A 144179-nucleotide genomic window follows, 5' to 3' on the forward strand; every position below is an offset into this window, starting at 1 on the left:
AGAGCTCCAGGGGCAATCTGGGAAAATATAGAACAGTGAGCCAGACTTCAGTGCTGGGAAAAATAGTGGAAACTATTCTAAAGATCAAAATCGTAGAGCATATAGAAAGACATGGTTTAATGGAAGACAGTCAACATGGATTTACCCAAGGGAAGTCTTGCCTAAGAAATCTGCTTCATTTTTTTGAAGTTGTTAATAAACATGTGGATAAAGGTGAACCGGTAGATGTAGTGTATTTGGATTTTCAGAAGGCGTTTGACAAAGTCCCTCATGAGAGGCTTCTAAGAAAACTAAAAAGTCATGGGATAGGAGGCGATGTCCTTTCGTGGATTACAAACTGGTTAAAAGACAGGAAACAGAAAGTAGGATTAAATGATCAATTTTCTCAATGGAAAAGGGTAAACAGTGGAGTGCCTCAGGATCTTTATTTGGACCTGTGCTTTTCAATATATTTATAAATGATCTGGAAAGGAATATGAACAGTGAGGTTATCAAATTTGCAGATGATACAAAATTATTCAGAGTACTTAAATCGCATTACAGGAGGACCTTGTGAGACTAGAAGATTGGGAATCCAAATGGCAGATGAAATTTAATGTGGATAAGTGCAAGGTGTTGCATATAGGTAAAAATAACCCTTGCTGTAGTTACACAATGTTGGGTTCCATATTAGGAGTTACCAACCAGGAAAAAGATCTAGGCATCATATTGGATAATACTTTGAAATCATCAGCTCAGTGTGCTGCAGCAGTCAAAAAAGCAAATAGAATGTTAGGAATTATTAGGAAGGGAATGGTTAATAAAATGGAAAATGTCATAGTGCCTCTGTATCACTCCAAGATGAGACCACACCTGGAATACTGTGTACAATTCTGGTCGCCGCATCTCAAAAAAGATATAGTTGTGATGGAGAAGATACAGAGAAGGGCAACCAAAATGATAAAGGGGATGGAACAGCTCCCCTATGAGGAAATTCTGAAGAGGTTAGGGCTATTCAGCTTGGAGAAGGGATGGCTGAGGGGGGATATGATAGAGGTCTTTAAAATCATGAAAGATCTTGAATGGTAGATGTAAATCGTTATTTACACTTTCTGATAATAGAAGGTCTAGGGGGCACTCTATGAAGTTAGCAAGTAGCACATTTAAGACTAATTGGAAAATGTATTTTTCACTCAACTCACAATAAAGCTCTGGAATATATTGCCAGAGGATGTGGTTAGTGCAGTTAGTGTAGCTGGATTCAAAAAAGGTTTGGATAAGTTCTTGGAGGAGAAGTCCATTAACGGCTATTAATGAAGTTGACTTAGTGAAAAGCCCTATCCTCTTCAGATAATCCCAAAACCTGGCTCTTCAGTCAGGCCTCTTCGGACAGATAATCCCTTCACCCTTGATCTCTCTCCCCCTTGAATCCTGCCAATGCTAAACGTCCCATTGCTCATTGTGGTTTTCCCCCATAACTCTCTCCCTTTCCCCCCCATCGGCTCGTTTCCCCGAGGCTTAGGCCTCTTTGCCCATTCTTATTATTATTAATCTTACTCTTTTTAATATTATGTTATATCTACCACATTATATGGTAGTGTATTCTCTTATATTGCTAAAGTTTTCACATATCTGTCTTATTTCCCCGCACGTTCCTTGTTCCAATGTTACATTTCCCCACACTGTTTTATTTCCCCGAACGTTCTTTGTTTCTATGTTTCATTGTATACGCCTCCCGGCGACTGTTTTCAGTTCCATGTAAACCGGTGCGATATGTATCCTGTACAGGAGCATTGGTATAGAAAAGTTAAAAATAAATAAATAAATAGCCACTGCTATTAATTGCATCAGTAGCATGGGATCTTCTTGGTGTTTGGGTACTTGCCAGGTTCTTGTGGCCTGGTTTGACCTCCATTGGAAACAGGATGCTGGGCTTGATGGACCCTTGGTCTGACCCAGCATGGCAATTTCATATGTTCTTCTTATGTGCTTAGGGGCTGCCAAACCACCTACTGACAGAAGAGCACACAGAAAGTTACAATAGGGAAAATAAACTCCACGATATATCCAAAACTAGTGGTAAAAAAGCCTTCGGTGTCATTTGTATTTAGATCGACCTTTGGCACTGAAAAAGAAATAGAACAATTGTTGTGTACTTAGAGGTAATTTTTTTTTTTAGTTTAATTTGTTTATTGGTATATAATGGAACAGAAATACACAAACAAAAATAAGAGACAAAACATAGTTCCAGTAAGCACTACAAGCATGTATGATAAGAACTATGATGTATCTTATATTATACCTGAAGATAAGATAATCAAAATAAAAGCAAAAGAAGTCTGGCCTTGTATTACTTATATTAGAAAAGAGGAAAGAAAAGAGAAAGTCAAGGATAAAAGAGGATATGTAGAAAGGAAGAAAGACAGAAAGAGTAAGGAAACTGGATCTAAGAGTCAACCCAAATTTTGAGACGTTGAATTTGCATAGTCATCCAATGGCTTCCACACCCACACCCATTTTTCTAGCTGATTATACTTAATTGCCATAGCCTTCTCATATTTATAGTACATACATACCGAGTTCCATCAAAGATGATGCGATAAGAGATCACTCCGTTTCCAATTAGACATAATATTATGTAAGGCAATATTTATTAGAAAGTCTAGTAATTTTGCCTGGGGATATGATAAATTGAGAGATGGACTAGTTCCCCTTAAAACTACCAGAGCATAGCTAGGTGAATGAGAAATAGGCAGTATTTTAGAAATAGTTACCCATAGTTGCCGCCAAAACTTAAAAACATTTTCAAAAAGATATATCATGTGCTCCAAAGTTGCCTTGGGGGTATGACAAGACCAGCAGTTGTGAGTGGAGAGAAGGCCAGCCCTATGTAATTTCCAAGGGGTCCAAACAACCCGGTGTAGGAAAAAGTAGGAGGTTTGTGTGATACTAGAAGAGTCAGTAGGCAGAGATCCAATATCATCTTTCCAGGCTAGATTCAAACGCTTGTGAGGAACCTTAGAATGGTGAATTCTTAAGAGTTTATATAAACGAGATGCTAAATGTCCTTTATGACCATAATCCTGATATATTCTTGGTAAAAAGGTCTTTGGGCCATCTGAAATTGAGAAAAGGCCTTTGATTAGGTGATGTTATGCAATTGAAGCCATTCATAAAAATGAGTAGAAGATACATCCCATTTCTCCTGAAGGGTGGTAAAGGAAACTAATATTGAGTTGACCATTATATCAGTTAGGTGCCAAATATTCTTGGACTTCCAGGCAGGCCAATTTAGGGAATGGTGACCAATTTTCAGTGAGGGATTATGCCACAGCGGGGCCATTGAAGAAACGTGCCAGGAACATATATCAGAAGGTCTAATAGAGTCAAACTCCTTAAATGCCCTGTGAAGAGACCTCTAAATGGGACTGGAGGCGTGTTGAGGTAATAGTGTCATACCTGGGAAACACATTGATGGATAGGGAGATATTAAATGTAACTCAACCGTTAGCCATCTGGGGACATCTCCCAATTGGTGACAAGAAGAAAAATGATGGTAAGCTTGCTGGAGGATAAAAGCCTGATGATAAGCGTAAAAATCAGGAAAATTAACTCTGCCATCATCTTTCCTCATCTTCAGTTTAGATAGTGCTATTCTGGGGGCCTTATTGCGCCATAGGAATCACACAAGAAGATTATCAACATGTCTATAAAAATCTGTAGTGAAAAATACAGGTAACATAGAAAGGATTTAGGTAATCTTGGGAGCTAGTACCATCTTAATAGTTTCCAGCCTGCCCCAGCACTTGTGATGAAGAGGAGACCATTGAAGGATAAGATTTCGGAGAGTTTGCAAAATCTCTGACTCAGCGTTGCTAATAGTTTGTTGTGGGTCTGGGTAGAATGTGATTCCCAAGTATTTAAGCCCCTGTAGGACTTTCTGGATGGGAGAGGTCCACCAGGGAGCCCAGATAATTTGATGGGAGAAGTTCGGTTTTGTGCCAATGAATTTTGTAGCCTGAAAGAGAAGAATAAGTGCCAAATAAATAGTCCAGTAAGTCCAGTAAGTGAGGGAGAGAGATATCAGGATTATGGAGAAAAAGAAGCACATCATCTGCATATGCCGAGAGTTTAAACACTTCAGATCCAAACTTAGAGGTAAATTTTAAAAGTCCAGCATGCTTCAAAATTGGGAGATACGCGCACAGGTTGCCCACAGAATTATCATGCATATCTCCTGACTGCATGCATATCTTGAAGGTTTGCAAAAAGGGACATGGGCATGGTCTGGATGGGACATGAGCACTTTGAGGCATGACCAAGAGATGTGCATATAAATACTTACACGCCTGGGTGCGCACCCAGATCCCCTACCACATACTTCTGCTAGGGATGAGGTATAAGTTTAAAATAAATTAAAAACTAGCCATACTTGAGGGGTTTTAAGGGTCTGGGGTAACTGGGGGGAATATAAGCTATTCAATCAGGTGGGATTAGAGGACCTAGCTGTTAACTGGGTAAACTGGTGGACTAACTGGTGAAACTGGCAATGGCATGGGTGCGCAACCATTTTAAAATCCTCTGATTCACGTGGTATAAGTGGGATTTGCATGCACATATGCATGCGCTTAGGCTATTTTATAATATGTGAGCATATGTATAGATGCAAGTTATAAAACTGTCAGGTCCCTGTAAGCACACTGGCACATATACGCAATGTGCATCCATGTTCCGGTATGAAAGTTACCATCCCTGTGCCTTACAGTCCTAGGACAATTCCAGAGTCACAGCTTAGATAGAGTAAATGATGCAGGAAACACTAGGAGCTTTTATCTATTGTCAGAAATGGAGAGGAAACGGAATGAGTCAAATCTCCAAAATGATTTTCTTTTCTTTTTTGTATAGTAATTCTTCTATTGTCATATCTTTTTTTACCCTAGAGTTCTATAAGATGAAGAGCTATTGTAGCTGGCTGATTTGCTTTCTAGAATCAATCTGGGGTCTATATGTTAGAGTGCTTTCTCCCATTCTGTGTTTTATTTGTCCATTTTGACCTGAGCAAAAGGGCATAGTTCTCAAAAGCTAGTCTCAAGTGTATTGAGTTAGGCCAGTAAAAAGTATTGCCTACAACATATTTTGACCCTTATTTCTACATATGCCTTTGTCTTTGAGAAAAAAGATTAGGAAATTAACAACTCAAATGTTTCACAAACATTGAGAGGACAAAACATTTCTTTATTCCTAGTGATTCCTGCATGATTATGACATTCATGTTACTGTTGAGCTAATTCCAATACAAGATTTAAGTTCTTCCTTCCCATAAATACTGTTAGGGTGCTTTGAAAAGGTTTTCCTATAAAACATATAATACTGCATTGTGAAATTACACTGATTAGACTTGTAGAATTATTGAAGGTTGCTGTCAGGTCAAAATTTACTGAAATGCTACAATGTTGGTCAAAAGTCAAAAAGTAAGTCATTTAGTCTTAAGTTTTATTCCTGCCTTCTGGGTTCAATTTACAAGAAATCACATGACTTACAAGAATAGCTTTCTTAATATGTATGAGATAGAATTATAATATCATCCTATTAAGAGAATGTTGTGTTAATGTTGACCAATTAGGAAAATGTTATGAAACAAACAAACTAGCTCATTGGTATGTAAATTGGACTTAACCTATTGTGCTCTCTGAGACTGCTTCTGAATTCCTCTCCGGGAATATTCCAGTATTCCAATACTTGATCTAATAAAGATCTTTCTTAAGCTGCTGGTATGAAGTGTTTATTTTAGTTAAACCGCAACAATACAACTTCCATTTAATGAATTTATCCTTTTGTGCTCATGATTTTAATATCTTCATCAGACTCTGCTTTTAATTCCCAGGTCAGCATGGATCAATATTCTATCAATAGCCCATCAGGTCCAATATTCTAGCTGCACAGAAAACACTTTATCTGTGATTGTGTTTTCAGCTGCCAGTGAACTGAGAAATATATAATGATCATTGAAATAAAAGAGCCATTTTGCCCACATGTTTTGTATTACCATGTTGATTCTGATAAAAGTTACTTTTTAAAGTACTGTAGTGCACATAAAGGAGACTTTCTGTATGATAAAATTGGTGACTTTCTGCTAAATGAAGATTAATCAGAAGCCTTCATTCATGCCTGACTCTGATGAAGGCAGTATCGCAAACTGTAGCAATGTGCCTGAACAGAGATTCATTCAGTAGAACAGGATTAGAAAACACAGCATCTGAGCGTGGATACAGACTGTAAGGCCCATCCAGTCTACCCGGTTTCATTTCTGGTGCAATGCCAGAGGCCCTCATGTTTCATTAAATGAGGACATTCAATGATTTAGGTCCCCTGAAGCTGGTTTTAATCTTATATTATTTATGTTCCATTTGTCCCTGGTATAGCAAGAAAAAGGTTGTGTCAGCAGTGCAGTAAGGCAAACATTGACTATAAAGAAGAAAATGTTTTGAATGATACACATAAAGCAGTCAAAATTTGTGCTGTGATTTTTGCATGTGATATAAGATGTTTAATTGTAATAAGAACTCCAATATAGAATAATGAGAAGGCCATGGTTGGCCCATTAGTGAGCACAAGAGAAAAATTGTGGCTGCATGTAGCCCTTGTATGGTGGCATCTTTCTACGCAGATCTGCAAGAAACATTCTGAGAGGTTGCAGTGTTAACTCTCTTGACTCAGTCAGGTGAATTTTCAAAGGAGCAGTGCATGTAAATATAACAATTTTCAGAACTCTTGTATCTCCATTAAGTGCACTTAACGTGGGTAAAACCTATTGATAATTCAATGGCAGATTCTGAAGCAATTTTCAAAAGGCCACTTACAAGGGTAAAGTGCACTTACATATGAAAAACCCTGTTTAAGCATCTAAATACTTTTGAAAATCAAGCCTACAGAGAGATAGCATGCACTGCTAGCCAATCATGGGGTTGATATGGGTAGCTTTTCCAATTTTGTGACCTGTCTAATTATATTCTGTTGTTCCAATGCTTATGGAGAGAGCTAGGTAACTAACAAGAAGTGTGTGTGTGGGGGGTGGGTGGGGGGGCAGGGGTATTTAGTTCATTCATTTGATTGAAAGCATCCTACCCCAATTTTCATTACTCTTCTGTTCCATTGAGCCCAAAGAGGAGGAAGAGAACAGGTGACTTTATAACCACTTGGCTTCTTAATGGTGCTTAGAGCTAAGCAGTCTTGACATAATTTTACCTAAGTGGTATCGCTGAGGGGGACATATTAACACACACACACAAACACACACACACACACACAGCCATTATGAATGCTGCATATGTAAAACAGCTATGCCAATGAGAATTTTTTGACAGAACCAAGCCAGGTAATTTTGTTTTATGACAGTTTAAGCAAAATGCATTGCCAGGTTTTCAGGCTGAGTGCATCACATATGAAAACAGCTCAATAGATTGGAAGAGTTATTCTCGGACGGACACAGTACACAGGTGTCTGTACAGCCCTTGTTGTCTTCAGATGAGCTTCAAATATATTCCATTTCTGTGTCAAATGCAATTGAGTAAATGTATTTGAAGTTCACTTGAGGGAAATTCAACTATGGCCTGTGTTTCATAGGAAGCCAATCAGTACTGATTTCTTGTCTATTTCCGGGATCTCGTTATATTATCCTATTGTCAGATATCTTTATAAAACATAGTTATACTGAATTTTCTTCTTTTACAAAATTATATTTGTCTCAAGAAAGCATGTTTTAAATACAATAAATATCCATTTTATATAATTTAACCTGTATAAATTGATATCTCTAATTTAAAAAGTTTCATGTTATTAGTATTACAAGAATATACAGCATTCTCCTAAAGGTAATGTCCACAGCGCATGAGCTTCTGGAATGCCTTCTTGAAATCTTCATTGAAGATTGTATAGATAAGTGGGTTGATCAGGGAATTGAGGTATCCCAGCCAGGTCAGAAAATTGGACATGTGGTCAGAAATGTAACATGCATCGCAGATGTTAACTACGACTTCTTTAACAAAGAATGGGAGCCAGCAGATCACAAATGCGCCCAGAATCAAACCCAGAGTAGTCGCTGCCTTCCGTTCTCTTGTGCCAGAGATTTTCTGCTTCTTCCATATCTTCTCTTGCTTGCTTTCAGACTTTGGGTTCCTTACCGTAATATGAATTCTGTCACAGTCCGTGGAGGGATCGGAGAAAGACTTCTCTGCAATGCACAAGGCAGAGCCCATTTTAGAACTTTTACCAGTTTCCAATAGCGCTAGTCCATTTTGTTCCCCCTTGGCGACCCGGCTTACACTTCTTTTATGGTACAATGTGGTTGCAGCCTTGTATATTTTGTAGTAAAGGATTAGTATCAAGGCTAATGGGATGTAAAAGGCGCCAAAGGTGGAGTAAATGGTGAAAACAATGTGATCGTGTTTGATGATGCACTCATCCTCCCTGTTATTCCCTTGGTGTCGCCAAAACAGTGGGGGCATAGAAATAAAAATGGATAAGACCCAAACGACTGCTATCATGAAGCCTGCATGTTTGGGTGTCCTTTTCCTGGCATACTCCACAGCATCAGTGATCGCTCTGTATCGATCCAATGCAATCGCTGAAAGATGCAAAATTGAGCATGTGCAGCAAGTAATATCAACGCTTAGCCATATGTCACAGACCACTTGACCCATGATCCATGACTCCTTCACAATATAGACAATGCTAAAGGGCATAACGAGGACAGCAACTAGGAAATCAGTTACGGCCAGGGAGCATATTAAGTAGTTGGCAGGATGGTGAAGCTTTCGGGTCACAATTATTGCTGCAATCACTAGAGAGTTGATGGCAGTTGTCATCAGTGCCAGGATGGAAAGAGTGAGTGAGATAAGAATCTTCATTGTTACTCCTTCGCCTAGTTCTCCTGAAGTACAATTATTTTCGGTTGAGTTTATTAAATCCATGCTTCCCTATAAAATTAATATTCACATGGCAAATGGGACACCTGGAAAAAGAAAAAGAAACAGTTCAATAGGTTGGTTAATTATGCGAAGGACTAACCCCATTATCACTGTATTACGGATGGAAGAGGTATCCTGCTGTTGAGAGATGAACAAGTGTGGAGAACGGCTAGATGTTTTTTATTTCTATAAAATGAAAATTATAAGCTTGTATAAACCTCTTACTTTGGTAGCAATCAATCTTATTTAAGCAGCATGATTGCCCCCTGTGCAAGGACGATCCCCTAGCCTGGAAACTGTGTTTCCTGGTGATTATTACCACTATGTTGTTTGACAGCTGAAACTCATTATTTCTCTTTCACAATTAGTCAGCAAATGATGCTTATGATGGGAGTATTCATTGTCCCCAGAGCATTCAAACATGAACTGTAGCATCCCAGGAAATAAAACTATTAATGCCCTAATTCCACACTTGCTCCCAACTTCCCATTAATGGCATTACAAATAAGCTATATTTGATGAATTACTGTATAGGTATATGCTGTGTTGCCAGTATTCCACATGCTGGCTATTTCTTTCCAAACCTAACGTAAAGGGGCGCTTGAATTATTTTAGCATTTATTTAGTCATATTTGTTTCTTGCTTAACATCAAGATGCACAGAGTGAGTTACAAAAATCATAAAACAATTAAAAACAAGAAATCTATAATAAAAACAATACAGACATTACCATAGACATTACCTGTTAGATCATGAAACAGGAAAAAAAATATGCCCAAGCAAACCAACAGATAACAGCAATAAAATTATAAGGTCACCATCTTATAAAACTAGAAACACAGCAGACTAAATATAAAACCAATCAGCTATCAAAAAGCATACTCCTCATACAATTAAAAATAAAATGAAAATCATTTTAATCAATAACTTCCTCAGTATCAACAATACTGAATGGGCAAAATAATCTACAACATATATATTAACCAGTTCATACGTAGGAAATAACTCCTTCCATAAATATCACTGCAAAACATTCATTTCATTATCTGTGATTCAGTTGTAGCACTTCTGCAATGCAAAGAAGGAGAAATGTCACAAGTAACATTTTATGATCTGTGATAAATCATGAACATAGAACATAAGAACGTAAGGACATAAGAAATGCCATACTGGGTCAGACCAAGGGTCCTTCAAGCCCAGTATCCTGTTTCCAACAGTGGCCAATCCAATCACAAGTACCTGGCAAGTACCCAAACATTAGATAGATCACAAGCTGCTATTGCTTATTAATAACCGTAATAGCAGTTTATGGATTTAACCTCTAGGAACTTATCCAAACCCTTTTTAAACCCAGTAACACTAACTGCTGAAATCATGAAATAAATACTGTTTCTCTTCATACATATAGGGAGGGCAACACATACGGGTAGATTTTCAAAGGGGTACACGCGTATCCCCCCGAAAACCTACCCCAACCCCCCCGCATGCCTAAATCCCGGGGCTTGCATGGAGGGGCGTGTCAGGGGGGGCGTGTCGGGGGCGTGCCGGCAGTGACGCAGCGTTTTGGGTGCGGCGCCGCGGGCGTGGTTTCGGCCCCGGGGCGTTCCGGGGGCGTGGCCATGGCCTCCGGACCAGCCCCCGGGACCGGAACTCGGAGCGGGGCAGCCGGCCGGCGTGCGCAAAGTTACGCCTGCTGGAAGCAGGCGTAATTTTGCCGACAAAGGTACGGGGGGGTTTAGATAGGGCCTGGGGGGGTGGGTTAGGTAGGGGAAGGGAAGGGAAGGTGCGGGGGGGGGTGGAAGGAAAGTTCCCTCCGAGGCCGCTCCGATTTCGGAGCGGCCTCGGAGGGAACGGAGGCGGGCTGTGTGGCTCGGCGCACGCAGGCTGCCGATTTTGGGCAGCCTTGCGTGCGCCAACCCCGGATTTTAATGGATACGCGCGACTACGCGCGTATCTATTAAAATCCCGCGTACTCTTGTTCACGCCTGGTGCGCGAACAAAAGTACGCGATCGCGCTAATTTATAAAATCCGGCTCATAATGCATGTGTTGTCAAAGTGCATAAGGTACACCAATGTTCAAAACAAATTATCCCTAAGAACCTGAACAAAGTTATATTTGCACTTTGCAGTGCATAACTGGTGCAGGTGAATATACATGCATACTTTTCAAAATGAAAAATATGCACGTAAATTCCAACTCTACTCCCTGGAATGCTGATTTTTTTGCACACAAAAGTATACACAAAATTGGGTTATGTGCATGCTTCTATGTGTAGAAATCCTGTGCAATTTTATAACAATGAAAACCAAAAGAGCTGGGTGGTCCCACAAAAAATTATACACTAAAAAAAGGGAAGACCAAATGATTATTTAGAAAAATTTGCTCACCATGTATTTTTTATTTTTTTGTTTTATTTTTTATCTGTTTTTTATAATTTTTTGAAAATTATTAAGAAGAAAGTGAACCGCATCAGCAAGCCAGTCAGCATATCTCCTACAATCTGGAGATCGCCCGGTCCTCTCAATCATTTGCAGTCACTTATATGTGCGGTCCATATTTCAAAATGTAATATACAAGACAAGGCTCATTGTCCAGATGTATTTTTTAACCTCCAACACAGGCTGATATCAGACCACAGTGCAGTATAGATGGCTTGAGCTGTGAATAGGCTCAACTACGGCCGAAGTTTCGCTTGAAAGCTTCTTCAGGAGCCAAAACGTAGCTAAATTCACATTGTCCACGGACACAAGTGGTGTTGCAAAATGCCTCCGTCTACTGTAAAGTTGTAAAGCCTGTAGATAGTGACTGGAAACCTTCAGGTCCTAATCTAAGAATCGACAGAAATTTAAAGAAATATACAGAGGAAAATAAGCTCAGAGAAGTCACTATCTACAGGCTTTACACCTTTACAGTAGACGGAGGTTTTTTTGCGTTAATCCGTGCTGAGCGTTCATTTGGTATGCAATACTCTGATTTTTACACATCTGTTTTAAAAAGGACCTGATTTGAACATTATTTCAAAGAAACCTGCTGTGTTATCACCGTTGACTTCGTTACGTGTTAACTTTGTGATGTTTTAAGCCAAATCAAGTGGCTTGTAAGCCCCTGAGGCAGCTCTTTGAGCGAAACTCAGCCAGAGTCGGGCAAGCTTCAATAAAACCTTGTTTTACACCGACCCATCCACGTGTTTTCATTGCTGACAGCCTACAAAATATGAAAAAGGAAGACGAGATGAAGGGGCAGGATCTCCTTCTTAATTATTGTGACTTGTTTTCACCATTGCAGTACTAAATGAATCACTCCAGATGTTCATGAGTTTGTTTGGAAGTTATCAGGTGTTTAGCAGGAAATAAAGAGATAAAGTTCACTGTGGCACTAACTCAAAAGCAGTCCATATCTTCATGTAACATGGAAGTAGAGAGCCAGTGGTCTCCTCTTTACTCTTCAGCATCAGGACAATTCTTCTAGTTGTTGCTTTTCTTATATATTTAGATTTTATATTCTGCTTTTTGGCACTTCAAAGTGTACATCAAAGCAGATTACATTCAGGTACTGTAGGTATTTCCCTATCCCCACAGGACTTACAATCAAATTTTCTGCCTGAGGCAAGGGAGAGTAAAGTGACTTGCTCAAAGTCACAAGGAGCAATAGTGGGATTTGAATCCTGGTTTCCCTGATGCTCTAACCACTAGGCTACTCCTCCACTTGGCATTACTACCTATGGGCCGATGCAGTAAAGTGCACTCAGGTAGAGCGCACTGTTAGCCCCCGGTTGGACGCACGTTTTCCACACGCTATTTTTACCCCTTATACAGTAAGGGGTAAAAGCGCGTGGAAAACGCGCGGCCAACCCCCTGAAACTAATAGCGCCTGCAACATTCAAATGCATGTTGATGGGCCTATTAGTTATTCCCGTATGATACAGAAAGTAAAATGTGCAGCCAAGCCGCACATTTTACTTTCAGAAATTAACGCCTGCCAAAGATAGGCGTTAATTTCGGCCGGCACCGGGAAAGTGTACAGAAAAGCAGAAAAAAAACTGCTTTTCTGTACACCCTCCGACTTAATATCATAGCGATATTAAGTCGGAGGCCCCAAAAGTAAAAAAAAAATTAAAATCTGCCCACGGCCCTTGGGTTGGAAGACAGACGCTCAATTTTGCCGGGTTTGAGAACCGACGCCGGTAAAATTGAGCATCGGCTGACAGCCGCTGCTTCTGTCAAAAAGGAGGCACTAGGGATGCACTAGTGTCCCTAGTGCCTCCTTTTACCTCAGGCCCTCATTAGCATATTTTTTCTTACTGAATTGCGCACCCAGAAGAGTGGCCTGGGCGCTCGCTGGCTCTCCCGCGGGTTTTTCTGTATCGGCCTGTTAATTAGCAAGCTAGCAGAAAACAAGTGGGTTATAATGCAAACTGATTGATAGTTTGTCAAAGGTTCAGTCTGTCAAAGGTTCAGTCTGTCAAAGGTTCAGAACCCCAGCACAGGGCCCAGCCCTGTGCTGGGGTTCAGAAGATCAAGGTTTGCTCAACTATCTGGATACATTGAATCAAGCCCTGCCATGGAAATGCTATACTCAGATCTGGGGAGGGAGCAGGCCCGGGACAGCACACCTGGGGGGGGAGCAGCAGGCTGGTGGCAGCAGAAGAGACTACAGGCCACCAGTGGAGCTCAACCCGCCAATGGCTGAAGAAGGAGAGTGCTGGTAGCTGAAGGAGAAAGGCTGCTGGCTGCTGAAGAAGAGGCCAGTTGGAGCAATGCCATTGCGGGATCCTATCCCCGTGCGCTGGCAAAGATGAGGGGCCTTAGAAAAAGAAAGGCCATCACAGATCCCATCCCCGTGACGGCAAAGTGGAGGGCCAGAACTACAAGGCCGTTGCAGGATCCCACCTCTGCGGCAGAAGTAGGACTTTGGCTGTGGATAATGAAAAGGCCCTGCATGTGTGTGGTTGTGAATGGGAGCTTGAATGTGTGTACATGGGTGAGAATGGGAGCCTGTGGGGGGGGGGGGGGGTTAGATTACGAGCTTGAATATGTGTAAGTGGGTGAGAATGGGATCCTGGGTATGCATCTATGTATAAGAATAGGAGCCTGGGTGTGGGTCTGAGTGTGATTGGGAGCCTGGGGGAGGGGGGCGGGGTGAGAGAGTGAGAGCTTGTGTGTCTGTGTGTGTATGATAGAGGACGTAGAGTGAGAGATGTGTGTGTGTGTAGAGAATGTGTTTGTGTGTGGGGAGAGCATATGAGAGTGAGAGCTTGTGTGTGTGAGGGAGTCTGTGAGAGAAAGTGTGTGTGTGTGTGTGTGTGAGGGAGGAAAGGAAGAAGATGGTAGGAGAAGAGAGACACTGAAAAGGAATTAGGGCATGAGCAACAAGTGAAAAACAGGAAAAGAGACCGGGAGCCACTGATTAGAGTCATACAAAATCAGACAACAAAGGGTAATTGCCAGGTTCTTGTGGCCTGGTTTGGCCTCTGTTGGAAACAGGATGTTGGGCTTGATGGACCCTTGGTCTGACCCAGCATGGCATGTTCTAATGTAATATTTTGAGATTTTAGCAATTTGAATATAACATCTGGGAATGTGCATTTCTTATATCTTTGCATTTTGCTCTTTCTTCAGTATTCCACTGTTCAGAGTTTAGTTTCTTAAGTTTCTGTTTTGTTTTTTTCTGCGTGTTTCTGTTTCTTAGTCTCTTATTTCTATATTAGGTAAGGGTTTGTCTCTGTTTTGCCAGTGTGTGTGTGACTGAAGTGCAGCATTTCTGCTCCATGTAGCATCTCTGTAGTAGTCCAGCTTGTTCTGTTATTCCAGTAGGTGATGAATTAATGTTCCAGGGCCTGGAGTAGTATTTGCATTGCTGCTTTTTCATAAGGTTGCTGTTATTTGAATCCTGAGAGTCAGTGCTGTGACTGTATGATATGGCAAGGTTCTAGATGCCTCTTTCTTTGCAAGAGTTTGTCTTACTTCACAAAATAGCAATGGAGGGATATTTTTTGCTGAGGTGATAACAGAATTTGAATATTTTTTTTCATGTTGGTTGTAATGTGAATTGTCCTAGCTCTGCTCTGCACCTGTTCTGATGATTAATGATATTTTATTGTAGTTATGATGATTTTTGGCTTTCTGCAAAGAGGATTCATGAAAGAATACATTAATTTTTGTTTTATTACATAATTGATTAAATCTGTTTCTTTGTTTTCTTTGCTTTTTACATGATATACGTGTGCATTTATAAACTGCAATAAATATAAAATGCAGATTAATAAGCAATTTTTAATTCTGGTAAATTCTTGAAATAATTGAGGTAAAATATTTTAAAGTTTCACACATGATGCATAATGGCTATTGCAAACTATTAGAAAGCCAATGTAGGCTGTAGTATATGGCATTATTTATCAATAAGAATACAACTAGTAGGTCTCAGACCTACATGCCTACAGCACACCCATTTTAAACTTGGGCCCAACCAAAAAATCAGTTCTGGCTGTGGTGCCGAGGAAGGAAAGAGGCTGCCGGCTGCCAGCAGCTGAAGAAGGAGAGAGGCCACAGGCTGCCGGCAGCTGAAGGAGAGGCCCATGTTTTTATCTGTGTATGTGCGTGCATGCCCGCTTACAACTTCCGCTCTCCCTCCCCAAGCAGGAAGGTTGTTGGGCCGTGGTGGAGCATCCCACCACGGCCTGATGACAATAGGAGCCCCTTTATGTATATGTATCTTTCATGTGTGTGTGAGAGCATGTGTGAATGTGTCTGTGTGAGAGCATCTGTGGGTGTCTGTATGAGAGCCTATGTGTGTGTTTGTGTGTCTGTGTCAGAGCCTATGTGTGCATATGTCTGTGTGAAAGCCTATGTGTTTGTGTCTGTGTAAGAGCCTATGTGTGTTTTTGTGTGTGTGTATGTGTGTGTGTGTGTGTGTGTGAGAACCTATGTGTATGTCTGTATGAGAGCCCATGTGCCTGTGAATGTGTCTGTGAGAGCCTGTATGCTTGTGTGTGTGTGTTTGTGAATGTTTATGTGCCTGTGAGAGCCTATGTATCACATATATGCTTTCATAGACACACATACATAATGTATCTCTGAGGGAGAAGGAGCCTGTGTATGTATGAGAGAGTGAGAATGAATGTGTTATTGTGCATGTGTGTGAGAGGGAAGATAACATTTTTACAGCCCTACCTCCCTCAATCCACGATGATCTCAGAGTGACTAGAAATCAAAAGATCCCAGGTATGGAGAGCAGGAGATTTTTACATTCTTATTAGTTTTAATTATTGGGTCTAATTTGATGTTTCTGCTCTTTTGAAATATTTATTTTTTGGGGGGCTAATAGCACATTTTTAATTATTGGATTTTTTATTCATCAGATGTTTTGAAATATTTTATTGGTGAATGGGAAATTATGGATATTCTTATTCAACTGGTTTGAAATATATATTTTTTTTTACGATTATGATTTTACTATTATGATTGATGTTTTATATTTCTTGATTTTATTATTTAATGTTTTATGAAGAATGGTAATGCTTCTGTTTTTCCATTGTGGTGCATTGTCCTTTCGCACCAAGGATGTGTTTCCAAAGCCTACTGCCCAGGAGGGAAGTGTTAGGTCGGCCGTCATAGTTGGAGATTCGATTATTAGGAATGTAGACAGCTGGGTGGCTGGTGGGCGTGAGGATCCTCTGGTAACATGCCTACCTGGTGCGAAGATGGCGGACCTCACACGTCACCTAGATAGGATTTTAGACAGTGCTGGAGAGGAGCCGGCTGTCATGGTACATGTGGGCACCAACAGCATAGGAAAATGTAGAGGAAGGTTCTGGAAGCCAAATTTAGGCTCTTAGGTAGAAAGCTTAAATCCAGAACCTCCAGGGTAGCATTCTCTGAAATGCTCCCTGTTCCACGCGCAGGTCCCCAGAGACAGGCAGTGCTCCGGAGTCTCAATGTGTGGATGAGACAATGGTGCAAGGAAGAGGGATTCAGTTTTGTTAGGAACTGGGGAACCTTTTGGGGAAGGGGGAGCCTCTTCCGAAGGGATGGGCTCCACCTTAATCAGGTGGAACCAGAATGCTGGTGCTAACCTTTAAAAAGGAGATAGAGCAGCTTTTAAACTAGAACAAAGGGGAAAGCCGACAGTCGCTCAGCAGTGCATGGTTCGGAGGGAGGTATCTTCAAAGGATACTAATTATGCATTAGAATTAGGGCATCCCGACAGTGAGGTTCCAATAATAAGAAAAGTAGTCCAAGTGCCTGTAACTAAAAGCTCACCTGAGCTAAAAAATTCTAACATCCCTATCAATTAGAAAGCAGAATGAAAATACAAACAAAAAGCAAACTTTGAAATGTTTGTATGCTAATGCCACAAGTCTAAGAAGTAAGATGGGAGAATTAGAATGTATAGTAGTGAATGATGATATAGACTTAATTGGTATCTCAGAGACATGGTGGAAGGAGGATAACCAATGGGACAGTGCTATACCGGGGTACAAATTATATCGCAATGACAGAGATGAGCACCCAGGAGGCAGTGTGGCACTTTATGTCTGGGATGGCATAGAGTCCAACAGGATAAACATCCTGATTGAGACTAAATGCACAATCGAATCTTTATGGGTATAAATCCCTTGTGTGTCGGGGAAGACTATAGTGATTGGAGTATACTACCGTCCACCTGGTCAAAATGGTGAGATGGACAATGAAATGCTAAGAGAAATTAGGGAAGCTAGCCAAATTGTCAGTGCGGTAATAATGGGAGATTTCAATTACTCCAATATGAACTAGGTAAATGTCATTGGGACATCCTAGAGAGATAAAGTTCCTGGATGTAATAAATGATAGCTTTATGGGGCAATTAGTTCAGGAACCGACAAGAGAGGGAGCAATTTTAGATCTAATTCTTAGTGGAGCACAGGATTTGGTGAGAGAGGTAACGGTGATGGGGCTGCTTGGCAATAGTGATCATAATATGATCAAATTTGAATTAATGACTGGAAGGGGGACAGTAAGCAAATCCACGGCTCTTGTGCTAAACTTTCAAAAGGGAAACTTTGATAAAATGAGAAAAATAGTTAGAAAAAAATGAAAGGAGCAGCTACAAAAGTAAAAAGTGTGCAAGAGGCGTGGTCATTGTTAAAAAATACCATTCTAGAAGCACAGTCCAGATGTATTCCACACATTAAGAAAGGTGGAAAGAAGGTAAAACGATCATCGGCATGGTGAAAAGGGGAGGTGAAAGAAGCTATTTTAGCCAAAAGATCTTCATTCAAAAATTGGAAGAAGGATCCAACAGAAGAAAATAGGAAAATGCATAAACATTGGCAAGTTAAATGTAAGACATTGATAAGACAGGCTAGGAGAGAATTTGAAAAGAAGTTGGCCGTAAAGGCAAAAATTCACAGTAAAAACTTTAAAAAAATATCCGAAGCAGAAAGCCTGTGAGGGAGTCAGTTGGACCGTTAGAAGATTGAGGGATTAAAGGAGCCATCGCGGAAAGATTAAATGATTTCTTTGCTTCGGTGTTTACTGAAGAGGATGTTGGGGAGATACCCGAAGCAGAGAAGGTTTTCATGGGTGATGATTCAGATGGACTGAACCAAATCACGGTGAACCTAGAAGATGTGGTAGGCCCGATTGACAAATTGAAGAGTAGTAAATCACCTGGACCGGATGGTATACACCCCAGGGTTCTGAAGGAACTCAAAAATGAAATTTCAGACTTATTAGTAAAAATTTGTAACCTATCATTAAAATCATCCATTGCACCTGAAGACTGAAGGGTGGCTAATGTAACCCCAATATTTAAAAAGGGCTCCAGGGGTGATCCGGGAAACTACAGACCAGTTAGCCTGACTTCAGTGCCGGGAAAGTATTCTAAATATCAAAATCACAGAACATAAAGAAAGACATGGTTTAATGGAACAAAGTCAGCATGGCTTTTTCCAAGGCAAGTCTTGTCTCACAATCTGCTTCACTTTTTTGAAGGAGTTAATAAACATGTGGATAAAGGTGAACCGGTAGATGTAGTGTACTTGGATTTTCAGAAGGCGTTTGACAAAGTTCCTCATGAGAGGCTTCTAGGAAAAGTAAAAAGTCATGGGATAGGTGGTGATGTCCTTTCATTGATTACAAACTGGCTAAAAGACAGGAAACAGAGAGTAGGATTAAATGGATGATTTTCTCTTGGAAGGGAGTGGGCAGTGGAGTGCCTCAGGGATCTGTATTGAGACCCTTCAATATATTTATAAATGATCTGGAAAGAAATACGAGTGAGGTAATCAAATTTGCAGATGATACAAAATTGTTCAGAGTAGTTAAATCACAAGCAGATTGTGATAAATTGCAGGAAGACCTTGTGAGACTGGAAAATTGGGCATCCAAATGGCAGATGAAATTTAATGTGGTTAAGTGCAAGGTGATGCATATAGGGAAAAATAACCCATGCTATAGTTACACAATGTTAGGTTCCATATTAGGAGCTACCACTCAAGAAAGAGATCTAGGCATCATAGAATGTTGGGAATTATTAGAAAGGGAATGGTGAATAAAACAGAAAATGTCATAATGCCTCTGTATCGCTCCATGGTGAGACCGCACCTTGAATACTGTGTACAATTCTGGTCGCCGCATCTCAAAAAAGATATAGTTGCGATAGAGAAGGTACAGAGCAGGGCGACCAAAATGATAAAGGGAATGGAACAGCTCCCCTATGAGGAAAGACTAAAGAGGTTAGGACTTTTCAGCTTGGAGAAAAGACGGCTGAGGGGGGATATGATAGAGGTGTTTAAAATCATGAGAGGTCTAGAACAGGTAGATGTGAATCAGTTTTTTTACTCTTTCGGATAATAGAAAGACTAGGGGGCACTCCATGAAGTTAGCATGTGGCACATTTAAAACTAATCGGAGAAAGTTCTTTTTCACTCAACGCACAATTAAACTCTGGAATTTGTTGCCAGAGGATGTGGTTAGTGCAGTTAGTATAGCTGTGTTTAAAAAAGGATTGGATAAATTCTTGGAGGAGAAGTCCATTACCTGCTATTAATTAAGTTCACTTAGAAAATAGCCACTGCTATTACTAGCAATGGTAACATGGAATAGACTTAGTTTTTGGGCACTTGCCAGGTTCTTATGGCCTGGATTGGCCACAGTTGGAAACAGGATGCTGGGCTTGATGGACCCTTGGTCTGACGCAGTATGGCATGTTCTTATGTTCTTATGTTGCTCTGCTTGTTGTGGGTTCCAGTTCAGTTCTTCTCTCAGTGCATTTCTGTTTATACTTTCTGATCTCTTCATTCTGTATTTGGCGAGGGTCTGTCTGTGATGGAGGTGAGGGATGGGGGCATGTCAGTTTTTAAAAATACAGATTGCAGGAGGGAGCTGGGCTTTACTTGATGGGCAGGGACAGAGACTGAATGAATCGTGTGTGTGTGTGTGGGTGTGTGTATGTGTGGGGGGGGGGTTGCAGGTGGGTAGCACAGTAATTGTTCATACAGGGTAGCAAAAAATCTAGCACCGGCCCTGGGAGGGAGAGAAGACTATTGCTGCTATTGTGGTTAGTGCTGCTAGTCAGTGAGTGTTGCTGTCATGCTCTGGGGTTTAGAGTTTCCTTGTACCAGTGTTGAAACGGTCTTTGTGCAAGCACAAGATTGGCCTTAACAGGTAGCAGCTGAGACATCACAAGGCAGTCAGAGTCCAAACTGTGGTCTTGGCAGACAGAGAGCAAGTTGTGGATCAAAGTCCATGCTAAGGTCAAGGCAGACAGAGAGCAAGACAACATTAAGGTCCAGGCTGTAGCAACTGCTCTGCTAATTGGGCAGGAGAGCTATTGCAGAGGCACTGGCTGGTAGTACTAAGCTTCTTTATATATTCATGTAGGATGTGATGTCATCAGCCAGCGCCACAAGAAGTCCCGGCTGCAGGACCTAGAAAGGAAGTTCTAGCTAAGGTTCTTGGATGCGGCATGATGCCAGGGGTTATGCTGGAGCCGCTTCAGGTCAGGGGTGAAAGGCGTTACAGGTGCTGATGGTGCATCTTGGAGGAGATGCCTCTGGCCCAAGCTGGCCAGAGTCCTCCAGGCACACTATCTGGGGAGAAGACAATCAAGTTGGAGGGAATAAGGAGGAAAATAATAATAAAAAAGTTTTCCAATTTCCTGATCCCCTAATGTAATTCTGTTTTAGCTCTCTGGGAGTGACATGGAAGATGGGCAGATAAAACAGGAAAAAAGGTTTGGTCTAGCAGCCATGCTCCACTTAAAGCGAAACAACTTCAAGCCGATACAGTTATACCCCCTATGAACCATTACAACAGTTATCAAATATGGACTTCACATGAGAAATATTATTATGCCTATAATCACATCTACAATGACAAAAGAATCCTTTTGTCATTGTAGATGTGATTATAGGCATAATAATATTTCTCATGTGAAGTCCATATTTGATAACTGTTGTAATGGTTCATAGGGGGTATAACTGTATCGGCTTGAAGTTGTTTCGCTTTAAGTGGAGCATGGCTGCTAGACCAAACCTTTTTTCCTGTTTTATCTGCCCATCTTCCATGTCACTCCCAGAGAGCTAAAACAGAATTACATTAGGGGATCAGGAAATTGGAAAACTTTTTTATTATTATTTTCCTCCTTATTCCCTCCAACTTGATTGTCTTCTCCCCAGATAGTGTGCCGCAAAAGAATCCTTCTTTTGCGGCGTGAGAACAGCATATTCCAGGGCTCACAGTATATCAGTTCAGGTGTGTGGGCATTCTCACAAATCTTTGCACCTTGTTGCTTAATTGTTGTACGGTAAAGGTTAATGCCACCCACAGTTCTCAGCACAGTGGCACGACTGCAGACTCATCGGTGCAGACTCTGTCTAATTGATATCATTGAAACTATGGCAATCACACCATCATCTCATTTACTGGAACATAGTCTGCCTGCCTGGATCTGCTGCTGGAATATCAGCAGTAATAATGTCTGTATCTTCATTTACTCAGCTAAAACATGCTGCCTAGCTGACATATTCCAATTGCTGTCCTACTATTTGTCATCTTTGTTATTTTTTTTTTTTCATTGCCTGGTGGTTTTCCTCCTGCTCCTTTGTAATTCCAGCTCATTCAAAACTAGCCTCAGAATCTTAATTTGCAAGTCTCTGGGATCATTCTCTACCCCTCCCCCCCCTCTGTTTTTATATTCCCCCTCCCAACTGAAGCCAGCCAACTCAATGGCGATCCTTGGCCAGAGAGCACAGATTCAGGCCAGATCTGGTCACATTTCCCACACCCAGATTTGTACTCAAAGCAGGCTCCAAATTGTTCAGATCATGCTTGATCTTGGATTTTTCTGTTTCTTGTCACTGTCTTCCCTGTTCACGCCTCTCTTCTGTCTTTTTTCCATCCCAGAGCCTAACCACAGGTGATGGTGGATCTTTTGTTTACTGAATCCTCCATGTGGCAAGCATTATTTTCACTATCCATCTCCCTGTCTTCCAATCCTGATCTAAGACTTGCCATCTTTTTGCCTATGAATACGAATATTTAAAGGGCCAGCCAGTCACTATTTGTTACATCCAATTACACTTTTCCCCCTTGACGACAGTGGCTAATGGATCTTGCTCATTGTACACAGTCATTTCATCCAACATAAAATATAGAACTAATTAGGACAAAAAAGTCAGGGTCTGGTGGTATTTTATGTAGGTCATGTTTATCAGTTGAAAAAGGCTTCGAGCTTTTCTACAACAGTTATTAAAATGTGATGTCACAGTATTATTGAAGTACTGTTATTGAAAACATTTGAGACTAAATGTAAATTATATTCAAACAGGCTAAGAGTGACTTACATGATTCAACATTATTCTTCAGGCATTGACAGACCTTTGCTGGCACTGTTGGTACCAATGCTGCCCCACCTCACCAGACCTCAGAATCCCAACACCTTAATCCTCAATCCCCAATCTCCTACCCTATCCCTTCCTGTCCCAGTGCCCTCCAATGCCCAGCCCCTTCATCAAACCGATGAGCATGAGGGCTTCAGACATGCTGTAAGTGGACAGCAGAGTATGGGGCTCAAATCAGCCTGCAGCCCCATGCCCGGGAGCCTAGAGGGGTGGGGATTGGGGCCTATGTTTGTGCAAGCATGGGCTAACTCAGTCCCCATGCAGGCTGCCATCCACTTACAGCCTGGGCGGAGCCCTCAAGCTCTTCCATTGTGCCCAGTTGCTTCCTTCCTACACCGATCTAGCTAAGGATGTCTCCCAGCTCTCAGCTTTACAAGCTTGAGCACCTAACCAGCTCCAACTGTGGCTGTCACCCTTCCTTGTCCTTACCCCCACCCACTGTGTTAAGGATATCTTCCAGCTGACGGATGACTGAAAAATGAAAATACTGAAAACAGAATATATACTTTGATTTTGTGTCATTTCCCATCTGAAATGACACAAAATAAACAAGAAAATGTCTATTTGTTTCTGTTTTAGTGTGTGCTACAGACAGTTTTCTAATGCACATCATGAGGAATGTAAGTAACGCACTGGTGCGGCTTTGCATAGTTTGTCAGGAGAGTGTTCCTGTCCCCTTTTGTCCTTAGCTGGGAAGTATAGCCAAGTCAGTGCGCAGCCCATGCTACACAAGTAACTTGCCACCTCCCCTCACCCACCCTGATTATATCTGACATCATCCGAAATGATCATTCCTAAGTCCCTTTTTCTATTTAGCAGTTGCCAGTCCTTTTCCTCCTAAAAGATGAGGCTAATGTTTTCTGACGCCCACGAGGCATGATTTTGTATTTCTCTTAAAAGTGTGCATTTTTTGTCAAGCCAGGCATCACTCAATTTCAGACATTTCTGATAGACCAACAGCAGAAGGTAAAGAGAAGCAATGCTCAAAGGCATCGAACTGGCTAACTAAGGAGTTAGCAGACTAAAACCCCCAGGTTGAAAAGTGTGGCCCACAGAGCTCCTGAATCTAGTCACTTATTTATCCACTAAATATTAGGCAATCCACAAGGCGTGCTGGGATCGGGGGAAGGAATTAATATGCACATATTTAAATATATGCACATATATTCCAGTACATATTCAGTTTGCAAATGTAGCAGATACAAAATACATGGGTACAAAAGCAGCCAAGCATCTTGCACCTTGGTGCATTTTAGAGAACATTTCCCATTTACTTTTAGGTCATATGGGGTAGATTTTAAAAGGAGCGTGTGAGTGTCCATGTGTGTGCGCGCGGTTCCCGGCGCACACACATGGACACACACTCGCTGGTGCGCGCATGTTATAAAATCAGATAGCCGCGCACACATGCATGCCGGATTTTAAAATCCGTGCGCATATGTGCTGGCAGAGCACGCAGGGGGATGAATTTTTGCTAACTACACATGGCGACGCAATCGAGCCTTCCCCAGTTCCCTCCCCCTCCCTATCTAAACTCCCTTCCTATTCCCCTTCCCCTCTCTTCCCTGCCCCCTAAACCCTTCCTATCGACTTACATTTTTTTTATTACTTATTGCTCTCCTGGAGCAGAAGTAGTCTGCATGCGCCGGCCGGCTGCCGACATGTGCATCCCTGGGACAGCAGCTAATGGCCGCTGCCCCAGCCGGCCTCCATCCTGCCCCTCCCAGACCACGCTCCCAGCTCGCCCTTTTTGCAGGGCCTGGCACTTGTGCGCGTATCGGGATTTACGCATGTGGCCGGGCCCTTTGAAAATGCGCGTGGTGCTCACAAGGCCTGGCCACGTAAAGCCTGATTTTTGCGCGCGGGCCTTTTAAAATCTGGCCTAAAGTATTTTAGATCTTCCCTATAAGAACTACTCTACACTCGAAAGGACATTTCTACTGCTAGTGTAAGCTAAAGAGTGCTTAATTTTTTGTTTCTTTTAAAGATTTTTATGATTTTTCAAAACTAAACAATTGGGTTGAACGTCCTGTGTGTGGTCAGACTGCTAGAGACAGACAGAAAAGCCCAAAGGAGGGAGCTGACCGGAGCTGGCGAAAGGTTCTGTAGTGACTCAGTACAGAGGTGAAACTGGGCCAAAGAGGCAGGTGAAGAGGACATCATGTACTGATAATTACAACATAACCCAGTCTTCCAAGTAGTTTATAATTAGTTTTCACTATTCCAGTGAATGCCTGTTGCTTCTCTTTTATGTATGGACTGGAAACTCAGCTGCAATGCAAAAATCACCTAGCTGGACCAAGGAAGCTGGGCGTGTTTTTCTTCATGAACCTGTTCAATTACAAGATTCTCCGTCAGGCCGTGATGAGCCATGAACTCACCTTCATCTTTCTCTTAAGTCACAAACATCACTGAATAATGCGAAGGCATCTATGCTGTCAGCTCTGCGGACAGCTTCCTGTTTGCTTCCTGTAGACACCGACATCTCAAGAGCAAGACGCTGCTTGTTAGTTTTCAAGGGTTAATGAATTCCTCCAACCTGAAACAGAAAGAGAATCCTGAATGAAAATGTGTGAGAATGTCTTTGTTCTGGTGAGGGGAGATGACACATTACTGTCCTCAGGTTGTTGATAAAGAGAGTGAATGTGTGTGTAAGATATCTGTATTTATTTATTTATTTATTTATTGATCTGATTTTTATTTCACCTATTAGACACTTCAAAGCAGATAACATAATTTATCTACCTATAATTTTATTGGTATTTTGGGAAATTTATAAACACTTTTATGAGGTTTAAATTATTGAATGTTCTATTCGTCAGCAGCCTTGAAATATTTATTCTTTTTATTAGTATAGTTTTACTATTATAATTGACATCTTATATTTCTTGATTTTATTGTTGGTCGGTCTTCCAGTGTGACCAAGGGGAGGGATTTTGCTAGTGCGTAGTTCCTGAGTAGGGATCTATAGCAGTCTGGCCAGTTCTGTTTTCAATAGGAGGTGTATTGGTGTTCTAGGGCCTGTTGTAATATATGCAGTGCTGCTCGTTCATGGGTAGGATGGTAGCTGTTTTTTTGAGTCCTGGGAATTAATGTTGTTGTGATACAGCATATTTTATTTCTTGGAATAAACTGTAGTCTTGGCAGGCTGTGATAACTTTTATTGGACCGTGTATTATCCAAAAATACTATGTGTGAGTATTGAGACAATGTAGGAGCTGTCTTGTGAATGTCTCTGATCTGACATCTGAAGAAGGCATCTATGTAGTTTTGCAAGCTTTTATACAATATTTTTAGATACAAGTATTTTTATTTTACAGATATTTTTCAGCAGCCTGACATGTTCTATTTTCCTAATAGGAGGTGCACTGGTGTTTAGGGCCTGGTGTAATTTTTGCAGTGTTGCCTTTTCAAAGATAGGGTTGTTGTTGTTGCTTGAGCATTGTTTTGGTATGGGAGGCTCACTATATTGTAATTCCTTATTCATGCCTGAGGGCTAAGCTCACTCCCAATACCTGTTAAAATGGGCCTAACGCCCTATGGGTTCCAAATATTTTCTGTGTCTTGGGGAGAAAGGGTTGAGGGAGTGAGACTGCAGGAGACCTGAGGGAAGACCTGAGGGAGGGGGTATGGGAGGGAACTGAACGATCAGGCCTGCTGGTGACTCGAGGGGGCTGGGGGAGAGACTGAATCCCCTGCTATAAATGTCACCGCACGCCCCTGCATCGTATCATAGCTCATTTACCGTTGCAGAAGAGACCAACTGCAGTCGTTTTAGCTCTCTTTTTTTTAATGTTGCTCTGCAAGATCAGTCTCGTTTACTTCTCAATCCTTGGACTCTTAAAAGTACACTGCGTGAACTCTGCATACGTTTGCCCTTTCATTAATTCAAGCTTGCAGCTGTCTGTATGTCAGGCTGATACTTGCGCACAGAGCTACTTCATTCTCTTCTGCTCACTATTCCCTCCCACGTGTAGGTGAATTAGTGCCATCCCACGCTCCCATGGCTGGCTAGCAAGAGGATTCCCCTGCAAACTTGCCCACACAGCCATTCACTGTCACATCCCTCCATGGGGGTAATTATACTGGAACGAGCTCGTGCCATGGACCAGAAGGACATTTCTGAAAGCAGTCCCACTTATGCCCATCGGCAGCTAATGGTAAAAAGAGAGCTCTCAGCACAATGGAATAAGCAAAAAGTGACAATTAATGACCTGAAATTTCAAGGAGCAAGTAAAATCAGCATGTCTCAGGAAATATGGTGATGGGAGCAGGTCCTAATCGTGTTACTCCTTTTGCCATGACTACAGATAAAGAGAATTGTATTTTTTGCCAAGTTACAAGTCACCTGTCACCTACAACAGGGATATAATGAAAGCATCAATAGCCCAGCAGCCCTGCCTCTCTGAGCATGACTACCCTGCAGAATTAAACACCAACAACAAACAAAAAAACACAGCACATGCAAAACTGGAGGTTATCCAGGTGCATCAGCAATGAAGCAGGAAATTAAGTTTTGCTCTCTCACCAGTAATTAAATTCAACTTTAACTGTTTGCTGTAGAGAGGGGTTTTTTTCATTGCATAAGGGGCCATCAATCAAAACAGCGCTAAATCACTGCTGGGAAGCAAGGGGGACTGCTCTCCCGTGGGCTCTTCCACCTGCTGGGTACCCATATCTGCCAGGGAGAGGGACGCAGGGGGAAGGCAGCTAACCCAGACAGGAGGCAGCAGCAGGCATTGCTTGGGCACCCTGGAAAGATATTGGATTTTGGTTTCTTGCAAAAAGAAAAAAAACAAGTGATTTATTGATTTAAAAATATTTATATCCTGCTCGCTCCATTGACTTGAAAAGAAACAAATAATACCTTACAGCTGATCCATTTACAGGCTGCAATGGTTAGAGGTAGTACTGGTGCAAAATGTAAGAACAGGTAAGGGGAACTGATGGTTTTTCATCCAGGTTTCCTGACAGTGGGATAGGGAAATCTCCAGTAGCAGGTCTGCTAACAAGCAGTCAGTGCAGTAGAAATACTTCGTCTGAGTATTATGAGTGCATTCTAGTAATTTCTGTATTTTATTGTTATTTATGTGTTTATGTGTGTTATTTTGTAAATCGCTTTTGTAGGTTTAGCTAATTATGTGGAACAGTATATAAATGTATTAAATACATTGCTTATCACTGGAACATACAAATTTACAAGCTGTACATTAAAAAAGTAGTTTGATTCTGAATCTTTTATTTTGATTATAAGGAGATACTCATACTTGCTAGAGGGAAAAGTGACAGCTGCATACTCTCCTTCCCTAGTTATTTGCATTATTGATTTTAGTGTTAGAGAATCAGCACATTACCACTAGCTTGCTGTCAGTAGGAACTATTCTTGGTACCTTAAGCCAGAGAGAAAGTGACATTTCCTGTCTGTTAACTCCAAGTCCAGGGCACAGACATTCTTCATGCTTTGGAGGTAGTTTCTCAAAGTGCCCCCACTGCTGCTTCTGAGATATTTCAGCCTGCAGCACATTTATATTCCATTATTTTCCCAGAAATGTGCAGCTGCACTTAGGCTTCCGCACAAGCTCTTGTGTTCTTATCTACAAAGCTCTTTCCACCAAAGCAATTTAGAGACAAATTGGAGAACCTGGAATTCAAGTTTAGCTGCACACAGCTCAGACCCATGGCTTCTCCCAGTTTTCCCTGATGACCTAAATCCCACCAATACTTTGCCAGTCGTAGAAATTAAAGAATGCACGTAGCTGAACAGTGTTCTAGGCCATGCTCACAAAGTTTGCAATCAGCTATGAAAAAGAATCAAATGTATTATTTGTACAAATCCAACCGTTTGTACTTTGCCTGTTCGATTGGTCAATAATGCAAGTTAAAACAAATCAATGTACTGTGCATCAACATTTCATTAGTATTTCCAGCCCCTCGCCCAAAGCAAAAAAAAAAAAAAGACTGCCTTCTCAATTCACCCAGAAACCCTGTGAGAAAGAGGAGAATGTAATACAAATGTGCCTTAATAAGGAGTGCGGAAAATTAAAGGAGCTTTTCCAGCTTGTGTGTTGCTATAGAAATGCAGTTTTCCCCCTCTTGGAGATATCAGCAATATTAGGAAATGGGGAGGGGCAGCTCCATAAGTTGCTCCTCATTCATTGTAATTCTTGAAGGAATGAGAAAGGACGTGCGTTAAACGAATCTTGTACAAAAAGGAGGCTTTCCATAAGAACCGTAGCAAAATAAAACCAGCAGCAGAAAACGCTGGACGTCCTGGCAGGGCTGGCGCATCCTATTATTCGAACTGGGCGGTAACCTCAGGCAGCGCTCCTTAGGGGGCACTGAAGAGCAGCCATGTGGGGCCACGAGCAGAGCCCGTCCGGCTTAGAGCCCAGAGAAGCATATACTTGCCAGGTGCGAATGCGGTAGGAGCCTGGGGGGTGGTGCGACGGGGGTGGGTGGGCGCCTAATACCCTTGCACCGGTCCTGTCCCTGGAAGCATTCCTAGTTTAGCCCTAGTTACATGGGATACAAAAACTGTACAGTCCGAGCTGTTCCTTAAGCTGGAAAGCCTTGTTTTATGGTTCTGATACTCATGATGGGACATAAACTCTATAATCTACCTTTTTGGATCAACTCCAATTTTCAAAACTTTAAGTGCAAAAGTAGCCTCTACTCGCATATTCCATACTTTAAAGTACATTTATACAAATTTAAGTACATCTGCCCATTTTTGTACTTGATAATTATTTAATTTAAAAATGTGTAGACTGCACTATGTTACGCGTCCCGTCCGCACCCGTCCGGCACACAGGCCTGCTCACCTTCATGGTTCCACGGCAGGTCCCGGGTTGGCCTCCCTAGCGGTAGCTGCTAGCGCTTCCAGGCCTTGGTGTCCCGCGGTGGTGGTCGCTGGGCCTTCCACTGTGCACCAGGCCTCAGGCCGGAGCTCGGCATCCTCGGCTGTGTTGGCCACGCCCATATGCACGCGCGCGCAGACTGCCCGGCCTCTTGTAGGGCCAAGAGCAGGTCTTAGCTCCGCAGCACACCCTGATTGATTCCTTGTTATAAGGAAGTCCCTGCTTGCACTTCCTTGCCTTGGCAATTGGGTCGGCGTTCTGCTAGATTGTCACTGCGTTTGAATCTTGTCCTAGTCTTGTTCCAAGTCTCGTTCCAGGATCCTTCTGTTCCTGCCTTGTTCCTGCATCCTAGTTCCTGCATCCTAGTTCCTATTCGTCTGTCCGTCACCTCAGATAGTACCTCCGGATTGTCTCTCTGGTACTGACCTCGGCTTACTCCTTGACCTGCCTGCCTGATACCTGCCTTCTGACCCCAGTCTGTTCCACGACCTGCCTGCCTGCCGCCTGCCTTCTGACTCCAGCCTGCTACTCGACTCACCTGCCTGCTGCCTGTCTTCTGACCTCAGCCTGCCTGTGACCTCATCTGACCTCCGGTACCGGACCTCTGCTTTGTTGACCATTCCTCGGACTGACTCCCGGACTTTGACCTCTGCCTGCTTGACCTCGTCTTCCAGATTCTGGCTCTGTTCCTAGCCTTGTCATCATCTACGCTATTCTGGTCCTCCTTGTTCCACCTGACCTCCAGTCTCGAACCTGACCACGCTCCCCCTCTGTCTGTGGGCACGCCGGACTTCCACTCTCCCAGGAGACCCTGTAAGGCCCACCTAAGTCCAAGCGGCCCGGGTCCCTACGGGCTCCTCCCGGGGGGGACCTCGCATTTCCAGTGATGAAGCTCTTCCTACCCTCTGTCTCCTCCAATGCTCCTCCCCCTGGGGGCAGTTGCCTCCTGGTCCCTACCAGAAGTGGTTCTCCACTGCCTCAGGACAAGGGTCCACCCCCGAGTGCAACAGACTATTGGATGGTCTAGACAGTTAACATAGTAAAAACATACATAAAATATCAACCAAGATAACTTAAAACATAAAAATACACATATTATAAAATACATAAAACAAGATTAACAGGCATACAAATAAAAAGACAGTTAAAATAACATGTAAATCAAACATGAATAAAATGAGTACATCCTGAATAGTCAAAGTACAAGCAGAGCTAATGAAGACTCCGATATTCTTCCATTAACATAAATATACTTTAAAGATTGCCTCTTACTATCTCAGCTGATTTCCTGTTTGTAGTATATATATTTCATTAACAGGTAAATTAATAAATGTCTGCTGAAAAAGGTGAGTCAAGTTGTTGCATGGTTGCTTATGCAATTCATCTGGTAGCTGATTCCAAAGCTCAGCACCTGCAACAGAAAAAAAGCTGCTCTCTACAATCTACTAAATGAATCATTTTAAAACTTGGCCTTCCGATGTTAAGTACCTCACAGGGTGATAGATTTCTAAAAATGAATTAATACATAAAGGAAATCTTCCCTCAGAGCCTGATGGATCTTAACAAGCCCCTTATATTGTGTTCGAAAGGTGACACAGAACCAATGCATGCATTGAAATCGGGGGTTATATGTTTGAATAGCAAGGTCAAAATTCTGTATCATTTGAATTGCCATAATAGTACAGTCAGGAAGACAAAAACAATTACAATAATCTAAACAAGGAAGTATCACTGTCTGAACCATTGTTCTAAAATCTGAGGAATTCAAATAGTTTGACTGATTATAAAGGTGTACGGGGGGAGGGAAGGAGATAAGATTGAATGAAGCATTGTAACATTTTTTAAATCCCTGCCATACTTCTGCTTTCTGTCTCCCATGCAGTAGAAAGTTTCTCTCCAGATGCATTTGTGCACCAGAGAGAAGTCCTCCTCAGGGCTGGAGGCTGGATGTCATTGTAAGATAAGACATGGCTTGCACCAGCCTTTTGCCGCTATAGAAACTTGTGTGATAGATATTGCTGAGCACCACATCCACTTCCACTTCATACTGCAGGCTGAAGTCCTCCGTCATCCTGAAGGGGGCTGTTTGATTTTTCTGATTAGGAGCTGAAAGGCATATTTCTAAGCAACGCTGATCGCTCAGCCTAGCCTCTTCACCCCCTGCCCTGTCAAGCATCATTAGCCTTGATGGTACTTGACAGTTATAGACTTTATCATCTGTCTGGCTCAAATGGTTTTTGGGCTGTGTGTGTGAGTGTGTGAGTGTGTGAGTGTGTGTGTGTGTGTGTGTGTGTGCGAGTGTGTGAGTGTGTGTGTGTGAGTGTGTGTGTGTGCGAGTGTGTGGACAGAAAGGGCAGCTCCACAAAGACCTTTTTGGAATCTGAAGGCCTGAGTTGATGATAAAATTCTCCTGACACTGTACTATGCCAAAGTGGTGCCCATCCTTTTCTTCACGTAGGGCATACATAGTGCAGAGAAGAGCGTGCCAAGGCCTGGGCCCCCCTCCCGTCCTCTGACGGCAGCAGCGTTAGCACCTCGACTGCTGAAACCTCTTCCAACCCTTTCCAGAGGGGGAGAGCAGCCACCAGGAGAAGACGGCACTTGCTTACATCATTCATTGGGTCATTAATCGGACAGGGGACAATTCAAGTGTTCCTGCTCTCATGCTGAGAAAGCCCTGTGCAGACCAATCCGCTCTTTTGATTTGTAGAGATGGGGTAGAGGAGGAAGGAGGAAGGTGAACGCATCCCTCATTCCGAACTGGCCGACCTTCGGGTCTAAGGAGATTTATGGTTCAAGTTAAGGCTTTGAATCCATGCTCATGAATCCCAGCACTTGGTTTCAATCTCTCCACAGATTTATTTCTCAGGTGGTATAATACAATATAAGCAAGTTATTTATACAGAAGAAAAGAAAGGCTTAGTTCTACATGGTAGGTACAAGAAAAACATTTGAACAGGGAAGGCTTTGCCTACCAGCAATATAAGATATTTATTTATCAGTTTTGGCAATCCTTTCCTTAGCTGAATGTGTCTGCTCCTCCTCTAATTATCTGAAATGAGGCAAAGGACATATATTGCGATAAACATGCTTGTATTCCTGCCTAGATTTAGACAAATTTACAGTGGCAAACTGGAGGATATAGGTGTGTGGCAAGTAGGTTTACCTATAGCAGATATAAAGTTACTATCTTTTCTTCTTCTTGCTCCTAGTTGTACAACTCCTTGTTTTATTGTAACTGCATCTATACTATGTTTAATACATATTATCTCGTTCTCTGTTACGGTTATCACCCCATTGTTTATTGTAAACCGGCTTGATGTGACATTTTCACGAATGCCGGTATAGAAAAAAAATCTAAATAAATAAATAAATAAATATATGGAATGCTGAGGGTCTGATTCAAACTGTGGAGCCTATGGAAAAATCTCCCCAGAATGCCCCAGTGCTGCCTGTCCAGTGGTTTGCAAAGAAATCATCCATCAGATCTGGGACCAATGGCAGTTCTTCAGATTATAAAAATCTGTAGTCCCTGCCTTTTTGAATGCTTTGGGTGTTTGGCAGTGTCACAGGTGACTGCTGACATCTTTCTGTTTGCCAATGCCAGGTGGTTTGAAGCAAGTGGTGTCCTATGGTCTGCAGGAGCTGCTTTCCCCATATGGTCTGGAGCTTGCTTTGTCTGGGAGAAAGGGGTCAGCAATCACCCATGTGCCGAAGGGAACATGGGTGGCTGGGCCGAGGTACAGATACAATACAGTATAGTTTGCCTTCGCTTTTAACTCCTCACATTACACTTCAATAGTTGTTTCTCAGTTGCCAAGATACAACTCAGCCCATCTGTGCTGACCTTACCTAGCTTAGTAGGCTGCTCCAGAGAAACAGATCCACGCCTGACGGCTACCTCCAGCCCATGCCGCAGCGGTCCTGTGAACACTGGCTTGGAGTCAAAAATCAAAGAGCTTTTATGTCACCTTATTGCAGGCCTGGTATGGATAGGTAAACAATGATGTCTCCCAGTCTTTTATGCCTTGCTGCTTACAGTATAAACTCTTCTTACAAAGAATCATGATGCCAGGCTGAAGCTCGAGGATGTATCTCTTTGGGAGAACTGCTGGATAATGTAATTGATTTGGTCACTTTCATGAAGCCCTGAAATGTGCCAGGGAAAATCACCACCCGTGTGGCTCTGGAGCACCAAGCCAGGAGATGGAGGAGGAATGGGGGTGGCCAGCGGATCACAGTGGCAGAAGTAAGCTTCTGCATGGCCACATTCTCATTTTTCCATTTTGCCTGGCAGTGGTCCTGGTTCCAGAGAAATATCTATCATTTAATAGGACTAATAGGATACCCCAGTGAAAGGCTACAGATTCTTGCAGGGCTCATTGGTGCAGTTTGCAGGAGGCTGATTAAAGCAATGGAACTTACTTCAAATTTCCTGCAGCTGCTCATAGATGAATGTGTAAGAAGGCCCAGGGTATCTGCAGCTTCACTGAGGTCAGCTCTGCATACTAACTGTGCACTGGAACCCCCTCCCCCCAAAACACTAGCCCTGCATAGAAACAGAAACATATTGTCAGAAAAAGGTCATATGGACGATCTAATCTGCCCATCCACCCAACGAATTTAACTATACAATTCCATCACTGCCTCAGAGATCCCCTGCATTCATCCCATGCATGTCCTTCAAACTCATTCGTCACTGGATGCGATGAAGTCACTTCCTGGGATAATGTTTCTAAGTGCATCCTTTGATACCGTCGATCATCTGATTGGGTGGTGGGTGGGGGTCTGCAGCTTTCTTAACTGATAGATCTTTTTATGTTGATTGGAATTCCTCCATATCTCAGACCCTGTCATGTTCTTTATTTAATCTCAGTATGTCCTCTTTGGCAACTCTAGTTCAGAGTTTTTGAAACTGCTTTGAAATCTTATGCCTGATTGCCTGCTTTTAGTCTTGTTAACTAACTTTCTTTTCTTTTAACCTTTCTCTTACTTTATGAAATACCCCGTCTCTTGTCCTGAATGTTTGTCTTATTAGATTGTAAACTCTAATGAGCAGGGACTGTCTTTTTGTTTGTTTGTACAGCACTGCATATGTCATGTAGCGCTATAGAAATGTCAAGAAGTAGTAGTAGACGCAGATGATGTCCAGATAATTGCAACCGTCAATTATCGTCAAGTCCTGAAACTGTATGGCAGAATTCAACAATTGCCTTAAGGGTAGATTATTAAACCTGAGCGCCCGCGTCCATGTGCGCGCGGTTCCCGGCACGCACACATAGAAACATAGAAACATAGAAATGACGGCAGAAGAAGACCAAGCGGCCCATCCAGTCTGCCCAGCAAGCTTTCGCACTTTGCTTTCTCTCTCACATACTTATCTGTTTCTCTTGGCTCTTAGTAACCTTTTTTTATTCTATTTCCCTTCCACCCCCGCCATTAATGTAGAGAGCAGTGTTGGAACTGCATCCAAGTGAAATAGCTTAATTTAGTTAGGGGTATTAACCACCGCAATAAGCAAGCTACACCCATGCTTATCTGTTTATTCAGACTATGTAATTCAGTCCTTGTTGATTGTTGCCTGAATATAGATCCACCTTTCTTCATTCCCCCCTGCCGTTGAAGCAGAGAGCCATGCTGGCTATGCATTGAAAGTGAAGTATCAGTCTTGCTCCCCTGCCGTTGAAGCAGAGGGCTATGCTGGATATGCGTGAAGTGTCAAACTTTCTCCCCTGCCGTTGAAGCAGAGAGCTATGCTGGCTTTGCATTGAAAGTGAAATATCAGGTCTTTTTGGTTTGGGGTAGTAACCACCGTAACAAGCAAGCTACTCACCTGCTTTTATGTGGTTGCAAATCCTTTTTTCCACATTTCCTCATTGCCGCTGAAGCTTAGAGCAATGTTGGAGTCGCATTAACTGTGTGTATGTTTATTGAATAAGGATATTCATCTCCAGGTAGTAGCCATCATTCCCTCAAGCCACCCCCATGCCTCTTCTCTTCATTCACATCCTCTAGACTTTATGGATCCAGAGTGTTTATCCCACGCCCTTTGAAATCTTTCACAGTTTTGGTCTTCACCACTTCCTTCGGAAGGGCGTTCCAGGTATCCACCACCCTCTCCATGAAGAAATACTTCCTGACATTGGTTCTGAGTCTTCCTCCCTGGAGTTTTATTTATTTTATTTATTTAGGTCAGTTTATTTATTTAGGTCAGTTTTAAATCGTGACCCCTGGTTCTGCTGATTTTTTTTGCAACGGAAAAGGTTTGTCGTTGTCTTTGGATCATTAAAACCTTTCAAGTATCTGAAAGTCTGTATCATATCACCCCTGCTCCTCCTTTCCTCTGGGAGGATGTGCCGACTTTATAGCATGCGCACGTCGCCGCACGCGCGTTATAAAATCTGATGCCCACGTGCACATGCACGCCCGATTTTGTATCAACGCGCACATGTGCGTGAGGGTGCCCCACTCACGCGTGCAGGGGGCATTTTTTAAAATTCACGTGGCGACGCAATCCCACTTTTTCCCAGTTCCCTCCCAGCAGGCTCCAATTAAGGAGCAGACTGGGAGGGAACTTTCCAATCCCCCTATCTATCCTTCCTACCTCTTCCCCTCTCCTCCCTGACCCCTAACCCCTACCTACCTAGCTTTTTTGTTGTTGTTGTTTTTAAACGTACCTGCTCTGATGAGCAGAAGTAAGTAATGTGCGCCAGCCTGCGGCTGGCATGCGCTTCCCCGGGATAAAGCCTAATGCCTGCTGCCCAGATCTGCCTCCGCCCCACCCCCCTCGGACCCTTTCACATAGCCCGGCACTTCGGCGCATATCGGGGGATACGTGCGTGACCGGGCCCTTTGTAAAATTGAGCTCGGTGTCCACGAGGCTCGGCCACGCGCGTATCCCTCAGTTTTTGCACGTGAAGGCTTTTGAAATTTTGACTTTTAGTGAAGTAGCCAAGTGACTTCAATCTTCCAAGCTTAAACTAAATCCTGAAAAATCAGAGGCTATTTGATTTGCCAGTAAAGCAGGTTTTTCAGAGATTCCAGCCCCAGGTACTTCAGGGTTGCAGATTCAACTAAAACAGTGGTCACCACGCTGGGAGTCCAATTTGACTCCAACTCACGTTTGACGCACAAGTATCAAAATTAGCCCAGAATTCCTATTTCTTCTTAAGTTATATTTAGCATCTAAGAAGTTTTTTAGAAGTTTCCAATTTAAAAATCGAACTCACCCCTAGTTATAAATCAATTAGATTATTGCAATGCTTTATACCGTTGTTTTCCATCACATACAGTTTATCAACTTCAATTAATTCAAAATTCAGCGGCAAAATTAATCTTTAGAAAAAGGAAATATGCCCATCTGACACCACTTTTGAAAAATTTAACTGCCAGTTCAATTTAAAATATGTTGCCTTATCTTCAGTTTGGCATCCCATCTTATCTTGCCAAACTACTAGCTCCCTATATCCCTCTCATAACAATACATAAGAACATTAGAAGTTGCCATACTGGGTCAGACCAAGGGTCCATCAAGCACAGCGTCTTGTTTCCAACAGTGGCCAATCCAGGCCATAAGAACCTGGCAAGTACCCAAACATTAAATAGATCCCATGCTACTAATGCCAGTAATAGCAGTATCTATGCCTTAAGTCAACTTGATTAATAGCAGTTTATGTAAACCCAGGTACAGTAACTGCATTAATCACATCCTGTTGTGTTTGGTGGTCCGTGGGCCCGACCCACAGATCACTGCACATACATCTAGCCCTGAGTCCGATGCAGCAGCTTCTGATGTCGGGGAGAACGCCTCTGCAGACATGCAGTCGACTGCCGCTTTCAGCATGATCCCAATGCGATGCCACAGATTTTCCCGGGCCATACTGGGTCAAACCAAGGGTCAATCAAGCCCAGCATCCTGTTTCTAACAGTGGCCAATTCAAGTTACAAATACCTGGCAAGTACCCAAACTTTAAATAGATTATAAGCTATTATTCCTTATTGATTAATAGTAGTTTATGGACTTCTCCTCTAGGAACTTATCCAAACCTTTTTTAAACCTAGTTAACACTAACTGCCATAACCACATCCTCAGGCAATGAATCCCAGAGCTTAATTATGGACTGAATGAAAAATAATTTTCTCTGATTTGTTTTAAATGAGCTACTTGCTAACTTCATGGAGTTCCCCCTGGTCCTTTTATTGTCTGAAAGAGTAAATAACTGATTTACATTTACTTGTTCAAGTCCTTTCATGATTTTGAACAACTCTATCATATTCCCACTCAGCCATCTTTTCTCCAAGCCCTTTCTCTTTAGCCTTTCTTCAAAGGGGAGCCGTTCCATGTCTTTTATCAATTTGGTCACACTTTTCTGTACTTTCTCCAGTGCAATTATATATTTTTTTCAGATGAAGTGACCAGAATTACACACAATATTCAAGGTGCAGTCTCACCATTTAGCGATACAGAGGCATTATGACATCCTCTGTTTTATTCGCCATTCCCTTCCTAATAATTCCTAATATTCTGTTTGCTTTTTTGACCACCACAGCACACTGAGCTGACAATTTGAATGTATTATCCACTACGATGCCTAGATTTCTTTCCTGGGTGGTAACTCCTAAGATATAACATAAAATTGTGTAACTATAGCAAGGGTTATTTTTCCCCTATATGCATCACCTTGCACTTGCACACTTTAAATTTCATCTGCCATTTCGACAGTCTTCCAGCCTCACAAGGTTCTCCTGCAGTTTATCACAATCCACTTCAGATTTAACTACTCTGCATAATTTTGTATCATCCACAAATTTGATCACCTCACTTGTCATACCCCTTTCCAGATCATTTCTAAATATACTAGCCGTTAAGCCCGTAACAATGGGCTACATTAAAAAAAAAATTTCGGTCCATTTCCTTCCCCCTCCCTCTCCCTTCCATCTCCCCCTCCCCCTCATTCTCCCTTCCACCTCCCCCTCCCTCTCCCCCTCATTCTCCCTTTCACCTCCCCCCTCCCTCATTCTCCCTTCCACCTCCCCTCCCCCATTCTCCCTTCCACCTCTATTCTCCCTCCCACTCCCTCTCACCTCACTCACTCCTCCCTCCCCTCAATCACTCCCCCTCTCTCAATCCCCTCCCCTCCCAGCTCATTCACAACCCCTTCGGATGGCGCAGACAGAAGATCTCCGGGGGGGGGGGGAGGTTCCTCCCTCCCTCATGCGTGCTGCCACCGCCGCTACTGGTCCTTGTCATCGCCGCCGCCGCTACTACTCCTCCCAGCATCATTTTTGTTAACAGGCAAACTCTGACCGACGTGCTCGCCCGCGCATGCACGGTAGAGCTGCTCTCTACTGCGCATTTGCGGGCTGTCGGTCAGAGCCCATTTATTAGGTAGATTAAAATACACCAGTCCAAGTACAGATCCCTGAGGCACTCCACTGTTTACCTTTTTCCACTGTTATAAAAAAGACCATTTATTCCTATTGTCTGTTTCCTGTATTTTAAGCAGTTTGCAATCCACAAACTGCTTAAAATACACGCGGCGACGCCTCCTATTCCATGACTTTTTAGTTTTCTTAGAAGGCTCTCATGAGGGAATTTGTCGAATGCCTTCTGAAAAGTCAAATACACTAAGAACATAAGAACATAAGAAAATGCCATACTGCGTCAGACCAAGGGTCCATCAAGCCCAGCATCCTGTTTCCAACAGTGGCCAATCCAGACCATAAGAACCTGGCAAGTACCCAAAAACTAAGTCTATTCCATGTTACTGTTGCTTGCTAGTAATAGCAGTGGCTATTTTCTAAGTCAACTTAATTAATAGCAGGTAATGGACTTCTCCTCCAAGAACTTATCCAATCCTTTTTTAAACACAGCTATACTAACTGCACTAACCACATCCTCTGGCAACAAATTCCAGAGTTTAATTGTGCGTTGAGTAAAAAAGAACTTTCTCCTACTTCGGAGTGCGCGTGCCCTACGTCATCAGGAACATGGCGGATCCGCAGCGTCGAGCCATCAAGCACAGAGGGAGTCGCCACACAAGTAGAGAGGGTGGAGCGAGGGTGAAAAATAGGTACGAACGCAACAATTAATGACTGGAAGGGGGACAGTAAGTAAATCCACTGCTCTAGCACTAAAATTTCAAAAGGGAAACTTTGATAAAATGAGAAAAATAGTTAAAAAAAAACAAACCTGAACGGTGCAGCTTCAAAGGTTAAGAGTGTGCAACAGGCATAGACATTGTTAAAAAATACTATCTTAGAAGCACAGTCTACATGTATTCCACACATTAAGAAAGGTGGAAGAAAAGCCAAAAAATAGCTGGCATGGTTAAAAAGCGAGGTGAAAGAGGCTATTTTAGCCAAAAGATCTACATTCAAAAATTGGAAGAAGGATCCATCAGAAGAAAATAACATAAAGCATATACATTGGCAAGTTAAATGTAAAATATTGATAAAACAGGCTAACAGAGAATTTGAAAAGAAGTTGGCTGTAGAGGCAAAAACTCATAATAAAAACTTTTTAAAATATATCCGAAGTAGAAAGACTTTGAGAGAGTAGGTTGGACAGTTAGATGATAGAGGGATTAAAGGAGCACTTAGGGAAGATAAGGTCATTGTGGAAAGACTAAACAAATTTTTTGCTTTGGTGTTTACTGACGAGGATGTTGGAGAAATACCAGTTCCGGAAATGGTTTTCAAGGGTGACGATTCAGATGAACTGAACCAAATCACTGTGAACCTGGAAGGTGTGGTAGTCCAGACTGACAAACTGAAGAGTAGAAAATCACCTGGACTGAATGGTATACACCCCAGGGTTCTGAAGGAACTAAAAAATGAAATTTCAGACCTATTACAATTAATTTGTAACATATCATTAAAATTATCTGTTGTACATGAAGACTGGAAAGTGGCTAATGTAACCCCGATATTTAAAAAGGGCTCCAGGGGCGATCCGGGATATAGACTGGTGAGCTCAGTGCCAGGAAAAATCATGGAAACTGTTATAAAGAATAAAATCACAGAACATTTAGATAGACATGGTTTAATGGGACACAGCCAGCATGGAATTTCCCAAGGGAAGTCTTGCCTCTCCTTCATTTTTTGAAGGGGTTAATAAACGTGGATAAAGGTGAACCGTCACCTAGATAGGATTTTAGACAGTGCTGGGGAGGAGCCGGCTGTCGTGGTACATGTGGGCACCAACGACATAGGAAAATGTGGGAGGGAGGTTCTGGAAGCCAAATTTAGGCTCTTAGGTAGAAAGCTTAAATCCAGAACCTCCAGGGTAGCATTCTCTGAAATGTTCCCTGTTCCACGTGCAGGTCACCAGAGGCAGGCAGAGCTCCGGAGTCTCAATGCGTGGATGAGACAATGGTGCAAGGAAGAGGGATTCAGTTTTGTTAGGAACTGGGGAACCTTTTGGGGAAGGGGGAGTCTCTTCCGAAGGGATGGGCTCCACCTTAACCAGGGTGGAACCAGACTGCTGGCGCTAACCTTTAAAAAGGAGATAGAGCAGCTTTTAAACTAGAACAAAGGGGAAAGCCGACAGTCGCTCAGCAGCGCATGGTTCGGAGAGAGGTATCTTTAAAGGATACTAATGATGCATTAGAATTAGGGCATCCCAACAGTGAGGTTCCAGTAATTAGAAAAGTAGTCCAAGTGCCTGTAACTAAAAACTCACCTGACCTAAAAAATTCTAACTTATCCCTTTCAATTAAAAAGCAGAATAAAAATACAAACAAAAAACAAACTTTAAAATGTTTGTATGCTAATGCCAGAAGTCTAAGAAGTAAGATGGGAGAATTAGAATGTATAGCAGTAAATGATGACATAGACTTAATTGGCATCTCAGAGACATGGTGGAAAGAGGATAACCAATGGGACAGTGCTATACCGGGGTACAAATTATATCGCAATGACAGAGAGGAGCAGTCGGGAGGAGGTGTGGCGCTTTATGTCCGGGATGGCATAGAGTCCAACAGGATAAACATCCTGCATGAGACTAAATACAAAATTGAATCTTTATGGGTAGAAATCCCTTGTGTGTCAGGGAAGACTACAGTGATAGGGGTATACTACCGTCCACCTGGTCAAGATGGTGAGATGGACAGTGAAATGCTAAGAGAAATTAGGGAAGCTAACCAAATTGGTAGTGCAGTAATAGTGGGAGACTTCAATTACCCCAATATAGACTGGGTAAATGTATCATCGGGTCACGCTAGAGAGATAACGTTCCTGGATGGAATAAATGATAGCTTTATGGAGCAATTGGTTCAGGAACCGACGAGAGAGGGAGCAATTTTAGATCTAATTCTCAGTGGAGCACAGGACTTGGTGAGAGAGGTAACAGTGGTGGGGCCGCTTGGCAATAGTGATCATAATCACTATTGCCAAGCGGTATTTGATTTAATGACTGGAAAAGGAACAGTGTGCAAATCCAAGGCTCTCGTGCTAAACTTTCAAAAGGGAAACTTTGATAAAATGAGAAAAATTGTTAGAAAAAAACTGAAAGGAGCAGCTACAAAAGTAAAAAATGTCCAAGAGGCGTGGTCATTGTTAAAAAATACCATTCTAGAAGCACAGTCCAGATGTATTCCACACATTAAGAAAGGTGGAAAGAAGGCAAAACGATTACCGGCATGGTTAAAAGGGGAGGTGAAAGAAGCTATTTTAGCCAAAAGATCTTCATTCAAAAATTGGAAGAAGGATCCAACAGAAGAAAATAGGATAAAGCATAAACATTGACAAGTTAAATGTAAGACATTGACAAGACAGGCTAAGAGAGAATTTGAAAAGAAGTTGGCTGTAGAGGCAAAAACTCACAGTAAAAACTTTTTAAAATATATCCGAAGCAGAAAGCCTGTGAGGGAGTCAGTTGGACCGTTAGATGATCGAGGGGTTAAAGGGGCACTTAGAGAAGATAAGGCCATCGCAGAAAGATTAAATGATTTCTTTGCTTCGGTGTTTACTGAAGAGGATGTTGGGGAGGTACCCGTAATGGAGAAGGTTTTCATGGGTAATGATTCAGATGGACTGAATCAAATCACGGTGAACCTAGAAGATGTGGTAGGCCTGATTGACAAACTGAAGAGTAGTAAATCACCTGGACCGGATGGTATACACCCCAGAGTTCTGAAGGAACTAAAAAATGAAATTTCAGACCTATTAGTAAAAATTTGTAACTTATCATTAAAATCATCCATTGTACCTGAAGACTGGAGGATAGCAAATGTAACCCCAATATTTAAAAAGGGCTCCAGGGGCGATCCAGGAAACTACAGACCGGTTAGCCTAACTTCAGTGCCAGGAAAAATAGTGGAAAGTGTTCTAAACATCAAAATCACAGAACATATAGAAAGACATGGTTTAATGGAACAAAGTCAGCATGGCTTTACCCAGGGCAAGCCTTGCCTCACAAATCTCCTTCACGTTTTTGAAGGAGTTCATAAACATGTGGATAAAGGTGAACCGGAAGATGTAGTATACTTGGATTTTCAGAAGGCGTTTGACAAAGTTCCTCATGAGAGGCTTCTAGGAAAAGTAAAAAGTCATGGGATAGGTGGCGATGTCCTTTCGTGGATTGCAAACAGGCTAAAAGACAGGAAACAGAGAGTAGGATTAAATGGGCAATTTTCTCAGTGGAAGGGAGTGGACAGTGGAGTGCCTCAGGGATCTGTATTGGGACCCTTACTTTTCAATATATTTATAAATGATCTGGAAAGGAATACGACGAGTGAGATTATCAGATTTGCAGATGACACAAAATTGTTCAGAGTAGTTAAATCACAAGCAGATTGTGATAAATTGCAGGAAGACCTTGTGAGACTGGAAAATTGGGCATCGAAATGGCAGATGAAATTTAATGTGGATAAGTGCAAGGTTCCATATTAGGTGCTACCATATTAGATGCTACAACCCAAGAAAGAGATCTAGGTGTCATAGTGGATAACACATTGAAATCATCGGTTCAGTGTGCTGTGGCAGTCAAAAAAGCAAACAGAATGTTGGGAATTATTAGAAAGGGAATGGTGAATAAAACGGAAAATGTCATAATGCCTCTGTATCGCTCCATGGTGAGACCGCACCTTGAATACTGTGTACAATTCTGGTCGCCACATCTCAAAAAAGATATAATTGTGATGGAGAAGATACAGAGAAGGGCAACCAAAATGATAAGGGGAATGGAACAGCTCCCCTATGAGGAAAGACTAAAGAGGTTAGGACTTTTCAGCTTGGAGAAGAGACGGCTGAGTGGGGATATGATAGAGGTATTTAAAATCATGAGAGGTCTAGAACAGGTAGATGTGAATCTGTTATTTACTCTTTCGGATAATAGAAAGACTAGGAGGCACTCCATGAAGTTAGCATGTGGCACATTTAAAACTAATCGGAGAAAGTTCTTTTTCACTCAACGCACAATTAAACTCTGGAATTTGTTGCCAGAGGATGTGGTTAGTGCAGTTAGTGTAGCTGTGTTTAAAAAAGGATTGGATAAGTTCTTCGAGGAGAAGTCTATTACCTGCTATTAATTAAGTTGACTTAGATAATAACCACCGCTATTACTGGCAACAGTAACATGGAACAGACTTAATTTTTGGGGACTTGCCAGGTTCTTATGGTCTGGATTGGCCACTGTTGGACACAGGATGCTGGGCTTGATGGACCCTTGGTCTGACCCAGTATGGCATGTTCTTATGTTCTTATGTTTGCTGCAATGCTTTCTGGAACATAACCTAGTATTAGTAATAAAACACTGCTTATCCTGGAATCTACAGTTGTAGTGACTCAGGGTGTGAGTGTGGTGTGAAGTGCTTTGTGTAGTAGATCTTGTCAGGATGTTGGGGAGGTACCCGTAATGGAGAAGGTTTTCATGGGTAATGATTCAGATGGACTGAATCAAATCATGGTGAACCTAGAAGATGTGGTAGGCCTGATTGACAAACTGAAGAGTAGTAAATCACCTGGATCGGATGGTATACACCCCAGAGTTCTGAAGGAACTAAAAAATGATATTTCAGACCTATTAGTAAAAATTTGTAACCTATCATTAAAATCATCCTTTGTACCTGAAGACTGGAGGATAGCAAATGTAACCCCAATATTTAAAAAGGGCTCCAGGGGCAATCCGGGAAACTACAGACCGGTTAGCCTGACTTCAGTGCCAGGAAAAATAGTGGAAAGTGTTCTAAACATCAAAATCACAGAACATATAGAAAGACATGGTTTAATGGAACAAAGTCAGCATGGCTTTACCCAGGGCAAGTCTTGCCACACAAATCTGCTTCACTTTTTTGAAGGAGTTAATAAACATGTGGATAAAGGTGAACCGGTAGATATAGTATACTTGGATTTTCAGAAGGCGTTTGACAAAGTTCCTCATGAGAGGCTTCTAGGAAAAGTAAAAAGTCATGGGATAGGTGGCGATGTCCTTTCGTGGATTGCAAACTGGCTAAAAGACAGGAAACAGAGAGTAGGATTAAATGGGCAATTTTCTCAGTGGAAGGGAGTGGACAGTGGAGTGCCTCAGGGATCTGTATTGGGACCCTTACTTTTCAATATATTTATAAATGATCTGGAAAGAAATACGACGAGTGAGATAATCAAATTTGCAGATGACACAAAATTGTTCAGAGTAGTTAAATCACAAGCAGATTGTGATAAATTGCAGGAAGACCTTGTGAGACTGGAAAATTTGGCATCCAATGGCAGATTAAATTTAATGTGGATAAGTGCAAGGTGATGCATATAGGGAAAAAATAACCCATGCTATAATTACACAATGTTGGGTTCCATATTAGGTGCTACAACCCAAGAAAGAGATCTAGGTGTCATAGTGGATAACGCATTGAAATCGTCGGTACAGTGTGCTGCGGCAGTCAAAAAAGCAAACAGAATGTTGGGAATTATTAGAAAGGGAATGGTGAATAAAACGGAAAATGTCATAATGCCTCTGTATCGCTCCATGGTGAGACCGCACCTTGAATACTGTGTACAATTCTGGTCGCCGCATCTCAAAAAAGATATAATTGCGATGGAGAAGGTACAGAGAAGGGCTACCACAATGATAAGGGGAATGGAACAACTCTCCTATGAGGAAAGACTAAAGAGGTTAGGACTTTTCAGCTTGGAGAAGAGACGACTGAGGGGGGATATGATAGAGGTGTTTAAAATCATGAGAGGTCTAGAATGGGTAGATGTGAATCGGTTATTTACTCTTTCGGATAGTAGAAAGACTAGGGGACACTCCATGAAGTTAGCATGGGGCACATTTAAAACTAATCGGAGAAAGTTCTTTTTTACTCAATGCACAATTAGACTCTGGAATTTGTTGCCGGAGGATGTGGTTAGTGCAGTTAATATAGCTGTGTTTAAAAAAGGATTGGATAAGTTCTTGGAGAAGTCCATTACCTGCTATTAAGTTCACTTAGAGAATAGCCACTGCCATTAGCAATGGTTACATGGAATGGACTTGGTTTTTGGCTACTTGCCAGGTTCTTATGGCCTGGATTGGCCACTGTTGGAAACAGGATGCTGGGCTTGATGGACCCTTGGTCTGACCCAGTATGGCATTTTCTTATGTTCTTATACTGGCTTCATTTCTGTTTCAGGGCAGTGGATCCTGCAAAGAGGGGCCTGCAGGACACTGGCCTTGTTTGTGTTTCAGGGTAGTGTCATATCCACAGAGTGAACCTGTAACAGTTGGGCTACAGTGCCTTGAGCCTTCATTCACACTACTCATGATTTTATCCTTATTTTATATTCCCCCCTCCCCCCCCCCCTCAACTCTGCCTAGCCTTTGTGGTGACAGTGATTCCTGGCGCCTGACAAATGTGGATCTTATGTCTGGCCACTAGGTGTCACTGTTGCAGGATGTCTGTGATTCCTCCTCCTCCTCCTCCCCAAGGGCTGTGAATGCTGCATCCACAGCATCCCCAGTGCCCCAAACAACCTGGGGTAGAGAACACCAGACCAGGGTATTGAACACAGCAGCATTGCTACCGAATTACCGGGCTAAAACTATGGTGTTTTTGTTAATCAGTGCTTACGACTCTGAACAGTACTCAAGTTTTGCACCATCCTGGCTATTCCTTCAGTGCAATATGGAAAGCACAGGCTCTGCTTTAAAATAATTCTTTACAAGGAGTTGCATCTGTTTTCTACTATTGAAGCAATTCCTGCTGTGATAATGTTCTGATTGTGTGGCATTACCAGGTCAGTGAGGGTCAATGAGGGTCAAATGGACCAGTGCTGGATTTTAAAGTACACTGCGAGTATCTTCAGAGTATCATCCCTTTTTATATTTACTTAAACTCCAAAGAGTGGCGGGAGGAAGGTCAGACCTTGTTCTGCTGCCAAAATGGGACTCCCAGAAGGTCAATTTTCCTTTCACTACTCATGAAAGCCTGCAGAGAGGGCGAATGCATTTTTAGGCTTCTCCGCGCTGCTAACGGGGTCTCTGTGACAATGAAATGACCAAGCTCCAGTATGTCCCAGATCACATGCGCTCAGTTTGCTGGAGAATGTCACATTTTCCCTCCTTGGCGACTGTGGTCAGCCTGACCTCATTTCGTGTCTGCATTACTTGCCCATTTTCTGGCCATTCCTCAGGTGGAAAAAGCTCAGCTGGAGCTGAGCATTTCGTTTTCATGGAGGAATAAATGAGAAAGCAGAAAAGTGGTTCTGATCAGGAAAGTGATAGATGTTGCCTAGAGGTTCCTGAGCAGGGACCGAAGTTGCTTGTTTTTATAATGTGATTTGTGATACTTTCAGTCTCAAGCACCCACAGACATTCTGAAGCCTGAAAATAATTTAAAAAGAGGTAACAGTGCTGCATCTGGTGCTTGGAACGGGGAGGAGTGGCTATGCACTTCTCTTGGTGCCACAGAGGGAACTGTCCTAATGGATAAAGACGCACAGGTGGAGGTCTAAATGCTCCTCAGCTACCTTTCCAAACAAGACTTGAATAGAAGAAGCTCTACAGCCGTCGGTCTGTCTCTAACCCCCAGGATGCACTGTTCCATGGTTTTATTTTAATGCTGGTATACTTCAATGGCAAACCACCATTTCCTTATCAAACTTGTTGCATATTTATTACAGGCTTAGGTCAGTGAATTTTCACACTAATTTATGTGCATTTTATAAAAAATATATCTTTATTTAAGAGACAGCATATTAAACACAGCTTTATGCACATAAAATCTATTATAAAATTACTTGGGTTTGTACACTTAAAAGTCTGTGCATAGTCTGATTTCACACATATTTCTATCTGCAGAAAAAATGGGCTATCTGAAGGTGGAGATGGGGGGGGATGTGTAGAGTTGGGATTTATGCACCCAAAGATGAATTTTAAAAGCCCTACGTGTGCCAAAGCCGAGAGATATATGCTGAAGTCAGGCTGGCGCACAGCGCATGGATTTAAAAAGTGCGTAAGTTTGTGCATATCTCCCGGTAGGCGCACAAAATTTTTTTAGCAAAAGGACGGGGAGTGGGCGTGGCCTGAGCGAAGCAAGAGATTTCTCCAAGAAATCTGCGTGTACGCATTTATGCGCACTGGAGTCCCCTATTATGTAACTTTACTTCTGCTATGGATGGCGTGTAAGTCCTGAAACAAAAGAAACTAAAGAGGGGAGTGGGGTTTTAAGGGCTGGGGCTAACAGAGTAAAAGGTAGTCTAGTTAACTAGGGTTGTAGGAAGTCCTATGCTTTACCTGGGCAAACTGGGAACGATAATTGTGTTGGTGCGTGTGTCTAGTAAAATCCCCCCACTTATGCGGTAGAGGCGGCATTTGTATGGACATGTGCATCTCTATATAAAATTCTGCGCACATGTACGCGCATATAGTCTGTTTTATACCATGAGTGCATATATGTTATAAAATGGCTGCATCCATTGGCCAAGCCAGCATACGTATGCAAGTGCACTTGCATGGCTGTTTCAAAGTTACCGTCATAGGAGGTATTTTTCAAAAGGGTTTTCAAATGTAAAAGTAGCATATATCATAGCAATTTTCAAGAGCCTATTTATATACGTAAAACCTTTTGAAAATTACCTCTATAATTTTGATTTGAAAAAGTATGCATATAGGGGTAGATTTTTAAAGTTATGCGTGGGCGTAGGTTTGTTTCTTGCAACCCGGCGCGAACAAATCTACACCTGATTTTATAACATGAGCGTGCTGCCGCGCGCATGTTACAAAATCCAGGGTTGGCGCGCGCAGGGGGTACACAATTGTGCAACCTGTGCATGCCGAGCCGAGCAGCCTGCCTCCATTCCCTCTGAGGCCGCTCCGAAATCGGAGTGGCCTCGGAGGGAACTTTTTTTGCGCACCGGCATGCTGCCGGTGCGCCATTCCCCGGCCCGGGGGCTGGTTCGGAGGCCTCGGCCACGCCCTCGGAATACCCCCAGGCCGGCGACACGCCCCCTGATACCCCCCCTCCCAAGTAAAGCCCCGGGACTTATGCACATCCCGGGGCTTTGCATGCGCCGGCAGCCTATGCAACATAGGCGTGCCGGCACGCAAGTCCCCTGCACGCGTAAATCTGGCTGGATTTACGCACGCAGAGCTTTTAAAATCTGCCCCATAATGTTATACCCTTGCAAAGGGCAGTTGTAAGTTTGTGTGCATTATTTTCAAAGTAAACTTATGTGCATAAGTTCTTTTACCACTATTATTGTATTTCCTGCCTGCAACCACTGAGAGAGAGAGAGAGAAACATAGAAACATAGAAATGACAGCAGAAAAAGACCAATCGACCCATCCAGTCTGCCCAGCAAGCTCCCACACTTATTGTCCCATACTTATCTGTTTCATCAACCACCAAGTTCAGGGCCCTTGTTGGTAACTGTTTGATTCAAATTTCCTGCCATCCCCTGCCGTTGATGCAGAGAGTAATGTTGGAGTTGCATCAAAGATGAGCATAAGGCTTAATGATTAAGGGTAGTGACCGCCGCATCAAGCAAGTTACCCCGATGCTTATTTACCCCGATCAATGCCTTGTTGGATGTTGTCTGAATGTAAATCCTGTTTTCCACATTTCCCCCTGCCGTTGAAGCAGAGAGCAGTGCTGTATATGCTTTCAAAGTGATGTATCAGGCTTAATTGGTTTAGGATAGTAACCGCCGCAATAAGCAAGCTATGCCCACACTTATTTGTTTACCCAGATTGTGAAGTTCAGTCCTTGTTGGTTGTTGTCTGAAAGCAAATCCTCTTTTCCACATTTCCCCTTGCCGTTGAAGCAGAGAGCAATGTTGGAGTTGCATTAACCATGCGAAGGTTTATTGAGTAAGGGTAGTAATCACCAGGTAGTAGCCTCCACTCCAGAATCCACCCCCATGGCACTTCTCTTCATTCCCATCCTCTAGCCTTTATGGATCCACAGTGTTTATCCCATGCCCCTTTGAAATCTGTTGCGTCCATTGGTCTCAGACGGCTTCGACTCTTGTGCCTCACCTTTTTCTCTGCTCTCCCCACTAGCCTTGGGAAGATGGCTACCGCCACCTCTGCAAGCCGGCATCCCTGGAATGGCTATGGCATTGCCTCCCGCCATGTTTCTCGCAAGGGCCTCCTAGGGTGCGCGCGCGCTACCCACGTCTTTATTCCAGATATGGCGTGAACCTCAGGGGTGTCCCCCCTCGTGACGTCACGCCATTCGGGTATTTAGCCTGTACTTGTTTGCTAGCTCAATTAGTTAGCAAGGATTGGATTTGTCCAGTCTAAGCTATTCTGTCGCTTCCGTGCTGCCGCAGGAAGCTCTCTCTCTGCCTTTCGGGGTATTCTCTAACCTGGGTAACCGCTCCTCGGGGGCCCTCTGCTTTCTTTCAGGTGCCTTACTGGGATCAGGTACTCGCTCCTTGAGGGCCTGCTCTCCCTGCCTCGTTGCCTGTAACCATCTACTTCAGCCTGGTGGAATCGCAAACCTTACAGCTACCATCTAGTGAGTAATCTAATTCTCAGTCTGTCTCATCTACAGCATTGCCGTGCTGGGAAACCTACACCTGGATCTCTCTATACCATCTTGGTGGACTGCTACCTCTGGATCACCTCACTACTGCCACCTCTGGTGGAACACATCAGCTGTACAATAAAAGATCTGTGTGCATCCTGAGTCTAGCCCAGTACTGTGGCTCCCGATGGGGCTCCTCCCTGTGGGCGTGGTCATTTGCCACAGTACCCAAGAATCCACCCAAACACTGCTAAACCATAACAGGCCCCCCCTTGTAACTCGAGGTGAGATTTAGGTATTGTGTAGGGGTTAGGGGCCACTTTGACATGCAGAGTGAGACGTACGAACAGAACAGTGCTCCCTTGTGAAGATGTGATGGCCTTCAGAGTGAGGAAACTCACCCCAAAGATGAGATTTGTGCAATGTTCTCTCAACCTAGCTTGATGGACTCTCTACCTGGGTAACATCAAGCTAGGTTGAGAGAACATTGTACAATCTTTGTGTGAGTTTCTTCACTCCGAAGGAATCAAAACTTCACAAGAGTGTACTGTTCTGTTTGTATGTCTCACTCTGAATGTCAAAGTGGCCCCTAACCCCTACACTACTACCTTAACCCTCACCTCGCGTTACAAGGGGGACCTCCTATAGTGATATAAATAGCTAACTACTAGAAGGGTCATAGCTAGCCTCTCTTTCTCTCTCAATGAAAAAGGTGTAGTTATGACTTTGCAAAGCTAGCCCACTTTTTAAACTCTTCCCCTTTTAGAAATTAGCATCGCATTATGAATTATGGTGTTTTTCCCATGCGTTAAGGCATATTTCGTATGCAAAAATGCCATAATGCGACTTGGAAAATAACCCCCTTAGCTCTTCCTAGTACAATTAGTCCCTTTGGGGCAGATTTTAAAAGGTGCGTGCTTGGCATATATTTGTGCACGCTACTCGGCGCGCACAAATGTACGCCGGATTTTATCACATGCGCGCGCAGCTGTATTTTCATTTTCAGCATGAGTAATATAAAGCTAGTTTATAAATGTAAATAAAGAAAAACATGCTTGCAATAAAGGTATTTCCTTCTATATTGTTTTTTATCCTTTAATTATTGGGAGTCTTCATTGACAGCTGAAAGGGCAGTGCACTCTAACAGACATCTCCCCTTATCAATCAGACCGAATCCTTTGCATGACTCTAATTACCTTGCTCAGTACAGCGGCTAGGATCAATGTTCCACAAAAAAACATATTAGCAAGTGAAAGGGAGCTGCTGAGGATTCCAAGAATCAATGTCACAGTTCACATATCAGCTCTCCAATAGATGGAATTGAAAAAAAATAGCCCCACTGCCCCAGATACGCTGAGTCCAAAGCAGTGCTTCTTTATTACCAGGCCCGTGACCTGCCTCTGTAGCGAGAGGCAGACCATGCAACACCTCTTGGTTTGCTCGTTGCTCTAGGATGGTCCCTGCGCAGTGTGAGATCTTACTGAGGATAACTCACGAGTGTTGAAATGTGCTCATTAGTGGAGAGAAATACGATATTGCAGAGTGGACAGGAGATATTTTTAGGGAGATTTTTTTTCCCCGAGTGTGTATATATTGAGCTTTCTGTTTACAATTTATCCAATTCCACTATTCTGTTTTAGTAAGAGTAATTTAAGGGAGACATACATACACTGACTAAACATTGTCTCCAATTTTGTTTCTGTAGGAAAAAGTCCTTCATAAGCTGGGCTTGAAGGAACAAGTCATTGCAGAAAGGGCTCCAGATTTCTTCCAGTGCTGCTGCTGTATTATAAAAGATTTTCTCACATGTTTGGACTTTAGTGTCTATAACTATTTGTAAGTATTATAGTAGCATGTTGGATTTATATAGCGCCTTTCATTCAGAGAGGATCCCAGCTGAATTCTTTTCAGTTTCCAGAGCAAAGTAGCCTGGTGGGGACCACATGAAAGCTTACAGAAGATAATAAAGTAATGAGATCCATATCAGTAACCTGGTGAGTGGTAACTTTATCTGGATATTCAATGGAACTTCTCTGGGTACATTTTCTGTTGCATAATACTCTATTAAAATTATCAGGATAATTTTAGGGTGGCTGTTTGTGTGGACTGACTTGTCTATAAGCACTGATCTGGATGGTGCTATCTGGCTAAATTTTTTATCCTGAGCTCTCCATGCCTCCAAGCCTGCTTCAGTTTTGTTCAAATAACATTGTGTGTGCATAAAAACTTGTTCAGGGAAACTTACCTGCATTTAAACAGCAAGGCTTATGTGGATAAAATTGATATTACCCATATAAATCCTTTCAATATGAGTCCCACTGTTATTATTATCAAATAACAGTGCAGGAAGATAAAACAAGCTGCCTAGAGTCACACAGAAGGTCTGTGCTCGGGGTAATGTCTCCCAATGGGTCTTCGTCGATGGGAGTTTTGGTGTCTTTCCGCAGGTTGGGTCGCATCTGAAGAAGGTACCAGGGTGGTCTCTAAAGTTCAAGCAGAGAATTACAGGTGAATGCTTCTTATGTTAGTCCAGAGACCTGCCTCAAATCTCAGTGATCTGATCACTAGACTAGGATGCACCTCCTTCCATGTAATTTAGCTTTGACTTGTTCTGCTGTTGATCATATATACATTTTCTGTACATGCCACCAGGGTTGGAAATATATGTGTCTCTTATTGTGCCTAACCAAGACATGGTGAAATTTGCATTTTCTCCTCCTCCTCCCCCCCCCCCCCCCCCCCCCTGCCAAGTCATCATCTTCTGAAATATGAGGTTGCCCATGGGCAGCTGCCTTAACTTTGGTGGAGCTGCATGCAGTTGGCTTTGAATTGCCCACAAGCATACAGCATCCAGAGAACAAGGCTGAAGGAACTGTGATGTCTTCTTGATATGCAACTGAATTCTGTTCTGAAACATTCACTAACAGGTTTCACGTGTAAACCATGAACTGTAAAAATAGTGGCCAATTCTCCTTTGTGGAAAAATAAACTAATCCAAGAGTATTTCCCTCCTGCTTCTTTTAGGAAGACAGAACCTGTGAGGTAGAGCTTATGGATGTCCACCTCCAAGCCTCTCAGCATTATTGCTTTTAAATATACTTCAGTATTTGCATGCTGTCAATGCTATGGAAAGCTCAGATTTGTGTTTAGATAAGGATACTGCTTACAAGAGCTGCTGCCGCTTCTCACTAGTTAAAGTGCTGAAGCCAGAGCACAAACATCAAGATGATGCCACAGTCCTCCCAGTGACCTGGTTAGTTCATTTTTTTAAATTATAAAATCTCCTGTTGTAGCCCTTCATATATCTTATTTGTGACTGAATTTTGAATACTTTAATGCTGTTCTAATTTTTCTGCTAGAGATTTCTATGCAAATCAGCATAAATAGTATCATAGAAACATGAAGGCAGAAAAAGACCATATGGCCCATCCAATCTGCCTAACAGGGGTAGATTTTCAAAAACTACACGCAGACGTCTATGTGCAGGCACGCATGGACGCACAATTTTATAACATGCGCATGCTGGCGCGCGCATGTTATAAAATTCCAGGTTGGCACGTGCAAGGGGGGGTAGAATTTAGCTAATTCGTGCGGTAACGCATCGGGGCCGTCCCCAGTTCCTTCCCAGTCTGCTCCAATTAAGGAGAGGACTGGGAGGGAACGTCCCAACCCCCTACCCTAATCTCCCTTCCCCTTCCCCTGTCCTACCCTCCCCCTAGCCCTATCCTAGCCGCCCCCTATTTTTTAAACTCACGTTTTGATCCTGCAAAGGAGCAGGAGCAAGTTGCACGCGCCGGCACAGCGGCAAATGGCCACTGTGCTGGGTGCTTCTAGCCCCGCCCCTAGACCGGACCGCCCCCTTTTAAGGCCCCGGCACTTACACGCATCCTGGTGTTTATGTGCGTGGCTGGGCCCGTTTGAAAATTGGCCCAGTGCGCGTAAGGCCCGGCCACGCGTGTAAACCCCGGGATTTATGTGCACCGGGGTTTTAAAGTCTGGTCTTTAGTGCATAATGCTTAAATATCGTTGTAATTATGACCTAGATATATGCCTTGTAATCCCCCCTGTAAATTCCCTCCTCATTCACAGTTAACCTAATCATTACTGGATATAAGCCTATTAAATGCCTTTTGTAAATATGACATATACATGCCTTGTAATCCCCTCTGTAATTCCCTACTCTTTCACAGTTAATACAATCATTACTGTATATATGCCTAGTAATTCCCCCTTTACACTCCCTCCCCTTTCACAGTTAATCTTCTCTTTATACATATTGTTGTCTGTTCATTGTAAAGCTCCTTGCTGCATTAAGTTAACTGTAAACCGGGATGATGTTCCCAACGTATCCCGGTATATAAAAACCCGTAAATAAATAAATAAATAAATAAATATATTTATTCCTCTTAACCACCTTTGTGCATGTTTATGGCAGCACAAGCGCAGTAGCAGTCTTGCAGTACTGCTGTTGGCACTGGTGCATTCCTTGCAACCAGTCACTAATGGTTTATCTTCATTATGCTTGTTTTCAACCAGTGCTAAATGTTTCTTCTGTTTTCCTTTGTCTAATCTGCGGAAGCTAGTCTAATGTATGCAGGCCAGATAAGTAGCAGGGAACATAATGTTTTATATGACATGAGGTGATAATGAGATTTATCAGCTTTGCTACACTTCTGATGGTTTTCTGATGACCTCATCATCTTGGTACAAACTAGAGATGTGTTGTCTGGTGCTGTAAGAAATGCGGCCTGATAGTGTGTGCTTGGAATCTCTAACTTCAACTGATCTTGGAATTTCTCACTTTGACAGATGGACATCAACTGGTTTACCAAAAAAACAAAAAATGTAAATAAAAAAGGTACAAGCTCTCTACTGCAGTGAGCTTTCTACATGAGTATGAGCACAGAGAGAACAAAAGAACAAGTGCCATGCTGTGTCAGTCCAATCGTCCAGCATCCTGTTTCTTACTGTGGCCAGTCCATGTCAATAGAAAGTACCCAGCAGATCTTAAAGAGTAGATCCATTCCTTATTGCTCACTCCCAGGGATAAGTGGTAGCTGGCAATGGTTGGGAGATGAAATGACTTCCTGAATATCACACAAGATGCAGTGATCTGGGGACTCTGTAATGAGTTTCCATTCTTTAGCTTTTGCAGATGTTTTATTAATAGATTTATATAGTGTTTTTAACCAAAGTTCAGCTACTAAATATGCACCTGGTTTTAATTTTTACTTGCATGCAAGCTCATGGAATGCAAAATGTCTGTACTGTGTGCGTGTCCTGGTACATAACACAGTAACATAGTAGATGATGACAGAAAAAAAAATCAACTGGCGCATCCAGCCTGCTCAGTTATTCCTGCCTATACTCCTAAGAATTACCCCAGCCTCCAGTGATACAATGTGACTGCTGGCAAGATCTCTCTCCTTATCTAGCACTGTACTTGCCATCTTCCTCCTATTTGTATTCTGTTGTCTTGGATACATGAGCTTACAGGATTCCCCCCCCCCCCCTCACTTAATTCTTGCACATTCCCCCACCCTTCCCTTGTCTAATGAACTCAATAGTTACAATAAGAGAACGGCCATCGCCCGGATTTTCATCCAGGACCATCACGGGGGAACATGGCACTGTGGCTCATGCCTTCTCTAGCTAGTTGTGCCGGTCATGATTGCCTGCACATTGAAGTAGACTGAATCCAGGGGAAAGGAGGGGTATATGGAAGGGAGGCAGGTGATGTGCGGCTGCTTCCTTCTGTCTTCTGGCACTCCCTGATGTGGCACTCCATGTGGGTACCCATCCTGCATAACCTGCCACACAGACCCGACTGTTAGTTTAATTCTGTTATCACATCCTAATCTAAAAGGCTAGCCTTGTTACTGTAGCTGTTGTATGAATATCTGGCTTCCTAGGTTCCCTGCATAGCCGGCCAAATAAAGCTGCTATTAAGCATTTGTGTTTCTGCTAGGACTATGTCTATGCAGCTCCCTGCGTTTCCACTAGGACTTCTACATTACATATTATCCACTATACATATATATAAGGAGCGGACTGGGAGGGATCTTCCCTACACCCTACCCTAACCTCCTTTCCTCTTCCCCTTCCCCTCTCCTCTCCTCTCCAATCCCTAAATCAAACATTATTTTTTTTACCTTTTTTGTTCAACTTACTTCAGCTCCCGAGTTGAAGTAAGTTGCGCACGCCGGCAGTCAGGACAGCGAACAATGGCGCTGTCCCGGCCCGCCGAAAACATGCCCTCTGGCCCGCCCCTTCCAAGAGGCCTGGCACTTGAGCGCATACCGGCCGTTACGCATGTGGCCGGGCCTCATGGAAGATTAGCCCAGTGCACATAAGGCCTGGCCACGCATGTAAAGACCGGGCATTTAAAATAATAGGCCATTAGATATATATATATATATATATATATACATATTTACAAAGATTTTCAAGAAGAGTGAGTGGAATCCTTTTTGTGTTGTCAATTTCTGTTGTTTCCACTTTCGGACTTTGTTTAAGTAGGAAATATTAACACTGTGACATTCATTCTGGCAGCCCCAAAACTCATTATTGACGCTCTTCAATAGGGAATTGTAACACTTAAACACCTGCCTCTAGTTTCTGCTTCCAGAGTTTCTTCACTTTTTGTGCTTCTCCCAGATCGGCTCCCTTTTTAACTCTCACCACCAACACCATCTTCATTAACCTTCCAATGATCTTCAAACAGATCCTTTACACTAAGGACTGGGAACAATTAGAAAAAAGTGCAAAAGCCCTGCAAGTCAATTTATTCACACAATTCAGAAATATACATTTCTCCAAGAATTTAGAGGATGATACTCAAATGGGTTTGTCTGGATACATTTTGAGTTTCCCGGACAAACCTGAGTCTTAAACATCCCATTCTTCTTAGTGGCAAAATTACACAAGCATAGGCCAAAATTTAGTCAGATAAAAAGAGAGAGGGTGAGAGCATTAGAGGGGTGTGCATGAATCACTATTCTAGAGTCACCCAGGGAATCATTTTAGCTAGAAATATTCAACAGAACACTTACCTAAAGGTACCCAATTAAACTTATCTGGGTAACTTTCCTGATCCCCAGTTTGCTCAATATCAATCTTTAAATTTTCTGCAATACCAGAAAGAGAGAAAATTCCACAGAAGGGGGAAAAAAACCCCCTGTACAAGCAAAAATGCTTAGTCTGCAGCCTGACCCTGCTGTTTAGCCCATGAAGCAAAACTCCTGCAGAGCTTTTCCCAAGATTTTGCATGCATGGTAGATGCTCTGGAATTATTTTCCCTTTCTCACTTTGCAGGATGTGGCAAACTGACTTCAATAAGCCTTTAACACTTCTTTTTTTGCTCTCATTTGTTCCCAGACTTTAAATATGAAGCTTTAAAAGAGTAAACCAGCCCCCCCTCCCCCCAACCCTCTGTCACATGCAAAGTATAAATAGCGGCAGGTCGATCAGCGTAGTGATCTGCAGGAACAGTTATTATCTCTTCTGCAGAAATGTGGATTGTGCTTCCATTTGGACCTTTTGGTTTCAGTGCATGACAGCAGCGATGACAAAGGCGCTGGAGATGTTGGACCTACTGCAAACTCTGTAAAACGGGGCAAGCGGAAATGATGACCATGGGGGCGGGGAGGGGGCAAAATGACCTTATGTAAACCTATATTTCTTCTTCTACAGCATCCTGGCACACTCTGGTATGAGCACGTTATGCTTCAGAGGTCGCTTTATGCTACCCCCAAATTAGGAATAGCAAAGCCTGGAGACCTTCGCCTTCTAAAGGTCACCGCCACTATGACTGAGAGGCAGTTCTGATTTATTTTACACCAAGGTGCTTCAGATTTAATTCAAGTTACCCTTAGATAATGGGGTGGGGGAAGAGGAAGAATGGGGAGAACAGAGAATGAGCTGAGCTATGACTGCGTGTGGTATGGGGCGTCTGAAGAAGTTCTCATCTCATGAAGCTTACAGCATTTGCACACCAAAATCCAACCCCCCCTCCCCCCTGCGGATAGCTCTAATTTTCAACCATTTGTTTAACTGCTACTGCTAAAGTTACAGGTTAGTTTGGGAACCTGCTTACATCATTACAAATCTTCTCTGCCAACACCACAAACCCCGCAGAGATTTACGGACCAGCAGGTTATACATTTTATAAATAACTAAATATACTGCATATAGTTATACCCTGGAAAATTGTTGACCGTAAAACGATACCTTTCCTGTTGCTAACATGACAAAATCCCTAGCCAACTTTTACCTCTACAAAACATTATCTTTCTGTTTGCAAAACCCTGGAGATTGATATGGGAAGTATTTCTCAGGCGGAAAGCTGAACTTCTGTAATTACATTTTGATACAAAGCACTGACAAGGCAATGCCAGATCTCTGCCATATGGACAGCCGCTGTGTACCTCTTTGCCAAGCAGCGGGCAAGCACTTGCCCACTCTGCTGGCACTTTGTTTGCATCTCATCTGCCTATTCCATGCCAGTGCAGTGGCAGCAGAGGGTAGTCGTGCAGCCGATAAGGATTATCTCAGTAATGATGAGGCCTGGAGGAAATTAAGGTTTGGAGACCTGGTTGATGCTGTTGACCGTACTGTAATGAGACTTGAACTTGTTTAATAATTTCAAGAAAAATGACCTGCTGCAAATTCAGGTTAATTGATGCCTATATTTTAGGCAAGTGTAATTCTCCATTAGAAAGCTCAAATGGATTGGTTTAAAAAGCTTTAAAACAAGATCTGTACAAGCACAGCTGTGCTAGCTGTTTATTTATCATAGTGGTTGTTCTTCATAGACATCTTTTTTAGCCAATAAAAGAGTAAATTACCCTGGGACCTCCCATTCAACCTTTTGGAAGAAGCATTTATAAAAAATCATTATCGGCAGACATCTATTTGTATGTGGAAATTGCATGATGCACCTGAGTGTTCTCCTGTGCTGAAAACCTTTATTACAAAAACAGGTGGGTCAGAAGCCCCAAGAAATGCAGATTGCTCTCAGGATGCTATGTCTGAATAATTTTCAGCATTTTGGATTTATTTAAAAACAAGAAAATTGAACACCCAAATCTTTGCTGGAGTCATTGCCATTTCAAACAGGCGTGAATGGGGTGGAAGGCTCAGCAGTCATCCTTAACCAGAGAATAGATAGGAGCTTTTACACAAATGCTATATCAGTGGGTATAAAGCAGAAGAAGAGATTGGAAAACATAAGATAGAGGACTTGATGTAAAGTGATTGTATTTCTTTAAGGTGAATTTTAAAAGTCCGACGTGTGCAAATATGTTGGGCTGGCGATCACCAATCTGCCCGTATATACGCATACATGCCACTGTGCGCACAAATGAAACGTTTCCAAAAAGGGATGGGGCATGGACGTTCCTGGTTTAAAATAGAAATTTGGTTGTAAATACTTAGGCACATTGGTGCATCCCCAGGCCCTCTGTCATGTAACTTTGCTTCAGCTATGAATGACATGCAAGTTATAAACAAAAAACTCTAGACAGATCCACGGGGCGGAAGGGGGGGCTAATAAACTAGGAGGGTTTGGAAGTCCTATCCCTTAACAAGCTGAACTGGGAAAACTGGCAATGGCGTCAGCGTGCAAGCCTTTTAAAATCCCCCCACTTAAACGCGGTAGAAATGGCATTTGCAGGCACAGGCGTGCATCCACTTAAAATGACGCCCACGTGCACACAGTCAGGCTATTTTATAATATGCCTGCATATACATGCGTACATTATAAAATGGCCGAGTCCCTGGGCATGGGCCAATGAACATGCACACACGTGCCGCTTTGAAAGTTACTGTCCCTAAGGGGAAAGAAATGCTTAAGAGAAGTTTCAAAAACCTGCAGAACAAAGAAGATTGCCAGGTTAACTCTGAACAAGTATTCAGCTACACTTACCAAATAATTGTGTGGCTGAATGTCTGTACAAGATATGAGTGGATAGATTTAAACTTACTATTTGTATGGCCAGGGTTATGTAGCTATATTTACTTAGCTGGCTAGCAGTGAATATTGTGCAATTTACCCTGCCAAATAGTACTAAGGAGACACTCTGTGATTTAAAACAAATTGCAAAAAGTAGTTTTTCACTCAATGCACTGTCAAGTTGGAGGATGTGATCAGGGCATCCAGCATAGCTGGGTTTAAAAGGGTTTGGATGACTTCCTAAAGGAAATATCCAGGTAGACTTCAGAAATCCAGCGTTTATCCCTGGGCATGAGTAACATGGAGTGGATCTAGTCTTTGGGATCTGCCAGATTGGCCATTGTCAGAGACAGAATGCTGGGCTTACTATGAACATTTTCTCTGACTCAGCATGGGATATCTTATGATTTTGTGTTCTTAATGCCTCCAATACAGTCCCTTCTATACCCAGCTTGTGATTTTATACACACAGATTTAGCTAAAGGGGCTAGATTTTTAGATTGCCTGACTAAAACCTAGCTTTGGCTAAGTAAATCTTTTGAATAGGGCCCAGAATGCTGCTAAATGTTTAGACCTTTAGTGTCATAGACTAATATACATACACAAGCATTCATTATTGCCTATTAGAGCAGACTATTGCATAGTACATAACCTATAGTGTTACTGCTAATGTAAATCACTTGTTTGATTTCACACAGGCGCAGAATAAGAGAAAAGCCTTTGTGAATCATATTGTCATTTCTATGCAGTGCCACTTTCCACAAGATTGAACAGATATGAAAGGAGTTCCATTTTGGCACCTCCTGTGCATTTTCTGTGGATTGTATCATCGATCTCCCAAGGTATTCTTGTTCTCTTTCCAGCTGATCGGACAGCTCCTTTCTCAGCCAAAGAGTTCAACTGTTTTACAATGATGTACTCACCTTACAGTGCCAGAACTTCACAAACAGAGACATTTGGTTAACGGAGAGAATTCATCACATTTTAATTATCGGACTCTTAACATAAATCATTTAAGGATGCTGACCATGCCTGAGATTAATACAAAATGAGCATGGAACCAAAATACAAGAACAGAACATCAAAGTGGCAGGGTATTGTAAGCGTGGGAGAGACGCAGCAAAGGAAATTCTTTAGTATTCAACAATCTAGCAATTATTTTTCTGACCTTTCGGTACCTGATCTGTCATTGAACTAAAGGGCATTCTGTTCTTGTCAGTCTTAACTTTGGAAAAACTAATAAATGCAGGAAACAGAAATTGAACTTAAAGAAGACAGAGTTTGATGGAAACTACCGGCTATTGCGGACAGAAAGTTTAGTTTTCCTGACTGTAGCATGGTGTGTTCTGATGAAGGATGCAGTAAGGAAGTGATACATCAGGACCTGCAGCGTGCCGGCACCCAGCACCTTCATGCTCTTTGTGCTATGGTTTGAATCTCAGCGCTATGTTTGCAGTCTGCTACCATGAAGGTGAATTTTAAAAGCCCAATGTGCATTAATTAGGGGATGGGCGAATATGCTGGGCTCGCGCGCACCAAGCCCATTTTAAAAGCAGCCCGTCTACGCGCATAAATGGGGATAACTGGGGGGGGGGGGTTTGAAGGCTATTAAACTGGGGGCTTGGAAGACCTATCTCCTAACTGGACAAACTGGTAAAACTGGAAATGGTGTCGGCACGTGTCCCTTTTAAAATTCCCTGATTTACATGGTAGAAGTGGCTTTTGCATGCCCTTGCATGTGCTCACTTAAAATCTGGCGCACATGTGTGCATGGCCAGTCTGCTTTATAACATGAGCACATATCACGTGCAAGCTATAAAATATCCGTGTACCGAGGTGTGAGCCGACAAACGCGCACACATGTGCGCTCTTGCGCCAGTTTGAAAGTTTCCGTCATAAAGCACTTCACTAACTTTTTAGAATTAGCTTTGTTTAAGAGGAAAGGATGTGGTAAATTAGTATCCCTGAATATTTTAAGGACCCTCACTTCCATTGCTGAGGAGATCCATTCAGACTTGAGAAGTGTATTTATTTTTTAAACCTGTACCTTACGAACATTGAACGGATGGAAGCAGTTCAGAGAAGGGCTACTGAAATGATCCAAGGCCTGGGACACCACAAACCTTACAAAGACAGGCTGAAGATACTCCATGAAAGGAGCAGTAATATATCTGCAGCAGATTTTGTAGTGGTGCAGCCTGGTTTGTGTTACTTCAAAAGCTTAGCATATTAGCCCTCAGCCTATTATTAGAGCTCATACATTTCATCTCATTTCCGCACTCACAAAGCGGGGAGTAGCTGGCTTGTTACGGCGGTTACTACCCCAAACCAAATAAGCCTGATACTTCACTTTCAATGCATATCCTGCTTCAACCGCAGGGGAGAAGAAAAAACTGATACTTCACGCATATCCAGCATAGCTCCCTGCTTCAACGGCAGGGGAGAAGAAAAACAACCAATAAGGGCTGAATAACACAGTCTGGGTAAAACAAATAAACATGGGTGTAGCTTGCTTATTGCGGCGGTTACTACCCCTACTACCCCTAACTAATCAAGCTTGATATTTCACTTGGTTGCAGCTCCATCACTGCTCTCTACATTAATGGTGGGGGTGGAAGGGAAATAGAACCAAAGAGCTAAGAGAAACAGATAAGTATGAGAAAAAAATGTGAAGCTTGCTGGGCAGACTGGATGGGCCGTTTGGTCTTCTTCTGCCGTCATTTCTATGTTTCTATGTTTCTATGTCATTTCATTTCTATGGTTTGGAAACTCATACATTTGCAAAATAGTGACCCCTGCTCATTCCCTTAGATGTTCCTTGTCCAAATAACAGCATAATCCTCCATTTATTTTATTTTTTTACCTGGAAATTAATTTTGCTATTTAGATTGCAGAATTTGATGACCACTAGAATTGCACAAATGCTTTATTATTTTTTAACACTCAGCTCCTCCCCCATTGACACAGAATGGGAGAAAAGCGTTAGTAAATCAGGCCCTACGTGCAGACTGGATAGCCCAAGAACACCAGTGAAAAAAAAAGTAACAGAGTGACACAACAATAGCTGTTGATTCTTCAAAGTGTCCCTTTGTCATGGTGATAAAGTGCTTTGGTGTGTTATCAAATCCTTTCTTCTCAGGCAGTGCCAGTCTCCCTGCCTTCTCATTTGCCTGCAGGAAATTCATGTCCTGGAGAATAACAATATAGGAAAAGGAGATAACTGCTCTCCAAATCTTAGCCACACATGAAGGTAGAGAGCAGAGAGTATTGAACAGTCCAAACACTTTTAGATTGGAACGCAATTCTGTAGTTTAATATATATTTTTCAAAACGGCTACTCCAAAAGTCATAAATGCAGTACAGTGGTTTTCAACCAGGTCCCCCGACACGGACCGGGTTTCGCTGTAAGCTGCGTCGGGAGGGACTGAGAACAGTGAATAATTTCAACCACTACAAGAAAATAAAATTCATACATTAGCAAATTAGGGACTGTATATGGGCAAATATCAAACTGTAATAGCCGGGACACATACCTTAACTCAGGTCCAATTTTAGATCAGAAGGAGAGCAAGCATCACTTACAGAACCAAACATTTAAAGGGGTGAAAATGGTGTGAAACCTCAAGCCAATCACAGAACAGTAACAACAATGATGTCAACTCATCAAGATAGTCTGCTGGGGGGAAGCAGAGAGGAGAGAGGACCCGGAGAGGTGCTTAATTTGTTGAATTTGCCTCTTACGAGGGTGAGGACACGTCCCGGCCTGAATACTTTGTTGCTTGTGGAAGGTGAGGATACGTCCCGGCCTGATTGGACTTACCTCTGACGTCATCAGAAAGGCGACGGTAGGCCTTAAAACCGCCCCTTTCTGCAACTTCTCCGGGGGAAGCAGAGAGGAGAGAGGACCCGGAGAGGTGCTTAATTTGTTGAATTTGCCTCTTACGAGGGTGAGGACACGTCCCGGCCTGAATACTTTGTTGCTTGTGGAAGGTGAGGATACGTCCCGGCCTGATTGGACTTACCTCTGACGTCATCAGAAAGGCGACGGTAGGCCTTAAAACCGCCCCTTTCTGCGGTGCGCTGCTGCCGCTGGCGCGCTGCCGAAGCCGCGCACGCCAAAGGGGCGCGCGGCTTTGCCTGAGAATTTGCAAAGCTTTTTCATTTTTTCATCAATAGTAAGTACTATTCTTATAAAAAAATTCTCTCTCTCTACCCCTCTCTGTGTACCCTCGTCTGCCAACTCCTATAAACAAGTTATTGGATTTAAGAGACTTTGGGAAGGTAGAACCCTTGATATAAATAACTAGAGAAAACATATGCCACACTCGAAAAGAAAAGCAAGGATTAGGGAGTTGGGGCTCCCTCAGGAGTATTAAACACACCAGAAGGACAAAGTATTGACAGAGAAGTTTCTCTTGTCATAAGTGAGTCTATCCCGGAACCAGGAGCTGTTGGGTTCACGGAGGGCATTATCCTGGGGAATGAAGTTCTGACTTCCCCTGAAATTAAAGCCTCTACTCCTAGAGAGAAAATACTAACATCGGGGGAATCAAGTAACCTTGTGGATACCCAACGAACTGAGTTTACTATTTTGCGCCCAGCTATTCCTAAACCCACTGAAATTACAACGGATTCCATATGGACTGCAATAATGGTTTTAGAAAAGTCAGTATCTTCTCTTGTGGATGTTACCTCTAGTTTGGTAGGGAAAATTCACCCCATGGAATTAAGTATTTCCACAAATACGCAAAATATAGTTCAATTAGAACAAAAGGTTTCTACTTTACAAACCAATAAAATACAATTTATAAAATCTGATATAATCCAGCAAAGAAAGATAGAGAATATTGAAAATTCAATTAGATATCTGAATCTTCGTTTACTGAATTTTCCTTTATTTGAAAAGGTTTCTCCTTTAGAAATGTTTAAAAAATATCTGATGGAAGTATTAAAAATTCCTGAAGAATTGATGCCTACACTGGCAAAAATTTATATGACAAAAACTGTTTCTATAACATCAAACGATCAAGTGCCTGATTTAGATTTGGAATTAACACAATTCTTAGAAACATCAGGGGAAATAAAACCTACTAAAAGAGGAACCATGTTTATCCAATGTGTATTTGCACAAGATAGAGAAATGATACTAAAAGCTTTCTTCCGCAATAGAAAGATACCTTTTTTGGGACAGTCCATATGGGTCTTTCCAGATGTTACACGTTCCACTCAGGAACGTAGAAAAAGATTTCTTTTATTGCTTAATGAAGTGGTGGGCATGGGAGCCAAGTTTACTCTTAGGTTCCCATGCCAATGTATAGTGAATAAACAAGGGGTTAAGAATGTTTTCTATGAACCTGATCAGTTACAGATTTTTCTAAACTCAAGCTCCTGGGTAAGTCCGAGTCAAGGTATATCTTGATTTACGGTTAGAGAAGGATAAATGCCACTAATTTCTCTATTTCCAATATTATAATAGAGTAGATTATTAAATTTCCTTGTTCGCTCAAGATAGGAGTTGTCTTTCGTTTCATTAATATTACATGGAGAAATGTTGCAGTTAACTTACTTTATGTATAATGTAAATGTAGTATTGTTGTTTCTAACATTCAAGAGTTTAAAGATAGCTAACTGCATAATCCCATTGTATTTTTACTTATGATTTTACCTGTATGAAAGGTTAAAAATTCTATAAATAAAAGAATAAAAAAAAAAGATAGTCTGCTGATAGTCAAAGGAAGCAGAACCATTTGATTTCATTGTTTAGACCCCTAGGGGTTAAACAATTCAAACGAAAGATCCACTTCTGTTCCCTACAAGTCAACATTTCTGCAAAGTTACCTCCTCGTGTCGGGGGAGAAATTATGTCAATAATGAAAAACTTTATGTCTGATTCAGAATGAGAATGGGCGGACCAGTGGGATACTAGTGGGGCCATTTCATGATTAGTGTGTATATTTGATCGATGCTCAATGATCCTAGTGCGGATAAATCTTATAGTTTTACCCAAATAAAGTTTAGGGCAGGGGCACACCACCACGTATACCACCCCCCGCGAAGAACACGTAGCTGTGAATCTTAGCTCGTATATTTGTTGAGTGACAGGATGTACAAAAGTATTACCAGAAATGGTATGGGGGCAGTCTGAACAATGTCCGCACGGAGTGAAACCAGTACTTACGACATTAGGAGATACCTCACTAACAAACTGTGAGTGTACCAACATGTCCCTCGTTGAGACCTCTTCTAAAAGAAAATCTTAGAGGTGACTTGAAACAGCCATGTAGTGCCAAAACATGCCAATGACACTTAATAATACTTGTAAGGTCATAAGTGTGAGTAGAAAAAGGTAATACACAGGTGATATAACCATCCGAAGACCGGGACTGTGGTAAAAATAATAGGTCACGGGTAACATAAAGTGCCCGTTTAAAAGCTTTACGTAAAATTTTCCAAGGGTACCCCCTCTCTTGAAACCATGAGATCATCTGCTTAGCTTGATCAACAAACTCTGCTTGTGAAGAACAGAGCCATCAAAGGAGGTATATTCCTGCTCAGATGTGAGGTATATTCCTTCTAAGATGTGAGGGATGGTGACTGTCAAATTTCAACAAGGTATTACGGTCTGTGGGTTTCCTAAAAATAGAAATGACGATTTGACCTGAGGAGATGGTAATAATAATGTCCAAAAAGGATATAGTATCTGAACTAATCTGGCTATTAAACTGTAAGTTGGTATTACAACCATTCAACCAATCCAAAAAACAGTAAAACTGGACATCAGTACCTGTCCAAATCAACAGAATGTCATCAATATACCGCTTCCATAAAAAGATAAATGGAGACCATGATGACGGGTACACAAACAATTCCTCAAACCTATTTACGTAAAGATTTGCCAGACTGGGGGCCATAGTGGCCCCCATTGCTGTACCTTTAATTTGTTGAAAAAAAGAAATGTCAAATTGAAAATAATTCTTCGTTAATGCAATCTGTGTAAGGGTATCAAAAAAGTGGTGGAACCCCGAGTGAGGACAGTACGGAGGTTCAAAGTGTCCTCAATCACAGTAAGTGCCTCATTCTGAGGGATATTTGAATACAAAGAAACAACGTCTAACGTAATCAAAAAACAACCTGCCGGAACTGCAGATATATCCTGTAGCAGTGTGATCAAGTGACTAGAATCCCTAATATAACAGGGGAAGATCCTGTCAGACATATATAACAGGATCTTCTGACAGGGGAAGATCCTGTCAGACAAATCTGATTGACTTTTTTGACTGGGTAACCAAGGAATTGGATCAAGGAAGAGCGCTCGATGTCATATACTTGGATTTCAGCAAAGCTTTTGATACGGTTCCGCACAGGAGACTGGTGAATAAAACGAGAAGCTTGGGAGTGAGTGACAAGGTGGTGACCTGGATTGCAAATTGGTTGACGGACAGAAGACAATGTGTGATGGTAAACGGAACCTTCTCTGAAGAGAGAGCGGTTTTAAGTGGTGTACCGCAAGGATCGGTGTTGGGACCGGTCCTGTTCAATATCTTTGTGAGCGACATTGCGGACGGGATAGAAGGTAAGGTTTGTCTTTTTGCGGATGACACTAAGATCTGCAACAGAGTGGACACGCCGGAAGGAGTGGAGAGAATGAGACGGGATCTAAGGAAACTGGAAGAGTGGTCGAAGATATGGCAGCTGAGATTCAATGCCAAGAAGTGCAAAGTCATGCATATGGGGAGCGGAAATCCGAATGAACTGTATTCGATGGGGGGGGAAAGGCTGACGTGCACGGAGCAGGAGAGGGACCTTGGGGTGATAGTGTCTAATGATATGAAGTCTGCGAAACAATGCAACAAGGCGAGAGCAAAAGCCAGAAGAATGCTGGGCTGCATAGAGAGAGGAATATCGAGTAAGAAAAGGGAAGTGATTATTCCCTTGTACAGGTCCTTGGTGAGGCCTCACCTGGAGTACTGTGTTCAGTTCTGGAGACCGTATCTACAAAAAGACAAAGACAAGATGGAAGCGGTACAGAGAAGGGCGACCAGGAAGGTGGAGGATCTTCATCGCATGACGTACGAGGAGAGATTGAAGAATCTAAATATGTACACCCTGGAGGAAAGGAGGAGCAGAGGTGATATGATACAGACTTTCAGATACTTGAAAGGTTTTAATGATCCAAAGGCAACGACAAACCTTTACCATAAGAAAAAAATCAGCAGAACCAGGGGTCACGATTTGAAGCTCCAGGGAGGAAGATTCAGAACCAATGTCAGGAAGTATTTCTTCACGGAGAGGGTGGTGGATGCCTGGAATGCCCTTCCGGAGGAAGTGGTGAAGACCAGAACTGTGAAGGACTTCAAAGGGGCGTGGGATAAACACTGTGGATCCATAAAGTCAAGAGGCCGCCAATGAAGAGTAGGTGACTCGCCAGAATGATGGCTACTGCCTGGAGACAATACCCTTATTCAATAAACATACACATGGTTACTGTGACTCCAACATCACTCTAAGCTTCAACAGCAAGAGGAAATGTGGAAAAAAGGATTTGCACTCACAAAGACGGGAGTAGCTGGCTTGTTGCGGCGGTTACTATCCCAAACCAAATATCCAAATTACTACCTCCACCTTCCTCTATTCCTGATGCCTTTCAACTAGCTTGATCACTCCATTCTTATACTTCACTTTCAATGCATATCCAGCATAGTTCTCTGCTTCAACAGCAGGGGAGAAGAAAAACTGTTACTTCACACATCCAGCAGAGCTCTCTGCTTAAACGGCAGGGGAGAAGAAAAAAGGGTTCGCACTCACAAAGCGGGGAGTAGCTGGCTTGTTACGGCGGTTACTACCCCAAACCAAATGTACCTGATACTTCACTCTCGACGCATATCCAGCATGGCTCTCTGCTTCAACGGCAGGGGAAAAGAAAAACTGATACTTCACGCATATCCAGCATAACTTCAACGGCAGGGGAGAAGAAAAAAACTGATACCTCACGCATATCCAGCATAGCTCCCTGCTTCAACGGCAGGGGAGAAGATAAACAACCAATAAGGGCTGTATAACATAATCTGGGTAAAAACAAATAAGCATGGGTGTAGCTTGCTTATTGCGGCGGTTACTACCCCTACTACCTCTAACTAATCAAGCTAGATATTTCACTTGGATGCAGCTCCATCACCGCTCTCTACATTAATGGCGGGGGGTGGAAGGGAATTAGAACCAAGAGCTAAGAGAAACAGATAAGTATGAGAGAAAAAATGAGGGAAGCTTGCTGGGCAGACTGGATGGGCCATTTGGTCTTCTTCTGCCGTCATTTCTATGTTTCTATGTTTCTATAAGACTTACTCAGGGGAACAAAAGGTTGAATAAACAGGTCCACAAACTGTGACAATGGTTCTAAGACTGAACCTATCCTGGAGACTATCGGACGACCGGGGGGGGGGGGGGTTCTTAATAATTTATGTATTTTGGATTTTGGGAAGGACATAAAAGGATGGTATACATGGAAATTCAGTCTGTAAAAAATCAGCTTCACGCGGGGTGATCTGATGTGAGTCAAGAGCTTGTTGCACTACATCCTTACAGGTCGATACAGTAAAGTGTGCTCCGTCGGAGCGCACTGTCAGCCTGCTCTGGACGCGTGTTTTCCCTTACCTCTTATTCAGTAAGGGGAGGAAAACACGCGGCCCACCCGCGGCACCTAATAGCGCCCTCAACATGCAAATGCATGTTGATGGCCCTATTAGGTATGCGCGCGCGATTCAGTAAGTAAAATGTGCAGCCAAGCCGCACATTTTACTCTAAGAAATTAGCGCCGACCTTTGGGTCGGCGCTAATTTCTTCCGGCGCCAGGAAAGTGCACAGAAAAGCAGTAAAAACTGCTTTTCTGTGCACCCTCCGACTTAATATCATGGTGATATTAAGTCGGAGGTCCCCAAAAGTAAAAAAAAGTAAAAAACCGGACGCTCAATTTTGCCGGCGTCCGGTTTCCGAGCCCGTGGCTGTCAGCGGGCTCGAGAACCGACGCCGGCAAAATTGAGCGTCGGCTGTCAAACCCGCTGACAGCCGCCGCTCCAGGCCAAAAGGAGGCGCTAGGGACGCGCTAGTGTCCCTAGCGCCTCCTTTTCCCCGTTTTTCCCGCGTCACCTCATTTAAATACTGAATCGCCCGCACCAGCGAGGGGCCGGTGCGCGCGCCGGGAGAGCGGGCGTCCGTCCGCTCTCCCGCGGTCTTACAGTATCGACCTGAATATCAGGGACTGTAAGTGAGCCGTTGGATCAGTGGCTAAAGGTAAATAGCAATCCAAGTCCTGGAGTTGTTGTTGGACTTCATTCACGTAGAATTGATGGTCTAAAACCACCACCCCACCCCCTTTGTCTGCAGGCTTAATTACAATAGACACAACATTAGCTAAGGACGTGATAGCTAACCTCTCAGCCTTAGATAGATTATAGTGTGACACATGGGGGTGAATCGGCAATTTTTCAATGTCAGCCAATATTAATTTTTCAAAAGTGTGTAACACAGGGTCCAGAGGCCCCGGTGGATTCCAGCATGATTTTTTGCATATTACAGAAATATCCTGAACTGGCGGAGAATCTGCAAAAAAACTTTTAATACGCAACAAGCGAAAAAAACGATAAAGGTGTACATGCACATCAAATAAATCATAATGAACAGTAGGGACAAATGAAAGTCCTTTCTCCAAGATCGACAGTTCCGAGGACGTTAGAACTCGAGTAGACAAATTATAAACTGCACTGGAGCAATGAGAGTTTACTGTCATGGGTCGGATGGTTGTTGCCGAGTGCTGCGAGTGTTGCGAGATGTTGCTGAGAACTGAGACTTGCCCTGGTATTGAGTACTGCGTGTTGTCCGAGGTAATTGTGCTTGCGGTGGAGGTTGAGGTGGAATAGCCTGAGGAGGATCTAAAAAAAGAGGGGGCTGCTGGATTGGGGGAGCAGATGGAAAACCAGAACCACCAGACACAGAAGAGATACCAAGCATGGAAGGCATCAACCCTTGAAATCCTTTTTGGACATTACTATTGCCATCTCCTCAGGTCAAATTATCACTTCTATTTTTAGGAAACCCACAGACCGTAATACCTTGTTGAAATTTGACAGTCACCATCCCTCACATCTTAGAAGGAATATACCTACTGGTCAACAATTACGCCTTCGATGGCTCTGTTCTTCACGAACAGAGTTCGTCAATCAAGCTAAGCAAATGATCTCATGGTTTCAAGAGAGGGGGTACCCTTGGAAAATTTTACGTAAAGCTTTTAAACGGGCACTTTATGTTACCCGTGACCTATTATTTTTACCACAGTCCCGGTCTTCGGATGGTTATATCACCTGTGTATTACCTTTTTCTACTCACACTTATGACCTTACAAGTATTATTAAGTGTCATTGGCATGTTTTGGCACTACATGGCTGTTTCAAGTCACCCCTAAGATTTTCTTTTAGAAGAGGTCGCAACTTGAGGGACATGTTGGTACACTCACAGTTTGTTAGTGAGGTATCTCCTAATGTCGTAAGTACTGGTTTCACTCCGTGCGGACATTGTTCAGACTGCCCCCATACCATTTCTGGTAATACTTTTGTACATCCTGTCACTCAACAAATATATGAGCTAAGATTCACAGCTACGTGTTCTTCGCGGGGGGTGGTATACGTGGTGGTGTGCCCCTGCCCTAAACTTTATGTGGGTAAGACTATAAGATTTATCCGCACTAGAATCATTGAGCATCGATCGAATATACACACTAATCATGAAATGGCCCCACTAGTATCCCACTGGTCCGCCCACTCTCATTCTGAATCAGACATAAAGTTTTTTCATTATTGACATAATTTCTCCCCCGACACGAGGAGGTAACTTTGCAGAAATGTTGACACGTAGGGAACAGAAGTGGATCTTTTGTTTGAATTGTTTAACCCCTAGGGGTCTAAACAATGAAATCGAATGGTTCCGCTTCCTTTGACTATCAGCAGACTATCTTGATGAGTTGACATCATTGTTGTTACTGTTCTGTGATTGGCTTGAGGTTTCGCGCCATTTTCACCCCTTTAAATGTTTGGTTCTGTAAGCGATGCTTGCTCTCCTTCTGATCTAAAATTGGACCTGAGTTAAGGTATGTGTCCCAGCTATTACAGTTTGATATTTGCCCATATACAGTCCCTAATTTGCTAATGTATGAATTTTATTTTCTTGAAGTGGTTGAAATTATTCACTGTTCTCAGTCCCTCCCGACGCAGCTTACAGCGAAACCCGGTCCGTGTCGGGGGACCTGGTTGAAAACCACTGTACTGCATTTATGACTTTTGGAGTAGCCGTTTTGAAAAATATATATTAAACTACAGAATTGCGTCCCAATCTAAAAGTTTGAACTGTTCAATACTCTCTGCTCTCTGCCTTCATGTCTGGAGAATAACAAGCCAGGGTGAGATCCCTGCAGTATCTGCTCTTGCAGCCTAGGTGAGGGCACTGTATTGAGATATGAACCTAGGTCAGACCAGGCTGATGCTCATTTACTGTAGTCTGCCATGAACAGAGGTAAGAGGTCAGCACGTAAGGGCAACCATTCATTTGCGCTTCAGGTACAAGAGGCGAAAGCTGTTTCTGTAGGCTGGAATACAGCAGTTCCACTCTTTCAGCTTCAGAAAAGTTGTTGATAAATAGTGAGAGCAGGTTATCAAGCCACAAAGGCTCCAGTGTAGTCAAGCAAAATCCTCCTGGGGTGAGACTCGCTCACCCCCACCCTGTCTTTTCAGATAAAATATGTTTTAGTTCTTTCTCCTAATGTTGTTTAACAAGTTTTGCTTAGCAGTTATAATTTAAATTTTTTTTAGCAAACTGAAATACCAGACATTGATTAAAAATCTGTTTTTCCTATTTGTGCTTGACCTTTTTTTGTCTCCATCTCTTCTGTCTTCTTTTCATTCAATCTCCTGTTTCTTCAATTTTTATTTCTCCTTCTCCAGATCAATCTCCTCGTTTTCTCTCTTTCTCTCTTTCTTCCCTTTGCAATCTCTTTGTCGCCTTCTTCCCTCTCCCACCCCAGCCAGCCATTCATCACTCCTGCATGGACCTCAAATGCTCCTCCAGGCCAGCTCGCACCCAGGTCATCTCTCCCGGAAGAAGCTGCAGGGCTGGACCTGGATGTTGCTGTGTCAGCAGGGCTGCTTTGGAGTAAGGGCAGAGGTTTGAGCAAATTCCTGAAGGAAAAGTCCATAAAAGAGTTGTTAGTGAGGTAGACTTGTGAAAGCCAGCACTTATTCCTGGCACTGAAACAGATCAACTATTTGGGATTGGCCACTGTTGGAGACAGGATGCTGGACTCCTTGGGCCTTGGTCCGACCCAGCGAGGCAGAGCCACGAGGAGCCTTCCTCCTTCTGTATGGAAGTGGGGACCTCTGAGCACAGGCCTGCTTAGTCCCCATGCTCATCCCAAAGCAGGTCTCCTGCTGCTGCCAGCAGTCACAGGAGCAGTCCCTGCGGCGTCCTCAGGGCTTCATCGGAGATTAACTGGGGGAAGGGTGGGGGCAGCATTCGGAGCAGTTATGAAATGCTACTACTGCTGCCCTCTCTTGTGGGCCCAGCTGCTGGGCTAGTGAGACGGACCCTGCAAAAACCATGGAGCTTTGCAAACCCAAAACCAAATCCCTCATCATTTAAACAGGATGTGGAATGATAAGTCATTCCAGAGCTGTACACAAGTAAGGAGAGTTTCTCACAGCCTTTGGTTGATACTTAATATGCTTAAATGTCCATTTGGAGATAAAGTCACTGTGGTGGGGGCAGATGCTTGCCTAATGCTCTGCTCCTTCCTGGGCAGATTTGTTCAGTATCACGTTCCCACAGCCTACAAGATGCAGCCCTTGGGATCTTTCTTTGGGGAAGAATTCTCTGAGGTTTTATAGACTCCTTAAAAGTCCATCTTTTTACTCAGACCTTTTCTTCATCCTAGTTAATTACATTCTCTCTATGAGGGCTGTTGTCTAGTTTAGTTTGCTCTGTATATTGATAGTTTGTGTTCTTATTGTGATGGAACTGCTGGTTTGTTTCATAAACTGTTAATTTTTCATGATATTGTCACTATGGCTTAAATTACTGTTTATATTTTGCCTTGATTTTACAGTCTGAAATTATTGCATTTTGTTTTAATTTGTTCAGATTTTATAGTTTGCTATCACTGTGTTGTTTATTATGATTTTATTGTTCTTGCATTATGTGCATCACTCTAAGCTTTTTATTATGTGATTGTTTGACTAAATGCATGCTGAAACTGGATTCACAATACCCATCTTTTCAGCACACACAGGTACCTTGAGGCAACCATGCTGGAAAATCCAGCAAAAAGGTTCCCATTTATTTCAATTGAATTGTCCTTGGGAGATGCAGCTGGCCACAATATTTCAATGTGTGGGACCATATACAGAATACATGAGATACATGGGCCATGCAAAAATATAGTACAGATATCAAGACTGCACAAAGCAGTACAGCTTGCCAGGAAGTAAACATTCTGCATAACTCCTAATCACTTACAGGACAAGGATCAATCGCTTTGGCAGGCTTACCTAGTTTGTAGCTGTGTTATTGTGCATTATTTAAGAAAGAAAGAAAAATGCTTGATACATTTGTGTTTTGTGTTTTTGTGTGAACCTCTCCCATTTTTGCATTTGATAAATATAGCATTGGAGTAACAGTTTCTTAACCTGCTCTCTCTCTCTCTCTCAGGAGGCAAGATTGACAGTTCCTAAGTGCTGTTCCTTTCATGACAAGAATGGCTGACAGTCCTTTCTGTAGGTGGATAACGCACACAACCTGTGCTCAGCAGTGATTATTGTTCTGTCCTGGCTAGAGAGACAATAAGGCAGAAGATAGAAAGGCTCAATCATCCTTATTATTTCACATTGTAGTGAATCTGGCAAAGTATTGAAAAAGAGCATTTCAAAGGACCAAGAAAAAGGGGGTTTGATTGAGTCTAAATGTTGTATCGCTTTGCAAGACGAGTGGGGGAGAAAATCCATACAAAGGGGTTTCCAAATGGGCCTTTGCTGCAATTTAAAAAAAAAAATGCAGTATTCCAGATTTAATTTTTCCATAAATTTTCCGTTAGTAGAACAGGCCATGCCATCATGCTTCCTTGTTTTGTTTTGTATTTTAATCTGACTCCCAGGGCATGGTGAGCGTCTGAAGTTGAACATTCAAAAGCTCTTCTCTCTGAGCTAGGACAGGAGTTCTGAGGCCCGCCAGGCTGCATCAGTCCAGACGCTCCCTAGCATCTGCCCTGTCAGCAACAGCCTTTTCATCTGAAGGGTACAGTAGTTAAATCAGGGAAAGAATATTCATGTAATAGCTGACCTTGGTCTCCAAAACCATTGTCTCCATTGTCTTTTCTTACACTTGCTACGGTCACAGATCTTTTTTTTTTTTTAATCTTTTATACCTTTTGTTTAAAACGTATCTAAACATTACATGTGACACAACATGGCGTGCCAGAATAAAAATCTTACTACTCCTATTTGTTATAGATCTCCATTAGCGAAGAGAAAACCTCAGAAATGTCAAATAAATGCTTTGGGGTTTGTCTCATCTAAGAGTTTTGTTGCTCTCTGTATTTATATCTGCAACTTTTGGTTGGAAATGCTTGCCTGCGCTCTTTCTGGGTACACCCACTCTAGCTAAACAGGTAGAGAGGATGACCTACATTTCCATTGCATCAAAGGGGAAATTTTCAAAATTATACAGGCAGGCACAGATTGTGCACCAGTTCTCACTGCTCCTGAGATTTTTCCCAGCTTTTATCTGAAAGACAATGCAGGTGATTTTGAAAATGCAAACCTAGGTGTGTTGTTGCCTTCTTTAACGTAACCCTGCCTCTGATCCCACCTAATTGTCCTGCGTTGTTAAGCCCCGTGTATACTTTTACTCAAGTTCAGGGTGGGTCATTTTTAAGTGGTTCATTTACCCAGCTAAATGGCTTTTGAAAATGACCCTTCCTGGGTGCAACTTGAACTTAGCTTCCATCACAAACAATTCTGTAGAACTTTCTGCCATAAGACTCTCCTTGTTGTCCAAACCCAGAGGCCACAGGTGAAGCAAGTGCTGTGGATGCAAATCTTGGGCCAATGTCCCCATCACTGACAAGTAAAACAGTTGCTTAAGATGTTTGTACATCACCAATTGTAATCATGATCAGAGTTGAATCAAAACCTGAAGTCCTCTGGAAAAAAAAAAGCAAACAACTTGCAAAGCTAGCTCAGTACAGCATCTTGAATTAAGGTTGTAAGCACTACAACTCTAGTCAAATACAATTAAAAACAGAGGCAAGACTGTTAATGTAATATAGTCAATAACATACCACACAGCATATGACTGATCTTGACTGAGGTACGGAGTCTCGGTGTTATATTAGACTCTAGATTGTCCATAGTGAATCATGAAAAGAATGTAGCGAAGAATGCATTTTGTAAACTTAGGATGGTTAAATCATTAGGAGCATTGTTGCTATCTCAGCTTTATAGATCAGTGTTGCAATCACTCATTTTGAGCCATATTAATTACTGTAATGCCCTCCTTGTGGGGCTTCCTGTTAAGGTTATTGGAGTCTTGCAGATGGTACAAAATGCGACAGCCAGGGTCCTAAGTGGTAAGGGTAGATTTGGTCACATAACCCCAGTGTTGAAGGAGGTTCATCGGCTCCCTGTGAGCCAAAGGTCACTAAGATGATGACCCCTGTTCATAAACTGCTCCACTCGGAGAATAAATTACAACAATATGTGCTGCAGAGATCCTTAAGATCTAAGGGAATGGGATTACTTGCATTACCCTCCAGCCAGGTATTTCCATTAACTAGGAAAGGGGCTTTTTCCTTTTTGGCTCCATATATATGGGGAATAAACTACCAGAGATGATAGGGAACGAAACTGATATAAAAACGTTTAGAAAACAATGAAAACCTTGTTCTGTCAGGAAGCCTTACTGATTGTGTTATTATGTAACCCACCCTGGACTATTGTATAGGAAGAGGTGGACTATAAACATTTTATAAATAAATAAATACTGCACCTCAGAACCTTAATTTGGGAAAATCCTTTATGGCCCCTTGTTGACTGCTCTGCAGAGCTGCAAACCTTTTCCGATATAAAAAGTGATCTTCATTATGGCTTTTTGTGACCTTGGTGGGAAAGAAAAGGTAGGCTGCTAGACAATTTGGTTTCTTCCAAGATTTACAGTAGTATGGCAAGGCCAATAGTATGATGTCTGTTTATAGTTTTTACTTTCCTCACTAGTTTCTGGCACTATAATTTGTTTGCTCAGATCTGGTAAAAATTAAAAACACAAACACAGCCTAGGCAGAGGGCTAGTGATGTAACCTGATGGCTACAGTGCAGACCTGCAAAATCTGAGACCTTCCCATCCCATGGCCTTACCTTCTCTACGCCGTGCTGCCCTTGTGGCTTTAAACAAATCACTGGACGTCTCTGTGCTTAGCTTCTCTTGTCTCATTTTCTGTGCTTTCCTTGATCCTTTCTCATTTCAAGGACCACTGTCCCTATACAGCCCGACTTATACAGCTAGCATTGCATAGACATCTCAGTGCAGACACAACTGCTTGTAAAATAAACTCTTGAAATCATAGAAAAGCAACAGAGGAGAACAGCAAGTGCTGACTTTACAGTGATTTGCATTTATGTTCCAGAGAATTTGGGATTTTTCACAAAGTGATTTTTGTTTTGATTCTTGTAAAGTTATTTGTTAGTCTTTTCTTGTCAAACTGAAGGAAAAACACAAGTTTCCTGCTGTTGAATTAAATGAATTAAAATGGCTATGTCTCAAGCTATTGTACTGCTAATTTCCATTGTACGGTACTTGGGTTCTTTAGCAGATAAATTAACCTGCCTTGGCATTGAAGGCAATGATTTTGAACACAAAAATCTACAAGTGATTGATGTATGTCCTGTTCATATACAAAGAACCCTATAGATGTGGAGGATAGAGGCTGTTCTAGGTGACACAATACTTGGACTGCCCTGAAAAGGGTAAACAGGATAGAGATTTCAGGGCTTCCAGGAATACTAGAAAAAGATTAACTTTTCAGGGTAGAAAATCAATCTGGATGATACGAAGTGAAAACAGCTAAATTATTTTCTCTATAGTGACATACAAAGCATATATTGGACATGGGCTTAGGCCCAGAGGATTGTGGAATTAGAAGTTTGAAACCTGTCAGCAGGAACACCATCCTCATTGACAATGATAAAAGTTGAAACTCTGATAGAGATATGAAACTTTCAATTATCGGCTAATTCAACCTCTTCTCTACCATGGTTCATAATGGAATACATAATTACACACCATTTCCTGCATTGCATAATTCTGCTTCAACATGGGATTGTTCACCTCATGGTTTTGTATACTCTTTTGTAAATAACTTCTATTTTGCTTTGACTCCTGTGTTTTTGGATGGTTAATTTAATTAATCTTAAGACATTCTAACCTAAATTGCATTAATCAAAGCAGAGAAAAGTTTCAAAACCTAATGCTCTGATGACCCTGGAAGAAAAAGGGTCTGTACATTTCATTTAAACCAGCATTCAGTACAATGGAGATGTTAAGGTTTGTGGGTATGTGAGCCCTGGGCCAAGGTGAGAGATGGTTCCGCCCATGGGGAGGAGCCCCGTGAGCTTCACCATCGGGAGGCGAGGTCTCAACAGCTGGGTGCTTAGAACAGCAGGTCCTGGAGAGGGAGCAGAGAGAGAGTGAGCTGGAAGGATAGAAGGAGCTAGAGAGGATGGCCCCAGGGGGTGGATCCACAGAGCATCAGCGCCAAGCGCTGATGTTAGATACAGCTCAGAAGTCCTTGAGTCGCTATAGAGAAATAGAGTGACACTGCCCGTGGAGCGGGGAGTGTATCAGGAAAGTCACATAGACACAGAGGTGCCATGGGTCTATGAAGTGGGGAATACCCAAGGAGGATTCCTCTGTAGAGATGATACGGCAATGGTCCGCAGCGCGGGGTACACCGGTGAGGGTTCCTCAGTAGAGATGATACGGCAGTAGTCAGCAGAGTGGGGTACACCGATGAGGGTTCCTCAGAAGAGATGATATGGCAATGGTCTGCAGAGCGGGGTACACCGGTGAAGGCTCCTCAGTAGAGATGATACGACAATGGTCCGCAGGGCGGGGTACACCGATGAGGATTCCTCAGTAGAGATGATACAGCAATGGTCCTCAGAGCAGGGTACACCGATGAGGGTCCTCAGTAGAGATTTATTTATTTATTTATTTAAGGGTTTTTTATATACCGAGGCACGTTTGCAAAACATCACCTCGGTTCACAATGTAACATAACCTAGCAACAAGCTTTACAATAATATAAATTTTTAACAAGGAGTCGGTAAACAGGGGGTGGTGGAGATAATACGTGGATTATATACATATGTACATTTTTTTTTTTTTTTTTAACAATAGAGTTAATCAAAGCAGTTAGGTAGTTGAGGGGGTGGGTGGGGTATTAGGAGTAAGAAGGAGGAGGAGAGGGAGATCCACAAGAAGTGGGGAGGAGGGAGAATAGATATAATTGGGCGTAAATCAGTCGGGTGGACATATCGTAGCTTTGGCGGGGAGTCCGTTGGTTAGTCGGGGTACGCTAGTTTGAACAGCCAGGTTTTGAGATTGTGTTTGAATTTTTTGTGGCAGGGTTCCTGGCGTAAATGGGGAGGCATTTTATTCCAGTGGGAGGTTCCTGCTATAATGAATGAGCGCTCTCTAAACGTGACATGCTTCATGAGTTTAGGAGAGGGTGTTTGGAGTTTGGCCTGGTGTTGCATTCTTGTTGGTCTAGTCGGAATGTAGAGTGAGAAATATTCTGGGAACCATTGCATGTTTTGGTTGTGAATGGCTTTGTGTATGAGTGTGAGTGATTTATATATTATCCTGGAGGATACGGGGAGCCAGTGTAGTGACTGAAGAACTGGAGTAATATGTTCATGACGGTGAGTATTGGTGAGGATGCGGGCAGCAGCGTTTTGTAGTAACTGTAGCGGTTGTAAGGTGCTTTTTGGTAAGCCTAGTAGGATGGCATTGCAGTAGTCGAGTTTGGACAGAATCATGGCTTGCAGCACTGTGCGGAAGTCGGAGGTGTGGAGAAGAGGTTTGATTCTCTTCAGGGTGTGGAGCTTAAAGAATCCGCTTTTTATAGTGGCAGAGATGAATTTTTTGAGGTTGAATTGGTTGTCTATCATTATGCCAAGGTTGCGGACTTGTTGTGTAGGAGGGTGGCCGGGTAGAGAGAGGGTGGGGGGAAGATTGTGCAAGGGGTTGTTAGGGGGAGAAAGAATGAGAAGCTCTGTTTTGTTGGTGTTGAGTGCTAGGAAATTGTTAGTGAGTACTTTGTTTATTTCAGACAGAGCAGAGTTCCAGATCTTCATTGCGTTTGTGATGGAGTCAGATATAGGGATGAGTATCTGTACGTCGTCAGCATATATGAAATGCTGGAAACCCAGTTTAGAAAGAAGTTGGCAGAGGGGAAGGAGGTATATATTAAAAAGGGTTGAAGAAAGGGATGAGCCTTGTGGTACTCCTTGTGATAGTTTGACAGGTTTGGATTTGTTACAGCCAATTTTTACACTGTAACTCCTGTCATTAAGGTATGATTGGAACCAAAGTAGGGCGGTGCCAGAGATGCCAATTTCCATGAGTCGTTTGATAAGTGTGAGATGGTTGACCGTGTCGAATGCTGCAGAGATATCCAGCAGTGCAAGTATGTGGGATTGTCCCTTGTCCATAGCTTTAAGTATAGTTTCCGAGAGGGTGATGAGTAGCGTTTCTGTGCTATGGTGTTTACGGAAGCCATATTGGGATGAGGAGAGTATGTTGTTTTCTTCAATGTAATCTGTGAGTTGTCTGTTGATGATCTTTTCAAGTATTTTAGAGAGGAAAGGGAGGTTAGATACAGGGCGGTAGTTGGCTGGTTCATTGGGATCTAAATTCGGTTTTTTGAGGGTAGGTTTAATAATGGCCTGCTTAAGTTGCTTTGGGACCTGGCCTAGTGTTATGGATTTATTTAGGATGTTGGCGATGTGTTTGGCTATAGTGGCGGGGCTTGTGAGAAGCATTTTGGTGGGAAGATTGTCTGAGGGGTGGAAGGCAGGTTTGATTTTTTTGAGTGTAGTTTCAATTTCTAGTGCAGATGTGTTTTCAAAGTTCGAGAGAGAGGTGTTTGAGGTTTGCGTGGCAGGGTACAGTTGCGTGATCTGGGTGGTATAGTCTATGGGGGTATTTTTGGATGCTGATAGGTTTGTAGGGTCAGTGTGAGCTGTGAAGCGTGCCATAATGGTTTCCACTTTGGAGAGGAAGTATGAAGCTAGTTTCTCACATTTTGTTTCGTCGTCGTTGTCGGGGTTGCATCTGTCTGGTAATGTAATAAGGCTGGTTACATATTGGAAGAGGGCTTGTGGGTTGAACTGGAATTGATGGATTCTTATGGCATAGAAATCTTTTTTTGCTTTCTCTGTGGCCTTACGGTAGATGTGTAATTGGGTGTGAAACAGAGATAGGGTGGCTGGGAGACGGTTCCTTCGCCAGGTTTTTTCTATTTAGAGATGATACGGCAGTAGTCTGCAGAGCGGGGTACACCGATGAGGGTTCCTCAGAAGAGAATATACGGCAATGGTCCGCAGAGCGGAGTACACCAGTGAAGACTCCTCAGTAGAGATGATATGGCAATGGTCCTCAGAGCAGGATACACCGATGAGGGTTCTCAGTAGAGATGATACAGAAATGGTCCGCAAGCGGAGTACTCACTCTAGAAGTAGTGGTGGTTCCAGAGGAAGCCCCGGGGAACGGGGCAGTCAGCAGTCCTAGACGCAAGGTGCTCCGAGGAGCGGATAGCCTGAGACGAGGAAAGGGCGCCTAAGGAGTGGGTACCTGGAACATCTCACGCCGAGGAAACAGGAACTGGAACGGGAAAGTCCATAGTGAGCGAAGCAGATTCATCGCGGGAACTCGTTGCCAAGTCGTAGGCAGACAGGGCCAACCGGCTTATGAGTCCGTGATGAATGACGTCATCCGGGAGGGGGGGGACGCCCCCGAGGTTCCCGCCATGACGTGCCTAAGACTGGCCCGAGAACGCGTGCGCCTAAGGAACTCCGAGGGCAAGAGGCGGTTGGCAGCGTCCACGCCGTCCAGGGAGGCCCGGAAACAGGGGCAGGCAGGCCGGCGATAGCTGGCGGAGGCCGCAAGTCTACCCAACGGCGTCAGTGCAGTGAGGCAAGAGGTGAACAACAGCGGTCGCAGCCGACTGCGACCGACGGGCGAAACAGGAGATCAATAAACTGCTGCAGATTCCTGTCTACAATCTGTGGAAAATCCACAAAGATTCAGTTCCTTTAAATGAAGTCGATAAGATCACAAGCAGAATCCATGGGAAAGAACAAGAACCAATGGTACGCAGTGTTCATATCTCATTGGCCCTTTCTGAGTGCATGAGATCATTGATGCATTGCTGTCAGTATGGATTTATTTATTTATTTATTTATTTTATTTATGCAATTTTTATATACTGTTGCACAGAACACGAGTTTCTATCTCTACGGTTTACATAAAATCAAAAAATCATCATAAAAGTTAGAAAAAAGAGCAAAAATATACAATAAAATTCAATATAAAATAATATAAAAAACCATCTAACTAAAAATTTCTACTTATTAAAACAGAGTAAAAGTATAAGTGCAGGTAAAAAGATGAAATAGATACAATGTGTGATGTCATTCATAACACTCACTGAGTTACTGGCTTCCAGGACAGGAGTTTTAAAATGTTAGGATATAAAATACTGTGCAGAAAAGGGTAGGATGAATTATTTTTTTTTAAACAGTGAATTCTATTTTAAAAAGTACACAAAGCAAAAGCTTTGATTAACTGACTGACTTAGACACTCGATGTGGTCATTTCTATATTTACTTTTTGATAAGCATGCAAAAATTTGTCAATTAATATAGCCACAGACACTATTGAAACTTTGAGCCTGGCAACCAAAAAAGTGTGCAAATGTCCATGATAACCTCAGCCATCAGAAATTGCTTCTGGTTTGTTTGTTCTGAAAAATTCAAGTTTTTTCACAAATTATGGGATTGAAATGCTGAAATTAAACTTCCTTTATGCACTGAGCAGCTTGAATGCTAGTCTCGCTTTGCTGTATTACTGAGAAATCTTAAAGAAGAACTGCTGCGTGTGAATGTTTGAAATTGTGTCCTTCATGTTTGTTTAATATGGTCACTAAGAGCAAGACTGGTTGAGCTTGGTCGGCCTTCAGCTCTACATGTACTGTTCGACTTAGGTGAATCCCTGTGACTGGCAGATGAGTGGGGATATTTCTAACCATTTGTTCCAGTGCAAAATACTCCCAAATCAGATCCCATCCAGTTTCATCGAGATAGGATGGTGTGAAATGTTACAATAATTAGTACCCAATTGCAAGCAGTTTCTCTGCCAGAGGCTAGAATGCTGGTTTCATGACCGTGAGAAATTGTTCAAGCACAGAACAATTTATCCTCATGTACAGCTCTTGACTGCTTTGAAGGAAGAGTTGTTTTAACATGAAGCAAAAGATGATTCTTTAATTCTGCCAAGGCTGTTTGATGCACATATGCTGGATTTTGCAATCTGCACAAGGCATTGTTTTTTGTTTTTTGCAGGGTGGGGGTGGGGGACAACTTTTTCTTCCAGATCAGTTGGAACCACAACTTCATCATCTTCATTCACAACTACCCAAGGATTTCCCCCCTATTTGAATAGGTTCCCTTCCTAGTCTGGTCATTGCAGCAAACGTCCTGTGGCCAGAAGCCAAGCCTTAGGTCACCTTTTGGAGTCCTGTATAATGAACCTTGCATCCAACCACCAATATATTCATGTATGCAGCTTCAGTGACTGTGGAGGCCTTTGTCACCATCCCACAGGTATGCCTGGGTGCAACTCGACTGGCCACTCTTAGTTCCTATCTTCCTCTCTGCCCTCTCATACGTCTGCTGCTCATCTGCTGAGTGGCTCCATGTAATAATGTTATTTCTAAGATCAAATAGTTATTAGCAATGCTACATGACTCATATCAAACATTGCCACGTGGTGACCAAAGGGTCGGTAGGAAAGGAAAGAGACAGAATCAGCCATTGGAAGAAGGAGGGATTGTTTGGGGAGGAGAGTGAAGGTAGCAACATTGGTGTGTGGGGGGCAAGAAACAGAAGCCTGATTGGGATAGGAAGGATGGAGGCAGCAGGAAGTCTGGGGAGGAAGAGAGAGGGGATGATAAATGAGGGAAGAGCAAAGGTCAGCAGGAGGAAGGAACGGAGAGTCTGGAAGGGAGGGAGAAGATGCAGCTGAAATGAAAGAGGTGCCTTTGGAGGGAAGAGAGAGAAGCTGTGGTAAGAGGGGAAGCCAACACAGACAGAATAGAGAGAGAGAAGAAAGCAAAAAATAAAAAAGTTAGGAAACAAATAATCCTTCTGCTAAACATAATTTTACAGTGAACCAATGTGAGCAACACAAATACGAATGGAGACATTTGCAAACCTAAGACAAGGATGTCAGCCATTACTGCTGCTAACCTTACTGATAAACGCCTGCTAATTATCAGACTAAAACTGTTGAAATAAGCTGTGATCTGCTTACATAAAAAGGATGTGTTGAGTGGGAGCGCGTTCTCTCCCTGACTGCAGGATACATCTCTAAACTTTCCACACGGGAGTGAGAAAGTACGTCTCAGCACATGGGCCCCTTCTCCTGCCATTTTGCCTTGCTGATTGATTTTTAGAAACCTTTTGGGAAACTGAAGCCCCATAGAGACCAGTAATAGCAGAGCATGTATGTAGAGATGGTACTGAGGTATAGCTAAGGCGCGTGGAGGTTAGATCACCTCAAAATTGTTGCTATGTGGTATTTTCATCTGATAAAGCTGAAAAAAGAAACCCACTTGGGATGACTCATTGTGTTTTTAAATCAATGAATTGATTAACATCTTATTAGCAATTTTCATTAGAAGAGTGTTTTATATTTTATGTGTAGCGCTGAAAGGTGGGTTGGTAAAGCTAAGAAAGAGAATATTGAATGCTGAAATGCTCATTGATCCTATTTTATTTTTGTTTTAATAATAATAATATCTTTTAGATTGTCATATCTATAATTATGTCTTGGTGTTAGATGTATTATGCTCGAATACTGTGAATGTAAAACTGTAAACCACTTGGAATTGTTGATAAGTGGTTTAGAAATATTTAAAATAAATAAATAGAATAAATAGGGCTTCTGAACACAGTGAGTCTCCCAGAGAAGGCCTCGTGGACTCACTGTGACATGGGTTTGGTCAGAGTAATCAGGATAGTTGTACGTTTCACTTACCTATAAACCCACAAGTTCTCTTGCTGTTCCCACGTTTTTATTTGCAAGGCCTTGATCTGCTGGGATGTTTTCTAAATGTCACATAATAACTGATAAAGCAACGGAAGCTTCCGAAAACCACACTACTGATAACAAAAAGGCAAGGAGAGCAGAAGGTCAGATCCTTGTCTCCCCCTAGCCTTTAGCAAGCAAAAAAGTAAGGGGACCAGAAAAACAAAGTATTGAAGCACTATGCTAAGACCCAACAAAGAAACCAACTGGCATCATTTGTCATCTTTTCTACCCACCTGTCCCTTTCCAATGTTCCACATTGGTTTTCCAGCAACTTTTCAGCCCCTTCCTTCTTTCAAAGTAGTAAAGCAGATGCAAACAGATGAGGCACCTACCTCAACAATTCCAATATAGAAACCTTTCTGCACAGGCAAAACTATGGGTGGGCCTCGGGGCGAGGCAGCCAGGACCCGCAAGGGCCTGTATGCCCTCATTTTTGGAACAGGCCCCCTCGCTTAGCAACATGGAATGTTTCATCTGAGTCAACTCCTTAAAGGTGCAGGAGTTAGCATGTCTGGAGGCAGTGAAATCACAGCGCCTTTAAGGAGGCTAACTTGAATGGGAAACTCCACTGCCCTTGAGTTAAGCAGGTAAAAGTCTGAACCACCAAAGTCTTTGTTTACTTTTGGCAGGTAATTATTTATCCCCCCCCCCCCCCCCCTCCTTTCAAACCCATCAAAGTTCAGGAAAGCCTGAGCTGGGTGGAAGTAGGCCTGAGAGATTAACCCTTGTATCAAGTATTTGCCTTAACCACTGAGGGAATGAGAGATAACAGTGACAAACCAGGGAGACATTATAGAATATTGCCACAAGTGAATGTTTTCTAACCACTGCCATGAAGGGTTGGGGATGGGGTTAGGGAGGGGCAACAGCGGCTGGCCATAGCCCTATCCATGTTAACTTTGGGGTCTGCCCCAGCAAAGCAAACCTAAAAAAATCCATTCTGGCTATGTCCTTGCTTTACTGGAGAAATCCACATGGGATAAAAGCTACTGATAGGGATACCCGCATTTACCATCTCTATGGGCCTGACAACCCCTCCTGACCTTTCACCTCTCTTCTTCGTAACCATCATACAACACTGGAGGTATTTGCTCTCCTTCTCCGATCCCTCTGCTTCTTATCCTCTCCTGTATCATGAGGGTAACTCCTAGTGTGAGTGTGAGATAATTATGAGCTTAATTAAATCCTGAGAGATGTTGGGTCTTATTCTGTGCCTATGGAAAACAATCTTTATTGAATGTGACCGATACAGAGATAAAGAGACATCTTGAGATTGGGTTTTAATTTCTAAACTGTTGATTACTTGGAGTCTTTTTCTACTGCTATAATTAGAAATGGAGCTGATGCCGTGGGTGATTTGCATGGTAAACTGAAAACGGTGGCTTGCATATTTTACCATGAATCAGTGACCTCTTAGCAGTGCGGAGATGGTGAACATGCTGGGAAGCTTTGATTAAAAAGTGCTATGACAATGGTGAAGAAAATAATGAATTCTAGAGTTTCCTATATTTCTGTGTTTTGTTTACGAGTTTTAATAGCAAAACCGATTTAAATAATCCAGGACACAGTTCTGTTATGGGCCATGACTCAACATAGGTGCCAGCTCTGCGGAAGCAGTGAGGACTCCCAATATTAAGCAAACTCCTTCACCGTGTCCAGGGAGGGGTAATTTCTGTTGTTTAGCACCCCCAATTGTTTTGAAAAGATGTCTCCTGTGGGTTTTAATGGTACTATAAGTCTCTGTGTGTGTGTGTATGTGTGTGTTTGCTAAATTTCTCACCAAACCAAATCTTTAGGTATGTATTTCACTCATAGTGAAGAGACACCCAGGGCAACACATTATTCCACCATTGAAAATGATATAATAAATATAACAATAGTCACATAAAACTGCATATTGGCCAATAGGAGCTGCAATCATTCTGTGTTTTATGGAAGTAATTTTCAAAGGAGTTATGTGCGTAAAAGTAACATATATCATAGCAATTTTCAAGAACCCATTTACAAGCATAAAAGCTTTTTAAAATTCAGCCCTACAGAGCGAATTTTCAAAGGAGTTGCGCATGTAAAAGTAGCAATTTTCAAAAGCCCTTTTCACGCGTGTAAAACCTATTGAAAATGACCTCCTATAAATTCACACCTAATGCAGTCCCGTTAATATCCATGTCTGTTCCTTGCTCTTGGTGAGCATTTTAGGGATGTGCACTGATTTTTTTTTTTGTGTCATTTTTATTAAATTTCATTTTTATAATGGTTCGGGAGGTATTTATTTCAGGTTTCCCTAATTTCAGAGTTAGTACGCACTAAAGGGGCTTAGTGTGCACTTGTCGCTAGAGTTCTGGAGACCATATCTCCAAAGAGACAGGATGGAGGCGGTCCAGAGAAGGGCGACCAGAAAGGTGGAGGGTCTTCATCAAATGACTTATGAGGAGAGATTGAAGAATCTAAATATGTACACCCTGGAGGAAAGGAGGAGCAGAGGTGATATGATACAGACTTTCAGTTACTTGAAAGGTTTTAATGATGTAAAGACAATGACAAACCTTTTCCGTTGGGAAAAAAATCAGCAGAACCAGGGGTCATAATTTAAAACTCCAGGGAGGAAGACTCAGAACCAATGTCAGGAAGTATTTCTTCAGTGGATGCCTGGAATGACCTTCTGGAGGAAGTGGTGAAGACCAAAACTGTAAAGGATTTCAAAGGGGTGTGGGATAAACACTGTGGATCCATAAAGTCTAGAGGATGTGAAATGAAGAGTGGGTGACTCACGGGAACGACGGCTACTACCTGGTGATAATACCCATATTCAATAAACATACACACGGTTAATGCAACTCCAACATTGCTCTAAGCTTCAACGGCAAGAGGAAATGTGGAAAAAAGGATTTGCATTCACAAAAAAGCAGGGAGTAGCTTGCTTGTTATGGCGGTTACTACCCCAAACCAAATAAACCTGATATTTCACTTTCAATGCATATCCAGCATAGCTCTCTGCTTCAACGGCAGGGGAGAAAGTCTGACACTTCACGCATATCCAGCATAACTCTCTGCTTCAGCAGCAGGGGAGAAAGAATGAAGAAACGTGGATCTATATTCAGGCAACAACCAACAAGGACTGAATTACATAGTCTGGATAAACAGATAAGCATGGGTGTAGCTTGCTTATTGCGGTGGTTAATACCCCTAATTAAGCTATTTCACTTAGATGCAGTTCCAACACTGCTCTCTACATTAATGGCGGGAGTGGAAGGGAAACAGAATAAAAAAAGATTACTAAGAGCCAAGAGTAACAGATGTATGAGAGAAAAAAAAAAGTGCAAAAACTTGTTGGGCAGACTGGATGGGCCGTTTGGTCTTCTTCTGCCATCATTTCTATGTTTCTATAGTAATGGTAAAACCAAACAGCCTAATATATTCCCAACAAACAAGCTTAATATACACACTTAGTTTATAATTATGAATTGTTACCGTACTATGATGGCACATAACCAATTTGTAATCTATACCACCCATATGTTTCATTGTTGTGCCCTTATGTAAACCGTTGTGATGGTTATCTAACTTAACGACGGTATAGAAAAGTTTTTAAATAAATAAACAAATAAATATAAATAAATATATATATATATATATATATATATATATATATATATATATATATGTTAGCTAGAGGTATGGTTCTGCATTCCATGGGAACTGCTCCCCAACTGACACTAACTTATTGGTAACATTTTTTGTTAGTGCACACTAACTTGAGTTAGTGTGCGCTAACATTCAGTTAGTGCTCCCTAAATCATTAGGGTGCACTAACTCCGAAATTACAAAACTAGGAAGTGTGCACTAATGGACGTAATGTGCACTAGCATCTAGTTAGTGTGCACCAGTCCCATTAGTTCACACTAAGCCTGTAAATTGGAAAACTATAGTTAATGCACACTAACAGGAAATACGAAATTTCGTCAATTTTCTTTTCATTTCAGGGCGCTCCTGAAACACGACAAAATAGAAATTTTGTTGCCATTGTCTATTTCATTGAAAACAAATGCACATCCCTAGTGAGCAAAAGTATCTGTCTTCTTATTGATTAAACTTTCACTTTATGTCTTTAAAGATTAAAATACTTATGAAGTTATGAAAGTACAATTATGAAATAATGCAGGAATGAGCATCACCACTTGCTGGAAATGCTGCTCTTCCGTGTAATAAAGCAGGGCACAGCTCAGGGGATGTAGGTACTATGCACTGGGTATAGGTTGTGCTCTTTTTTTATGGAAGCACTGATAGAGCCCTTGGACAACATGGAAATGACTTTTTGAGTTTTATCCATGCATGCAAGCAGTGACAGACAAAGAAAAACGTTGTGCGCCGCAGCTGCTGAAAATGTCTAATGCTGATTGGCACATTAATGAAATCAAACAAGAAGGGACTGCTTCCACCAGGGGAAGCAGAGGGGTACAAATGGAAGTAGAAGAAAGGCTCCTGAACCTCCTTTCCACGGCTTCCCAAAAGGCAATGTATGAGGTCTCCCCAGATCCTCACCGCCACTTCCTGGCCCCCCCCACCAAGATGTCCAGGCCTCCACAGGCCCCTCCGACCTCTCCTCCAGCCTCTCTAGAAATCATTCATGGCCGAGGACCTCCCTGATCCTTATTAACCCCTTCCATGGGAATTCTGGCAAGGAGCGTGGGCCTCCCAAACAAAAGGCTTGGCCTCCCCCATTTCTTCCCCCAATCTAGCTGGACTGTAGATTGGTTGGACGGAAAGGCACCTGGCACTTACTCATCCTAAAATTCACTGTGTCCCCCCATATAACAATTTCTCGAACAGTCACTGTCTGGCAAGTGAAAGGGGCTAAAGTGCACCCCAATCATTCATGCCCCACCAAGACTCTTTGAAAATAGTGCCTGGCCCTGAAACTAGAGCCAAAGTGACATCAAAATGCACCCGTTTCATGGATGGCTGGCACCATTGTCCTGGAACAGCCGTACATTCATAGGACCAAACAAGAACTCTTGTGAAAGATGTGCAGTAGATCAGTGAGCGTCACGGTGGAGTGGCCGGCAGCTTTCACATCACTCACCTCTCTGTGGGTTCTGATTTGTTTTGGACTCATCCATGGATGTTGAACATGCGTGTAAATGGCTGTTACAAAACAGCTCGGGGTTCAGTGCATGTACAAATAAGTGTATAACATGGTTATGAATGTACTTGCATGCAAACTAGAGAGAAGCCTTCCGGGTACGGGAGGGGGCGGTGGAGTTGGAACTTATGTACATACATTTTAGTTTAGAAAAGTGAACGCATAAGATACATCCTCCAATGAAGAGATGTCATTTTGAGCCCATTAGATTTACTTTATGGGATCTAACAGGTGTTTGTGACCTAGACTGGCCACTGTGGGAGACAGGATACTGGACTTGGTGGACCTTGATCTGACCCAGCATGGCAATGCTTATGTTTTTAATCTGTGTGCTCACCAGGCCAATTACCCAAACATTTTCAAAGCAAATTTACATGCATAAGTTCACTTAGAACATGTTGGCTAAAGTTTATGTATACAAGTTACAGGCAGACTTTAGTCCTACCCACAGAGTTATTAAATTATCCTCTATATATTTATATTTTTAATCTTGTACCCCACTTGGTGTGACTCTGTGTGCCAGGAAAGCACACATACTTTATGTAATGCTGAGTGCATCATCAGTATACCGATTCATGGGACATACAAATTCTACTCATTAATCTGGTAAATCTGCTCCTTTACATTGGTTTTCTCCCATTCTATCTGTGGCTAATGTCTATAGAATAAGAGAATCAACAATTCACCTTCTTATAGAAAGCAGGGCTCTTTCTTTCGCTCTTTATGCATGGGTTTCTTGATCATTAAACATATCAAATGATATTTCATGTGCCTAAGCAGGCACTAATTGCTAGGCATTGAAGGCTATTAACACACCATTACAGCAATTACAGGTTAATTCTAGTCCATAATAGAGTCCTATCATTCTCCTGACAGTAAGTGCTGATGTAACTGCCCATGTCAGTCACAGTGAGTGTGGAGTTAGGCTGATGAGGTTAACCAAAACTTTACAATCTTCAAACTAACAGTAAATTTTAAAAGGAGCACACACACATACTCACACGAGAGAGAGAGAATCTGACACTCTATATATCTCCCACTGTAAGAGGGGCACTTTCAATTTGGGGGGGGGGGGGGGGTGGAGTGTTACAAGGGTCTACAGACTCTTCCGCCCTAAGCAGACCAATGTAACAGATTCTCCCTCCCTCCCCCTCGGTGTTCAGGGGTTACGCGTGCAAGTCTTGGCCCCAGAACTCTCATGCCCCTTTTCAGTCTCCTTATTCTGGACACGTGCAGAGGTATGTACATGCGTACTTTCGGGCTTCTTAAAATTCACGTTGCTCTCACATGGCCCACATACGCGTGCGTGAGGGCCGTTTTTGCATGGGCAATGCTTTTAAAATCTACCTGTATGTAAGTATAACATGATTTTGAAACTGGAAGAAACTTTTTCAAAAGTGATATTTGCCATTAAATGGTATTCTTTTTAAGTGAGATATACCACAGGAGAAACAAAAACCTTCACAGGAAGGAGAACTATTGGAGAGGTGCACTCCCTTGTAAATCAATGAAACTGACAGTCCCTTTTACTATCTTTAGTACCAGGTGCTGTCTCGCTGAGGCACTCTATAGCAACTTTTCAAGTCCAAGGCACACCTACATTAATATAAATGTGGGGCACACACATGGAGCAGGCTAGGAAAACACTGAAAGACTCACCAGCCTCTCTTCCAAAGTTTAAAACAAAGGGAGAGACGGAGCAGAGACACACATGAACCCATCACAATGACCTTCTCCTTCTATACTCAAGTGCAGGAGAAGGGAAAAGTTGGTATGATGCGAGAACCTGGCCTGGTTAATTACCTTGACTGCCGCATGTTGTTGCCAGTTCTCCACTGTGCTGCTCCCAACAAGAGGTCGGCACTCACTCTCCCTGTCTCACTCAGCCAGGGGATGAGACAGAGGCTGGAAGGACTCAAAGGAGGAGACTCAGGAAGGGGACTATGAGGAGGTGCTGTGTGCAATGTGTGTGCTGCACAAAGCAGTGCCCAGCTCTTCATGCCCTGCATGCTGCCAATTATTGTCACATTCCAGGCTCATGCAGTAGATGGGATTAAGAGGTAGGCATGATTACACGTGTTCTCAGAATGGATATCCTACATGCTTAAAAGCCACCGCTGCTGCAGAACCCAAGTGCTAGTCTGCATTTGAGCATCAGGCAGTAGTGGCTTTTCCGAGGCACATCTGATCAGATCTGAAGGCACAAAACTGCTCAACAACAATGAAGAATTATGTAACAGCAACTAGACTCAAGGAGGAAGCATGCAACAATCCTAGTAGGCAAGGATTAATAGATGCTATGGAGCACACACAGTAGTGAGCACAGGACAATTCCAGTGATAATCACATTGATTTTAATGAAAAAGCCATTCTAAATATTAGTTTCAAAATGAGGCCAAGACCATTTGTGCAATGCGGAGGGGGGAGGGGGGGTGCGGGGGGAGTGTCATTAGAGACTTTTATCAACTTTGTACACTATACAATAATACAATAGCATATTCAAGTTATTTAGCCATTCAGTGTCCTGAGAAAATCCAAAGACAGTTTTACATTGATTTTGTGTATTAATACTGGAGATGTGTATTTCCAGCCCAAAACACCAAGGGCATGAAACATTTCTGGAATACAGAGGCTAAGACATTTACTAATGGGTCCCTTAGCCCATCTTTTCGGTTCTCCGGTGTCCATCTGATGTGTGATTTGGATCCTCTCTGGATTTATGACAAACTGCTGGGTACAGAGAGGAGTATTTGTTACGAGCGCGCCCTCCGGCAGTTGTTATGGACCGAGGGCTGGGAGGCCTTTGGATCCTGTTACAAGCGCGGAGGCACGGTCATTTCTATAGCGGGTGGTGTGAGCCCTTGAGCCATAGCATGACCCAGGGAGGAGCCCCAAGACACACCACAGGAGGTGAGATGGTGCGAGCATGATTAACAAGAGCAGGACAAGGCTGAGGCAAGAACAGGGGTCCTAGGTCTGACCCTCTACCGGACCTGCAGGCCCCAGGATGACCAACAACGCAATGTTGATCGATGAACAGTTCTCCGACCGTTCCAAACCCTTTCGGACCTGCCACTGGGTACGGCAATAGGCAGCAGGCCGGACAGAGGACGAGGGCAGATGGAGTCCTTAGAACAGAAGACTTTGGACGAGGGCTGAAGTGAAGACATCACAGACGAGGGCTGAAGCAAAGACATCATAGACGAGGGCTGAAGCAAGACACTGTAGACGAGGGCTGAAGCAAGGGTGAAGAACTGGTTCGAGACTGCGACGCAGCGCGCCCTACACAGTCCACCAGTGGGACTGGTCGCGGACCATGCTGGGCTCGACGCGGACTCGAGGAAGCTGAAACCAGGACATGACGAAGGTCCTGAAGAGACCTGCCCTGGGACGCACCCTACACAGCCCCCCGCGGGACTGGTTGCGGACCACGCCAGGCTCAGAGCAGGTTCAAACAGAAACTTGACATGGATGGATTCTGGGTTGCAATAGGCTCTGAAGACCAGGACAAGACTGAAGCAGGATTCGATTCTCAAGGATTAAAAACAATGGATTGAAGCAGGAAGTCTTCCACAGGGTTGCGCTGCGGAGATGAGGATGGCCTTGTACCGTGAGGCGCCCTACACAGCCCACCCATGGGACTGGTCACGGACCACGACAGTGGTACGCCAGGAAGGTGGACATCTGGGAACCAAGGCATGGAAGCAGAGACGAAGGCGAGGACATCAGGAACATCGAGAGAACAGAAGACCAGAACATCAGGCACCGGGAACACGAATACATCTGATGACAGGGACAGAGGACATCAGGAACCTGAAGACAACTGAAGACCTGGACAAAGGACATCTGGAACATGGAGACGACTGAAGACCTGGACGAAGGACATCTGAAACATGGAGACAAAGCCGTCAAAGCAGAAGAAGACCACAGAGGACCTGGACCGATCAGAAGACACAGACGACTGTGGAACCCGATCGGAAGGCTAGGAACAACTGAAGAAGAGGCCCTCTTATAGGACTGAAGCAGGAAGTTGTCATCATGTACAGCCCGAGGCATATCCGGCCGCGGGGCCCTTTAAATGAAGATAAGAGGCGCGTGCCGACGCCTAAGAACAGGGCTGAAGCAGAAGAGGAAACAGCACCAGGGACAGCAGCGTCCCCCTGCTCGCAGACGCGAAGGAGCAGGGGAAGGCAGGCAGGCTACGGGACAGCCTCCAGGCTGCCGGATAAGGACCCCATCGATGACATCGTGGCTCCCTGCTGCGGAGGCTGGCCGGTGGCGGCTCCAGGCTGCGAAGAGGAGTGTCGGGGAACCGGAGTGACATCGGCAATGAGAAGAGGCTCCTGGCAGTTCAGCCCTGCAGCGCAGGGCCAAAGATGGGCGCGGCCCCCAGGCCATGGAGGACGGAGTCAGCGGCATCCTGCCACAAGAAGAGCACCGCTGGTGGCATCTGAGGTGAGAGGCCTGCTCACGGAGGGTAGCTCCGCGGGCAGGAATCGTAACAGTATTTTCATTCTGAAGGTATAAAACAGTTTTAACATTTTTGTCAACCTTAAATATTCATTGTTTGCCAAGTTTCACAAGTTCCATATTTATCTGGGATCAACATCAAGAAGAGTGGACAAGCCAGTCATCGAGGATACTCTGTGTTGCATAGCAATAATCTTTTAGCGTACAAGTGAAAAAAAAAGTCTTCATCCCACTGCTATTTCATCTTAATAAAAAGAAAGAACATACACACAAATAAATGACCCTTGAAATGAATGATTACCTAAACCATGGCATTTACAACCTTCAGAGAAGGCTTTCTAGATTAATGCCCCAGAGGATATGTGAGTTCACTGCAGGTTAACAAGGGGGCTGGAAACCTGAAAGAAGCGAGTATCTTAGGACATTTACTCCTAGGATCTACTTCCTGTGTACCCTTCTAGGATCAGGGATGTTTCCACATAGTAGAACTCTGGTAGGAGGACTGGTTTCCTACTCTGCCGTGTTCACTTCCTCAGGGCCGGAGAGAGCAGGAATTAGGCTTGTGCCAGCTAAGAAAAGTAGGCCCCTATATAAGGTTCTGATGCGATACTTAATAAGAGAAATCGTTTTCTAAATTTCCCAAATAATTTTTATTTATTTAAGAAGGCTTTACGAACGTTTTTGTTAGCAAATTCTTCAATTAAAATTGAAATGTTTATTTATATATGTTAGAAACAGATATATATATATGTTAGAAACAGATATATATCTTTTAAAAAAGATCTCAAAGATTGGTTACTCTCACAGTCGTACAATGGCTGCTCACCTAATGACAATTGAACATAATCTGTTTCATATCCACCTTCACATTCCTTTTTATGCCTGCAATCCCCTCCTTCTGTATTCCGTCCTGTCCTGCAGAAACCTTTTTCTCTTTAACGGTGTCAACCGTCTACTTCAAGTGTTGCTTACACTAATAACTATTGTTCAATGTATGGGTCAATGTATTTATTGACTTTTTAAGTTAATGTTCTGATTCATTCTCTTTACACTGTTATGAATTTAAATGTAACTGGTTTGTTATAATGTAAACCGGAGTGAAGGCTATGTCAGCTGTACCTCGGTATATAAACAAATGCTAAATAAATAAATAAATATTTAGCTTTTTTAAAATTTTGCCCAACAAAAGTAGGCCCCTTGAACATTGTAGGCCCTAGCCAAATGGCCATGCTGGCACCCCCTCTCTCCTGGTGTGCCTCTTCCCTTCCTGGAGATTTTACAGCAAAGCAACCATATTCTGACCTTCCATAATGCTTTTGGGGGTTTTTTCCCCCCTAAATTGCAAGTGGACTGGCCAAGGGAAGGATGTGGCTATTGAGTGCAAAAGAAGCTATCACAATGACCCTGACTGTCTGGAGAGATCCAAACATCTGCCCTTTCATCAAATTTAATGGTGGCCTGGAGACACTTAGCACCACATCAACCTTTCTGCTGACTGACTTAACCGAATAAGAATTCACTAACCAGATAATATTTATTTGTTTTTGTGTGTGGTGTCTTCAATGTTTGCCATGTACATAACTGGCATGGGATCTAATATTTGGGTATTTGCCAGTGGATTGGAAACAGGATGCTGAGCTTGATGGACCCTCGGTCTAACCCAGTAAGGCAACTTCTTATGTTCTTATACTGTAGTTGCTTACAATTTGATCCCAACTAACTCTTCCATGTCTGGACTCCAAACTAATGACATACAGAAAAAGATCTTGTGCTCTAGCCTGTCTTTGTGAAATCTGGGCAATTTTCAAAGTCATTTCCACAGGTTAAAGTGTTTTATGCTGAGGACTAGATTCTCTGAAAATGATCTATGCTCGCTGCATGTGACAGTAAACACATTGTGCCAGTATTCGCTTACGTTTAAGTGCAGAGGCAGGAGGCAGGGAGGGGAGACTAGTTCCACGTAGGTCTGTGCACATACTTTTTCCAATCCAATTTTCAAAGGGAAAGGTTTGCCTTTAAAAACGGACTTAAAATCTGCCAGAATAACCTATTCGCAGGCTTTGCACTTCTGCACACAGTGTGAAAGTTGCCTTCCTAGTAACCTGCCATAAAACCAAGCATCAGACATCTCTGCTTTACTGTAGCTCAGTAACAAAGGAGCACTGTAAACCGCAGGTGCAGGCAAGTGCAATTCTTTCAAAGTGACGGCCACATCCAGTGATGTGCTCTTGTCAGGAGTCTCATGCTTATCTATAAAAGCCTGCGTATTGGTTCAATAAAACATTTCATACAATCTATTTTGTTTCCTTTATCCTAAAAAAGCAGCTTGTCAGCTCAGCTGTAACCCACAATAGCCACCTGCAACTTTCTGCTGTAAGTATCTTTCTCTGTCATTGACTTCCCAGAAACTCCTGAAATGGACGAAGATGATCCACACAGCACCCTCTCTTATCATCTGCACATTTCTCTCAAGCTCAAGGTAGAATGTTTTCTGATGTGCTTTAAAAAGCAGTCCTCCTACTGTTTTATTATTAGTAGTATTATACTGCGTTTTAGACTTGCAATTCATGCAATCTTAAAGCTTTCTATTGTGTAGGTGAGCAATGCTGCTGACTGTGTGTGCTGTGGGAAAGTGGTCACATCCCGCTGCGCAGTATTTTCGCTTCTGCACTAATAATTTAAAATAAATGCTAGGATGTGAATTTCAGAAGTGCAAGAGACTTGGTTTTTGTTTCAAATTAACTCCGCTATAAATTTCATCTTGCAGTATTTGTAAACTGACATGCGGTATCACTCAAATAAAAAGATCCAGCTTTTTCTGACATTATACAATCCACCTGAAAATTGAGTTCATCTTTTTTGTCTGATATCTTATTTTTTTTTCCAAAAGAACAGGTTTAAATCTAACAGAGCATTCATTCAATTTTATTTTTCAAATAGGACTTTACAGAATATATTTGGAAACAAAGTCACATTAGAACCTGAATGCTTAATCATAGCTTTATGCCACAACTCCACCGTTGGGACTGGGTGGCTGGCATGGATCACAGATTTATACTTTGCTTATATTCTACCTAACACTGGCATTGCTCTGCTGAAATTAAGCCTGCTGCTATCTGATCACCGAGGTAAAGCTTCTTAAGGGCAGCGATGTGACTGAGGAATGAGTTCTGGAAAAGCAGGGCAACAAATCCTCTTCCATTGCTATTCTCAGTTTCTTGTGGTTTCTTACCTTTGCTACCTATTTCCATCCTCACCGGGCTGGGCACTCTATTTACAGTGTCTGAGGATATTTGGTGGTTTATAATGTCTCAGACCAAAGGTCCCATCTCCGACAGTGGCTAGTCCAGATCCTACAGAACAGGGCCCAGTCCTTCTTGTTCATAACTGGGATAAGCGCTACAAGACTAATAGTGGTTTATGGACTTTTCCAAAAACCAGAAAAAGCAGTTCTTGAGTTTGTTAGTCACAGATATTTTTAAGATCTCTCAGATTCAAGTATAATTTACATGGTCCCCCAATATGGACTGTGTTTTGTGTGAAACTGCATTGAAGGGACTGCACATCAAGGGTTTATACTAGGGACAGGTAAAAGTGTTTAGATTCTTCACATTATTTATTTAGATTTTATATTCTGCTTTTTGGCACTTCAAAGTGTACATCAAAGCAGATAACATTCAGGTACTTCCCTGAGGCAACAGAGGGTAAAGTGACTTGCCGAAGGTTGCAAGGAGCAACCGTGAGATTTGAATCCTGGGTCACAGCCCACTGCTCTAACCACTAGACTGCTCCTCCTGGATTTGTTCTTCCTTCTGGATGTATACTTGAATCTGTTTATCTGATGATACGTCTGAGAGATCTCATAAATATCTGTGACTAATAAATTCAATAATTTGGAGAAGAAGAAATTTCCTTTGCCCTACTTTTGCTAGTTTTTGTAATATTTTGAGTTGGGTTTTCACCTATCTTTGTTTTTATTTATTTATTTATTTATTTTATTTCAAAACTTTTCTATACTGTCGTTTAGTAATATTCCATCACACGGTTTACATTTAGACACGAAATAGGTTTGGTTTATAAGTTATCCACAGTGTTACGCTTGGGCTCCGGTCAGGAGGCGTGAACACCACCCAGCAGGGTGGCTCCAGGTGGAGAGAGACAGGAAGCTAGAAACAGTGTCTGGTTCCAGGCTGGGTCAAGGCAGGCAGCAATAAGCAGTGTCTAGTTCAGGCTGGGTCAGAGCAGGCGGCAAGGAGCAGAGTCTAAGTTCAGGCTGGGTCAGGGCAGGCGGCAATGAGCAGAGTCTAAGTTCAGGCTGGGTCAGGGCAGGCGGCAATGAGCAGAGTCTAAGTTCAGGCTGGGTCAGGACAGGCGGCAATGAGCAGAGTCTAAGTTCAGGCTGGGTCAGGGCAGGCGGCAATGAGCAGAGTCTAAGTTCAGGCTGGGTCAGGGCACAGTAAGCAGGGCAAGGCAGGTCAGAAGGCCCGTAGGCCACACACACACAGAAGGCCCGTAGGCCACACACCATAAGCGGGGCAAGGCAGGTCAGAAGGCCCGTAGGCCACACACACACAGAAGGCCCGTAGGCCACACACCATAAGCGGGGCAAGGCAGGTCAGAAGGCCCGTAGGCTCCACACACACAGACAGAAGGCCCGTAGGCCACACACCATAAGCAGAGCAGGGCAGGTCAGAAGGCCCGTAGGCCACACACACACAGAAGGCCCGTAGGCCACACACCATAAGCGGGGCAAGGCAGGTCAGAAGGCCTGTAGGCTCCACCTCCACACACACAGACAGAAGGCCCGTAGGCCACACACCATAAGCAGAGCAGGGCAGGTCAGAAGGCCCGTAGGCCACACACACACAGAAGGCCCGTAGGCCACACACCGTAAGCAGAGCAAGCAGGTCAGAAGGCCCGTAGGCCAGGTGAGAACAACAAGGAAGGAGGCCCGAAGGCCGCGCAAGGCAAGGCAAGGCAAGGAAAGGCCCGAAGGCCGCGCAGGGCAAGGCAAGGAAAGGCCCGAAGGCCGCGCAGGGCTAGAGCAGGGAGCCCAGGTGAGCTCGATGCCGAAGCACCGAGGCAACTGTCAGGCAGGGTTATAAGGACACACCCAGAGCACAGAGTGGACAGATAAGATGGACTGGGCCTGTCCGGAAAGCCAGCACTAGAGGGACCCCTGGTGGTGAGGCGGTTGCACTGCAGCCAAAACTGTAACACACAGTGTGCCAATATTTTACGGTTACATAGTTCAGTAATATACTGTAATTGAGAAGTGGGTTGGGGTTACCATTTATATGATTGTTGGGATAATCATATATGTGTATACTGTTTTCATTTAATATTTAATTATGAGTAAAATAATAAAATAATCTATTTTTATATATATATAGGTGACTTTCAGCTGTGTTCATTTGTTGTTATTCAGCGCCTTCACTGTGAAATGCTTTTTTAAAAAGCCAAGTTTTTAGGCTTTTTTTGAAGAGTTTTAATTCTTTCATTAGTCTTAGTTCAAGTGGTGTGTTCCATAATAATGGTCCTGCCAAAGATAGTGCTCTCTCTCTAACTTGGGTCAACTGCTGTTTTGACCGAAGGTATGGTTAGTAGAGCTTTATTGGCCGATCTGAGATTTCTTTGAGGGACATGTAATCGTAGTGCAGTGTTTAGCCAGTCGGAATTTTCGTCATTCATTAGTTTATGAATTGTGCGTAGTGTTTTAAATTGCACTCTTTGCTCTATTGGGAGCCAGTGTAAATTGGCAAGTGTTTGGGTGATATGATCTCTCCTGCCTTTTCCAGTAAGTATTCTGGCAGCTGAGTTCTGTAGTATTTGCAGTGGTCTGATTGTGGTATATGGTAATCCTAGTAAAAGTGTGTTACAGTAGTCTGTGCTAGCAAATATTAGTGCTTGTAGTACTGTATTAAAGTGTTCTTGAGTTAACAAGGGTTTTAGTCTTCTAAGTACCATTAGTTTGGCATAGCCTTCTCTTACTTTTATTGATATGTGTTGCTTAAGGCTGAGTTCTGTGTCTATAATTATTCCTAGGTTTCTAGCTTTATCAGTTAACTCCACTGATTTATCATTTTCAAGTTTGATGGGATGTTGAATTTTTACAATGTTTTTCCATTCAAGGTGTATGAATTCTGTTTTTTTCTATGTTAATTACTAGTTCCATTTGGTTTAATAGTTGTTTTATTATGTCTAGGTACAACATTGCAAAGTTCAGTGTTTTCTCAATAGATTCCTCGACTGGTAGAACTAGTTGAATGTCATTAGCATATATGTAGTGTATGATACCTAGCCCTGCCAGTAGGTGGCAGAGGGGGAGCATATAAATGTTAAATAGAGTCACTGAGAGTGCTGAGCCCTGGGGGACTCCTGTTTTTAGGTCGATCTTGTCTGATATTGTGTTTTTTATCTGTACCTGGTATGATCTATTTGAAAGATAGGATGTGAACCATTCAATTGTTTTCTTTTGTAATCCAATTTCATCCAGTCTTTTTAATAGTATGTTATGGTTTACTGTGTCAAATGCTGCGGATAGATCTAGTAGTATCAAGATGTAGTGTTTTCCGTTATCAAATCCACGTAGTATGTTATCTGTTAGAGATTAGTAATGTTCCGGTGCTATAGTGTTTTCTGAAGCCATGTTGTGATGGATAGAGTATGTTATTGTTGTCTAGATGTTCTAATTGTTCTTGTACTGCTTTTTACTTATGGATTTTCCCTCCAGGAACTTGTCCAACCCCTTTTTAAACTCAGCTATGCTAACCTCTTTCAACACATCCTCTGGCAACACATTCTACACTTTGGGGCAGATTTTAAAAGCCCTAAGCATGTAAATCCAGGAGGATTTACGTGGGTAGGGGGGGGGTTACGCACGCCGGACCTATTTTCAAAAGGCCCAGCGGCGCGCTTAAAGATCCAGAACGCGTATAAGTCCCGGGGCTTGAAAAAATGGGCAGTCCAGGGGAGGAGCGGGGTCGGGATGGTCCGGGGCGGGGAGGGGGCATGGCCAGAGGCCTCTGCAAGGCTGCTGGGCCGGTAACTTGAGAAATAAAGGTACGGGGTTTGGTTTTTTTTGGGCTGGGGGGCGGGGAAGGTGGGGGGAAAGGAAAGTTCTCTCCGAAGCCGCTCTGATTTCAGAGCGGCCTCGGAGGGAACGGGAAAAGCCAGCTGGTCTCCCTGGGGGCTCGGCGCGCGCAAGGTGCACTAGTGTGCGCCCTCTTGTGTGCGCCGATCCCTGATTTTATAACATGCGCGCGGCTGCGCACGCTTGTTATAAAATCAGGTGTACATTTGTGCACGCCGGGTAGCACGCACAAATATAGGCCGCACGTGCATATTTTAAAATCTGGCTCTTTGTGTGCTGAGTGAAAATATTCTCTGGTTTGTTTTAAACTGCTTCATGGAATGACCCCCAAGTCCTACTACTATTGGAAAGAGTACAGGACCTTTCCACACCACTCATGATTTTATAAACCTCTATCATCTCTCCTCTCAGTAGTCTTCTCCAGGCTGAACAGCCCTAACCTGTTCAGATTTTCCTTGTAGGAGAGCTGTTCTGTCCAATTTATCATTTTGGTTGCCCTTCTCTCTACCTTTTCAAGTTCTGCTATATTTTTTGAGATGGTTCTGTCTGAAGGACAGAAAACCTCCTCCCAAGACAATTGCACTCAACTAAATATACTTCTCAATGTAAACTTCAGAAATGAGGCACTCTACGGTGTTTCTGTGTATTAATTATGAAAAGAAACTTTGAATAAGTCCAATAAGGAAAATACTTTTAAGTTAGACATTATAGAGAGCTTTGCTTTTCAGTTTTAATAGTCCAGACATTAGCTATAATTTGATTCTTTGTTAAAAGAAGGAAAAGTAAAAGCAAGGAGATGGAGTCAAAGGGAGAATATGTGCCAAATATCATTTAGAGTGCTGCCAAGTGAAAGCATTTGTTCACAGGGCAAAACAAAGCAGTGCCCTCATGTGCAGTCACTGCTGATGCAACAATATTTGAGAAAATATTAAATGAGTGAATTAACAATGACATTAGTATGAGCTGCGTACATTTTCCAGGGTAGCAGCTCTACCACAGTACCTAGAGAACCTAGTCTGATTCCCCAATCCATCATTTACTGTTTAACCTCAGCCAAATCACTGCAGCCTGTGCCTACTCATTGAACTAGATTGCAAGACTTTTATACCTGCCGTGATTCCTTTCGCAAGTGAAGACTTCTACACTCTCAGGCAAAGGCAAAGAAGAAAAGCTTCTCACAGCACATTGTCCAGCTCACTGGGTGGAATATGCAAAACAGAGGCTGCACCTTTTACAGTACTGTTTCACTCAGCATTACCATTACTGCTCCACCTCCAGAAAACTTGGCCATCTTGTGTTTAAGATTGTACCTGTTCTGCTCTGATTAACTTTATATTTAGACAATTCATGCTCAGGACCACCAAGAACTGTTTCAGGCCCCAAGGCAAACAAAATGTTGAGTGAACTTCTAAGCTTCTAACTGTTGCTGAAGCCCCTTCTCGCCTTCCTTTTGCAGTCCTGCTCATGTCATGTGACTGAGACATTTCCCTTTGGAGGCCAGCAGCAGCAGCAGCAGCAGCAGCAAGAGAACGGATATGCAAATCCTTGTTAATGTTTATTAAGGTTAACCCTGTAAGCCTAATTGTAGGACCACATCAAATTAACTTTAATGATTCAGCAAAACTGCTACTAAGTTCATGCTGCCTCAGACAATAATGATGATGCCAGCTCCCTTATAGTATAAGTTGTGAGATCAAAGCTAGGAGTAGGTTGGGGGGTTGCAGTGGGGAGGGCCAGGCCTGCATCATAAGAATTAAAATAGAAACATGATGATAGAAGTAAAAGATTATACAGCCTAGCTACTCTGCCCGTCTCTACAATCCCTACCATTCCCTTAGCTTGTCCCATGCTTTCTTGAATTCAGATAATGTCCTTGTCTCATCACCTCCACCAGCAGGCTGTTCCATGTATCCAACATCCTTTCGGTAAAGAAATATTTCCTTAGTTTACTCTTTCACCCTCATCCTGTGTCCCAGAGTCTCCTTAGATGGGAACTGTGGGAGTCAAAGCTGAAACATAATTGATATGATGCCTTCTCTGCAATGGATGATATTTTGGCCTGTTTGAAGGTAAACAATCTTATGATCTCTGTCTTAGAGTCTGTGAGGAATTTGAGGAGGAAAATAAAAGAATAAAATGCATGCATTCAAAAGTTTAAAACTTGTTCCAGGACAAGAAAAGTCAGCAGCCTAAAGGCTCTGTGTGGACTTTTGTACTGAAGAGCTTGGGGATGGGTGTTAAGCAGATCCCCTCTCAGTGGATATGACCTGCATAAAGCATGCCAAGTGCACTAGAACGTTGTTTATGCCTAGAATAGTTCTCATTTGAAATGTCCGTGGATTGACATGTCATCGATCCTTGACACTACTTCACAGTACCAATGAGCTGGAGTTGCAGTACACACCAGCCACAACACTCCCTGGTCACGTCTGCAGTTAGGCTACCTACTAGGGGTGTGCATTCGGATTGACCGCATTAGTGAAACGCAACTCTTTTTTTTTTTTTACTTAAAAAATTGATTCGACATAAACGATCGGATTTCCCACATATCGAACATAGATATGTTCGATATGTGGGAAATCGCGATTGTTGAGCCAAAATAAAAATATAAACCCCCTCACCCTCCTTAATATCCCCCCCCCCCCCGACTTACCACAACTCCCTGGTGATGGAGCGGAGTGAGGACGCCATTTCTGCAATCCTTGGCGAGAAGCATGTGACGTCGGCGGCACGTCGAGTGACGCCGGCGTCACGTGATTCCCGGCTCGTTCGCGCCGGACGGCTCGTTCGGCCCAAAAAGAACTTTTGGCCAGCTTGGGGGGGTCAGGAGGCCCCCCCAAGCTGGCCAAAAGTTCTTTTTGGGCCGAACGAGCCGTCCGGCGCGAACTCGCCGGGAATCACGTGACGCCGCGTCACTCGACGTGCCACCGACGTCACATGCTTCTCGCCAAGGATTGCAGAAATGACGTCCTCACTCCTCGCTCGATCACCAGGGAGTTGTGGTAAGTCTGGGGGGGGGATTAAGGAGGGTGAGGGGGTTTAAATTTTTTTTTGCACATATGTACATATACCCAACTCATTGGATTTTTTTTATGTCCATATTGGCCGCAAGTGGGACCCCCTTTCGGACATAAAAAATATGAACATAAAATTTTGCTCTGCACATCCCTACTACCTACAATGTAATGTCTTAGTTAAACAATGTTTCTGCAGACATGGGATCCAGACCTCACAGCCAGGTTTGGTTAAGTTGTATCTTGGATTTAATAACATGTTAGTTAAAGCATGTCACTCCACAGATGTGCGATGTGAGGGGCTTGGATACCAATTTAGGTAGGGTCCTCAGGCATCTAAATAATCTGGACACTGAACACCATAAACAGGCGGGGGAGACACACAAGAGTCCATATTCAGCTGCTGAGTGGCTTAGTTAACTTAGCAGTTACACCTATCCAGCTAACTTAAGTGGGACATTGAGTGGCAGAGCAGCACTGCTGAATCTACCTGGATATCTTAGTTAGTCGGATAGGTATATCTGGCTAGTTTTACTCCAGCCCTTTGGCTGAATATCAGAGTTGTCCTGTTAACTTAACTGGCTAACTCCACTCCTCCCAGGAATGCCTATTGCCTGCCCCTATTTAACCGGCTAGATTGGGGAAGCATTTTAAACTAGTAGCTGAGCCATGTAGATGGATAACTTTTCAGTTATCTACCCCACAGTGTGCAGAGAGGAGAAGTTGTGCGGTGCAAGAAGCTGGACCCAGAAGAGAGGATGATTGGAGAGAAGAGGTGGCAGGAAGGTGCCTGCGGTGCTGGTATAACAGAGCAAGCCTTTCGTTATCTACATCTCTGCTGCTCCTGTTCTTCAGAGGTATTTTGGATATTACATGGTTAAGATGCATACCAGGAAGAAAGACAAAGAAGATTCAAAACATGATCAGAGTTACAGGATGCTCTGTTTTCTGGAAAAGGGAGAAATTCAATTGTAATAAAATACTCACAGCAGAGCTGACAAAATTCATGAAGAAAAGTAGAAGTGTATAAAAAGGTGAGAGATGCAAATACAGCTGCTAATCTAATGAGTCCGTCTTTTTTAGTCCTGAGCCTGCCTTCCTTAATGGCTGATAATATTAATAGCTGGAGCAGTCACACACACTTGTAGAGCAAGATAACAGAACATTTGGTGTGCAAAATAAGAAAATAGTTTAGCAGAATCTGCTAATTTCTTCAAAACAAAAGAAAACGGAGTCAAACAACTAAAAATTAACTGAAGTGGAAATAATCACTGGCACGTTCCAAAAATGTCATAAATGAATGCACTGAATAATACAGACGGCGGTGAGAGTTCAGCAAGGCACGGAGACGGCTCTGCATCCCTCCTTCGGGATGTATCAAGCAAACGCAGAAAGCCGCGGACGCGCGCCCCGCAGCCCTCACTCACCTGCTCGCCTGCCACCCAGCTCCGGCTTCCAGAAGTAGCGCAACTTTGGAAGGCGCCTGCCCGGCTGCTGCGCTTCAGTCTGCCGCTCTCCAGCTAAATCCTGGGGCGAAAGGCCAGGCGAAGAGCAGGATATCCCGGGCAGCGATGACCTCTGCAAAGAGATCCCAGGCACTGAGCCGAAATAAGGAGCCTCTGCAGCCTGCCCCCTTCTCTTCCCTCCTGCTGGGGGGTTTACGGGTTGCTGCTGCCACCTACTGCACATTCTCCCAGCCAAGGATTCCTCCGATTTCAACTTCCCTCCAGCAGCTTGCCCTGAGCTTCCTGCATGTGCTGCAGACTCCACCTCCTCTCCTTTCCTGTTGCCTGTTTTCTTTACTTAATTGGTCCCAAGATTTACATTACCCAATATACCTTGGCATCTCAATTAATCAGCAATGTTCTTATCGCCCAGGAATCATAAAATCTCAGGCTAATTCAGCCATGAATGCAAATTAAACTCCTTCGGCTCGGTTCTGTATTCATGCACATTCATTTCGGGCATCATAAAAACTTGAAGGAAATGGAGTTTCCTACCCTGAGATTATCTAATATTAGCAACTAGACCGGACTGGGAGAAGGCCTATTCAATCCACCAACAGAATGAAAGCATTTATCATAAAAAACAAAATCAGATGGGTGCAAGGCTGTCAGCCTTCCACATAGGGGGTTGCTATGATTAGGGGTGTAGCTCCCCCTGCTACTACTTATTATTTCTACAGCACTACACAAGGTATGCAGCACTGTACAAACACACAAAAAAGACAGTCCCTGCTCAATACAGCCTACAATCTAATAAGACAAATGTACAGTAAGGCAATGGTTAAGAAGAAAATTAGTTAATGAGGCTAAGACAATCAGGCGTAAGATTTAAAAACAGCCTCAAGAACATGGCAAGAGAGGGAGCATGACGCACCGGTTCAGGAAGGCTGTTCCAAGCACATAGCGCAGCCAAGTGGAAAGCACGGAGGCGGGAATTGGGCACAGGTAGGAGTGACTTATCCGAGGAGTGGAGTGCACCAGGACGGGTGTAGAGAGAGATAAGAGAGGAGCTGCAGAGTGAAGGCATTGTAGGTGAGAAAGAGGAGCTTGAACTGTATGTGGGAGCGGATAGGGAGTGACTTCAGAAGAGGGGTTATGTGAGCACTGAGCATAGTGATTCTGGAGAAAGATAAGCCACTCAGCTGAATACTGGGGACGAGAGGGAAGCAGATAGTACGGTTCTGAGGAGAGTGGCAGGATTGCTAGCTTCTTAAAAATATCTGCCACACCTCTGGAAACTCTGACCTCTGTTTGTCCACTCCCCCAGCATTTCAAATCATTGAAAGGGCCACGCTCCAAGAGGGACATCACCTCCTAGCCGCTCAGTGATGTGACCTGTGCTGTGCCACACCTCGGGGGGGCAGGAGGCGCCATTTCTTCCCTCACCTCAGGCAGCAAATTGCCTTGAGCCATCCCTGTGCCATGTGAGAGCCTGTGTGCCTGTGAATGTGCCTGTGTGAGAGCCTGTGTGCCTGTGAATGTGCCATGTGAGAGCCTGTGTGCCTGTGAATGTGCCTGTGTGAGAGCCTGTGTGCCTGTGAATGTGCCATGTGAGAGCCTGTGTGCCTGTGAATGTGCCTGTGTGAGAGCCTGTGTGCCTGTGAATGTGCCTGTGTGAGAGCCTGTGTGCCTGTGAATGTGCCATGTGAGAGCCTGTGTGCCTGTGAATGTGCCTGTTTGAGAGCCTGTGTGCCTGTGAATGTTACGCTCGGGCTGTGTTCTGGTGTTGTGAACACCACCCAAAAGGGTGGCTCCAGGTGGAGAGAGACAGGGATGGCTGGAAACAGTGTCTGGGTCCAGGCTGGGTCAGGGCAGGTGGCAGATAACAGTGTCAGAGTCCAGGCTGGGTCAGGGCAGGAGGCAGATAACAGTGTCAGAGTCCAGGCTGGGTCAGGGCAGGCAGCAGATAAGTGTCAGAGTCCAGCCTGGGTCAGGGTACCTAGTAGTAAGACAAAGAGCCCGAAGGTCACACACACACACACAAACGGCAGGGCAGAGGTCAGGGCAGGCAGCAGATAAGTGTCAGAGTCCAGCCTGGGTCAGGGTACCTAGTAGTAAGACAAAGAGCCCGAAGGTCACACACACACATACGGCAGAGCAGAGAGCCCAAAGGCCACACACACACACACAAACGGCAGGGCAGAGGGCCCGTAGGCCACACACGGACACAGGGCAGAGGGCCTGAAGGGGATACACGGCAGAGCAGAGGGCCCGAGGACCACACGCGCAGTAAGCAAGGCAAGGCAGGGCGGAAGGCCCGAAGACCATACACAACACAAGGTAAGGGAAAGCAGGGTAGAAGGCCCGAAGGCACACACAGCGCAAAGCAAGGCAAAGTAAGGTAGAAGGCCCGAAGGCTGCGCAAGGCAAGGAAGAAGGCCCGAAGGCCGTGCAAGGCAAGACTAGGCAAAGCAGGGTCCAAGGACCACATGCACAGCAAGCAAGGAAGGCTAGAGCAGGGAGCCCAGGCGAGCTCGATGCCGAAGCACTGAGGGAACTGTCAGGCAGGGTTATAAAGGGAAGACTAGAACATAGAGTGAACAAGGGAGATGGACTGGGTCTGTCAGGAGAGCCAGCTCTAGAGGGACCCCTGGTGGTGAGGCGGTTACACAGCAGCCATAGCCGTAACAGTGAATGTGTCTGCATGAGAGCTTGTGTGCCTGTGAATGTGTCTGCGTGAGAGCTTGTGTGCCTGTGAATGTGCCTGTGTGAGAGCCTGTGTGCCTGTGTGAGAGCTTGTGTGCCTGTGAATGTGCCTGTGTGAGAGCCTGTGTGTCTATGTGAGAGCTTGTGTGCCTGTGAATGTGTCTGTGTGAGAGCCTGTGTGCCGGTGAATGTGTCTGTGTGAGAGCTTGTGTGCCTGTGAATGTGCCTGTGTAAGAGCCTGTGTGCCTGTGAATGTGCCTGTGTGAGAGCCTGTGTGCCTGTGTGAGAGCTTGTTGCCTGTGAATGTGCCTGTGTGAGAGCCTGTGTGTCTATGTGAGAGCTTGTGTGCCTGTGAATGTGTCTGTGTGAGAGCCTGTGTGCCTGTGAATGTGCCTGTGTAAGAGCCTGTGTGCCTGTGAATGTGCCTGTGTGAGAGCCTGTGTGCCTGTGAATGTGTCTGTGTGAGAGCTTGTGTGCATGTTTGTGTGCCTGTGAGAGCCCACGTATCATATATAGGCTCTCACACACACACGCACACACACACAATGTATCTGTGAGGGAGAGGTAGTGTGTGAGAGAATGAATGTGTTATTGCGCATGTGTATGAGAGAGAAGATACAATTTGTGTGACCCTACCTCCCCCAATCCACGACAATCTCAGGGTGACTGGAAATCAGAAGATCATAGGTATGGAGAGCAAGAGATTTTTTAATCCTTATTAGTTTTAATTATTGGGTGTAATTTGATAATTTTGCTCTTTTGAAATATTACATTTGGGGGGGGAATAGAAAATGTTTTAATTATTGGATTTTTTATTCATCAAATGTTTTGAAATATTTTATTGTTGTTTGGGAAATTTGGGATATTCTTATTCATTAACTGGTTTGAAATATTTATTCTTTTTATGAATATGATTTTACTATTATGATTGATTTTATTATTTGATGTTTTATGAAGAATGGTAATGTGCCTGTTTTTCCATTGCTGCTCTGCTGGCTTGCTGTGGGTTCCAGTTCAGTTCTTCTCAGCACGTTTCTGTTAATACTTTCTGATCTCTTTATTCTATATTTGGTGAGGGTCTCTCTGTGTTCTGCGTATGTGATGGAGGTGAGGTATTTTGTTGGGATGTAATTTCTGGGAAGGGATCTTAGCATCCTGGATTCCTAATAAGAGTTTTATTGGTGTTCTAGGGCCTGGGGTGATATGTGCAGTGCTGCCTTTTCATAGATAAGGTTGTTAGGGTTGTTTTGGTATGGGAGGTTTACTACATTGTAATGGTAATCCTGTTTGTTCATGGCTTTCAGAGGGTCAAGCTCACACCCAATACACATTACAAAAAGTCTAATTCCATAGGAGCTCCAAGGGTCTTTTTTTGCAGAATTTTCTGGTTGGCACCACAGCAGTGCCTGTAAATATAATATGCAGGTTGTAAGTGATGTTTTTGCCTCAGCAGACTGTGCTCTTGAATGTTCTTTTTCATGGTTATATTTGTGTCTGTGTCTGTGTGTGTGTGTGTGGGGGGGGGGGGGGGGGGGACGGGCGTGTGTGCAAGGCTGTGGGGTTTGCCTAGGGTACCTAATGCCCTTCCCTATCCATGGGTTCCGGGGTTGGGATGGGGGGCATCAGTTTTTACAAATATAGATTGCAGGACAGAGCTGGGCTTTATTTGATGGGCCCGGGACAGACATTGAATGAATCGGGGGGGCAGCACACTAATTTTTCACACAGGGCAGCAAAAAAGTGAGCACCGGTCCTGAATGGATCCTTACCCAAGTCTGGGGTCCATCATTTCTCCATTAATTTTCAGGGACTTGACAGGATTACTGAAATGATGGTTTCCTGACAGAAATTGTATATTTATTTATTTATTTATTTATTTATTTGGTGCTTTTCATGGAACAGGGGTACAATGAACCTTAAATATTAACATAGCGAAGAGAAGCAGAAGTTACAATAAAACAGGGGTGCTGGAACTGGGGGAGAAGAAGACAAAGCATAAGTAACTCAACGGCAAGAAGAGCAATTATTTACATTGTGCTGAATGTGTAGTAATGGTTGCTATGGTGAATCAGTGAGTTTCGGGAAAGGCTTGTTTAAATAACCGAGTCTTAAGCCTTTTTCTAAAAGTCACCAGGCAGGGTTCTTGTCTGAGATCGTGGGGAATAGCATTCCATATGGTTGGTCCCGCTGTAGAGAAAGCCCGTTCTCTGGATGCTGGATGATGTGTGGATTTGGTTGAGGGGGCGTGCAGGGATCCTCTATAGGCTTCTCTGATAGGTCTGGATGAAGTGTGTAGTCTGAGTGGGAATTGAAGGTTGAGAGGGGCTTGGTTGTGGATGGTTTTGTGGATGATGGTGAGGGATTTGTGTAGAATTCTCGGGCCGTCGGCTGCCAATCATAAAGATGGCGCCGATGGCCCTTTGCCCTTACAATGTGACAGGGTATCTGTGCCATTGGCCGGACCCTGTCACATGGTAGGAGCACTGGATGGCCGGCGCCATCTTTAAAGATGGCCGCCACCATCGTAAAGATGGCGCCGCCATCCAGTGCTCCTACCATGTGACAGGGGCCGGCCAATGGCACGGATACCCTGTCACATGGTAAGGGCAAAGGGCCATTGGTGCCATCTTTATGAGTGGCAGCCAACGGCCGAGAACAGGAGATCGCTCCCAGGACCACCACTAGAGCACCAGGTAGTTTAAAAATGTTTTGGGGGGATCGGGAGGGTGGAAGAAGTTAAGGGGGTCATCTTTAAAGGGTCGGGTGGATTTTTTTTTAATCGGGCCATCGGCGCCATTTTTGAGTGGCAGTCAAAATGGCGCCGATGGCCTGAGAGCGGGAGATCGGTCCCGCGCCCCCACTGGACCACCAGGTACTGCTAAAAAGTTGTGGGGGGGAAGGTAAGGGGTCAATTTTAAAGGGTCTGGCCTCACTAAAAAAAAATTAACGATGTGAATCGGAACCGATTCCGATTCACATCTCCAGCAATCAGATTTTTTTCTCCCTCCAGCCGAACCCGATCGTTAAGACGATCGGGCGCACGATTCACATCTCTAGTATTTTGTGATCTTCAAGATAATCTGACAGTTGAGAGTTGACTAGTTTTTCCATAATCTTGGCTACAAAAGGTAGATTGGAGATAGGGCGGAAGTTATTGGGTTCCTTTGGATCCAGGTTTGGTTTTTTTAGAAGAGGTTTAAGAGAGGCGAGTTTTAGGGTGTCTGGGAAGATTCCTTGTGATAACGAGCAGTTTGTGATATCAGCCAGAGGTTTGGAGATGGTGTCAGGTACTAGCAGGAGTAGTTTTGTTGGGATTTGGTCATAGGGATGGGTAGAAAGTTTCATTTTCTTTAATAGAGTTTGAATCTCCAGGGCTGTAGTGGGTTCAAACGATTCAAGAGAGATTCCTTTGTTTGGGAGATGGTAAGTGCTAGTAGAAGAGGTGGGGCTAGGGGGCAGGAGAGTTAAGAGGTTTAATGAGCTGCCATTTATCAGTAGTATAGCTTCCTATTTCTGTTTTAATCTGTGCAATCTTAGAATTTCTTTCATTAAAATATCACCAAAAATGGATTGCTATTTAGCAGATTACATTATTCCTCCTAATGATACTACTAAACTTTTAATTTCATCGTTATGTTCCTTGTTAATAAACTCATGAAAAGTAAATATATATCTATTTGAATAATTAGGGGGTCTGCATGCTGTATCTACCTTGCTGAGCTACCCATATGCAAATGTATTTTAAGGTTTTGAATATATAAAGTGCATCCTTTCTTTTCAGTACAGACATGAAGCATTGTTATATATGTCATATTATACTTGCATGGTAGAAGCGATATAAGCTAGTCTGGGCTAGGAACAAAATTGCTTCTTTAGGGCCAGCCTCCGATTCAGTGTCATGTCATTTGGAGAAGAGCTAATTTTATGAAATGTTCAAGGAAAAACTGGGTTTCACAGTACTGACTCCATTCCAACAAGGACTGAATTACACAGTCTGGATAAACAAATATGCATGGGTGTAGCTTGCTTGTTACCGCAGTTACTACCCCGAATCAATTAAGCCTGATACTTCACTTGGAATACATATCCAGCGCAGCTCACTGCTTCAACGGCAGGGGGGAATGAAGAAAAGAGGAATTAATTCAGACGACAACCAACAAGGACTGAATGGCACAGGCTGGGTAAACAAATAAGCGTGGGTTTAGCTTGCTTATTGCAGCAGTTACTACCCCTAACTAATTAAGCTAGATACTTCACTTAGATGCAGCTCCAGCATTGCTCTCTACATCAATGGCGGGAGTGGAAGGTAACTAGAACCAAAAAATTACTAATAAGGGCCAAGAGTAACAGATAAGTATGAGAGAGAAGAAAAAAAAGTGTGAAAGCTTGCTGGGCAGACTGGATGGGCTGTTTGGTCTTCTTCTGCCGTCATTCCTATGTTTCTATTCCCTGTAGTAGCAATGCCTGTGTGGTGTTGATGATCCAAGTGTTGGGGCTCATGAAAGCTATCACAGCCTTCAAACACTTTGCAATACTGATTTTAGCAACCAGTTTATGTGCTGAGAGAGTGTCGGCCCATTTTTTCAGCATCCACAGTGTTTGATAGGAGCAAGATGTTAGACATCTGTCTCCCTGCTGCGTGGTCCAATCATGTGTCCAGCAAACAGGGTGTGAAGCCTGGCTCCAGCCGGTATTTCCTCTGCTGCCAAGGTTGCAGAGTCTGCACATAAAGCTGGCTGCTCCTTAAACATTAATACCCCTCTAAAAGCATGCAATCAACAGTTGGGGAGCAGATTGCTTGCTCTCAGCTTCTTTTGAACAAATACTGGAATTGGACAAGCCATTATCTTAACTGGAGAGAAAACACATTTTTGAGAAACTAATGATACCATAAAAATATTAGTGGGTTTTTTTTTATATAGAAACCTTCATAGTTGAGGGTGATGGAAAATTTACTGGCAGTAAAACATTCAGCTTTAACTGGATGGAAGACATAATGTTTTATGATCTGTCATTGTTGCACCTTATCATGGGGGAGGGGGTGAGGAAGGAAGAGAGGGGAGATTTTATAAACCAGGGGACATAGCTATAGTAAAAGGAATGCACCTTTTATTCCAAAAAGCATAAAAGTGTAAGAAATAAAGTCTAGTAGGACATAAACAAAGGTGACTAAACCACAGGGCCAGTGATAGAAGAATCTTTACAATCAGGCAGATAAACTTTTTATAGTCAGTTTGAACATGTCCTGAGGCTGAAACATGCCTATAATTTGGTTGGTCACATTCTATCAAAGATGATGGCGTGCAAAGGAGGAGGACAATAAAAACTGTCCCAGATAAGGAGTGATACCTTACAAGCAGTCACTCTCTACTGCTAGTTACTGTCCTGGATAAGGAGTGATATCTTACAGTCACTCTCTACTGCTAGTTTCTGTCCTGGATAAGGAGTGATATCTTATAGTCACTATCTACTGCTTATTACTGTCCTGGATAAGGAGTGATATCTTACAGTCACTCTCTACTGCTAGTAACTGTCCTGGATATCTTACAAGCAGTCACTCTCTACAGCTGGTAACTGTCCTGGATAAGGAATGATACCTTACAAACAGTCACTCTCTTCTGCTAGTTACTGTTCTGGATAAGGAGTGATATCTTACACTCTCTACTGCTAGTAACTGTCCTGGATAAGGAGTGATATCTTACAGTCACTCTCTACTGCTAGTTACTGTCCTGGATAAGGAGTGATATCTTACAGTCACTCTCTACTGCTAGTTACTGTCCTGGATAAGGAGTGATATCTTACAGTCACTCTCTACTGCTAGTTTCTGTCCTGGATAAGGAGTGATATCTTATAGTCACTATCTACTGCTTATTACTGTCCTGGATAAGGAGTGATATCTTACAGTCACTCTCTACTGCTAGTAACTGTCCTGGATATCTTACAAGCAGTCACTCTCTACAGCTGGTAACTGTCCTGGATAAGGAATGATACCTTACAAACAGTCACTCTCTTCTGCTAGTTACTGTTCTGGATAAGGAGTGATATCTTACACTCTCTACTGCTAGTAACTGTCCTGGATAAGGAGTGATATCTTATAGTCACTATCTACTGCTTATTACTGTCCTGGATAAGGAGTGATATCTTACAGTCACTCTCTACTGCTAGTAACTGTCCTGGATATCTTACAAGCAGTCACTCTCTACAGCTGGTAACTGTCCTGGATAAGGAATGATACCTTACAAACAGTCACTCTCTTCTGCTAGTTACTGTCCTGGATAAGAAGTGATATCTTACACTTTCTACTGCTAGTAACTGTCCTGGATAAGGAGTGATATCTTACAAGCCGTCACTCTCTACAGCTGGTAACTGTCCTAGATAAGGAGTGATACCTTACAGTCACTGTCTACAGCTGGTAACTGTGTGTTACGGCTATAGCTGCTGTGCAATGCCTCATCACCAGGGGTCCTTCAAAAGCAGGCTCTCCTGACTGGCCCAGTCCATCTTCCTTGTTTTCTCTATGTTCTGGACTTCCCCTTATAACCCTGCCTGGCAGTTCCCTTGGTGCTTCGGCATCAAGTTCTCTTGGGCTTCCTGCCCTAGCCTTGCTGTGCGTGTGGCCTTCGGGCCTTCTGCCCTGACTTGCCTTGCTGTGCGTGTGGCCTTCGGGCCTTCTGCCCTGCCTTGTCTTGCTGTGCGTGTGGCCTTGGGCCTTCTGTCTTGCCTTGCCTTGCCTTGTGTGTGGCCTTCGGGCCTTCTGTCTTGCCTTGCCTTGCTGTGCGTGTGGCCTTTGGGCCTTCTGCCCTGCCCTGTCTTGCCTTGCTGTGCATGTGGCCTTCGGGCCTTCTGCCCTGCCCTGCCTTGCCTTGCTGTGCGTGTGGCCTTCGGGCCTTCTGCCCTGCCCTGCCCTGCCTTGCCTTGCTGTGCGTGTGGCCTTCGGGCCTTCTGCCCTGTCCTGCCCTGCCTTGCCTTGCTGTGCGTGTGGCCTTCGGGCCTTCTGCCCTGCCCTGCCTTGCCTTGCTGTGCGTGTGGCCTTCGGGCCTTCTGCCCTGCCCTGCCTTGCCTTGCTGTGCGTGTGGCCTTCGGGCCTTCTGCCCTGCCCTGCCTTGCCTTGCTATGTGTGTGGCCTTCGGGCCTTCTGCCCTGTCCTGCCCTGCCTTGCCTTGCTGTGCATGTGGCCTTCGGGCCTTCTGCCCTGCCCTGCCTTGCCTTGCTGTGCGTGTGGCCTTCGGGCCTTCTGCCCTGCCCTGCCCTGCCTTGCCTTGCTGTGCATGTGGCCTTCGGGCCTTCTGCCCTGCCCTGCCCTGCCTTGCCTTGCTGTGCGTGTGGCCTTCGGGCCTTCTGCCCTGCCCTGTCTTGCCTTGCTGTGCGTGTGGCCTTCGGGCCTTCTGCCCTGTCCTGCCCTGTCTTGCCTTGCTGTGCGTGTGGCCTTCGGGCCTTCTGCCCTGTCCTGCCTTGCCTTGCTGTGCGTGTGGCCTTCGGGCCTTCTGCCCTGTCCTGCCCTGCCTTGCCTTGCTGTGCATGTGGCCTTCGGGCCTTCTGCCCTGCCCTGCCTTGCCTTGCTGTGCATGTGGCCTTCGGGCCTTCTGCCCTGCCCTGCCTTGCCTTGCTGTGCGTGTGGCCTTCGGGCCCTCTTCCCTGCTGTGTGTGTGTGTGGCCTTCGGGCTCTCTGCCTTGCTACTAGGTGCCTTGACCCTGCCTGGACTGTGACACTGTTTGCCTGCCACCTGCCCTGACCCAGCCTGGACTTCGACACTGTTTGCCTGCCGCCTGCCCTGACCCAGCCTGGACTTCGACACTGTTTGCCTGCCGCCTGCCCTGACCCAGCCTGGACTTCGACACTGTTTACCTGCCGCCTGCCCTGGCCCAGCCTGGACTTCGACACTGTTTACCTGCCGCCTGCCCTGGCCCAGCCTGGACTTTGACACTGTTCGCCTGCTGCCTGCCTAGACCCAGCCTGGACTTGGACTTTGTCCCAGCAAGTACTCTGCTCCATTTACCAGCCATCACCCAGCTCCATATTCTCCTGCCGCAATACTTCTCTCCCAGCGATCATCAGAGACCTTCCAGTTACCCCTGTCTCTCTCCACCTGGAGCCACCCTTCTGGGTGGTGTTCACACCAGACCATTGCTCAAGTGTAACACTGTGCTGGTAAGGAGTGATATCTTACTCTCCATAGCTGGTAACTGTCCTGGATAAGGAGTGATATCTTCCAGGTAGTTGTGCTTTGCAGCTGATAACTGTCCTGGTTAAGGAGTGATATCTTACAGTCACTCTCTACTGCTAGTAACTGTCCTGGATAAGGAGTGATATCTCACAAGCAGTCACTCTCTACAGCTGGTAAGTGTCCTGGAAAAGGAGTGCTATATTACTCTCCATAGCTGGTAACCGTCCTGGATAAGGAGTGACATCCTCCAGGTGGTTGTGCTGTGCAGCTGATAACTGTCCTGGATAAGGAGTGATATCTTACTCTCCATAGCTGGTAAGTGTCCTGGATAAGGAGTGCTATATTATTCTCCATAGCTGGTAACCGTCCTGGATAAGGAGTGATATCTTCCGGGTGGTTGTGCTGTGCAGCTGACAGCTGGGATACACTCTGGGCAGTGTGGACAGGGAATACTGGAGAGCCTAGATGGGACAATTGGTCTTTCTCTGCTGTCATCTACTATGTTACTTTATTGCAGTCAGTCTTTCTTGGTAGAAAAATACTCTAGTATTTTCATATAATACTAATTATTTGCGGTACTAATGTTAAAAGCGTAATTTGTAATAGCCTGCATAAGAAAGTCAGCAAATGTGTGCCTAACATAATCTTTTACTTTTTTTTTTTATATTCCAGTTTTTGGCACTTCAGAGTAGATTACATTTAGGTACTTCCCTCTCCCCAGAGAGCTTACAATCTAATTTTGTACCTGAGCCAACAGGAAGTAAAGTGACTTGCCCGAGGTCACAAGAACTTGAACGCTGGTTTGTAGCCCATTGCTCTAACCACCAGGCTACTCCTCCACTCCAGTTTGCAATGTGAACTTGTGCCCATAGGATTGCTTGGAAAATAACCCTACATGGCCTTCAAATTCGAATTTTTCCTGACATCAGTCGAGTCACTCACGAAAGGCGGAGGGGGTTCCTTGCTTTGAGAAAAGAGACATTGGATTTCGGAGCTACTTTCCAGTTACACTATCCTTGTAAATGTAAAGTTTCGCTCTGATTTCTTTGTTTTTCTTTTTTTCCACCTGAACAGCTTAAATCCTTTCTGAACGCTAGGGAACTCTTGGCTTCGTCCCCCCTCCTTTCAGCATCTTGATGATGCTGGGTTTATTCGGGCGTGTAATGCCTTTACTCTGGCTTTTTCTTTTTCTCCCTTATTCTCTCTGCCCCTTCCTGGTATATTGTTTTCTTAGTAAAGTTTAAGATATTTGTTTTCTTCAATAATGGTTTTTGGGTTTTTTTTATTATTATTTCTTTATCTGTCCTGTTGTTTCTTTACAAAGTTGTAATGCTTTGTTAATAAAATGTTATAAATAAAGTTAAAAAAAAAATAACCCCACCCAAACTACCCCACACAGTTACAGATGCTAATTTGTGTGCAGGAAATGTTACAGAACATTTATGTACATATTTTTAAAATCCCAAAGAATTGTGCTTAAGCTGCCTGTGCTCAGGACATGTGTGAGTGAGTTATCAGCACATCGGGCAGGCCATTCCCCTAAGTAAAGCATCCTTTACCCATGCCTTTGAAAATTCACCTCCATATGTTCAATTAGTTGCTAATTACATTCCCCATATTGAATGGTTTTGCTCCTCATACGAACCTCCACACTTATTCTTATTGCATAATAAGATACGTTACTGCCTGCCATCTAATCCTGTGATAGCCAGGGGGGTTTATAGTGGGGACACAATGAGGCCTACCTTACCAAAAACCCCGGGCTATACTGAGCGCTAGTACAAGCTTTCAAGGAAGGCAGGAACTAGAGCGCACACCATAGTGATATCCAGACCACTATATTAGGCTCTGCTTTCATTAGAAGTGCAGTGGCGTTACTTACTTGGGGCAAGAATGTTTTTCTGACTGCTTTGTTCTTTGCTGCCATCTCAATGCATTATAAAGCAGCAGTACAAATACGTTTAATATTATTGTTATTTCACTGAGCCTCATTTTTTTTTCTCTTTGATGACAGAAATAGAAACAAATATGTATTCCGCGAACCAGAATTCTGGTGTTCGTATTGTTTTTGGATAATTTCTGTGTTGGCCCAGTTCTAAAGCACCTTAACCCCCAAAGAATGTAAAGTGAGCCTGGTATCACCCGTTTTCTACGAAACAAAATCTGTCTCTGTAATGCCTTCTTTCCTCTGACTGCCCTTTTGTGTGTGTACTGGAGAGAGAGCAGGCTTGTAAATGAATTGTGGGGTGCATGCTCGTGCATAAAAGATCCGTTGCAGTGGTGACTCAGGAGTCCATGCACTCCAGCGAGTTGATGCAGTGTGGGGGGGAGGTATATTACACAGCTTTCAGGAGAGTGAAAGATTCCTTCAAGCTTTATGAAACTGATAAAATGCAGCTTGGCATGTTGTTAGCTGACAGGTCATAGAGCCTCAAAACTTAAGAACACAAAAATTGCCAAACCTGATGGTCAAAGCTGAGGCCTAGCAAGCACAGCAGCAAGCAGAGGGTGCATAGAGGACGGACGCGTATCACGAGCAGGACATATGCAGGGGGCTCCAGCTCTTGCTCTGCTCTCCTAGTTTTGAGGATTTACAAAACAAATCCATTTACAGTCTCCATCTGTATGACTTGTAATATTATTAATATAATCAGAGAAACAAAATAAAAATAGCTGTTTTTACATCTCCTCTTTACCTGATTTCCCTAAATGTCTGTTTCTCTTTTATTTTTTCTGTAATTGTTTGCTGTTTTGTTCTATTTGCTGTGTATTACTCTTATGCCCTCCCATGCTGTGGGTCCATGCCCAGAGGTGTCCTAGGTAAAAGCGTTACCCTACAACAGTGGTATCGAGGGCCGCAGACAGGTCAGGCTTTCAGCATATCCCAACTGAATATGCATGAGATAGATCTACATGCACACTGCCCCAATTGTATGCAGAGCTATCTGATGCATATTCATTAGGGATATCCTGAACACCTGACCTGTCGGCGGCCCTCGCAGACTAAAAGTGAATACCACTGTCTTAGGGCTCCTCCACTCATCTTTCTGAAATGTCACTCAGACAATTCAATTTGCATATGTCTGCATAATATAGATCATGACAGGTGATCTCTGCCTTCTGCTTGATGAGCTACTTTGATTTACTGTGCAAGGGATAATTCTCAAGAATAACTTCTATAATTAGGTATAAAGAAATGAGGCTATCCATTCAAAAAGAAAGTAACATTTCCTAGCGTGTGGACAGATGGACTCAGGAGCAGTGGGTTATGCATCTCTGCCAGCAGATGGAGATGGAGCAAGCTGACGTCACAGTACATATAGCCCTGCAGCGATATCAGCCCGCCAGTATTCTCTGTCTCCAGCAGATGGTGGACGTGCATCTCCCTATGGGATTTGCTTCATATTTTAGAAGGAGAATTTAAGAAAAAAGAAAAAAAGAAGGGCTGAGCTCAGGTAAGTTTAAAAAAAAAAGTCAGAGACAGTGTATAGGGGTTTTGTAGGACTTCCTCCCGTCTCCATGCTTGACGCGTCGTTCCAACATTCGTTCCCGCTCTCGTGGGGGTTAAGGGAACGGGCAGCATGGTGGGTTGAGCAGCCTTGGTGGGCTAGGCCCTACTGTTAGGCTTTTTCCTGCTTGCTGCCATGGCGGCATTTTCACACACTTCTGTGTGTGTTCGACTGCCTTCTTCAGGAACATCAGTGTGCACAGTGCATCCAGCATTGCATACAAATTGTGCATTCGGTTTGCATGCACTTCCTGTGCGCACATTTTTTAAGCATATCGGTGGTACGCCTAGATTTTTGCACATTGTTTGTGTGTTTGTATTTTGTGGTGTTTCTCTTGGGGGCCTAATTTTTGTGCGCACTGAAGGGTCAATTTTAAAACCTCGGAGCACACAAATACTGGTAGATATGCGCATGGCCCGACCGTGCGCGCGCAGAGTACATTTTCAAAGCAGCCCAGCCACATGCATATCTCCCGGTACGTGCGGAAGAGCCGGGTTTCAGAAAAGGGACAGGCCGGGGTGGAGTCTGGGCAGGGGCGGGTGGGGGCTGGCCAGCACGCAGAACTTACTGCTGCTTGTGAGAGCAGGTAAGTTCTAAAATAAAAAAATCTAGGTTAGTTTGAGGGGTTTAGGGGTTGGAGTGGAGAGGGGAAAAGGAAGGAAGGTTAGCTAGGGTGTTAGGGAAGTTCCTTCCCACTCCTCTCCATTTTTGGAGTGTACTAGGAGGGAACTGGGAAAAGGCCTACTCGCGTCGGAACATGTTTGTTAAAAAATGCCCCCTTTGTGTGCGTGAGTTGCCACCCACCCACACATGCGTGTGCCAATATAAAATCGGGTGCATATATGTGTGCAGGTATGAAGCCTCTTGTTTTTTTCCCTATTATGGAAGCCATTCAAGAATTGATTGATCTTGAATGGGACGCTCTGGAGGCAAATTTCAAAGGGGCTTGGACATTGGAAGGCCTGTACTCCCTGGATCCAGCGGTGAGAGAGCGTTTGCATTTTCCAAAAGTGAATGTGCTGGTCTGTGCGATCTCTAAGTGGACGACTATTCCCGTAGAGGGAGGAGTGGCCTTGAAGGATGTGCATGATAAGAGAATTGAGGCTATTCTTAAACAAGCATTTGAAGCAGTGGCGATGACACTGTAGATAGCTTCCTGCTGTGCCCTGGTGGCTTGCTCTTGTTTGCTTCTCTCAGGAGGTTGGTGATTCTAAGATGAACTCCAGAGCAGTTATGGAACCTGCCGCCACCTTTTTAGCAGATGTAAGCTGCAATTTGGTCTGTACTTCAGCTATGGGAGTGGCTTCAGTAATAGTGGCTAGATGTCAATTCTGGCTGCATAATTGGTCGCCCAATGCAACGTCCAAAGCTAATCAAAGTTGCCCTTTAAAAGTTCCCTCTTGTTTGAGAGAGAGTTGGAGAAACTGGCCAAGAATTGTGGCAAATTCCAGGTTCCTTGGTTGCCAGAGGATAAGAAGCAGTTGCAGTGCCCCTTTGTTATGAGGGGGTCGTCTTAGGGGTTCCAAGAGGTTTCATCCCTACAGAGAGTCGATCTTTCAGAGGACTCGGCCTTTCGGCAGATCTTTCATTTCAGACAATCCAAGAGAGGCACGGGCTCGGGTAGCAGATCCTCCCGAGCCTCACAATGAAGGTTTGCTGACTCACCCCCAGATACAAGAGAGAGGCGGCATCTCTTTCTTATCAGAGTTGGGTCAAAATCACATCAGATCAGTGGGTCCTGGAAGGGATTTGAAAAGGATATATGTTAGAATTTCACAGTGTTCCTTGGGATGTGTTCAAGGTGTGTCCTTGCTACTCCCTGCAGAAGAATCATACAGTGGAACCTACCCTGTCAAGGCTTCTCAGTCTGAGGGCTGTGGTTTCATTGCCTATGTCACAGGAATGTATGGGGTGATACTCCATTTATTTTGTTGTGCCCAAGAAGGAGGGTTCCTTTTGTCCCATCCTGGATCTCAAAGGAATCAATTGTCATTTGTGAGTAACTCATTTTTGTATGGTAACTTTGCACTCAGTGATAATGGCCATGCAGTCAGGGGAATATCTGACCTCTCTGGATCTGTCCAAGGTCTACCTCCATGTTCCCATCTGGTTGGAGCACCAACATTTTCTGCATTTCGTGGTGCTGGGGCACCATTATCAGTTTCAGGCAATGCCTTTTGGTCTAGCCACCACTCCCAGAATTTTTTCCAAGATTATGGTGGTTGAGAATAGATAGGATCCTAGTACCCCTGAATTCGGATGACTGGCTGATTCAAGCCAAGTCTCTGGAAGAGAGCTGTCTGGTGACTCACAAGGTGATCACTTTGTTTATTTTTAATTTATATTCCACTTTTCATAGTGATTCAAAGCAGATCTTATAATCTACGTTTGTACCTGAGACAATGGAGGGTAAAGTGACTTGCCCAAGGTCACAAGGAGCAAGAGCAGGACTCAAACCCTGGTCACCTGGTTTGTAGCCCACTGCTCTAATCACTAGGCTACTCTCTACTTTGTTGCAGGAGCTGGGTTGGGTAGTGAACCTAGCAAGAGCAGTCTTCAGCCTTCTCAGTCGTTGACCTGGGTGTTCATTTCAACATGAGGCAGGCAAGGTTTTCCTGCCAGAAGCTCGGATTCAAAAGTTGATGTTGCAGGTGCGTCTTTTGGTGAACACTATATACCTGACAGTGTAGTCCTATCTTCAGGTACTCGGTTTGATGGTGGCAACCCTGGAAGTGGTGCCATGGACAAGGGAGCATATGCATCCTCTTCAGTGCTCCCTGCTCTCTCGTTGGAACCCTCAGTCATTGGACTATTCGGTTCGGCTCCACTTGCCGATGGAAATCTGATCTCACCTGAAGTGGTGGTTGCAGGAGGTTCATCTATGAAAGGGAGTTTCCCTGTCATCACTGGTCTGATTGATACTCACAACAGATGTGAGTCTCTGGGGTTGGGGAGAGCACTGTCAGAAACTAATGGCGCAAGGGCACGAACACAGAAAAGTCTCTCTGAAACATTAATCGCCTGGAAGCTAAGGTGGTTCAGTTGGTGTGCTTGCAGTTCAGCGACTGACTGCAAGGTCAAGCATTTCGAATAATGTTGGACTACGCAATGACAGTGGCTTACATCAATTGGCATGGAGGAACTAAGAGCCAGCAAGAGTCGCTGGAAATAGACCAGCTTATGGAATGGGTGGAAATGCATCTCCAGGTGATCTCAGCCTCTCAAATTGCAGGAAATGGTAACATAAGAGCAGACTTTCTCAGCTGGAAGAGTCTGGACTAGGAAGAATGGGTGTTGTCGGACGAGGCATTTCAGCTAATAGTGGATTGCTGGGGCCTTCCGTTCCTAGATCTGTTGGCCCATAAGACCAGGGTATACGGATCTGCGAAGACTTGTGGTACAGACTCCCCTTTGTCTTCTGCTGCACAAGAATCTGTTGCAGCAGGGGTTGTTCTTCATGATCTTGGAAAGGGCTTGCTTGTTGTGGCATGGTTATTTTTCTGGGGTGATTGCTACTTGCTCAGAAATTCTCCTCCTCCTTAAGCTATATGCGGGTTTGGCGAGTGTTTGAGGTTTGGTGTGAGGATCGAGGTGTTCTTCCATGTTTAGTGAACATCCCGCTCATTTTGGAATTTTTGCAGGATGGGTTAAATAAACCCTACTGAAAGATGGATTGCCTGTTTGTCCTTCATGGTGGAAGGATGAAGGGCAAATCACCATTGTGGGCTACAATAGCGCGTTGGATTAAGGAGATAGTCATGGTCGCATATGTGGAGGCTGTAAAGCCATTGCCTACTCAGGTTAGGGCTCATTCCACTAGGGCTCAGGCAGTGTCATTAGTGTCACTAGGGCTCAGGCAGTGTCATGGGTGTCTCCCATTGACATTTGCCAAGCTGCAATGTGGTCCTTCTTACAAACTTTTTCCAGGTATTATTGTCTGGATGTGCAGGCCCAGGAGGATGCAGCCTTTGCATATGTGGTGTTGACTGGACCTCGAGCAACCTCCCACCCTAGTCGGGAGTAGCTTGGGTACATCCCACTGGTCCTGTGTCCATCTGTCTATACATTAGGAAAGGAAAAATTACTACTTACCTGATAATTTTGTTTTCCAGAGTGTAGACAGACTTAGCTTTCTTCCCTTGGCTACTGCATGGTTGGTTTAATGGTCCTCCTGTGGGGCTATGTATTCCAGGGGTTTACTGGTAAGTGGTCATCCATTTCCTGGATTGAGGTACATACATTCTTTACCTGAGTTTAGTTTTCCTGTTGGTTGAGTTCAGTAATGGCTAGTCTGTTCACAGTTGCTTTTGAAGAGATTATTGGTGGGCTGATGTCTCTGCAGGAGTATATATACTGTGACATCAGCTTGCTCCCTCTCCATCTGCTGGCAGCGGTGCATAACCCACTGGTCCTGGGTCCACCTGTCTACACTAAGGAAAACAAAATTATCAGGTAAGCAGTAGTTTCTCCTTTCAGGACAATGAAAAATGGATGTATGTCTGTTTCAGAATATTAAAACAATGCTTGTCCTAATGATAATACTGTTTCTCTAGAAATCTTTTCCTAGTGCACTTGTGGCCGTCATTACATGTAATTTTAATCTGTCTGTCTGGTCTAATTAATGGTGTAGCAAAACTGTCAGTTCCACATTACCTATTGCCTGTGAGTTGACTTTAGGGAGTAAGAGCTGTCCATTTTGATTTATAGTACACAAATTTTGTGAAATCACCTGTTTCATTGGAAGAAGGAATTACCTGAAGCACACAAACACAGGTGTGGCTAGTATTTGAATTAGTAGAATAGAAAGATCCAGGCGATCAAGTGAGGAGGATTTGAACTTTCTGAGTGGTCCATTTATCCAGAGCTAGAAACAGGAGTAATGCCACAAGAAAATCGCTCCATATCCATGCTGCATTAGACCAGGCCTTTGCAAGGATTTGAACACCTTGCATGAAAAGAGTAAGCAGTGTGCCGTGGCTGTTAGGAGAAGCCCAGGAGTGGTACTGGGTGGTATCACTGTAAATTGGTGTGTTTGAATGTCATGATATCTAAGTAGATGCATTGGGTGCAATTATTATGGTGTGTACGTATAGCATAATATCTAAGTAGAAGTTCTGGGAGGAATTATTATAAGGTGCTGTGTAATGTATATCATGGTATCTAAGCAGAGATACTGGTAGTATAACTATAAGAGCTGTGTATATATAAATATAATAATATCTACAGTATATCATAATATCTAAGTAGAGGTACAGGGCAGTTGTACTGTAAGGTGGTTGTGTAGATCATAATATCTAGTGTAAGAGGAGGCACTGGGTGGTACTGCTTTAAGGTAGAGTTGTTCTGTCCCCAGCAGTGGGTACATTTTGCAAGAGTGTATGTATATCAATATCAAAGTGAAGGTACTGGATGATACTACTTTAAGATGTGTGTATGTTTATTTATTTATTTATTTCAAAATTCTTCTATACCGTCATTAAGTTAGGTAACCATCACAACGTATTACATAAAGGCACGATAAAGTAAAATATGAGTGGTATAGATTACGTTAAACATGTGCTATCATAGTACGGTAACATTTTAGTATAATAAACTATGTGTATAAGTTAAGCCTATCTGTTTGTTAGGAAATATTAGGCGGTTCGAATTTAACATTAAGATACATTTATAAGTTAAAAACAACAACTGTTTGCTTGGTGCGACCTTTTCAATCAACTGTATTTCTCCTTCTCTTTTCTTTACAAAAAGCTTGTTTAAAGAGCCAGGTTTTAAAATTGGTTCTGAATATTTTAAAATCTCTTTGCAGCCTTATCTCGAGTGGCATGGTGTTCCACAGCACAGGACCAGCCAGTGACAGTGCTCTTTCTCTTACTTGAGTGAGTCATGCTGATTTAACAGAGGGGAAGGTTAGTAGAGCCTTATTAGCAGATCTCAGGTTTCTGTGCGGGACATGTACTCGTAGTGCATAATATCTAAGTTGAGGTACTGGGTGGTACTACTTTAAGGTGTGCATATATATCATTATGTAAGAGGAGGTACTGGATGATACTGTTTTTAGTGTGTATGCATATCAACATGTAAGTGGATTTACTGGGTGGTACTACTGTAAGGTGATGTGTATGTATATCAATATGTAAGTAAGGTACTGGGTTGTACTACAATACGGTAGTGTGTAATTAAATTAATATCTAAGTTGAGGTACTTGGTGGTTCTACTCTAAGGTAGCATGTATGTATATCATAATGTCTATTAGAGGTAATGGGCAATATTACTTTAAGGTAGTACTGTAAGGTAATGTGTATGTAAGTGGAGGTATTGGGTGGTACTACTGTAAGTTGGTGTGCATGTATATCATAATATATAAGTGGAGATACTGGGTGGTACTACTGTAAGATAGTTTGTATGTATATCATAATATGTAAGTGGAGGTATTGGGTGGTACTACTGTAAGGTAATGTGTATGCATTGTAAGTGGAGGTACCGGGCGGTTCTACTGTAAGGTAGTGTGTATGTATATCATAATGTGTAAGCGGAGGTACTGGGCAGTTCTACTGTAAGGTAGTGTGTATGTATATCATAATATGTAAGTGGAGGTACCGGGCGGTTCTACTGTAAGGTAGTGTATATATATATATATCATAATATGTAAGTGGAGGTACTGGGCGGTTCTACTGTTAGGTAGTGTGTATGTATATCATAGAAACATAGAAATGACGGCAGAAGAAAACCAAACGGCCCATCCTGTCTGCTCAGTAAGCTTTGCTCTTTTTATTTTTTTTTCTCATACTTCTGTTATCTTGGCTCAGTAACCTTTTGGTTCTATTTTCCTTCCACCCCCATCATTAATGTAGAGAGAAATGTTGGAACTGCATCTAAGTGAATATCTAGCTTAATTAGTTACGGGTAGTAACCGCCACAATAAGCAAGCTACACCCATGCTTATTTGCCGTTGAAGCAGAGAGCTATGCTGGATATGCGTGAAGTATCGGTCTTTCTCCCCTGCCGTTGAAGCAAAGAGCTATGCTGGGTATGCATGAAGTATCGGTTTTTCTCCCCTGCCGTTGAAGCAGAGAGCTATGCTGGGTATGCGTGAAGTATCTGTCTTTCTCCCCTGCCGTTGAAGCAGAGAGCTATGCTGGATATGTATTGAAAGTGAAGTATCAGGCTTATTTGGTTTGGGGTAGTAACCGCTGTAACAAGAAAGCTACTCCCTGCTTTTTCTGAATGCAAATCTTTTTCCACATTTCCTCTTGCCGTTGAAGCTTAGAGCATTGTTGGAGTCGCATTAACCGTGTGTATGTTTATTGAATAAGGATATTATCTCCAGGCAGTAGCCATCATTCCCGCGAGCCACCCACTCTTCATTCACATCCTCTAGACTTTATGGATCCACAGTGTTTATCCCACGCCCCTTTGAAGTCCTTCACAGTTCTGGTCTTCACCACTTCCTCTGGAAGGGCATTCCAGGCATCCACCACCCTCTCTGTGAAGAAATACTTCCTGACATTGGTTCTGAGTCTTCCTCCCTGGAGTTTCAAATCGTGACCCCTGGTTCTGCTGATTTTTTTCCGACGGAAAAGGCTTGTTGTTGTCTTTGGATCATTAAAACCTTTCAAGTAACTGAAAGTCTGTATCATATCACCTCTGCTTCTCCTTTCCTCCAGGGTGTACATATTTAGATTCTTCAATCTCTCCTCATAAGACATTTGATGAAGACCCTCCACCTTTCTGGTCGCCCTTCTCTGGACCACCTCCATCTTATCTCTGTCTCTTTGGAGATACGGTCTCCAGAACTGAACACAGTACTCCAGGTGAGGCCTCACCAAGGACCTGTACAAGGGGATAATCACTTCCCTTTTCTTACTTGATATTCCTCTATGCAGCCCAGCATTCTTCTGGCTTTAGCTATCGCCTTGTCACATTGTTTCGCCGACTTCAGATCATTAGACACTATCACCCCAAGGTCTCCCTCCTGTTCCGTGCACATCAGCCTTCCCCCCCCCCCCCCCCCCATCAAATACAGTTCATTCAGATTTCCACTCCCCATATGCATGACTCTGCACTTCTTGGCATTGAATCTCAGCTGCCATATCTTCGACCACTCTTCCAACTTTCTTAAATCCCTTCTCATTCTCTCCACTCCTTCCGTCGTGTCCACTCTGTTGCAGATCTTAGTGTTGTCCGCAAAAAGAAAAATCTTACCTTCTATCCCGTCCGCAATGTCACTCACAAATATATTGAACAGGAAAGGTCCCAACACCGATCCTTGCGGTACACCGCTTAAAACCGCTCTCTCTTCAGGGAGAGTTCCATTTACCATCACACATTGTCTTCTGTCCTTCAACCAGTTTGCAATCCAGGCCACCACCTCGGCACTCACTCCTAAGCTTCTTATTTTATTCACCAGTCTCCTGAGCGAGACCGTATCAAAAGCTTTGCTGAAATCCAAGTAGATGACATTGAGTGCTCTTCCTTGATCCAATTCCTTGGTTACCCAGTCAAAAAAGTCATAATGTGTAAGTGGAGGTACTGGGCAGTTCTACTGTAAGGGTGTGTGTGTATATCATAATATGTAAGTGGAGGTATTGGGTGGTACTACTGTAAGGTAGTGTATATATATATATCATAATATGTAAGTGGAGGTACTGGGCGGTTCTACTGTAAGGTAGTGTGTAAGTATATCATAATATGTAAGTGTAAGTATTGGGTGGTACTACTGTAAGGTGGTATGTATATATATCATAATATGTAAGTGGAGGTATTGGGTGGTACTACTGTAAGGTAGTGTGTAAATATATCATAATATGTAAGTGGAGGTATTGGGCATGGGTAGTTCTACTGTAAGGTATTTATTTATTTATTTATTTATAATTTTATATACTGACATTCTTACATTAAAATGCAAATCATACCGGTTTACATAAAACAGAAAAAGCAGGAAAAAATATTTCCATAGTCAAATACAGAGAACATTTATAATAAAATTGTTAAAAAAGGCATAAGGTAGGAACTTGAAAAAAAGGTTACTTAACAGAAAACGTAAAAGAAAAAATATTAAATGAAGCACAAAGAGTTGCACGAAGGGGTGCACAAAGGGGAGAGTATTGGGTGGTACTACTGTAAGGTGTTGTGTATATAAATCATAATATGTAAGTGGAGGTACTGGGCAGTTCTACTGTAAGGTAGTGTGTATATAAATCATAATATGTAAGTGGAGGTATTGGGCAGTACTACTGTAAGGTAGTGTGTATGTATATCATAATATGTAAGTGGAGGTACTGGGCAGTTCTACTGTAAGGTAGTGTGTATATAAATCATAATATGTAAGTGGAGGTATTGGGCGGTACTACTGTAAGGTAGTGTGTATGTATATCATAATATGTAAGTGGAGGTACTGGGCAGTTCTACTGTAAGGTAGTGTGTATATAAATCATAATATGTAAGTGGAGGTATTGGGTGGTACTACTGTAAGGTAGTGTGTATGTATATCATAATATGTAAGTGGAGGTACTGGGCAGTTCTACTGTAAGGTAGTGTGTATATAAATCATAATATGTAAGTGGAGGTATTGGGCGGTACTACTGTAAGGTAGTGTGTATGTATATCATAATATGTAAGTGGAGGTACTGGGCAGTTCTACTGTAAGGTAGTGTGTATGTATATCATAATATGTAAGTGGAGGTATTGGGCGGTACTGTAAGGTAGTGTGTATATAAATCATAATATGTAAGTGGCGGAATTGGGGTGGTACTACTGTAAGGTAGTGTGTGTGTATGTATATCATAATATGTGAGTGGAGATACTGGGTGGTACTACTGTAAGGTACTGGGTAGTTGTATGTATGTATATCATGCAGATACTTGATTTTGTTTGCTGTTGAATTCTGAGTTATTATGAATGCTGTATAATTTGTTTACATAAACCATTTAAAAGAAATTATGTCATCACAGAGAGCCTTTCAACATCCAACACTTGATTCTTGGTTAATTTTATTTTATCAAAGGAAGAATATACATCACCTAAATAAAAGTAACCTAGCCTTAAGAGTTGAAAGTGAATGAAACAGAGAAAAAGAAGCTAAGGTTAACATTTACATAATCATTTACAAAGTTATTTCTAAGATGAATCAAATACGTCTGAGTCTGCATTTTCTAATTTCACATTACATTTCACACTTCTATAACACCTTAATTCACAAGTATGAACCTAAATCAGTTTATATCAAATACAAATACAACAATCAATGCAAAATAGTCCCTAATGTACAGAAAGCTCCATCCCTCACTCTTACTGGGTGATATTCCAACCCTTTAATACAAAACTAAAACATAGTCATTCCACATAACCTATAAAATCCCATCTAAATAGCAAAGTAGGATATATTAATCTACCAGTTAAAAAGTTAAGCTTTTTAACTGTTTATTTTATAATATTGTTAATTTCAATTATTTAATTACCTGATGTAAGCTCTGTTTTTCCTCTCCCCCAATTGTTAACTGTAACATGTTTTTATAACTGTGAACCGGGGTGAAGGCTGATAGCTATACCTCAGTATAGAAAACTCTTTAAATAAAATAAATAAATACCAAGATCCCAGCAAACATAATCCTCTCATTCCACAAACAGAGGATGCTATACATATCTCATCCCAATTAAAAATCCCAGCTCCCCTGGGTCATCCCCAATATGACCTCCACAAATGGGCAACCTCTTTTGAGTTGCCCCTTTGGGGCATCTTGCCCTCAGCAACAGGTAAGAAATCTTACATAGAAATGACGGCAGAAGAAGACCAAATGGCCCATCCAGTCTGCCCAGCAAGCTTTCGTACTTATTTTTCTCATACTTATCTGTTACTCTGACCGCTAAGGTCATGGCCCTTACTGATAACTTTTTGGTTCTAATTTCCTTCCACCCCCGCCATTGATGTAGAGAGCAGTGCTAGAGCTGCATCATTGTGAAGTATCAAGCCTAAATGGTTAGGGGTAGTAACCGCCGCAATAATCAAGCTACTCCTATGCCTATTTGTTTACCCAGCCTGTGCAATTTAGTCCTTGTTGGTTGTTGTCTGAATACAAATCCTCTTTTCTTCATTCCCTCCTGCCGTTGAAGCAGTGAGCTGCGCTGTATATGTATTCAAAGTGAAGTATCTTGTTTGAAGTGACATCATGAAGAGGCAGATTCACCAGCAAGGACTGGGTTTCAGAAGCAGATGGAAAAACATCGCTCTGCCTCCTGCAGCTACACTGGATGGAATAATTATCCTCTCTCCCCCAGTGACAGACTTCTGTTTAAAGGCTGCCATGGATAACATCCTGAAGGAGATGGAGCCGCAAGCGAGGCCTTGCTCAGGGAAGGCATGGGATTTATGAGGATACTTTATTTATTTATTTATTTATTTAAAATCAGTTCTATCCAATGCCCTCCAAAGTTTGGAGCGGGTTACAAAGCTGACACATACAATATTAAAAACAACGATCAACATAAGATAAGCAAATGCATTATGAAATAGTAACATAAAAGACTTACCGGGGGTGATCTACAATTGCTAATTTTCTGCTTGGAAGGCTTGCGTGAATAGATATGTTTTTACAGCTTTCCTTCTGGCAAGATCTTGACTGTATTTCTAGCGGGATTAAATTCTGTGTTACTTGTCCTACAATAGAATATGCTCTTAAGAACATAAGAACATAAGAAAATGCCATACTGGGTCAGACCAAGGGTCCATCAAGCCCAGCATCCCGTCTCCAACAGTGGCCAATCCAGGCCACAAGAACCTGGCAAGTACCCAAAAACTAAGTCTATTCCATGTAACCATTGCTAATGGCAGTGGCTATTCTCTAAGTGAACTTAATAGCAGGTAATGGACTTCTCCTCCAAGAACTTATCCAATCCTTTTTTAAGCACAGCTATACTAACTGCATGAACCACATTCTCTGGCAACAAATTCCAGAGTTTAATTGTGCGTTGAGTAAAAAAGAACTTTCTCCGATTAGTTTTAAATGTGCCCCATGCTAACTTCATGGAGTGTCCCCTAGTCTTTCTACTATCCGAAAGAGTAAATAATCGATTCACATCTACCCGTTCTAGACCTCTCATGATTTTAAACACCTCTATCATATCCCCCCTCAGTCGTCTCTTCTCCAAGCTGAAAAGTCCTAACCTCTTTAGTCTTTCCTCATAGGGGAGTTGTTCCATTCCCCTTATCATTTTGGTAGCCCTTCTCTGTACCTTCTCCATCGCAATTATATCTTTTTTGAGATGCGGCGACCAGAATTGTACACAGTATTCAAGGTGCGGTCTCACCATGGAGCGATACAGAGGCATTATGACATTTTCCGTTTTATTCATCATTCCTTTTCTAATAATTCCCAACATTCTGTTTGCTTTTTTGACTGCCGCAGCACACTGAACCAACGATTTCAATGTGTTATCCACTATGACACCTAGATCTCTTTCTTGGGTTGTAGCACCTAATATGGAACCCAACATCGTGTAATTATAGCATGGGTTATTTTTCCCTATATGCATCACCTTGCACTTATCCACATTAAATTTCATCTGCCATTTGGATGCCCAATTTTCCAGTCTCACAAGGTCTTCCTGCAATTTATCACAATCTGCTTGTGATTTAACTACTCTGAACAATTTTGTGTCATCTGCAAATTTGATTATCTCACTCGTCGTATTTCTTTCCAGATCATTTATAAATATATTGAACAGTAAGGGTCCCAATACAGATCCCTGAGGCACTCCACTGTCCACTCCCTTCCACTGAGAAAATTGCCCATTTAATCCTACTCTCTGTTTCCTGTCTTTTAGCCAGTTTGCAATCCACGAAAGGACATCGCCACCTATCCCATGACTTTTTACTTTTCCTAGAAGCCTCTCATGAGGAACTTTGTCAAACGCCTTCTGAAAATCCAAGTATAATATATCTACCGGTTCACCTTTATCCACATGTTTATTAACTCCTTCAAAAAAGTGAAGCAGATTTGTGAGGCAAGACTTGCCCTGGGTAAAGCCATGCTGACTTTGTTCCATTAAACCATGTCTTTCCATATGTTCTGTGATTTTGATGTTTAGAACACTTTCCACTATTTTTCCTGGCACTGAAGTCAGGCTAACCGGTCTGTAGTTTCCCGGATCGCCCCTGGAGCCCTTTTTAAATATTGGGGTTACATTTGCTATCCTCCAGTCTTCAGGTACAATGGATGATTTTAATGATAAGTTACAAATTTTACTAATAGGTCTGAAATTTCATTTTTTAGTTCCTTCAGAACTCTGGGGTGTATACCATCCGGTCCAGGTGATTTACTGCTCTTCAGTTTGTCAATCAGGCCTACCACATCTTCTAGGTTCACCGTGATTTGATTCAGTCCATCTGAATCATTACCCATGAAAACCTTCTCCATTACGGGTACCTCCCCAACATCCTCTTCAGTAAACACCGAAGCAAAGAAATAATTTAATCTTTCCGCGATGGCCTTATCTTCTCTAAGTGCCCCTTTAACCCCTCGATCATCTAACGGTCCAACTGACTCCCTCACAGGCTTTCTGCTTCGGATATATTTAAAAAAGTTTTTACTGTGAGTTTTTGCCTCTACAGCCAACTTCTTTTCAAATTCTCTCTTAGCCTGTCTTATCAATGTCTTACATTTAACTTGCCAATGTTTATGCTTTATCCTATTTTCTTCTGTTGGATCCTTCTTCCAATTTTTGAATGAAGATCTTTTGGCTAAAATAGCTTCTTTCACCTCCCCTTTTAACCATGCCGGTAATCGTTTTGCCTTCTTTCCACCTTTCTTAATGTGTGGAATACATCTGGACTGTGCTTCTAGAATGGTATTTTTTAACAATGACCTCGCCTCTTGGACATTTTTTACTTTTGTAGCTGCTCCTTTCAGTTTTTTTCTAACAATTTTTCTCATTTTATCAAAGTTTCCCTTTTGAAAGTTTAGTACGAGAGCCTTGGATTTGCACACTGTTCCTTTTCCAGTCATTAAATAAAATTTGATCATATTATGATCACTATTGCCAAGCGGCCCCACCACCGTTACCTCTCTAACCAAGTCCTGTGCTCCACTGAGAATTAGATCTAAAATTGCTCCCTCTCTCGTCGGTTCCTGAACCAATTGCTCCATAAAGCTATCATTTATTCCATCCAGGAACGTTATCTCTCTAGCGTGACCCGATGATACATTTACCCAGTCTATATTGGGGTAATTGAAGTCTCCCATTATTACTGCACTACCAATTTGGTTAGCTTCCCTAATTTCTCTTAGCATTTCACTGTCCATCTCACCATCTTGACCAGGTGGACGGTAGTATACCCCTATCACTGTAGTCTTCCCTGGTACACAAGGGATTTCTACCCATAAAGATTCAATTTTGTATTTAGTATCATGCAGGATGTTTATCCTGTTGGACTCTATGCCATCCCGGACATAAAGCGCCACACCTCCTTCCGACTGCTCCTCTCTGTCATTGTGATATAATTTGTACCCCGGTATAGCACTGTCCCATTGGTTATCCTCTTTCCACCATGTCTCTGAGATGCCAATTAAGTCTATGTCATCATTTACTGCTATACATTCTAATTCTCCCATCTTACTTCTTAGACTTCTGGCATTAGCATACAAACATTTCAAAGTTTGTTTTTTGTTTGTATTTTTATTCTGCTTTTTAATTGATAGGGATAAGTTAGAATTCTTACAGGCACTTGGACTACTTTTCTAATTATTGGAACCTCACTGTCGGGATGCCCTAATTCTAATGCATCATTAGTATCCTTTAAAGATACATCTCTCCGAACCATGCGCTGCTGAGCGACTGTCGGCTTTCCCCTTTGTTCTAGTTTAAAAGCTGCTCTATCTCCTTTTTAAAGGTTAGCGCCAGCAGTCTGGTTCCACCCTGGTTAAGGTCTAGCAATGACTCTTTCTGGAGTCATTGCTAGACTAGTGTGTTTTGCAGCAGGAATGTCAAAAGAAATTTGTTGGCTGATGTTAAGTTTTGTGTAGGTGTGCAGAAGCGTAGGGTTGAGTTTATCCAAGGGTTGGTGACATTATGCAGGAGGTTATGAATTATGGTTAGGATTTTGTATATTTTTTGCCACTTGACAGGTAGCCGGTGCAGAGATTGAAGAATGGGTAGAATATGTTCATGAATGTGAGCATTGGTAAGAAGTTTAGCAGCTGAGGTTTGAGCTAATTGCAATGATCTAAGTGTGTTCTGAGGAAGGCCGACATAGAAGGAGTTACAGTAATCAATTTGAGGTGAGTCCTAAGGCTTGTAACATAGTACGGACTTTCTTTTTGCCCAATGTTCAATTTTATTAGTGAATATGCTTGATTGAATTTAGATATGATATACTTATGAAAACTTAAGAGTGCAAATGCCTGGGGTCAGTTTGCAACTGGGCCAGTAGCTGAAGGCAAGATGTAAACATCAAAGCTCTGCTATTCAATTTGTATTTTCACTGTTTGGACCTAAAGTTGTTAATTGAATGTAGGAAAGGTTTTTGAGTGCTGAAGATAACAGTATAACATCTCAAGTGCTCTTATGGACTTTTAATTTCTCTGATGTCTGAGCTATTGAAGCTCTTTTTTCTTGATTAGCATCTGTTGTGTGGAAGCGGAGTTAAATAAATATACCATGATCACTTTCATTATAAGCCTCTGCATGTGAAATTTGGTGCATCAAAGCTGGCATGCTCCACACTTCACTGGCGGATGCTAGGTGTTACGGTCCCGGTCGCGTGTACCTCGACCAGGCCCTTACCTCCATATTCCTGGTCCCGCTCCCGGTTCAGCTGGTGGAGTTTGTGGCGTGTGGCGCCGGTGGGAGACCTTCGGTGGACGCCCTGTCCCTAGGCACACGCGCGCGTGCAAGAAGGACGCTTTTGTAGGCCTGTTCCCGCCATTCAAAGCTCCGCCTGCTTCCTGACATCAGACGCCGTGGCCTATGTAAGCCGGCCGCATACCCTCAGTCTTTGCCTTGCAACGGGGTTACCTTGCGGTTCCCAGTTGCTCCGTGCCCCGGAGTGTGTTACTACTTGCCGGTAGTTGCTCCGTTCCAGCCTGGTTCCTGCTTCAGACTTTGCTTACGTTCCAGCCTGGTTCCTGCTTCAGACTTTGCTTCAGTTCCTGCCTGGTTCCAGTACCCGTGTCTTGCTTCAGTTCTTGCCTGGTTCCAGTACTCGTGTCTTGCTTCAGTTCCTGCCTGGTTCCAGTACCCGTGTCTTGCTTCGGTTCCTGCCTTGTTCCAGTACTTGAGTCTTGCTCCAGTTCCCTGCCTGGTTCCAGTTCCCAAGCCTGCTTGTTCCTGATCCAGCTACAGTACTCGCCTAAGTCCCAGCGGCTGGGCTCCTACGGGCTCCTCCCGGGGGAGCACCGGCTTCCAGGGTGAAGATCATCGTTTACATCCTGCCTGATATCCGCCTCCCGGCCTGCTTGTACACGGAGACTATAGTCCACCTCTCCCCAGTCTCCTGCAGGCCAGCCCAAGGGTCCACTAAAACCGTTAATCCATAACACTAGGGGCCTGATATCACCAGACAATGCAACAAAGTGTGTTCTCCAGAGATATACGTAACCATCAGAATCAACACTTCATCAATGAAAATAACAAAAAGCACAATCAGGAAGGCTCAGGACAGGGGTACAGAGATACAAAGCTGGTCACCTCTAGGACTGAAGGGCTCGGGAGGGGCGTAGGGATACAGAACCTGTCACCTCTAGGTCTGAAGGGCTTGGGAGGGGGGCTAGGGAAACAGAACCTGTCACCTCTAGGACTGAAGGGCTCGGGAGGGGCGCAGGGATACAGAACCTGTCACCTCTAGGACTGAAGGGCTTGGGAGGGGGGGCTAGGGATATAGAACCTGTCACCTCTAGGACTGAAGGGCTCGGGAGGGGCGTAGGGATACAGAACCTGTCACCTCTAGGACTGAAGGGCTTGGGAGGGGGGGCTAGGGATACAGAACCTGTCACCTCTAGGACTGAAGGGCTCGGGAGGGGCGTAGGGATACAGAACCTGTCACCTCTAGGACTGAAGGGCTTGGGAGGGGGGGCTAGGGATATAGAACCTGTCACCTCTAGGACTGAAGAGCTCAGGAGGGGCGTAGGGATACAGAACCTGTTACCTCTAGGACTGAAGGGCTTGGGAGGGGGGGCTAGGGATACAGAACCTGTCACCTCTAGGACTGAAGGGCTCGGGAGGGGTGTAGGGATACAGAACCTGTCACCTCTAGGACTGAAGGGCTCGGGAGGGGCGTAGGGATACAGAACCTGTCACCTCTAGGACTGAAGGGCTTGGGAGAGGGGGCTAGGGATACAGAACCTGTCACCTCTAGGACTGAAGGGCTCGGGAGGGGCGTAGGGATACAGCACCTGTCACCTCTAGGACTGAAGGGCTTGGGAGGGGGGCTAGGGAAACAGAACCTGGCACCTCTAGGACTGAAGGGCTTGGGAGGGGGCTAGGGATACAGAACCTGTCACCTCTAGGACTGAAGGGCTTGGGAGGGGGGGCTAGGGATACAGAACCTGGCACCTCTAGAACTGAAGGGCTTGGGAGGGAGGGGGCTAGGGATACAGAACCTGTCACCTCTAGGACTGAAGGGCTCGGGAGGGGCGTAGGGATACAGAACCTGGCACCTCTTGGACTGAAGGGCTTGGGAGGGGGGGGGGGGCTAGGGATACAGAACCTGTCACCTCTGAAACTGGAGGACTCACTGGATAGGCACAGGGATACAGAGCCTGTCACCTCTGGGACTGGAGGGCTCGGGAGGGGCGTAGGGATACAGAACCTGGCACCTCTAGGACTGAAGGGCTTGGGAGGGGGGGGGCTAGGGATACAGAACCTGTCACCTCTAGGACTGAAGGGCTCGGGAGGGGCGTAGGGATACAGAACCTGGCACCTCTAGGACTGAAGGGCTTGGGAGGGGGGGGGGCTAGGGATACAGAACCTGTCACCTCTAGGACTGAAGGGCTCGGGAGGGGCGTAGGGATACAGAACCTGTCACCTCTAGGACTGAAGGGCTTGGGAGGGGGGGCTAGGGATACAGAACCTGTCACCTCTGAAACTGGAGGACTCACTGGATAGGCACAGGGATACAGAGCCTGTCACCTCTGGGACTGGAGGGCTCAGGGAATGGGCATTGCAAAAATAGACTGAGCCTATTATTACTAGTTCATCATTTCAAATTTGGTTCAGGTCAGAAGACACTGAAATGCATTGATATCTGAAAGTTGTTTTGTGGCCTATGCCACAGGGGAAATATGTCTATATCACTAGACCCCTCCCATCACAATTTGGCCCAGATTGGTACCATTGAGGAGAATATGTAATTTATTTTATAATGTATCTGTTTAATTCTGTTTGCTCTTTGCCCAGAGGTCTATAGGGAAATTGAGCATGTAATAAGTCTATCAAAATAAATCAAATAAATAACTAAATTGTTAGCAGTCTTGGCCACAGGTTACACAGGCATGGAAATGGACTCATCCTTCCATTAAGAACATAAGAAGTTGCCATACTGAGTCAGACAGAGGGTCCATCAATCCCATCATCCTATTTCCAACAGTAGCAAATCCAGGTAAAAAGTACCTGGCAAGTATCCAAACATTAAATAAATCCCATGTTACTTATGCCGATAATAAGCAGTGGCTATTCTCCAAGGGCCTGATTTTAAAAAGCATTTACTCGAGTAAAAACCAGGTTTACTGGGGTAAATTCACTTTACTTGAGTAAGTGGGTTTTTGAAAATTGCTACAATATATGCCATTGACTTGTCTATAGGATTTACTCACATAAGGGCACTTTATGTGAGTAAATGGCTTTTGAAAATTGCTACAATAGTAGCTACATTTACGCATGTAACTCCTTTTGAAAATTACCCCCCAAGTTAATTTGTTTTATAATAGTTTATGGACTTTTCATCCAAAGCTTTTTTAAACCCAGCTATGCTAAATGCCTTTACCAATGAATTCCAGTGCTTAATTGTGTGTTGACTTGAGTGAAAAATAATTTTCTATGATTTGTTTTAAATGTGCTACTTGCTAATTTATGGAGTGCCCCTAGTCCTTATATTATCTGAAAGACTAAATAACAAATTCACATTTATCTGTTCTATTCTTTCACAATTGGTAGACCTCCATCATATCCCGTCCTCAGCTGTCTCGTCTCCAAGTTGAACAATCCTAACCACTTTAGCCTTTTCATCCCCTTTATCATTTTGGTCACCCTTCTCTGCACTTTCTGCATTACAACTATATCTTTTTTGAGATGTGGTGACCAGAATTGCACTCAGTATTCAATGTGCGGACTCACCATGGAGCGACACAGAAGCATTATGACATTCTCTGTTATAATTCCTAACATTCTGAGTGCTTTTTTGACAGCTGTAGCACACAAGGTATGTTTCCTAGAGATAGTCCCTCAAAGCAGGATTGAGGCACTTTGACAAGAGAATATGGGAAGGTTGCACTGCCACAGCCTGGGCTATATTTGTTTTGAAAATAAATGGAGGATTTCAGTTCCTACTACTTATAATGGAGAATATAGAGCACCCAGAGAATCTTTAAACTTAGGATGTGCTCTTCCTCTTACTGGCAGTGTCCTTCCTTCTGGACCGGAAAGGAAGGAAGTCTTAGAAAACAAGTGTGAAATTCCTAAATCCAGAAAGAGGGCATATTGGAGCGACAGAGTGGATTCAGGTAGTAAAAAAACATCTTTATAAAGGCAGCAAAGACATCGAGTATTGGGACACTGAGCGAGGAGAGGAGCTTCTCAAACTCTTAATAAAAACACAAAGAAGAAAGCATATTCTTCTTTCATAGTGAAATCATGACCTCGTATATTTATTTTGCCATGTCTCTGATATACATAGATGAGCAGCCTCATGTATTCAAAGAGTTGGGTAGACACTCATGGATAGAGCATTTTCTGTTGCTGGTCCAAAACTATGGAACTTGCCAATGGAATTAAGATTACAAAGACTTTGCAGCTTTTAAAAAAGACCTTAAAATGTGGCTTTTCAAACAAGCATATGAGAGTTCAATGGTTACTTAACATTCTTGCAAGAGGAAAATGTTTTTAAAGTAAATTGGTTGAGGCTTATTTTATTTTATTATTATTTTATATTTTATTTCTTATGTTTTACTTTTGATATATTTAATTATTATGTAACTATATTATCCTATATTTCTTACTTTATGCTATTTTTTATTTATTATTTTACTTACTATAATAATGTTAGATGGTTTTTAATTGTTTATATCTGTAAACCGTTATGATTGTCAAACAGAATAGCAGTATATAAATTTAATAAAGACAGAGGAGGTTTGTGCTGTTCGCAAATCTAGGAAATCAGAAAGGCATAGATCTTGTGTTTATTATGGGAGCTGAGCTTGTCCTCATCCATTATCTGAGTTCCTATCCTACAAAGCCAAAACTCTGCTGCCCCCTGTCATTACTGCTCCAGACTTCCGGGCTTAACAGGTTACAAGTCTCTTATTAGGGTCTTATGTCAGAACTTGATACCACCAACCCTTTTTCCATAAATGCACTAGAGAAATTTGCTGAGGAAACCTTTGTAGGACAGAGTTGAATATTCCCTGAGCTGCCTCAGATATCTCATTTGCAGTATGAGAAAACAATGTTCAGAAATTGTACAGTGGCTCTCATAATCATTACCTCTTGTCTTCTGTTTGATTCCTTCCCAATGGGTGTAATAAGGCACTGCTGTTTTATCTGTCAACGATATGAAATATCAGCTCATTCTCAGAAAATTAGTGTGCACAGGGCACATTCAGTCACCTCTTGTTTCTAACTAGCATATATCACAGGGTTCACATTCTCGTTAAACAAGACTCACCGCTCCTTCCTACACAGAAGACTGAAAAATATCTTAAAAGCAATACAGTACGCACTTCATTTCATGTTCTTCATAATTGCAAATTGATCATTCACTTAATTACCCCAGAGGATCAGTTTATTACCATATTAAAACAGCCTTCAGGGATTAAATTAATTTTAATTGAAATGGTTATTAGTAATGCATAAAAAAAGACTTTTTTGTTCTGTTTTCATCCCACACAGTGACAGAAGTACTGCTAGCCACCAAAATCAATGTCTGTTGTTGACTTGATTACCACAGACCTGCCTTCCATTTATTGTTCCTTTGTGGGAACATGCTGGTGGATCTTGGTCTGTAGAAAGGAACCTCTCTGTCTGCAACCTCTCTCTTCATTAGCTTGTAAGAAAATACAATGTTGATTTTTAGAGTTTCTGCTTCTGTAGATTATTAGGGGGAAAATATAACTGTGAATTAATTCCATCTTGTTGCGCACGCTACCAGACAGGTGCTTCTGGTTCCTATTGTGGCTGAATACTCTACACGGCGACCTTGATTCAAGCTATGAATTTATAGCAATCTGATTGATTAATTGATCTACACATCTCCTCTTCATTAGGAGTACATGGGGTCCATTAACTGGATTTTCTGCCTTTTAGTGTGCTTTTAAAAAAAGATTATAAAAATTTAGGAAAATCTTGGGTTTTTTAACTCAGTTTTATTAACATCATATCTAATTTTGCATTTTAGTATTAATTTTATTTGCTGTATTATGATGTTCTTTTATAATTTACCATGACTTTTATTGTTATAATATTTTTATTAATTTTAGTTAATGTTTTATTTACAGTTATGCTGCTAGTTTTTATAGTGTTTATTTTAGACTTAATTTTATTCTGTAATGTGTTGTTTTCATGTTTACATTGCCATATATTTACATTTTATTGTAAATCCCTTTGATTTACTGTAGTAATAGACAGTGATTGATCAACTTACTAAACTAAACTAAATGTGATATGTGTTCTTGCTTAGAGCTGGAGGAAAAGGCAACCTAGCTAGACTCTCTGTATCACATAACACCAATAATACATTTTGTAAGAATATGGAAAAAGTAAACTTCTCACCGTCATTTTGTTTCTTATGAATTGGGTGACATTTGCCTTTTCACAAAAGCATTTGCCATTGGATTAAATGGAACATTTTTCATGCTAAGAGTGAAAATCAGGGGAAAAGATTTTGCGAAATGGAATAAACCCACAAATGTAATGTCTATGGACAACTGGAGATAAGGGATTGGGGAAGATTCTCATCTAAAGCAATGTTAAGCCAGCTGTTCATTTGCAATCTGATTTTCTGAGCTGGGGTTGAATATTAAAGACTCAAAGGGGCAATTTCCATGAATATTTCATAAGAGATTACCATAATTGACAATGTATGTGTGCTGGGAAATGTAGCCATAATTCATGCATTCCTAGTGTATTTGGAGATATTTCAATACTCAGGGGTAGATTTTAAAAGAAGTGCGTGCGGCCAACATGTGCGCGCTACCCAGCACGCGCACATGTACGCCCGATGTTATAAAATTGGGGGTTGGTGCGTGCAAGGGGGTGCACAATTGTGTACCTTGCGCATGCCAAGCCACGCTACCTTCCCCTGTTCCATTCCCCCTAGCCTGACCTTTCCACCCCTTCCCCTAACCTTTCCCCCCGCCCTACTCTAACCCCCCCAAAAAGTTTTATTTT

At 43.2% G+C, this 144179-nt stretch overlaps 1 protein-coding gene across 1 annotated transcript; it reads right to left on the minus strand.

Annotated features, from left to right (window-relative positions):
• Window positions 1-7089: 7089 nt before the first annotated feature.
• HTR1F (5-hydroxytryptamine receptor 1F) lies at window positions 7090-107555 on the minus strand. Its single transcript, XM_029579245.1, has 3 exons — window positions 107192-107555; window positions 25211-25368; window positions 7090-8989 (listed from the first exon to the last, which is right to left on the minus strand). Exon 3 carries the CDS (start codon window positions 8946-8948, stop codon window positions 7845-7847), a length of 1104 nt encoding a protein of 367 aa, XP_029435105.1. The 5' UTR covers window positions 8949-8989; window positions 25211-25368; window positions 107192-107555; the 3' UTR covers window positions 7090-7844.
• Between the last annotated feature and the right edge of the window lie 36624 nt (window positions 107556-144179).

Source organism: Rhinatrema bivittatum, chromosome 15 (assembly GCF_901001135.1).
Source record: "Rhinatrema bivittatum chromosome 15, aRhiBiv1.1, whole genome shotgun sequence".
NCBI lineage: Eukaryota > Metazoa > Chordata > Amphibia > Gymnophiona > Rhinatrematidae > Rhinatrema > Rhinatrema bivittatum.

What these genes read in the sequence shown, in the direction of transcription:
- HTR1F (XM_029579245.1), bottom strand. Translation starts at nt 8,948, where the DNA reads ATGGATTTAATAAACTCAACCGAAAATAATTGTACTTCAGGAGAACTA.